At 46.6% G+C, this 140,328-nt stretch overlaps 7 protein-coding genes across 21 annotated transcripts; 2 read left to right on the forward strand and 5 right to left on the reverse strand.

Annotated features, from left to right (window-relative positions):
• Positions 1-12,039: 12,039 nt before the first annotated feature.
• SFXN3 (sideroflexin 3) lies at positions 12,040-24,446 on the reverse strand. 8 transcript variants are annotated; one of them, XM_081074456.1, is made up of 11 exons: positions 24,126-24,446; positions 21,812-21,975; positions 21,103-21,153; positions 20,529-20,627; positions 20,096-20,171; positions 19,853-19,938; positions 19,454-19,581; positions 19,208-19,257; positions 18,396-18,445; positions 17,871-17,918; positions 12,040-17,614 (listed from the first exon to the last, which is right to left on the reverse strand). In XM_081074456.1, exons 2-11 carry the CDS (start codon positions 21,970-21,972, stop codon positions 17,518-17,520), a joined length of 846 nt encoding a protein of 281 aa, XP_080930582.1. In that variant the 5' UTR covers positions 21,973-21,975; positions 24,126-24,446; the 3' UTR covers positions 12,040-17,517. The 8 variants fall into 8 exon arrangements, with proteins under 8 accessions (XP_080930582.1, XP_080930578.1, XP_080930576.1 ...); XM_081074452.1 differs by having other exon boundaries at positions 20,983-21,153; positions 24,126-24,438; XM_081074450.1 differs by lacking the exon at positions 24,126-24,446 and adding an exon at positions 23,160-23,415 and having other exon boundaries at positions 20,983-21,153.
• On the forward strand, positions 24,447-42,706 carry PDZD7 (PDZ domain containing 7). The gene is given in 20 exon segments (XM_081074445.1): positions 24,447-24,620; positions 25,311-25,687; positions 29,749-29,889; positions 30,216-30,390; positions 30,872-31,048; positions 31,319-31,466; positions 32,711-32,771; positions 33,173-33,580; positions 34,089-34,286; positions 35,451-35,487; positions 35,489-35,503; positions 35,505-35,542; positions 36,290-36,340; positions 36,852-37,027; positions 40,058-40,149; positions 40,262-40,353; positions 40,513-40,584; positions 41,080-41,679; positions 41,994-42,094; positions 42,490-42,706. Coding segments are annotated over 20 exon segments (3,306 nt in total). The 5' UTR covers positions 24,447-24,489; the 3' UTR covers position 42,706.
• On the reverse strand, positions 42,707-53,794 carry LZTS2 (leucine zipper tumor suppressor 2). Of its 4 annotated transcripts, none has more exons than XM_081074447.1 (5): positions 53,350-53,794; positions 47,615-48,064; positions 46,342-47,004; positions 45,539-45,796; positions 42,707-44,759 (listed from the first exon to the last, which is right to left on the reverse strand). In XM_081074447.1, the coding sequence occupies exons 2-5, from the start codon at positions 48,020-48,022 to the stop codon at positions 44,076-44,078; spliced, it is 2,013 nt and encodes a 670-aa protein (XP_080930573.1). In that variant the 5' UTR covers positions 48,023-48,064; positions 53,350-53,794; the 3' UTR covers positions 42,707-44,075. The 4 variants fall into 4 exon arrangements, with proteins under 4 accessions (XP_080930573.1, XP_080930574.1, XP_080930572.1 ...); XM_081074448.1 differs by lacking the exon at positions 53,350-53,794 and adding an exon at positions 52,131-52,211; XM_081074446.1 differs by lacking the exon at positions 53,350-53,794 and adding an exon at positions 50,588-51,138.
• Positions 53,795-55,778: 1,984 nt separating this feature from the next.
• Positions 55,779-60,955, reverse strand: TWNK (twinkle mtDNA helicase). The gene is made up of 5 exons (XM_081074673.1): positions 59,068-60,955; positions 58,640-58,880; positions 58,382-58,489; positions 57,918-58,059; positions 55,779-57,001 (listed from the first exon to the last, which is right to left on the reverse strand). The coding sequence occupies exons 1-5, from the start codon at positions 60,308-60,310 to the stop codon at positions 56,681-56,683; spliced, it is 2,055 nt and encodes a 684-aa protein (XP_080930799.1). The 5' UTR covers positions 60,311-60,955; the 3' UTR covers positions 55,779-56,680.
• A 50-nt stretch (positions 60,956-61,005) lies between these two features.
• MRPL43 (mitochondrial ribosomal protein L43) lies at positions 61,006-62,108 on the forward strand. 2 transcript variants are annotated; one of them, XM_081074676.1, is made up of 3 exons: positions 61,006-61,168; positions 61,251-61,357; positions 61,442-62,108. In XM_081074676.1, the coding sequence occupies exons 1-3, from the start codon at positions 61,038-61,040 to the stop codon at positions 61,663-61,665; spliced, it is 462 nt and encodes a 153-aa protein (XP_080930802.1). In that variant the 5' UTR covers positions 61,006-61,037; the 3' UTR covers positions 61,666-62,108. The 2 variants fall into 2 exon arrangements, with proteins under 2 accessions (XP_080930802.1, XP_080930801.1); XM_081074675.1 differs by having other exon boundaries at positions 61,015-61,168; positions 61,251-62,108.
• A 536-nt stretch (positions 62,109-62,644) lies between these two features.
• On the reverse strand, positions 62,645-76,104 carry SEMA4G (semaphorin 4G). The gene is made up of 16 exons (XM_081074674.1): positions 75,688-76,104; positions 72,579-73,056; positions 72,332-72,480; positions 71,997-72,059; positions 69,195-69,293; positions 68,983-69,076; positions 68,728-68,841; positions 68,366-68,535; positions 68,113-68,282; positions 67,698-67,842; positions 67,367-67,589; positions 66,851-66,966; positions 66,543-66,703; positions 66,282-66,343; positions 63,842-64,893; positions 62,645-63,752 (listed from the first exon to the last, which is right to left on the reverse strand). The coding sequence occupies exons 2-15, from the start codon at positions 72,700-72,702 to the stop codon at positions 64,064-64,066; spliced, it is 2,520 nt and encodes an 839-aa protein (XP_080930800.1). The 5' UTR covers positions 72,703-73,056; positions 75,688-76,104; the 3' UTR covers positions 62,645-63,752; positions 63,842-64,063.
• Positions 76,105-80,332: 4,228 nt separating this feature from the next.
• Positions 80,333-119,201, reverse strand: SLF2 (SMC5-SMC6 complex localization factor 2). Of its 4 annotated transcripts, none has more exons than XM_081074677.1 (20): positions 118,910-119,201; positions 116,217-116,260; positions 115,039-115,769; positions 113,592-113,649; positions 108,749-109,737; positions 107,706-107,776; positions 104,872-104,994; positions 104,303-104,470; positions 102,828-102,930; positions 98,713-98,788; positions 97,793-97,934; positions 96,209-96,311; positions 95,306-95,482; positions 93,481-93,578; positions 92,819-92,906; positions 91,420-91,551; positions 90,912-90,989; positions 87,827-87,913; positions 85,809-85,877; positions 80,333-83,587 (listed from the first exon to the last, which is right to left on the reverse strand). In XM_081074677.1, the coding sequence occupies exons 1-20, from the start codon at positions 119,047-119,049 to the stop codon at positions 83,552-83,554; spliced, it is 3,513 nt and encodes a 1,170-aa protein (XP_080930803.1). In that variant the 5' UTR covers positions 119,050-119,201; the 3' UTR covers positions 80,333-83,551. The 4 variants fall into 4 exon arrangements, 3 of the variants coding, with proteins under 3 accessions (XP_080930803.1, XP_080930804.1, XP_080930805.1); XM_081074678.1 differs by having other exon boundaries at positions 108,749-109,734; positions 118,910-119,193; XM_081074679.1 differs by lacking the exons at positions 108,749-109,737; positions 113,592-113,649; positions 115,039-115,769; positions 116,217-116,260; positions 118,910-119,201 and adding an exon at positions 108,238-108,376 and having other exon boundaries at positions 80,334-83,587.
• Between the last annotated feature and the right edge of the window lie 21,127 nt (positions 119,202-140,328).

Genomic DNA, 140,328 nt, shown 5'->3' on the forward strand with positions numbered 1-140,328 from the left:
ATATTATAATATTATAATATATATATTATAATATAATACGATATAATATAATACAATATATAATAATACTGGGTCTTATATTAATTTTTGCTCCAAAAGACGCATTAGAGCTGATTGTCCAGCTAGGTCTTATTTTCGGGGAAACACGGTAGTAAATAATTGTGGATTAAATTTGGAAATCAAATTTAACCTGATTTTCTGTGCTGCTGATGGAGAAGGCTAGATAGAGAACGAGCGCCCTCTGGTGGTCTTGCCGTTGGTGCCGAGAACGTTATCGTATACAGTAAGCACCAAAGATGTTGACTGTACAGGAATTCTGCTTTTATGAAGCAGAGACTTCTTTCCAGGAAAACATCACATACTGTGAAAATACTTTTAGAAGGGAATTGTTTGCCTAAGACACAATTTGGTCTTTGTTCCCAGATCCTCATTATCTGACACTTTATCCATGAAGGCTCCAAAAAACATTCACACAGTCAATTACATCAATTTGCATCATAAATAGTAAAGAAATAGCTAAATATTTTGCATATTCATACTTTGAAAATGTTGACTCGGTTTGACCTGGTCATGCAAAATTGTTGGGCCACAGGGAAAGGATTCTCTAATCTAGATGTGAGTCCTGCAAGGAGAGAAGCCAAATGGCAGTATCCTTCGCACGTCTACCTGAAGGAGACTAGATTTAGATGAAGAGGGTGAAGTTAAAATTTGTTGAAGAACAGATGGTCCTGCCTTTTTCCTCTCCCCACCATTTCCTGAGATGATTGTACTGAAGAAGGAATGAGGTATAGAGAGTGTAGTTTGCTTTCCCTGTGAGTTATAGCCTGGAGTTTACAGGTTGTCATACCTTCACTTTCAGCCACTGACCCATGAAATGACTGAAATATAACGGCAGAATGCAATGGGTCCTATACAAATAAACAATATAAAATGAAACAAGGCATAAAGTGTCAGTGTGTAACTTGGTAAGAAATTACTTGGGAGGACCCATCCATTCTAATCTGTCACTTCATGAGCCCTGATTTGATACAGCTGGTGAAAGTGGTGGAGTTGCAACTGTGATGAAGGATTAGAAATGAACAAATGGTCTAGATTGACTCATTGGAGATGGATACAGAGGAATTGTGCTTCCCCTGAACATTAGAATCAGTTAAGTCAAGAAGGGCTCACCATAGGTAATTAACATGCAGCTACCTACTACGACAAACAGGCGAACTTGAAGTGAAAAATATGTGTAGGAAAATAAGGTTAAGTGAAAAGGAGAAGTAAATGGATACTGATCACAACCCTGTAAATATTTATATATATCATCAATAAACACCCTAGGAGAATTTGGAATGAGCCAAATAAGTGAGTATCATGCTCACTATTTTATCAAGTTATTTTTCATAATACAAAAGTAGATGCTATTGTTATAGGGAAATTAGGATGTTGAGGTAAATGTAGAAACTTGGGACAGCTGGGTGGTAAGATAAACATTATAATTCAGCTATATGTTACCAAATGAAAGCTGGAATACCTACGCATTAAGGCAAGTTGAACAAGCTTTAAGACTTGAAGAAATCGAGGTCCAAGATGGCAGAATAGATAAACACTGTGCCTGCATCCTTCCGTGAAAACATTAAAATTACAACTAAATTATAGAAAAATCAACCTGGAGAACCATCTGAAATCTAACCGAACACAAGTCCTATAATTAAAAATATAAAAAAGAAGCCACATCGTGACTGGTAGGAAGGGCGGAGACGCGAAACAGGTCCCAAACCTCCGAGTGGCACTTGCAAGAGGGTTATCTCAGTTACAGAGGTTGCTCCGGAGGAGTGAGGGACACCGGCCTCTCACCGGACTCCCCAGCCCAGAGTACTTGTGCTGGGAAGAGAAACCCCACAATATCTGGCTGTGAAAAACTGGGAATTCCAACCGGCCAAGTAGGACGGAAGGCTGTGGGAAACCCAGCCGACCTCTTAAACAACCCGCGCTCAGACTCACTCAGACATTCACCTTGGGCTCCAGCAGAGGAATGGTGACTTGGGGGGCGTCAGAGGCACACAAGGGGCAGACTGAGGTGTGTGGCTTGGAGCGAGGGCTGGAGGACAGTTGCCATTTTCCCTGTAAGGCATTCTCCTTCGCCCATGCAGCTGGGAGGCAAGCATCATCTTTCCTTGTTGAGGCCTCCCCCTATGCTTCCGGCCAAATCTGAATCTGATTGGCCTGGTGAACTTCAATGTGACCACGCCCCACCCAACTTGCCCAACACCAGAGACACTTTCTAGAGCAGCCAGCCCACCCACACTGCACTCTTTTTTGGGAAACTATCCAGAGTCTGGCAGGCCCCAGACAAATGCAAATGGCCTCAGTGTGCTCTGAGACTTTTGCTGAGTCATTCCAGGCTCAGCACTAGCACCAAACCAGAATTTTTGCCTTGCCCCATTAATAACATTTTAGAAACCATAGTATAATTATCAAAACCAGGACTGACATTGCTACAAAACTATTAACTAAACTATGGACCTTATTTAGATTTCACTGATTTTTATGTCTTTGTGTGTTCATATTGAACTTGTATCATGTGTATAGGTTTGTGTAACCATAGGTGAGTAAATGGGTCTTCTAAATGCCAACCCCTACAGTGAGTTCAGCTAACAGGAAAGGCTGAAAATGCCAGAGTTGACTCAGGAGCAAGCCGTACCCAATGAGGGCCAGGAGTTGGAGGATAAATACCCCTGCTTCCTTTCCTTTCAGTGGGATAATTCTGAGGTGTATTCTGTCCAGTCTTACAGAAGGGCTCCAGTGGAACTGAGAACTAGTTACCCTCAGTGGTGATCCATTCATTGATACACCACCCTTTATTTGCTTTTCTTCCCTTCTCTTACTTCCCTTTTCCCTCACTGTGTTTTCTGGGATAACCTCCCAAATAATCCTTGTCTCAAGATTTGCTTCCTGGGGAAGCAAAACTAAGAAAACTCCTGTAAAGGGAGGAGGCCATCTGTCTGAGAGCCCCATCAAGACCACATGGAGGAGGAAAAGATTTGGACTCCAAAACTACATTTGTTTGTGACAATATCCTTGCTCACATCCCACATTCAACTTTGGCTCTTAAGACATAACCGAGTTTAGTGTTGGGTTCTGTTGGGAGCTGGGCAATAGGTTAACACCCAAGATTGCCCTGAGCTGGCTGTTTTCCTGAAAGCAAGCAAGAATCTGGGAAATGCATGCTCCGAACTGTCAGGAAGAAATGGTGGGATTCTTTCTCAATGGGCAATGGAAAATAAGAGGAGTGTTAGTCAGGAACTACTTGGCTTTTAGGCAAGTAACCACACAGAAAATCCTGAGCCCCAGGAGAGCATCAAAATATGAGTGTAATGCTGAGCAGAGAATAACTGCTACCTCTGTGCAGTGTGGACAACTTAGTACTAAGAGAAAAAACATGTTAGAAAGAACAGGGCCTAGAAAGAACAAACCTGAGGCTCAGCATGAACCTCTGAGCACGTTTAAAAGTCCCTAAGACTTACATGTAAATATGCTCAGCTCCCAAAACCCCAAATGCCTTCATGAGTTTTCTACCATTTTCACCAAGGATAAGGTACAGGAAGAGAGGTACCAAAAGTAACAATCAGAAGAACTATGCCTAGCAAATCTTTTGCTGGCTCTGTCCTTTGATTGGGGGAGACCCATGTGGGGAAATTGTTGAGTAGAATCACACTAAAATTGAACTCAAAAAATGTGTAGAACATGGAGCTTTAAATTAGGGGTTGAGATCTCCAGGGTCCAGAGGCTTGATTTGCTGTCACACTGCCCCCTACATTTTAAAAGAATGTGGATTAATCACAAGGGAAAAGGTTACTGTGACCCAGGCATTGTGTCTTGGGAGCTGCCAAGTGCTAACACTGGCCTAGCCACCAGGCACCTGGGCAGAGCGGGCAGCATCTGCAGTGGGAGGCAGCTGAAAAAGTCCACAGTGTAGGAAGGGCCTTCTAGGAGAAATTCTTCTTTTAACTTAGAATCCAGGCTTCCAGTCAGCTTTGCCAGCAGACATGACCCATCTGCACCTCAGTTTCTTCTGAGAAACAAGGATGAATTCAGCTTTCAGACATGTTACATTTGGCACTGTTTTAAAATGTTTACTTAATTGCCAATATTTCAGTTGTGTGAACTTTTACATAAAAATTCAGAATGTGGGGGCCAGAGTTACCAGGCTAGGGTGTTCAGAGAGGCCTTGGGGAGAACCCCAAGCTGCTCCAGGTGCTGAGGTAGGGAGATGGGAGGTAAGAAAAGTCAGAGCTAATATCTAAGTTGCCGGTACTGCCAAATTTTCTTGAAAAAAAGAAAAACCAGGAATCTGGTCTGCCTAGCAACAATTGAAGATGTACTGGCTGCTGTTTTAGGTGGGGCTGGCCCTCCAGCTCAGCACAGTCCTGAGCTGGCCTACTTTCCTCATTTAGGATTCCTGCCTGCTCCTATAGCCTTTAGTTTATGACCCTTAAACTACATGATTCCTTCAGCTCTAACATGCAATAACAACAATAGCTCCTACTTATCAGATGGCTTCAGTGTGCCAGGCCCTGTGACAAGCAATTTACATACATCAGCTTGTTTCAGACCTACAAAGGTAAGATTATGAACCTTATTTTTTTAATGAGAAAACTGAGCTTCAGACCTGTAGGTAAGTTTGCCCCGATCCCACTGACCAGTAAGCAACAAAGCCAAGACTTGAACCTGGGACCGCCGAAGTCCAAGGCCTGAGTGTAACCATCACACTATCACACAAAAATACACTATCACTGTATTTTTGTCAGCCTAACTTCAGTGCACCTGGAGCCAGCACTGCAGCTGGTGTTTTATAAATACCCCAGATTCAGGAGCCAAACTGTAGACAAGCAGGTGAGTGTGCGCCCAGATGGCAGATGTGGGGAGGTGATGGGAACATCGCTGTTCACAGCTTCTGGTCATCTGAGGCCAAAGTGCTTCAGGGTCGGCATCGAGGGAAGAGGAGAAATGCTCTGGGGCTGTGAGGCTGGCGGTGGGGTTGGCAGGTCAGGCCCCTGTGAGGCGAGGACATTTGAGAGGCCTTGGGAAGAACCTCCAGCTGCTCCTAATGCTGAGCCAGGAAGGTTAGAGGTGAGAGTAGTTACAGCTGATATGAACTGCTGGTGTTGCCAGAACTCTCCTGGCTGTGGGTGGTTGCGGTGGGGGGCATGGTGAGTCGAAATCAGGTGGCTCTCTGAACTAGGGGTAGTGTGAGCCTCTGAGCCACGGGGTTGAGGTGTCCCACCCCAGTTTTCCTCATTCTTGCCCCTCTCCTCTCCTTGCTGGAGGGTCTGTGGTGAGGCAGCTCAGCTACCTCACAGGGAAAACTAGGATTGGAGCCCTTTGGTTCAGAAACACAGCAATTTACCTAAGGCCTCGGGACCACCATCCTGTGAAGTGCATGGAGGTGAGAAGGAAACGGACGAAAGGGCTTGTCCAGAGTCCCTTCACCTTGGCCCAGGGGCTCAGATGCGACTTCCCTGGCCGTGTGGATAGCAGAGAGGATGAGGCGCCGTCGGGGGACGAGGGCACTGCCCGGTTCCGCGGCCCAGGCAAGTGGGTGGTCCAGAGCCCAGAACCTTGCGTCTTGGCTGGGATCCCGAAGCCAAGGGCTGGAGCGCCCCCTGCGGGGACTGAGAGCGCCATGGGCAGGTGGCGGTGCCGGGCGAGGAGGCGGGCGGAAGGAGCTCCAGCCCCGCCCGGGAGCCTGGTGCGCCCGCATCCCACCTGCGCGAAGACACCCCGCCCTGGGAGGAGAGGCGGGACTCCGAGGCAGGTCGGATTCCCAGCCAGCTCTCTCCTCACAGGAGGCGGCCCATTATCCGGCGTCGTTAAAGAGCAATTAGATGGAAATTAAGCCGAGAACAAGTATTGATTATCTCATTAAGGCCGGGGGAGCCCGCTCTGTCAGTGAGAGTTTACCGCCGCTCACCCCATTATCTGCAAGGTGAAAGCCTACGGTCATCAAAACCCAGTGAAGTATCGATCTTACCCCCCAAACCAGCTCTGCCCTTTTCCCCCTAGAGTAAGTGGGTTCTAGAGAGGTAACAGCAAGCGTGTAATGAAGTGAAGGAAGAGCTTAGGCCCCCACTCTCTCCGACTTAGCATTCCCTTTGTAGTTCCCTGCTTTTTTTTTTTTTTTTTGCTCCCAAATCATTATTTTTCCCTGATGCTACTGGAGGGCCTGGGGGTGGTGGAGGAGAGATCAGAGACAGTTTATATCTTTCCAGGCAGGGCTGGAGAGGTGGGGCTCTCCTAGTTTTACATCCAAGGAAGAGAAACTAGATTTGAGACTAAAAGTAAAGAATGTACCCCTATTGACACAGAATAGGGCGTCCCTTGGGGCTCAAACCCCTGTAGGGAGAGTGAAAGAAGTTACTTCTTGGTGACTACCATCATCAAAGGAAGAGATACCGGGAATAGCCTCACACTTTCCCCCAAGGTTTAGGAAACTCAGCATTCAGAAGGAGATTACTCTGGGTCCCAGATGATGTGACCTTTGGAGAAAAATCGTAGTGTGTTGGAGAGAAAAGTTGTTTTCATGCTGGCTTTGATTCTAGCTAACTGTGTGACTTCAGGCAAGTCATTTGCCTCTCCAGGCCATGGAGTCCTGAAAAGAATGGGGTTGGAAGAGCTCAGGTTCCTGAGCCCTCAACAACTATTATCTGTCCGACTAAGTGCTGAGCTCCTGGCTGGCAGGCAGAATGCAGTTGTGTGTCCAGCCCTTGCCTACCTTCCTGGAACTTCTGGCTTCAAGGGGGAGAAGACATCGAACTGATAATACAGAAATAATTAATCAGTTACAATTATGATATGGATGCAGGTGCTATGAGGGTGTTTAAAAAAGGGGTGGGGGAAGCTAGCACAGGAAACAGATGTTTCAATAAAAACAAAACAAACAAACAAACAGGGAACAAGCCTGTTGCCCACTCATTCATTCAACTCACAATTACTGAAGTCGCTGCAGAGCCCCTGGTGAGCAACACGATGGTCCCCTTCCCCCAGAGCCCACCATCCAGTGGGAGAGACAGACATCAATGATACTATCACAAATAAAGGTAAAAGTACGCATGTGGTACATACGAGTATGCTGAAAAATATGACAGGGAGCAATGAGTGAGAATAAGAGAACTGACATGGGGGAGAGGGGTTTGATGACGCCTTTCCTAGAAAGCAATGGTCAGTCCCTCATGCAACGATCAGAAGTCCTTCAATCGAGCCCGTGGAGAAAATAGGAGAGTACCCTGGAGGGGGCGCACTTTCCTTCCCCACTCGACTTGCTTTGGAGCACGCCCGGGTGGGAGACCCAGCATCCGGAATAAGACTCCGATCTCTTATACTCCCGACACCATTATGGGTCTCACCTGAGAGCCTCAGGTGCGCCTGAAGGCCGGAAAATGAGGCGGAGGAAGGCATGGCGGCGGCAGGTGGTGCGCCCGGCCCGCACCAGGTTGGCCCATGTGGAGTGAGAGGCTCTGCAGCGATATCTGGGCTCATCTCCCTGCCCCGGAGCCGGGCAACTATTAATCTTGGTTGACGGTTTCTAATATCCTAATTGCGAGGTGGGGAGAGAGGCCTAGTCCGCCCTAAAGGTAGAAGCAGCTAATGGGCCTCTTCATCACCGCCAGGAGCGGTCCCTGGCGGGGGGCGAGGGGCGCTGCGGCAGGTGAGAAGCGGAGCCGGCGGCTGCCCTTAATGAAGCTGCCGGGCTGGGGCGGACCGAGAAGGGAGCTCCGGGGAGGGAGGCGGTTCCAGAGGTCGAGAGGACGGTTCACTCACCCCTGCGCTGACAGCCCAGCTCTGGGGCTCACCGAGGCGCCCCTTAGCAGAGGAAGCTTCCTGGGGACGCAGTGCTGGGAGAGGGGTGCTGGGTTAGACCTGCATCTGCATGGATCTTTTCAGAGGTGACCAGAGTTGGGCTGTATACGAGGAGACGGGGAGTGTCTGAGAGCCCTGGTCACCCAGCAATAAGCGCGGGCACAAAGTGGGCGCTCAGATATTTGCTGACCTACTAGGCCTGTGCCCGACGTACGCAGGGGGCAGATTTTGGGAGAAAATGTGACTTCGTGGGCCTCCGGGACCCCAGTAACTCCAGAGCTTCTTGTCTTTTCATAGCCGCTACTCCATCCCCCTATGTGATGAGGTTTCCCTTCTGGAGAGGGCTTGTGAGCCCCCAACCCTTCAACTTTCCAGACCGTCCCCTCCTCCAGCATAAGCTAGCAGGACCTGTTACTAACTCAGTCTTTCCAAAGCATCCCTCTCACACCCCCCCAACACACACACACCTCCTGGCCCAAACTGCCCGGGGCGGGGGGTGGGGGGGGTGCCGGGTCGGCGCCGCGCCTCCGCCCTCCCCTGGGATCCCTCGCTTCTCTGTGGGCTTCGCTGTCTCTTGCTCGCTGTCAGCCTCTCTCCCGCTCCCTCCCCCTTTCAGCCGCATCAGAAATATATTGTATTCTCACCTAATCCTGTTCAATTACAGCATAATAAAACACATAATAAAAACCTAATTCATTTTTCTCGCGCGCCCCCCATCTCCCGGCATCTTCTTGCTCGGGATTAAAATTTGTCTTCATGTTTGTGGCACCGCATTCCCGGCGCCTCCGCATCTTTAATGTATGAGCCTGGGAGCTAGGGACCCGCCGCTTCAATCGTCTTAGCGCCGGGTAGGCGCCCGCCAGTCACCCGAGGATGCGGGAGGGAAAGGAGGGAGAAACGGAGAACTGCGTGGGGCCCCAGCGGCGGCCACCCTTCCCTTCCACGGGATGGGGGTTCAACGGCCTTCAGATTTCCAGTGGCTTCGGTCCAATCCAACAGACGCGGTACGGCCTCGAGGGGGCGCAGTGTGGGGCAATTCTCTGGGGATGGAGTTCACTAAGGAGACGGCTACCTTGTGCAGCCCAGCCTGAGATGCAGAACAGAGCCAGGGAGGGAGGGAACCCACTGTCCTCAGCCTGCATTCTCTGCTTCTGATCTTCTGATTTGGACCAGCTAATTCTGCTCTAGTTTCCAAGTTGCCACCACCATCCCCAGTCCCTAAGGACTCCACCACTCTGATCATGTTATGAGCAACCGAGATCACTGAAAGAAGCTTATAACATCCCAGAAGAAATAATTAAAAATTTAATAAAAGAAAATTTCCTACATAGTACGAAGTGAGTTTACAGGGGGCAGGTCCGAGACCCAAATACAACCCAGAGCTATTCTCTCATTCCTTCATTTTTCCTTTCATTCATTTATTCAGGGAATCCCAAACTTTCTACATTCACAGAACCCTTAGGTTTTCAGTAATTTTGTCACAGCACCCTAGGCCAAAATCAATAGTTAACAGTTCCCTTTAAGTACTTCGGTCCAAACAACGTAAGCATTTATGTCCTAACTTTTTTGCAGCTGTTTAAAAAACTAATACACATAAACTGGAAGGAAAAAAGAATATTTTTGTCATTTTTACCCTCGATTACTTACTAATGGGATGTGTGTGCCTGTTGGACTCTGCACAACTTTTCAACACTTGGAATCAGCCTGGACATTGCCACCCTTGTTTCCCGTTTCACAATGACTTCTGTGTAGCTCTTGCTTTTTTTTTGTCACCGTTCTTGCTTTTTTGTCAACAAAAACCCAGGTTTGCAAAGACATTAAAAGTAATGTACCACAATCTAATTTTTAAACTGTGAGCTTGAGCTAGTAGTCTGTGCGGTGTCCAATAGATGTCAAGTATTGCTGGACTGGGTTCTCCTCAAAAACTTAAAATGTCCTATGAGTTCATTGTGGCACTCTAGGGTGCTTCAGTACACAGTTTGGAAACTGCAGATTTAGGGAGGCTGCCTGCTTTCCTTTCACAACAAGCCTCCTTAGAGGTCTTGGAAAGTTTGGGACAATTGAATACAGGTCATCTGATTTGGCCAAAGGAAAAGAATTTGAATCTTATCCGCAACTCAGGGACCAGCTATGCACAAAGGAGTCTGACAACCTGGAAGGTCAGGTGTTGGAAGCCAGCTTGCAGAAAATCACTAGCAGTGATGAAGAAGTCCAGCAGGATGAACCAGACTCAGCAGAAGGCTTGAGTACCATTAAAAGCAATGCTTCCAGGTATATTGTAGGGTGACCTTACATCACCACTACCCAGCACTACTCCCCACCCCCACTGTGCGTTGGTACCTTGGAAAGGAGGTCATGAAAAAGAAACTATATCACCAGCGGCCCAAGCAACTGCTGTGGGACCACCTCGATAGGTATTGGGTAAGAATAAGGGGAATGTGTCTCCATTCCAGCATGCCTTAAATAATAGCAGCTCAGTGCCAGCCCCAAGAAACTGCCCAGGTGGAGGGTAGATCAGTAGCACGCAGTACTGTCAAAGGGAAAAGGCATTGGCGTGTGCAGGGAAGCAGACAGACAACAGAGTTGGAGACAGTGGCTCTGATTACATGTGACACCCCCCTGCATTTGGGACTCCTGGAGAGACACAGAAGAGGGAGGGCTGAGCTTCTTTTGCTGGCCATCTATGTAGGGACGTACAAAGGTCTTGCAACTAAGTTCATGAACTCATTCTAGAAAAAGGGCTACATATCTCATTGCTGAATATCACTAGGGTCACCTTCGAAGTACTCCCCCTAGGAAGCTATGCATCGATGCCAGAGCGTAGTCCACCCTTCAAAGCAATTTTGGAACTCTTTTTCTGGAATGGCCATCAGAGCTGGTGTCATATTACCCTTGATGTCCTGAATGTCATCAAAATGTCTTCCTTTCAATATTTCCTTTATCTTCAGGTAAAGAAAGAAGTCATTGGGGGACCAGATCAGGTGAGTTAGGGAGGGTGTTCCAATACAGTTATTTGTTTACTGGCTAAAAACTCCCTCACAGACAGTGCTGTGTGAGCTGGTGCATTGTGATGATGCAAGAGCCATGAATTGTTGGCAAAAAGTTCAGGCCGTCTAAATTTTTCATGTAGCCTTTTCAGCACTTCCAAATGGTAAACGTGGTTAACTGTTTGTCCAGTTGGTACAAATTCATATGAATAATCCCTCTGATATCAAAAAAAGGTTAGCAACATCATTGCAACAGTTCATGAACTTAATTGTCAGACCTTGTATTCACATTGTTGTGAAACAGATCTCTGTAACTTTTTCATCTTGCACATATAAAACTTTATGCCCATTAAACAACAACTCATATCGTCACTTTTGTGCCCATAGCACCTATAATAGTGCCTGATCTACAGTAGGTACTCAATATATATTTGTTAAATAAATGAATGTGGAATCCAAAATCCCTACTCATGTGTTGGTCCTTGGTAAGGACACTAACACAGTGGTTCTCAATTTGTTTTACTCTTTAACAAATCTAAGAAAAGGTGACATATTTACAACAGAAACAATGGCTGACAGCCTTAGTGATTTACAGCCTGTAGGACATGTCCTCCCAGGGAGGAATTTCAGAATCTTGAGGGTAGTGTAGCCTGAAAAGTACCCCAGGCAAAGTGAAGCTTGTCCCTAGATACCCGCTCTGACAATTAAGTTAACGAACTTGTTGCAACAATGTTGCTAACCTTTTTTTGATATCAGAGGGATTATTCATTATGAATTTGTACCAACTGGACAAACAGTTAACCAAGTTTACCATTTGGAAGTGCTGAAAAGGCTACATGAAAAATTTAGATGGCCTGAACTTTTTGCCAACAATTCATGGCTCTTGCATCACGACAATGCACCAGCTCACACAGCACTGTCTGTGAGGGAGTTTTTAGCCAGTAAACAAATAACTGTATTGGAACACCCTCCCTACTCACCTGATCTGGCCCCCAATGACTTCTTTCTTTACCCTAAGATAAAGGAAATATTGAAAGGAAGACATTTGGATGACATTCAGGACATCAAGGGTAATACGGTGACAGCTCTGATGGCCATTCCAGAGAAAGAGTTCCAAAATTGCTTTGAAGGGTGGACTAGGCACTGGCATCGGTGCATAGCTTCCCAAGGGGAGGACTTTGAAGATGACTGTAGTGATATTCAGCAACGCGGTATGTAGCACTTTTTCTAGGATGAGTTCATGAACTTAACATCAGACCCCACATACTTAACACCACTGAATTGTACACTTAAACATGGCTAAGATGGTAAATTTTATGTGTTTTTTATCACAATTAGAGAAAAAGTTAAGATATGGTGCCTGCCCTCAGGGGGGTTTTCATTTAAACTGGAGAATCATTTGTACATCTGTATAAGACCAATAATAAAACATGTTGTAATAAACACCAATCAGGGTGAGTCCCAGCTCACAACAATTGCCCTACTTTGGGTACAGCCCCAACCACAGCGGTGGACCTGAATTAATGATGTTCAATGTCCTTGCAACTTGACTCTGACCTCTGGCCACCTCCTAGGGATAGACAACTGATCTAAGCTGTACCAATTTTTGAAATGTGAATGGAGAGATCGGAGACTAGAGCTAGTTAAAACTATATCTTAGTAGCAGTGCCCATAAACTCCAGTTACTGAGCTCCCCCCTGCCCCCCAGCTGCCCAGCTGCCTGCCCTTTCCAAGGCCAAGTTGGTTAGTTCCATCTTTGGTTCTTAGAGCTACAGACAAATCCTTCCAATACACCCCCTATGTACCGAAGCTAGCCACAATTATTCTGTGCTGTTTTCCACAAAATAACTTCAATTAAAACCAAACCAGAAGTGCTTCTGCTGGGAAATAAAAGTTGTCAATTTCTACAAAGCAAGTTTAACAGTGTGGTGAGAAAGAATACAGTTGTTTTCATCATTACACACCCATAAATGAATGAATAAATGAATGAATGAATGAATGAATGAAATGAAACTGTCAATTGATTGAGGACTTGCTGGTGATAGAGGAGAGGTCTTCAGTCAGAAAATAACATAGGTGGTTTATCGGTTAATTTATAGATTAACATAGTAGACTGTTGCTCCATAAGCAAACATTTCACTCTGAAGGAGCTGCTTGTTGCTTGTTACAAGTGGGGGTTATTTTCCTACAGGATATATGGGGGCCAGGAGGAAGGAGTGGGTATAGTCCCAGCTATTCAGGGTTCCTCCCACATTCTCCTGGGCATTATTCAGTTGCAAAATCTAATTGATGGAAGAAGACCGGGAGAAAGCTGGAGGAGGCTGTGGCCCCAAGCTGACGGTGCAGTGGTCCCTCTGGCAGCCTGTACTGGGAGTGCCAAAAAGGGAAACGATGTGTGTGTATAGCAAGAGAGAAGGGAGCAACTCAGGAGCTCCCTTTTGGGAAATGATCCAACTGGGTCAAGATTCCGCCACAATTTGTAGCAAAAGGTTGCCCCACAGGAGGACCCGAGATCACTGCAAGGCGTCGAGAGACAAAGACTGGGAGAGGCGCCTTAATGCCCGCTGGGCACAGGCTGTGTTCCTAAAGATGAGAAGGGACTCTGTGTCCCTGGAGAAGGGACTCTGTTCACCCAACAAGCTATTTCTACCCAGAGTCTGGCACAGAGCCACTCTTAGCAGAGTTTAGTAAACCTTTCCTGAACAAGGGATGCAAGGACGGAGAGAGGGAGAGGGGCGAACCGCGCAAAAGGCAGGGCCAATAGCCCCGAAGGCCGCTGAAAAAATCAGGGCTTGGGACCCAGGAGAGGCCTCGCATGATTCCTCCAAAACCTCGCGCATTTCCGGGTAGGAAGTCAAAGGGCGGGCACTGAGGCGCTTATGGACTTAGAAACTGGAACGGAGGAAGGGGACTTGGCGGATTTAGAGGTCCAGGACCGAGGTCACTCGGGAAGCGTACCTGAGACACGGTTCCAGGCTCAGGTAGCGAAGAATTGTATTTCAGGCCTGCGGGGCTAAAGCGGTTGCCAGGGAATTGGGAGGAGGTGGAGCCAAGCCTAACGTTGACTGACAGGGACCACGCTCCTGACTGGCTACATCCCACAGGGGCGTGGCTTGCCTGTGACTGACAGAATCCCGGTCTGGGGCTGACTTGAGACTGACAAGCTTGACTGGGAGGAAATGGAGTCGGGAGGCTTGGCTCTGACCTGTGGGGCACCGGATCCGCTGGGACTAGGCTAGTCTGATTGGCATGAACCCACAGGGCCGGAGCTGAGGCTGGCCCTAACCATTAGGGACTAACCTGTCCCTAAGATGTCGGCCTCAGTCCCAGTGACCCGGGAAAAGAGCAGGATACACATGGCCCTCTTTCTATAGCCAGGCTAAGCCAGCGCTCCAGACCTAAGCCATTTTTCTCCTTAGACTGTGGGCTGAGAGAGGGGGAGGGTTGTGGTCTTTCTTAATAACGGGCACGGTGGGAGCTCTGAAGCAGATGAGGCCAGGCAAGGGGAAGAAGGCACGGGAGGGAGGCCAAGGACACAGACGCAGGCTACCAGAAAAGTTTCCTGGAGTCTGGAAGACTAGGAGGAAGAGAGGAGGCCCAAGAATGGGGCAGATTACTTTCCAATGAGAAAAGTGCTACCTCTGCCCAAATGCTGACTTCCAAGGAAAAGTCTAAGTATGTGAAGGCAGTTTGGAAAACGTATCTGGCTAGGATTTCCCTCTAGAGAGCCTGTGAAGTTAGCCTAAAGCTATTTTTTTATTTTTCTTTGAGACGCTGGTGTGGAAATAGGAAGGAAAGATGGCAGGAAAGCATTCCTTCCTAACTTGTCCACTGATGCCCTAGCCAGTCTTCTCTCTGACATGGTGTAGTGTTATCTGCAAAGCATACATAATTCTGTTATAAAAGGTTCCTAATGGCTGTGTTTTACAGAGATCCCTGCACCCACTACCCAAGTGGGTTAATCTTACACAGATTTTCCAGTAAAAGTGCAAGGCCTCTTTTCAAGAGGAATACCAAAGGCCAAAGGTGTACCTGCAGAAAGAGGTTTCAAGAGTTGACCCAGGTCTCCAGTGGGCTTGATGGGAGGTGCTAATTCAGATTGGCAGAAGAGGATAGAATTGAAACTGGTTTTCCATGTCATCAAGAATGGGAATCTTTGCTTTTACCCCTTCAGCTGTAAACCCCCAAGCTTGGACACTCTTCAGTGGCTTTTGTAGAAAGGTCTGTGAACATTTGTGGGCCTGTCAGTTTTGCTGGCCTGGAATGTCAAAGGGACTAGGAAAATGACTTCAAGTTTGGCGGGCAGCTGGCAGGGGAGGAAGGAGCATGGCATAGTGGCTTCAGTCACGCAGAGCTCAGCTTGAATCCTGACTCCACCACCTACTAGTTGTGTAGCTGTGGACATATTTCTTAATGTCTTCAAGTCTGTGTCTCTGCTAAGAATGAACATAACATGTTTGGTCTCACAGGAGTGGTTGTGAAGATCAAAAGAGATAATGGACGTAAAGCACTTTGTTTCATTAAACCGGGCACCACACAGTAGGTGTGACTTCTCAAGAAGAGTGAGCGAGCCCAGGGCAAAGCAGCAGGTTCACTTCAGGCTGCTGTGGGACGATTCAGCCCTAAAGAGGTCTCCCTACCACCTACTGTGAGAGCTTTGGGCTAAACAAAGAGAGATGAGAGGTATTTCCTGTAAGGAGTAGGGAATGGATTATTTTATAGAGTCATTCATATTTATTCTTAGGGTAAGAGAGGCAACTATAAACTGTTTAGTAGTAGCTCTCATTAGCTGTACATAGGCATGAACTTTTGGCCTAATTTTTCCCAGAACAAAAAAGGGGGCATTTACATAAGCAAGGAGGGAGGACACTGGGATGGGGAAAAGGGTGTTAAGTAGCAAATGGTCCCTGCCAGACTTGTTCTTGTGTTGTATCAATGGGGGCATGGAGGGGTGTGGAGGGTGTTTCAAGTGCCCTAACAACTTCTCTCTGATGAATGGGTAATCCTTAGCTCTTTAGCCTTCCTCTATAAAGAGGCCTCCCTGGGAACCACAGGCCATCACCCCATGCCAAATGCCTAAAGGAACCAAGAACTCAGGCCCAGAGCCTGAGTAGGTATATAGGTATGTGATCAGCTCCCGTCCTAGTGAAGGAAATGAAGCCAGGCCTCCATCAGCTGAGGGAATAGAAGGTGGAGGCATCTACCTACATCCCCTGTATTTTAGTACTCAGGGTGCTGATGAAAGACTGATTTTCTAATCTCAGAGCGCCCTCTGCCGGGAGATGAGGCTCCCTACAGAAGGGGAGGGGAGAGACTAAGACCTGGACTTGGTGGGGAAAGAAGGGAAGGCCACAGGCATTAGGCTTTTTCTGGGCACTCAGGACATGAAATCAAGTGAAGATCAAAAAGTAGACAGGTTTTCAGTTTATTGAGTAACGGTGGCATCATAGCTTTTGCTACTGGTGGCGGTTGGTTGGGTGAGCAGGGAAGTACTCTTAGAGGATCCCTCTGGGGACCTTCCACTCAGCCAGAGGTCATGGGAGTTGGAGACAAGGTCCAACTCTACATTGTGAGTTTACCAGCACATACTGCATCCCCAAGCTCACCTCCCCTTTACACCAGATGTTGATGCCTCTTGAGGATGGGGATTGGGGTGGGAGCAGGGCCAAGCCTCAAGAAATAGAAGGAGCTAAGGTAGAGGTTCTGCTGAAAGTCTAACAAGGGTCAATGGAACACAAAATTCCCTGTCTTGGGGCCTAGTTGCCCTCGAGGATGTACTAGTTACACCCACTTGGATACCTGTGGAGTTTAAGCACTGTTCCCATAGCTGTGTCCCTCTGTAAGAGGGCACAGTGGGAGCTCTTAAAGGGGAATGTTTCTCTGCCTTTGTGGCTTTTTAGTTGAGGGAAAGGATTGGAGTTTAGATTTGAGGTTATGCTGTCAGAGTGGACCAAGAACTCCTAGGATTGTGCCTGAAGATGCCCACATTGCAATGTGGGGCGGGGGGCAGGGAGGAGATGGCAAGAGTCGTGCAGGATACTGACACACCTTTGCTCTGGTAGAGAAGAGGAAATGATCTATTCCAGCATATGGGGGGGTGGTATAAGCCCCCTGCCTCCCTTAGACTGACATGGCTTCCTCTGCCAGTTCCTGAGTCGGCTTTGGGAGCCAGGAAGCAGAAATCTGAAGGATTCAGCCCCATTTGGTCTGTTAGTGTCCCTCAGTCTGTCCTGAGATCCTGGGGCTCTTCCTGTGTCCATAAGTGGTAACGTGCTGTCAGACATGCCTTGGCCAGTGGAACTGTTTAGGCGAGGAAGTTCTGTGGCCTGGCTGGCTGGCAGGTGGCAGGAGGCCAAGACGAGAAGCCAGACAACAGGACATCCCAGGATAGCACTCCCGCTCCTCACTTCCAGGACAGCATGTACACTCATATATCACATATGTGCATAAGTAGACACACTAGCACAGGAGAAAGGGACTACGTGACCCTACTCTTTGAAATCAGAGAGGAGAAAAAAAGGCTGATGGGGGTACCTCCTCCAGCCTAATGGATTGCTGGTCTCAATGGCTGCTGACTACCAAGGCCCCTGCCCAGTACCAGGCAGAAGAGAAAGTGGCAGGATGGCAAGGCTCCACTAAAGCAGCAGCACAAGGAGGTGAGGGAGGGGCCAGGGCGGACCCTCCCTCAGAGCCCCTTGTTGTAGTAAACCACTTCCATGCCAGGGTTTTGCTGATGGATCTGAGCTCTCAGCTCCGGCTCCAGCCTGCTCACGTGTATGGAACTGCAACAGAACAGCACAGGCAGGCTGAGTGTCCCCTGAACCCAACCCCCCTCAGGCTAAGGGATCACTATCCTTCCTCTTCCCAAGCTGAAGAATCTTCTCCATTGAAGGCCACAAGGTCCAGATCACTGTCATTCCCCACCCCCAGTATAAGTATCTGCCAGGCCTCTTCCCAGAACACACTGAAGGTCAGCTGGTTCCAGGGATGTGGAGACCTGTCCAGAGCCAAGCTCGGGGCGGGGGGGGCAGCACTTACCTTCTCTGGGGGAACAGGGCACAGCACAGGGGGGTGGCAAATACCAGGCTGGGGAAAAGAATGTTGGAAAGGTTTGTGAAGCTTTGACCTAAGCATGTCCCCTTCCTGCCCCCCAATCCCATTTCTGGAGACTGTCCCTAGGGGTGAAGACTGATTAAAGTCAACACTAACATTAGGTTCTGGCTGAGGAAAGAACCTCCAGAGTAGTGACTCAGAGCTCGACAGCCAGAATGAGACAATCAGGAATTCAATGTGTATGAAACTTCTGGATGGTACAAAAAGGTAAATTTTCGTGGTTTCCTCTTGCAGATGGAAGACTGGAACCCCTTCAACTATACTCTTGACCTTCAAGGACAGGGATCATCCCCTAATACACACAGTATGCCCTATGGGTGTCCAAGAACCATACCTACTCAATGTATGACTGAGCAATATATGTAAACATCTTAAAAGCAATAAAGACCCGCCCACATCCCCCATGGAAAGGTACTCCCACACACCCTAGTTAACTCCCTGCACACTTACCAGAAGCCCACCAGTCCCACCTGCAGGGGTGCCCCCAGCCAGGCGCGGCGCTGTGGGGAGACAGAGACAATGGAATGGCACGTGTTTTCCTGCCACCACCCCATTTCACCCACCACAGCTCTATCCCATTAGCCCTGCCTGTGAACCTCGGATACGTGGCCCTTTTCTTTCTCTCAAGCCCACAACAGAGTTGGGGCTTGATCACCACGTTCTACTCCAGCCAGGCCTATTTGCTGACACCCTCCCTAGTGTTCCAGCACCCATTCTGGCCTCTCAGAACTGGTTCCCATGGCACTCCCTGCCATTCTTTCTCTTCCCTCACTTTATCCAGGGGCTGCTTTCTTCAGGAAGCCTCCCTCCTCTCACCCTTCACTCACTTCCTCCTGTCCCAGTGGCATGAATTTGTCCCTTTCCAAATATACCTCCTGCTCTGCATACCCTTCTGCTCGATTTGGCCCAACCAGAGCGACCACCATTCTGTTCCTTCAAGGTGCATAGTTGGTGTGAAATAAATATTTATAGCCTGTCCCTGGTGTGTGTCAGAGGTCTCTGGTGTGATACCAGTTTCCTTTAGGATAGAAACCATTCCCTTTCTTCCCTATTCTTCTCCTGTTCCCTCAATGTTCCTTCACCCCAGCCCAATTCATTCTTGCTGAATGGATGAAGGTGAACGGGACAGCACAGGAGTGGGGCAACAAAGTGGCAAGTCTTAAACTCACTCAGGTCAGGCTAGAAAAGGGGCTGAGATTGGGGACTCACTTCTGCTCCCAATCACCACTACTTCCAGGATAGAAGGGGCGAGAGTGACCCACCTTCAGGAAGTCTTTCTTCTCCAAAGCATCCATGATCACGGGGGGTATGGCTGAAAGGGAGGCAGGGCAGGGAGGGAGGGAGTTAGTGGCAGGACAGTCGGGACCCTAAGGAGCGGGCATCCCCCTTCACAGTTCCTCCCACTTCCCCCTGGAGTCTTATGGCCCTCAGAGTCTTCAAAACACCTGAAGAACCGTACCCCTTTCTCTCAGAGCCTCCTGTGCCCCACCCAGCCACCCCTGCCTCACCCATGGCAGGAATCGCCATGCAGATTCTTGATATCACCACCTGGAAGATTCCCTGCTTGGCTGCGGTCACCGAGTGGCCAAGCCTCTGACCTGCCTCATCCGTCACCGGGATACCCACCTGCAGCTCCCTGAGAACGGAAGTGAGGAGAAGTCAGATCACAGGCCCCAAATCCTATCCAAAATGCCCTCAGGGACAGCTATTCCCTGGGGTCCCTTCAGATGTCCTAGATTCAAAGGCTGGTTCTCCCACCCCAGATCCCAGCCTCAGACTGAGACTGGGCTCAGCAGCTCACATGCAGGGAAGGAGAGCATGGTCCCCACTCTGGCTGGTCTGCATGGCTGGATGGTATGCCCACATGCCCAGTGGGCGTGCACAAGCCAGGAGTGGGGGCCACTCACCTCTGCCTCATCAGAGGGATGTTGATGCAGTTTGCAGCTGCTACAGCTGCAAAGGGCACAAATCTGCCAACCAAGGGGGGCAGGTGCTGGGGAGGAAAGATATCATTTAGTGGCCCCAAAGGCAATCAGGTGGTGAAGAACTCTAGGGGGACATATGAGGAGCCTCAGGTCGAGGGGGAGGGTGATGGGGATGAAGGAGGCGAATAAAGGGTGACGGGGGACCAGTGGAATGGGGGCATTTACCTTGGTGAGGAATTTGAGGCCCAGGGCTGTGGCCACAGCCCCAGTGGTGGCACTCACGTAAGCTGTTCCCAGCTGCCTATGGGTGGAAAAGCCACAACACAAGGGGGGAGGTGAACAGTCCAGTATGTGGTTCTTTCCTTCAGGGACATGCCAAATATTCAACACATGAGGTATGGGCAGGTGGTCTCATCGCAGAGAAATGCCTCCTGGGCTCCAGGGGAGACTTGTCTGGAAGCCTCCACTCCTCCCCTTGAAGAAGAGTGGGCCCCCCAAAGCATACACAAGAGGACCCCATAAGCTTAGGCCAGGAAAGTGGGGAAGGATAGGCTGAGAGGAGGGCATGAAGCAACTGGCTGCATGGGCAGTGAGGGAACAGGATCAAGCAGGAAAGAGCCATGCTGGGCCAGGAGAAGAATCTCCGGGGATGACTCACCCCACGGTGATGGGGGCATCGCCACTGCGGTTGGAGTAGTTAACGACAGCGTTGAAGGATTGATTCACCCACTGCCAGAACACCACGGTGGGGGTCTTCCTGAGGAAACAAAGACACTTCTGCTCCCTCTAGTGTCCCTCATCCTCGGACGCTGATAATGAAACCCCAAAGGTTACTCCCAAACTTTCAGGACTGACCAGGTGGTGGCCCTAGATCCTTCTCTGGTGACTCCTGCATGACCCTCCCCATTTACACAAACATCCCCCCCCCCGTCCGTCTCTGGGGTGGGAGGACTTGCAGGGCTGAGTTCTGAGGAATGGAAGGGATTTGAACACAAGCTCTCACCCACCCACCATTTTCTGTCCACACTGGCTCAGAGAGGAAGCACCTACGTCAAGCTACACTCTAGCTTGGACAGAGTGCTCAGGGAGGGGACAAATGGGACAGGACCTGCCTGTAGAAGGTGAGCATGCAGCCAGTGATGGTCATGTTCATGGGCACCTGGGCTGACATGCGGCCAATCAGGACCACTTTCTCCCCCGTGTCTGGATGGAAGGCAGAGTCGTACACATACTTGGCCCTCCACAGCTGGTCTTCAGTGAGTCCTGGTGTCACCACGCCGGCCCTACAGAGGTTAGCAGGGAGCAAACAGGCAATTCTAGTGGGGCAGATATGCCTTCCTAAGCCCTGCCCACATGGCTCAGGGGGAGTCTGGGCAAAGGACCCAGCACTGTGGTCCCCGATCTCAGAATAAAGGAGCATCTTGTCTCTGGGAGAGAATCAAATCTTCCCAGAAAGGGGACTCCTATTTCTATTTTTCTTCTAGCCACACAAATAGGGCTGCCCTTGTATTTCTGCCCAAAATACTAGGTCATGGGTTATGGTGGATTCCAGTGGGTCAAAAATGTCTAGGGGTAGTTCAAGGGTTTTTTCCCCTGGAGATAAGGGGGATGCCCTCTTACCTCCTTGGGACTCAACTTTGAGACCCTCTGTCCTTGCAGAGGGTGGCTCAGCAGTGGGATGGGTCCCTATAGAGAGTTTGTAAGGCATAGAGCAGCCCCCCCACCTATAAGTATCAATGCCATCTCCTAAACCCAAACACCCTAAAGTCTTTTGGATTAAAGCTCTGTGCCATAGTTGTCCATGATTTCAAAAGATAAAGCCAGGGAGTGAAGGGTAGGAAAGGGTCACTCTCAAGCTTGGGGAGACAGGTGCAAAAGGTACTGTATTAAAGGCAGGGAATGAGACCCTAGATTACAAGGTCAGATGGGGAAGGGGGTCACCTGTAGTTCTGCACGATGATCCGGGAAGCTTCCAGCTGTGCCCCAGACAGCAGCAGATTTCGGGGGTCAGTAACAGTGAAGAAGTGCTGGGCTCTACCCAGGAAAGTGCTTTGGTCCCAGCGAGGTTCCTGGATGTTGATATCTAAGGGCAACTCACCCATTTTCTGCAAGGCAGGGACCAGAATCAGAGGAGGAGGGTGTCCACGGGCTCTACTTGGGAGAGCCGTTGGTGTCCCTGTCTGCCCTGGTCCCTGGGCCTATCGCCAAGTCCTTCTAGTGCTCAAGGTGACTCTAGATAGGTAAGCAACAGTGGGGGGAGGAGCTGTTTTCTAGGCAATGTCCTGGCCCAGGGACCTACTGCCACTAGAGGAGGCTGGGGGTGGGGTACAGACCCAGGAAAACAGATCTTGGGCTCCAGCCTGTGCAGATTTTCATGAGTGAGGATTTGTATGTGTGTGGTTGATGCATGAGCAGCAACTAATCCCATGCAGCGACTCGTGCTCTGTATGCACAAAAATGCATATTATATGCATTCCACATCCATGTCCATGTCGGCTTTAGGCCCTTGCTGCCCTGAGACCTGGATACAAACTCCCAAGGCTGTTTGGGAAGATGGCATAAGCCATCCCACACCCTAGATCCTGATTGAAGGACAGCAGGAGCTCTGTGGCCACCCCAGAGCTTATCTATTCCAGATCTCAAACACAGGGACTCTGATGCCAACTGTGTGAATGTGTGTGTGCTTTCAACCCACACTGAATGGCCCAAGGCTCTCCTTGTTCCCCAACTGGGCAGGGCTGGCACAGACAGCCATCCACCTCTCCTGGAGCCACCTTCCTCCAGAAAGGGGCAGGATTCAGTAAGAGCCCCCTCCACCCAGCACAGAGAGGAAAGCCTGAAACAGCCATCTGGCTGCATTGGGTAAAATCCTACAGAATGACTAATCCTCTTCAACCACACTTCCTCCCTCACAGGCAGACACACCCTCCCCTCACACACTGACACTCACATACCCACACACAAAGACACCATCACATTTGCGCTACACAGACATAAAAACAGGGTAGACACACCCTGCATTCACCAACTTGCAAGATCGTTATTTGCAAGCCTACACACACTCCACATGTAGCCCGCATCCATCAGTTGCAGACACTTGAGAATGTGTGACCACACAGAGCCCCACCCTGACATTCTTTCCCCAACCAACCTCTTCTCATGCCCCATGAACCTCCCTACAGACGAATATTCTGAATCCGGAAAAGACTGAGAAGGCAGGCCACCCTCTCCAACTCCCAGCCCTCAACCCTCTACTTGCCTGACCCCAGAACCCCACCTGAGCACTCACACTCTCTTGGGCTCTGGGCTTCTGGCCTCTGTAGCTCTCAGACCCTCCTTCCTCTCCCCGCGTCGCCCCCGCGCTCCCACTCATCACGTGTAACGTCACGCCTGACGCTAACCACGGAGGGGCGGGGGCTCCTCGGGCGCCTCCGCCCGGCGTGCCCGGGGATTGGCAGAACCTGGGGGCGGTGGGTGTCATTTGGGGCGACGCCCCCAGCCCGGGCCATCGGGGTCCAGCCCCATGCAGCCTCCCAGAACCAATCCAGCTCGGGGATCAGTTCTGGCCTCGTCCCCAGACCCAGAGAGGAGGGGAGGAGCCACGGTTGCTGCCCACTTTGTTTGCAGTCCCAGGCTGGTCTCGGGAAGCACCCGGCCTCGGCCGCAAGCGGTCTAGGAGTACAGGGCGAAAGCTCGCAGCGCGCAGGGCTCAGGCAGGCGATGTGGAGGGGCCATCCATCAGAGGACTCGGATTACCGCCTGACTTGTTTACTTGATGGCTGCCTTGGCAGTGGCTTTTGCGTATTGGCTCCCTGGGCTCCTACCTCGCTTCCCGCAACCTCCTTTCTTCCGCAGCCCTCAAATTCACCACGCCTTCACAGCCCCGTTCTGCTCGTGGCTGTGCCCCTTCTATGTGCCCAGCCCTTACCTCCTCCGCAGGGCCCTCCTTATTTCTCTCTGTAACTCCTAGCTCCACGGGGTCCCCAGTTTCCTTATGCCCCCAATCCCTACCTCTGCATCACAGATCGCAGCCCCAGTCCCTGCCCTGAGATGTGAAGGAGCAGAAGGCTCAAGGTAGCTCTGTCTGCATCTAGCAAGTGCATCAGAAAGATTCTTCCCACCCCTAGTGTCCTGGGACCAGCTGCTCCTCCTTTCGACCTTTCTGTAACTGAGTGGACAGCGAGACACTTTCTGACGTAAAAGGAGGATTGTATGTGCAGAAAGCAGCGCTCAATCACACACAGTCACAACTCACCTAGTCACAGCACAGAGCACGCCTGCCGCACACCCAGGCGCTTGCCCACTGCAGGCTCACGCCCTGCTCTGCCCAGGTGACATTCCCTCACTGAGACCTCGGGGCGGACCGCGGAGCAGTGGCAATTCCGTGAGCCCTGATAGCTGGCTTGGCCTGGAGAAGACGCGGTTCTGAGCTCCCCTGAGCTGAACCCGGAGCAGGAGTCAAGCTGAGAGACCCACGCCCTAACTTCGAGGTCGAGATCAGGCATCGGAACTCGAACTGGAGCAAGTAGAACCCAGCGGCCCCAGCCCGGGTGACAAATGGCTGTCCTGGGAGCCCAAGGGAGGTGGCGGGAGGGAGTGAATGGCGGTCCTCCCAGCCAATGGGAGCGCGGGCCTTCTCAGGCCGGCCGGGCTCCTGCAGCCTCGGCGAGGCGTGGGCGGGGTCCCCGGTTGCAGCAGTCGCTCGCGCCCTCGGGCGGGCGAGGCAGGCGGCTGCCGCACACACGAGCAGGTGAGGGGGGCCGGGGCCGTGCCCAAGAAGTGGGGGGTCGGGAGGGCCGAACCGAGGATGGGGTGCTTGGTTCTGGGACCCAGAGCTACCCCAGGGGAGTTAGCCCTGGTTTGCACGGGATGTTGTGGGGCTCTCGCCAGCAGGTCTTTCCCCCAAGCCTGTGAGAGATTCACGCAACCTCTTTAGACTGGAGAATAGAGGGGACGGAGGGGATAGTAGCCTGGAGCCTGGCGATCTCTGAGGACCGGGAAATCTCTGGGGTCTTTGGCTGCAGCTGTCCCAGGTCCTGCAGCCCTGCCCTTGATGCCTGAGAACCGCGGCTGGACCCTACCCACGTACACAGGAAAGGTGTGCAGTGAACTGTCCTGGCCCCAATTTCTCTCACACCGCTTGAAGCCCCAGGGCCCGCAAGAAGCCCATCTCCACTCTCTCAACCTCTACTGAAGATTGGGGACTGAGTAGATGACTCAGCTCAGAGTAGGAGTGAGTGTTGAATGAGAGGTTCCCATTAGCCTTGTGTGAATAGCTCCAGAAGTCCACGATGGTGCCTGGACTGTGCAATTCTCTGGCCAGGGGTAGGAGAGGTGAGGGGCTTTAGGCATGGGAGGGTAGGATGCTCAAATCAGGGGGAAGGGTGGAAAGTCTGGGGGACAGCATTCACACCCCTGACACCACCCCCTTCCTGCGCAGGCCTGGAGCTCACACTTCGGAGAGGCAGCAGAGGTGGGGGGATCCTGGTCACTGGGACCCCCAGTCCTGCACAGAAAGCTCATGGAGCCCTGAGCTCGCCGGGCCCTCCACTCAAGGGCTAGCAGGTTCCTTATGGACCTGTAGTCTAGGCGCCATGGCGCACGGTTTCTCAGTGGGCTTTGACCCACTGGGTCTCGGAGACCTAAGCTCAGGCTCTCTGAGCTCCCTCTCCTCCCGAGGCCACCTGGGAAGCGACTCGGGCTCCGCAACGCGATACCTGCTGAGGAAGCAACAGCGGCTGCTGAATGGGCCCCCCCGCGGAATCCGAGCCTCATCGCCCATGGGCCGCGTCATCCTCATCAACTCCCCCATCGAAGGTGCGGGCGGTGCCCAGCCACTAGCCTGGAACGGAGGGTGGGGGGAGGGGAAATATAGCACTAAGTAAGCAGAGCCAGTGTGGGTGGAGGAACTCAAGAGATGGGAGTCTTTGGGATGGGGTAGGAAGGGCCCTCTGGGAGCCCATACACTGTTTCTCATCTATCTTTTTTTCCCCTTCATGCCAAACTTTTAGGGCTCCAGGATTATAGAGAGGTCAGAGGTGGAATGGGGCATAGCAGCAGGAAAAGGTGTGTGTGTGTGTGTGTGTGTGTGTGTGTGTGAGAGAGAGAGAGAGAGAGAGAGAGAGAGAGAGAGAGAGAGAGAGAGAGAGAGAGAGAGATGCTAGCTCCCAACTGAGCTAGGCAGAGTATTGAATTGGCCCCTTCATCCCATGGACTCTCCCTTTCTCCAAACCTGTTTGTGTATGCCTTTGAGGGGTGAGCAGGATGGAGGACATCCTCTATCAACTAGCCTATTGAGTGACCAGCTCTGTGCTGAGCTATGAAGAGCCAGTGCCCAGTTAGGCAGACAGAATGAAAGGCTTCACCTGCAGAAGTAGGGAAATAAAGATAGTGCAGCCAATCCTTAGAAGAGGAGGAAGAAGAGGGTGAAGGGTCAGGGAGGGGGCCCCAGGGCTGGGCCCTGACGGAGGGGAGACCTAAGCTTAATAGATGCTTAATGTCTTTTCATTGCACACCGATTCTGTACCAGCCCTCATTAGGTCCTGTAAGGGACCCAGCGAGAAACAAGGCTCAATCTTCACCTTCAGAAATTTACAGTGTAGCAGGACTTAGAGACAGGGATGAGAATAGCTGGTGATGGGGTGGAGGTATCACAGACAAAGAATGAAAATGGAAAGCATGGAGCATGATGGGGCTGGCACTTAGGAGACAGCCTGGCTGCAGTGACAGGTGTGAGGCGACAAAGAACAGGTGAGCAAAGCAGGACCTTGAATGGCAGTGGAGAAGTGGGGCCCCCTGGGCTTTCTCTGGGCAGGACCAGATAAATATCTCCAGCTCCCATCCTGTGTGTCAGCCAGCAGAGCACCCCTGGCTGAATCCCAGACTGTCCTTTTCAGACCCTGCTCCTCCCCTCTAACCCAGCTGGGCATCTCTGCTCCAGGTCAGGGGTGAAGCGTGTTGCTCAGGCAGCAGGCTTTCCTCCACCAGTGGCCCACTCAGCCTCCCCCTCAGGTGAGCAGCAAGGCACTGCTCATGGAACAGAAAGAAGTCCCCAGAGGAGCTATGACACACGAGGGGGGAGGAGAACACTACAGCACTGCCCTTGTAAGTCCCATTGTATTACAGAACTGTGCTATAGCTCCCCTTCACACACCAGACACACCATGCCCAAGGGGCATTGCTCTGACCTGCTGGCCCCTAGCCTGTCTGGGCTGTTGAGCCTCTGAGCTCAGCATCTTCCTGTCTGCCTGAGTACAAATATCTCCCAACTTACATAGCTTGGAACCCCTCCCCTGGGTTCTTATTTAGACCACTCGGGCCTAAAGTAACTGATAAGGGAGATACAGTGGGAAGAGTTACACTGCCATGCACATCACCCCCATAAGTTCCCACCAGCTCCGCAAACCCAGCTGGTCCCAGAGAAAATGCATTATCTTTAATCCAAACTAGCCTTTTCTCCTCTGTCTATCCTAGCTTATTCGTTTATCCATTTATTCTTTCATTTATTCAAAAACGACTTAGCAAATACCAAGCATCAAGCCACATACTAGGGATAGATTGGTGAAAAAGAATTGTAAAGTGCCTACCATAGTTGATCTTACAGCCTAGCGAAAAGAGATAGATAATAAATAATACACAAAAAGCAAATAATGAGAAAGGCCGGTAAGAATCTTGAAGGTACTAATTCAGATGATATGATAGAATAGAGTTCCTCAAACTTTAGAATATATCTGAATGGGCTACGGGGGGGGGGGGGGGGAGCATGTGACAGATTGCTGCATTCTATACCCAGGATATCTGATTCAGTGAGTCTGAGGTAAAGGCTGAGAATTCACATTTTTAATCATTTCCTGGGTGCTGCTGGTCTGGAGAGCATGCTTTGAGAACCACTCTAACAGAGAGGAGAGAAGGGACTTTCTTAGTTAGGGTAGCCCAGGTAGGCTTCTCTGAGAAAGTGGTGTGTGAGCAGGAGAGCCTGAAGAGTAGGAGCTGGCTTTACGAAGGTCTGGGCAAGAGTGTCACAGGCAGAGGGAACACTGAAAGGATTGGCCTGTGAAAAGAACAGGAAGGAGATCAGTGTGGCCAAAGCTCAGGGAAACCAAGGAGGGAGACCAGAGGTGAGGGGAGAGAGGTGAGCAGAGAAAAGTCCGTGGAGGGCCTTGTTGGACATGAGAGGAGTATGGGGTTCCTTCTAGAAGCAGGTGTGCGCATTGACGTTTTTAATCAGGGGAAAGGCAATCTATTATCAAAGCTGACTCTGGCCACTGTGTAGAGAATGGATTAAAGAAGGCAAGAGTGGAAGTGGGGAGAGAGTGAGGAGGCTGTGTAATGCCCTTGGTCGGTGGCCTGCGTTAGGGCAGTGGAGGTAGAAAAGGTTCCATCCTCAGATACCCCCAACTGGTAGGCTCAAACCCCCAGATTTGGCATCCACTAGCCGAGGGCCGTAGAGAGGCCCCAGAGATGGACTGAGCAGAAAAATGTTTGGGGGATCAGAGAGCAAAAGCCTCCTTGGTTGGGCTGCAAAGGTCCCAAAACCTGTGCACATAGAATTAGCTAGGAAGCCCCAAGATCGCCACGTCTCTGTTCTGTACCATCTCTGCCCACAGGCTTCCCTTGGGGATTTCTTCCTTACTTGCCCTGGTCATGCACTGTAACATGATTTCTCTTAGATCAAATAGAAGTCTCTCTCTCTCTCTCTCTCTCTCTCTCTCTCGCTCTCTCGCTCTCTCGCTCTCTCGCTCTCTCGCTGTGTGTGTGTGTGTGTGTGTGTGTGTGTGTGTGTGTGTGTGATTTCTTCTGGAGTAAGCCTTGCTCAAAAATCTCACCTTCTCACCTGGGACCCAACTTACCTCTCCAGTCTTCTCACTTCTCTCCAACCAGAAAGTTTCCTCACAGATCCAACTCTGAGCCTTTGCTCACTTCGTCCCTTCATTAGTATCTTCCTTTCCCCTCCACTCATCCAAATCCCACCCATCTTAGTCCTCCAAGAAAACTTCCCTGACAGCTCCAGCTCCTAGGGACCCCCCTTCCCTGACTTTCCCCAGCACAGATGGAGAGGACCACCCTGGGATCTGGGCACATATTACAACACGGGGTTGTTTAGGATTTCTCTCTTCATACAGTCAGGTAGCTCCTAGAGTCCTTACCTCCAGAATCCCAGAGTCTAAAAGACAGAAGGCACCTCAGGGATCCTTCCACAATATCCTAGACAGGGATTTACCAAGTGTCAGCTTGCATGCCTCCAAGGATGAGGAACTCACTTTCCCTCCTGGAAAACTCATGTCTGACAGCTGAAGGTTTTAGAAAGTTTTCTCTTGCTCAATTGGCCTCCATCTAACTCCACTACGTGGGCGTGGTTCTGCCTTTGGGTTGCATAGTCAAAAACATCTAATACCTTTTACAAAATAGCTCTTCAACTATTTGAAAATTGAGCTAATATATTCATTTCCACTGCAAGCTGAAGAGCCTACGCTCCCTCACCTGTGCCCCATAGGATGGAGTCTTGAACCTCTTTTCTGTCCATCTGACCCTCAGAGTACCAGGATTTTTAGGCATTTGGCCTATCCTGTGGGCATGGGAACTTAGTAAGCATTACACACACACCCACACACCCTTCTCTGTTATGAGCGATGGAGGAGAGGGTCTTCTGGCATGGAGTCCTGTCCTGCCTGCTCCTGCACTCTCACTGGCCCATGGTCTCAAAATCACCGACAGGGAACTCAGAAATTGGCTGCCCCCCCCTCCCATTTCGGTCACTATGTGCCGAATGGGTGCCTATGCCCAGCCACGCAGGTTTTGTAGGCCCCAAGTTAGGAACGAAGGGGCCTGCTGTGGCCCGAGTGGGCATGGGAGTCATGTCTGTGTCCCCACCCCTACAGCCAACAGTGACGAGAGTGACATCATCCACGCCGTCCGGGTGGAGAAGAGTCCAGCGGGAAGGCTGGGTTTCAGTGTGCGGGGCGGCTCTGAGCATGGCCTGGGCATCTTTGTCAGCAAGGTGGAGGAGGGGAGCAGTGCAGGTGAGCACAGCCCCCAGGGGTGAGGTCCTGGGGAACATATGGGACCCCACGTCAGTGGGGTACAGAAGTGCTGTTGTCAGGAATGGGAGGAAGGGCCCTCAACTTTGGTGGGTCTGATCTGATCGGGAGATGGGCTTCCCTCCCAGGGCAGAGTGGGCTACTGGACAGGTCCCTAGGCTAATAGGGGACACTCAGATCCTATCTGGGGATCCCCAATCTCAGGGAAGAAGTTTTATCCCAGGGAGCCTGATCTGATGAGGGCTCAGCCTCCTGCTGGGGACTTCTCCTGAGTGGCCCATGCAAGCCATCCTTCTTCCCTGGTGCAGAGCGGGCTGGCCTGTGTGTAGGGGACAAGATCACGGAGGTGAATGGGCTGAGCCTAGAAAGCACCACAATGGGCAGCGCCGTGAAGGTCCTGACAGGCAGCAGCCGCCTGCACATGATGGTGAGGCGCATGGGCCGTGTGCCGGGCATCAAATTCTCCAAGGAGAAGACCACATGGTGAGAAGGCCTGTCCTGCCTGCCCTGGCACGCTCACCCAAAGCCATGGCAGGAGAGGCCAAGGGCACAGAGCTCTGCATAGGCCTGGCTAGTATGGCTTCTGTTCCTCCCAGTCCCTGGGGCTGGAAACCAGGGATCCTAGGGCCTGACCTTGAGATAAAAAGAGGCCATTTCTGTCCCCACAGCTCTGCTATCCCAGACCCCAGTGGCCCTTTCCTCTACATTGCTGCTGCTGAATCTGGGATAGTTACGGCATCTCTCCCTCAGAGCTGGGCCTGGCACATTGTAGCCGCTCAATAACAAATGGAGACCAGATGGTTTCCCAGATTTGATTAATCTATGTCCCACTGATGGTCTCAGGTCTGGGAAGTCCCTCAAAGGCAACCCCGCCTTTCCCATGCAGTTGTGGGGGCTGCTGAGAGAAGGGAGTGGGTGGTGGCAGGTGAGCGTCCAGGCTGAGGGCCCCTGCTTGCTGCCCCAGGGTGGACGTGGTGAATCGACGGCTGGTAGTGGAGAAGTGCAGTTCAACACCGTCCGACAGCTGCTCAGAGGATGGTGTGAGACGCATTGTCCACCTCTACACGACTTCGGATGACTTCTGCCTGGGCTTCAATATCCGTGGGGGCAAGGAGTTTGGCCTGGGCATCTATGTGTCCAAGTGAGGGCTGGGTAGGGAATGAAATGGGGAGGGGAAAAGGTGGGGCCTGGGCTGGGACCTGGGGTTGGGTCAACATGTGAGGCTGGCCAACTCCATGTCCCAATGAGGGCCTAGGTCAGGGGTAGAATCTGCAGAGAGGGGCAGGGGTCACCAGGAGGAGCGCCCAAGAGTTTAACTGGAGTATCCCTGTATCCAAGTAAAGAGAATCTGGGATGGGGGGAGGGAGGGCAGGCCCGGGGACCCATCAGACTGCTGCCTGTCTGATCCCAGAGTGGACCATGGTGGGCTGGCCGAGGAGAATGGCATCAAGGTGGGAGACCAGGTCCTGGCGGCCAATGGTGTCAGGTTCGACGACATCAGCCACAGCCAGGCGGTGGAGGTGCTGAAGGGCCAAACGCACATCATGTTGACCATTAAGGTGGGCAGCACTGTGGGAGTCATGGAGAGGCCAGCCTGTAGAAAGGACTTCCTAGAGCCCTCTAGTATTTAATTTTGCCCGTCGCTCTACAGTGTAGGACTTTCCCACAGCCACATGAGAGGTCGGGCGGGCATTGTTCTCATCCCTATTTTGTAGAAGAAGAAACTGAGGCACAGAGAGGCAAAATAGCTGAGAAACCACAGTCACTTAACTCAGCTGGCCAGTAGCAGGGCCTGATTCCAAGCCTGCTTCCCCAGACACCTCAGGGAGTGCCCCTTCATCTGAGTGGTGGAGGCCTAGGATTAAAAGGAAACATGTCCTTCCCAGAAGGGTTGGGTGGTAGCTGTGGCTCTGAGCAGGGCCTAGGTGGTGGGCATCCTCAGGGTACAGAGTAAGAAAGGCGGGGCTAGGACCAGAGATTGAGTTTCAGGGGAAGTGGCTGGATCCATTATTCATGTGGGTCTCACACTTGCCTGAGGATCAGGTCCTTCTCACTGTGGCTCCTGGAGGAGGTGACGCCTCACTCTCCCTACTGCCTCATCCTGGCCCCTGCTCCACCCTTCTTCTCCCTTCTTCAAGCCTTTACCTATTTCACCATGCAATTCCTCCTCCACCATTCCCTGCCCCACACTGCCTCTATTTCACGCCTTTCCCACATCCCATTTCTCCCTTTCCTTCCTCTCAAATTTTCCCAAACACTCCTCCTCACTCCCACTCTGCCCCTCATTTATTCATTCATTTATTCATCCATTCAATTTTTTTAAGCACCTACTATATGACAGCCACAATGCCAGGTACTGAGGTTGCAACAGGGAACAAAACAAGGTCTCTGCTACTAGAGGGAGACAGACAAATAAACTAGATACATGCAAATTGTGACAAAAGCTATAAGGAAATTAATAGAGAGATGGGATGGGGTCATTTAAGAAGGCCCTTTTAGCTGGGTCCAGGTGGGGGTGGTCAGAACAGGCCTCTCTGAGGAAATGACACCTTGAAAAGGGAGAAGGAGCTAGCTATGAAAAGAGCTGAAGGAAATGAACCTAAGCAGAAGGAAAAGCAAGTGTAAAGGCCTTGAGGTATAGAGGAATTTGGTACATTCAGAAATAAAGTGGTCTGTGTGGTGAGAGCATAATGAACTTGGAGGAGAGTGATGAGGTTGAAAAGTTTACTCCCATCACTCCCCATTCTTACCCTCCCTTCTCACCCACCACCATGTTCTCCTCTGCCCACTGTGCCCTCCTCAGGAGACAGGCCGGTATCCTGCCTACAAGGAGATGGTTTCTGAATACTGTTGGCTGGACCGACGTAAGTGACTCAGGCCCCTAAAGTGGGAGAGAAAGGGCTGAGGCCCAATGGTGGGGCCAGAATCTCTGAAGAATAAATGGCCAAGGGCACTAAGACCTTATTGGAACTTTCACACTGCCCAGAGCTGTTTCTGGGCTCCCCTCTGAGAAACTGCAGTTTCTGTTATAGGCTTGCCTAGAGTCTGGAGTCCCAGGGGGTGGATGGCGGGAAAATGACCTGCCCAAGGTCTCAGCAAGGCAGGATGCTGGGCAACCAGGTCCCCAGACCTCGTGTTTCCAACCTTGGCTGCTGCCAGATGCTCCCCAAACCCCCGAGCCCAGGGGAGGTCTGCAAGCCTGGCAGGGCCCTGAAGCAACCCCACCAGACCCCCAAGACACTCCTGCCTTCCCCAATGCCTGCAGTGAGCAACGGGGTGCTGCAGCAGCTGTCCCAGGCCTCTGAGAGCAGCTCCAGTGTCTCCTCATACGCGTCCAGTGCTCCCTACAGCTCAGCTGAGGGCTCCAGCTCTTTGCCCTCAGACCGCATGGATGTCTGCCTGGGGCCTGAGGAGCAGGGCAGCCGTGGCCCAGGCTGGGGGCGGGCAGACACAGCCATGCAGACAGAGCCCGACACAGGGGGCTGCGTGGAGACCTGGTGCAGCGTGCGGCCCACGGTCATCCTCAGGGACACAGCCATCCGCTCCAATGGACCCCCGCCCGCCCGCCGCCTTGACTCTGCGCTCTCTGAGTCCCCCAAAACTGCTCTGCTGCTGGCCCTCAGCAGGCCCCGGCCCCCCATCACACGCTCCCAGAGTCACCTGACCTTGTGGGGTACGTAGGGGACTGGTGCTATTGCTCTCTCCATAGCCCCTGGTCCAAAACTTCCCTCACACCCTATCCTGTGTGCCAAACCTCCTTTTGCCCCAGGCTTTCACCCAGCCCCACCCCCAGTCCCAACCTGAGCCCCAGAATACACTCAGACCCTGCTCTGGGCCCCATTTTAAATTAATTCTGGGCCCCAAACCCACTCTTAGTTCCAGCCTCAGCTCCAGTCAGCTCTGTGCCCCAAACCAGAGCTAACCAATTCCCCTCATCATGGAGTTCCTAGGCCTGTACACACACACACACACATACCAGCCCTCATGGATTCCTCACATCCCTGTAGCTGTGGGATGGGGGAAGGGTGGAACGTTAGAGGAGGACCCCACCTCCCCACCGGGCTGCAGAGCCTGTCTGCCTCCTATTCTCCCTTCTCTCTGCCCCTCCCCACACCCCTGCCCCTTGTCCTTCCCTTCTGCCCACCCCTCCAGCCCCTCCCGGTGCTCCCTCGTGTCTGCAGAGGAGAAGAAGCAGCGGAAGAAGGAGAAGTCGGGGTCGTCTGGAGAGAAGGGTGCTCTGCAGCGCTCCAAGACGTTGATGAACCTCTTCTTCAAGGGAGGGCGGCAGGGGCGACTGGCAGGGGATGGGTGCAGAGAGGCCTGGACTCTGGAGAGTGGAAGCCCAGCCAAGCCCCGCCCTCGCCTGGACATGGAGAGAGGTAAGTGCTGGGTGGGTCAGACAGGGAGGATGGAGGAAAAGTCCACTTTGGCACCCAGCAGCTCTGGGATTCAATCCCTCTCTGCCTCTTGCTAGCTGTGAGTCACCACTCCACCCCCTGAGCCTCAGTTTCCTCATGAGTTAAATAGAAGTAATACCTATATCTTTAGGAGTAGTGAGGAATAAGTGAATTAGTGTATGTTCATCACACAGGACATTGTCTGACACATAGAAGGTGCTCAGAAAATGTAGTGGTCGTTGTTATACTGCTTCATCTCCCCATTTTACGGAAGGGAAAACAGTCACAGCATAGAAGGAAGTGGAAGAGCTTGGGTTCAATCCCTGTATTCTTGGCTCTGTCGGGAGGGAAGGGCACTTGTTTCCTAGATCATTTGGCTTCACCTACCCCCTCCAGAGCTCCACAGGCCCTACTCAGTTCTAGAACCATTCTCAAGTAAAGCCGTTTCTAGATCAGAGCCCAGGCAGAAGGGCAGACTTAACTCATGTCAAGGGCTTCCTAAGGATCCTCACGGAGGGCCTCCATCTCCCAAGTGAGGTTCAGAGACCGGACCAAGAGTGGATGAGTTAGGACTCTCTGGGTTGCCTATGATGGAAACTCAACCCAAACTAGCTTTACAAAGCAGTTCTTGGCTCAGCTACTGATCTAACCTGGGTCGAAATGTTTAAACAATCTCATCAGCCATTGGCCCCTCCTCCTCTTTTGGTTTCCTTTCCCCTGGTTGGCTTCATTATCATACAGGCTTTGCCCACTGAAGCTAAGATGGCCACCGTCACTTAGCAACACAGGGAAAAGAGAGGACTCCTTAAATAGCCCCAGCTGAAGTCCCAGGCTTTTACTGGCCCAGCTGGGATCACATGCCCAACAAATCACTGTGATGTGGGAGAGAGGGAGGCTACTTTCATGTCTGGCCTGGGTCACGTGCCTACCCTGGAGTACATGCAGTGAGAATGGGGGTCCCCAGGTGAAATCAGGGTTCTGTTTCCAGAAGAGAGAGTGGATGTTGGGTTGGCAAAAACAACTACGGGATGAGGAGCTGGGCCCTATCCCTCTCTGGGGTCTCAAGGTTACAGTGCCATGGTGAGACAATCCCTTCAAATCAGGGCAGGTCATTCCCCCTCCTTCAACCCATGTCTCTTTCCACAGCCCCAGGAGCCCTGCTCTCTCTTGATTCTCCTCCCACCTCTGGCCACTCCTCTTTCTCCTTCAAAGGCTCTTTTTCTCTTTGTCCCTTGAAGGTAGGTACTCCTCCAAACACTGTCCTTGGGGTTCTTGCCTCCATACATTTGCTTCCAAATGAATCTGCATAAGCAGATATCACTCAGGGTGTCATGCAGGGTCTCAGCTCCCACGCCCCACATAACAACACAGGATATGGTGAGGCCAAAAAGGAACACCCATGGAGCCATAGATAAGGGAATCATACCACTATAGTCTCACTGGTGGCCGGGTTGGAGATACAGGAAGCAGGAGCCACACGATCCGCAACCCGCCGTCCACTTCTCTGCCAACCAACCTCACTTGCTAGCTACAATCCGCCCTGCTAACTGCAATCCGCCCTGCTAACTGCAATCCACGCTTGCTAGCGTAGCCACGGCAGTTATATCAGTGGCTAATGGCTAACCGGTAATAGCTGATGGCCAACTAGTCACAGCTGATGGCCATCTACTACCCGAGCCAGCACCTTTCCATGTGAGGCCGAGAGCCTGGAAACTGCTCTCTGGGACTCTTTCCCCACAGCAGAACTCAGACTGCCCCTCTCTTGATCCCAAACCTTCACTGACTCCCCAGTGCCTATGAACAGAGTCCTTAGCTTGAGCACGACCTTCAATATCCTCATGGCCTGGCCTCTTGCCTCCCTATCCCACCTCCTTCCAGCCTGAACTCTCCATTCCAGCCAGTGATCCAGCCAATCCTGAGCCCCCGATCCCCTATTTTCAGATTGAGAACCAGGGCCTGCTGCTGAGCCTTTTTCTTCTTCTTAGCAGGGGGAGTGGGGCCCGTGCAGAAGTTTGTCACCTGGAGACTGAGACGCGGTAATTCATGCATCGCTTTACCGAGGCCTGGTTTACATGCTGATGGGGGTGCATGTTGGGGTGGTTGAAGTTTGGGCTAAACTCAGTTAGGGTCAAGCACGAGGGATCAGGTACATATTGGGGGCAACAAAAAGGAACTGGACTAAGTTTACTAGGAGAGTTGCAGACAGATATTGGGGGTGTACTTTTGAGGATTGGGAGCTTGAGTTTGAACTCTTAAAGACAGATTTGGGGACGTGAGTGAGCCTGTGCTAGAATTCCAGTGGAGACCAGACTAGCATAATGGTGCATGTTCAGGAGTCCTAGGGGCCACTGGGTCAGGACTTCATTAAGGAACAGACTGGTCTGTGTTGGGGAAGCTGAGGAAGACCATGGTGGGGAGCATCTGAGCTAGGCTGGGACTCTGTTGGGGGCACGTCAGCCTGTCCCAGGGTCTGACCCCCACTGAGGGAAGCCCCTGCCTCCTTCCCTGGTGGCTCCTTCATCATACCCCTTTGCTCCTGCCCTGCAGACCGGGAGAGGGGCCGCGCCCTGCTCTCTGCCAGGTCTGGGAGCCCCTCCAGCCATCTGCCCAATGTGGATGAGCGGGTGCAGGCCTGGGAGAGCCGACGGCCCCTTATTCAGGACCTGGCCCGGCGGCTGCTGACTGATGATGAGGTGCTGGCTGTCACTCGTCACTGCTCCAGGGTGAGCCTCTAGCCTGCCCCCAGCCCCAGCACGTGGTTACTGCGTCACCAGCCCCTCACTCGTTGAGGCCACTGTCTGCTGACCATTATCTGGGCTTGATTCTGTGAGGTCAATGGTCATTAAGAGCAGAAGCCACCCTGACACACACACACACACACACACCTCACAATAAGGAAGGGGAGGTAGATAATACTTAGAACCTAAACAGCCATGTGACAAATCATGTCCAGTGCTGTGAAGGAAAAGAACATGAGAAAATAACCCAAGAGGCACAAACTAGATACAGTTTGGGAGGGCCTCCTTGAGGAGGTGATATTTAAGCTGAGGAGGGAAGGAGCCAGACAGGTGATGAGTTGGGGGATATGAGTCCCTACAGTCACGTGCCTCCGTTCTCCTCTAAAGCTTGGCTTGTCCCCCCTTGCCTACTTCTGCTCCTGGGTCAGCCAATAGGACTGGCCTGGTGCCAGGTCCCCGCCCTGTTATCCAAGTAGGTAATCTTTTGTCCTCCCACACAGCTCAAGCCTCCCACAGCGTCTATCCACACTGTTGTTCTCTTTTCCCTTCCACTTCAAACAGACCAGAAGGCCCAGGGTAGGGTGGAGGTTAGATTTGAGGGAGTCTTTGTAGCCTGAATGTTGGGGAGGCTGCAGGAGGCACAGGTCATCCCTTCCAAGGGGATTGGAAGACCCTCTCCTAGCCCACTGTCTCAAGAACCCCCAGGTTTCTCTGATGGTTTCCTTGTGATGAATTTGATCAGAGCACACATGAGCCTGTATGCAAGGGCAAGCTGAGGAGTTTCAGGAAATCATTTGTGGCTCTCCCCACTCCCTCACCTTGGTCAAGGCGGGGCTGTGTTGTATGCCTGTGTGATGTGTGCATTTGTGTGTCTGTGGGGTACCTGGGTTTGTGTGGACTTAACTGTATAATTGTATCTGTGTGTGAGTATGCCTGTGTCTGGCTAAGATATGTATGTGTCACCTGGAGACTGAGACGTGGTAATTCACGCATCCCTTGACCAAGGCCTGGTTTACAGCAGAGCTGCAGATGGGGTGTGTGTTGGAGGCAGCTGAGGGTCTTTGTGCTAAACTCGGTTAAGTGTCACGCTCAGCTCTCAGCGTAAGTGGAGCTCTGCAAACCTGCAAGTCTGGGCTGTGGCCACTAGGGGGGACTCTGTGTTAGTTTCTGTGTTCAGCTCCTTTCCCTCATCCCTCAGCTCCTCCTACGGGCCCAAGCTAGCCTCTCGCTGTGGCCCCACAGCACCTGAGGAGCTCGATACACCACCCAAACCTGACCCAAGCCCCACCCACACCAAGAGATCAGACCCTCTGAAGAGGAGTCCTGGCTTGAAAGATTAGTAAAGCTCCCTAGTGGTTCTGATGTGTAACCCTGAACCCCAGGCCTCCCTTCTGCACAGTCGCCAGACCAGGCATCTCTGATCACTGTGCACTCCCCAAGCCTCCTTGTAACCTCTTCGACAGAATAGAGTGCAAACTCCGCATAGTCACATTCAAGGTGCTCCCTGATGTGACTCCCCAGCCCACTAACACCAGCTTTCCTATAGTCGCCATATCACCATATCATTATCTTCCCCTGGTCACCACAGAGTTTTATACCGGTTCTGAATTGCACAACTCTGGGGGCACTGTCGTGATAACCTGTGCAGTCTACATGGGTGGAGGCCCTTCTTGTACCCCACAGTCAAGTTAAACTTCTATCTACCATTTATTCCACATCATCCTCGGAGCACTTTCCTCCCCAATTTTATGCTGATCTCTGCCTGCACTTATCCTTAAGAGTCAGTGGAAAGGCCACCGTTTCCATGAAGCCTACTCTGATCTTCCCATCCTCCTCTGAGATGCCCTCTGCCCCATTGCTCGTGGTTTGTAGTTCATTGGGGCACGTGGCTCATTGTGCCCCTAGTTCCCACTACACTGAGTTCCTGAAGACCTGGAACAGAGTCTTCCTCGTTGTGCCCCCACTGCCCAGTACACTGCACTTAGTGGGTGCTGATGCAGATTTGTGGACTTGAAGTGGGTACACATATGTGACTATTTCTGTACCATTATGTACTCGTATATCTCTCTCCAGACAAAAGGGGTGTGTTGTTGATATGTGTATGTGTAAGTCCCTATAACTTTGTGTGTGGTTTAAGGCCACACACCTAGTTTATCTTTTATTCCAGATATTTATGAATGTCTCACTCTGACCACCAGGGCACGCTGTTTCCCTGTGTCTATGCCCATACAAGATGCTCTGTGTTTGTATCCTTGAAGCAGTATGCGTCTCCTTCTCACCACCAGGGGGCGGTATGCTGTACAAGTCGGGTGGCTCCCAGTGTTCAGTTTGCCAGTTTGTCTGCGTAGGTGGGGTGTGGCTGGTAGTATCCGGGCAGTGCCAGGCAGAAGGGGCTCCACCCCCCTGGATACTAACTGGAGAGGCTTTCTGTAGGGCCACCCCTTCCCCAAAGTCCCCATTCCAGCCCTGAACAAAGCCTAATGTGTAGGTCTGAGTGCTGACAAATGCTGGGCCAGCCAGGGCCACAGCCTAGTGTTTGGCTTGAATTCCTTCTTTCTGCTTGGAGATGGGGGTGGTGAAGAGAGTCCACGCCCTGCACATCCTTTTCCGGTCCCGGAGCAGGCAAGAGCTAGACTTCTCAGGTTCCAGTACCTCTTTACACTTCCTTATCTGTGTGGCTTTGGCAAAGTCTTTTTCTCCGAGCCTCAGTTTCCTCATCGGCAAAACAGGAATAATTAATGTCCTCTCTCAGGGTGGTTGCTAAATGAAAGACCATGTGTAAAAGGCTTAGAAAAGTGCCTGTCCCAAAGCTGTCATTGCTGTTGTTGCTATTACAAGTCTGCTATTATTATTGCAGGCTTCGACCTCGTCACCAAGATAAAACATCCTGTGGACAGCCTGGGGATGGGGAGAGACTTTCCTAAACACGAAGGGGCCATTCGTGCCCAGGCATTCCCCCTCACCCAGCTCTGGAAGTCCCTGCTCTTATCTGACCTGTGGTGCTTCTCTCTGCAGTATGTGCATGAGGGCGGTGTGGAGGACCTGGTGAGGCCCCTGCTGGCCATTCTGGACAAGCCCGCAAAGCTGCTGCTGTTGCGGGACATCAGGTGGGGAGGGGGTTGTGGGGAGGGCTTGAAGGCAGGAAGGGGTCCCCTTATACCTTCCCCAACCTCTCCACGGCTGAAACCCCTGCCCAACCCATTTCTTGCCCTTGCCCAGGAGTGTGGTGGCACCCACCGACCTGGGCCGCTTCGACAGCATGGTGATGCCTGTGGAGCTGGAAGCTTTTGAAGCCCTCAAGAGCCGGGCAGGTCAGCAGCTGGGGGGCAGGCTACGGATCCTGATGGGGAGAGAGGAGGGGGTGGCATCTCCCTGTGGAGAGAGGGCAGAGACTGTCTGAGTTACTTTAGCTGTGTCCATCAGGGAGCCTGGCAATGGGGCCCTGCCTCTGACCTATTCTCTTTAAGCAGTACGGCCTCCTGCTTTGCGACCATCCCGGCAGGACACTCCACCTAAGCGTCACCTCATCACTCCTGTGCCTGGTCAGTCAGAGTCCCAGAGCCTGGGGAGGGGGCACACCCCTGGGAGATTGGGGAAGGGAGAACAGGCCTTTTGTCCCTCCCCCACGTGGGTTATTGTGGTTTCAGAGGTACGTGTGGTTCTCTGAAGGAAAGCCATTGTCCATCAGAACCATTTCTGTCACATCCGTTTACCACTATTATTTACCTAATAATTGGTTTTAAACCCACCCACTTTTTAAATCTAGTCTCATTCTATGCAATAATCTCCAGAAATTACCAGTTAGGTGTGTGAGTCATATTTTGTCTTAGACACATTAAAATAAAACTGTAAGTATTACAATAGAAAGTATTAAAATACTATTCCAGTGGAACAGGGGCCGTGACCCACTGCGGGGAATGCTGCTTGTAGGGTCTGAGCACACTCAGGCCTGGGGCTCCTTGGCCCAGGAACAAAGGCAAGGACTGAGGTCTGGGCTAGTGAGGAGGAGGCAGTCTGATCTTGGCCCTCTTCCCCAGACAGTCGTGGAGGCTTCTACTTGCTGCCTGTGAATGGCTTCTCAGAGGAGGAAGATGATGGGGAGCTCAGGGAGCGGCTGGGGGACCTCCAGGTCTCCCTGGGTGCCTCTGCCCCCCATCACCCTCATAAAGGGATACCCCCTCTCCAAGATGTGCCAGTAGATGCCTTCGCTCCACGCCGAAGCACCTGCACACCCCCTCCCCAACCACCCCCTGTTGCTCCCAGACCCCCAAGGCCTAACTGGCTGCTGACAGAACCCCTGACACGAGAGGACCCTCGCCAGAGCCAGAGCCATGGCCCGGCCCAGAGCCGGAGCCGCAGCCGCAGCCGCAGCCGGGGCCGAGGCAAGTCCCCCGGACGCAGGCGTTCCCCATCCCCGGTACCTATCCCCAACCCCAGCACAACCAATGGACGCTACCATAAGCCTCGGAAGGCCAGGCCCCCTCTGCCACGACCTCTGGATGGGCAGGCAGCTAAGGCGGGCGGCAGTCACCGGCCCTCCGAGAATGGAACTACCATGACAGCCGAGGAGGCAGCCACAAAGGCCCCTAGTGGGGAGCTGAGGACAGTCACACTGTCCAAGATGAAACAGTCCTTGGGTGAGTCCAGGTGGGACTGGGCCTGGCAGGGGTGCTCTTGGGTCTGGGTGAGTTTGGTGGGTTTGGTTTTGGGATGTGACTAGGGGGCCTGGGCCTAGTTAAAGGAATTGGGTATTGGGGTATAGTTGGTGGGTCTAGATTTGGGGGCTTTGGGATCTAGATGATTTTGGAGTGAGTTGAAAGTTGAGTAGTAATAGAATCGGGGTTTGGGAGAAGTTGGGGGCCCCGGATTTGGGAATGGCATCCTGGGTCTGTCCTGGGAGTTCTGGGTCTTAGGGGCATGGTGCACTCTCACGCTGTGTTTCTCTCACTAGGCATCAGCATTTCAGGGGGCATTGAGTCCAAGGTGCAGCCCATGGTGAAGATAGAAAAGATCTTCCCTGGGGGGGCTGCCTTCCTCAGTGGGGCCCTGCAGGTGGGTGAAGCGCACTCAAGTCTGCTCCTTGGCCCAGAGCTGATTCTGGTGGGGGTGGACTGGTACATGCTTATCTGCCAGCCAGGCATGTTTAGACCAGGTCGTTGGGGGCGGGGGTCAGGCCTGCAGGATGAGTAGGCCACAGGAAAAATCTGCCCCCTCATGCCAGCCGGGGACTGAGGGCAGCCCATCCTGTTCTAGCCCTAGTCCCAAGAGACAAAGGGCCATTGTCTGTGCCCCACCCAGCCCCCAACAGCTCCAGGCACAAAAGTTCCATTGTCCATCCCCTCTACCCAGATGGGGAGGAGTGTCCTAGCTGGTAGAGGTGAGAGGTTGGTCCTAGGGTAGAAGTGACCTGAAGAGTGAGGGCTGTGATTCTCCCACTCCCATCCCAGGCTGGCTTCGAGCTTGTAGCAGTGGATGGAGAGAGCCTGGAGCAGGTGACTCACCAGCGAGCAGTGGACACCATCCGCAGGGCTTATCGAAACAAGGCTCGGGAGCCCATGGAGCTTGTGGTCAGGGTCCCTGTGCCCAGCCCACCACCCTTACCCTCTGACTCATCAGACCTCACCGATAGGTGCCTTCCTGCTGACAATTCGCCTGCCCGCTGACCCCATGATGGTACTCCATTTCCCTCCCCCTAGCTCTCAGACCATCCTATTAATGCCCTTCCCACCAATGCCCAGGTCCCTCCCACTGATGCCAGGCTCCTCCAGCTGACCCCCAGCCTAGTCCACTCTCCTCCAGACTCCTGAAACAAACCCCCGACTCTGCCCCACCTACCCCACGAGTCTTCCTGCTGACCGCAGATCCTCCCACTGACCCCAGAATCCTCCAGCTCTCTCCCAGACTTCGCCTATTCAACTCCTCAGGACTCAGGAGCCTCCCACTGCTGCCTGCCTTGCCTACACCCAAAGCTCCACACCGGTGACTCAGATCTCCTTGCTTTCTTCCCTCCCCAGTTGTCCCTAAGGCTCCACCCTCTCCAAACTTGGTGTCAAGGACAAGGTGCTACTGGGCAGCCTGTGTCACCTGCTCACTACTTCCTATCTCAGGAGCGAGATAGGAAGGAGGTTGGGAAACCCAAGGTCTGGAGCTTGGGATTTGTGGGCACTTTCTCATGATGCCCGCTTTGATATTCCCAAGCACTGAAGGACATGGGCTCTCAGATAGTCATTGCATCCAGCCTCCAGCAATGTTCTGTGCAAAGGACAGGATGGAAGGCTTTTCTAGTTTCTCAAACTCTGAGAGACTATTTCATGTTGTGGTCCACTAGGACCTCAAACTTTCTGCTGGATTTGTCCTTCCCCCATCACCTTTTCTCCCCTTAAGACCTCTATGAGGGGTAGGGGAATAGCCAGCAAATAAAGCGGGGGTGGGGGTCAAACAAGTCCCCATAAGCTTTATCCAGCGCAGTAATCTTTTTTTAAAAAACAAACAAAAAAAAATTTTTTTTTAATTTTTTTCTTTGGGTTTGTACAAGAAATTTACAGTGTGAAAAATATACAAGTGAAAAACGAGGCCATAAATCTGGGTGTGGGGAGGGGCCCCTTGGTCACAAACACAAATAAACAAGACATTTCTGAGTTCTTCCTTTGGTCTGACTACAGCCCCCTCACCCCAGGAGAAAGGCTGCAGAGCTGGAAGCTGGGGTTCAGGCCCCAGTCCCAGCTCTGTCCCCCAGCATGGGCAGGGTGGGGGCAGGCACATCTGGAGCAGCTGGCACTGTCTGGCTCTCTCTGGCTTTGGGGCAGGGGAGTGTGGAAATGAGGGAGCCCCTTCCTCTCTCCAGCCCCCTGGCTGAGGGAGCTGGTGAGTGTCTGGGGTGAATGGGGTTGGCAGTGAACGTGGGGACCTCCAAGTCCAAGGGGTCTAATCTTGCTCATCCAAGTCACAGGGCAGCCCCGAGTTCTTGGCAGGGGCCCAGAGGAAACTGTTCCCCTTCAGTAGAGCTCCCTGCAGAGATGGGATGCCCAGGGCCTTAGATTTCGGTAGCAGTGATCTCCTCCAGGCAGATGCAGGGCGCTGGCTCAGCCAGGCCCAGGTCCGCAAGCTCCCGGGCCTCCAGCTCCAAGCTGAGCTGCTGTAGCTCCTGCTCCAGCTGCCGGTTCCGCCGGTACATCTGGATGTAGTTGTGCTGCAGCTGCTTCTGGTAGCGGATCACCTGCTCCTTCTCTGCCTGCCAGGCCAGCCTCTCCCCCTCGAAGCTGTCCCTCTGCTCTTCGCCCCTCTGCCGCTCCCGCTGTAGCTCAGCCCGCAGCCGCTCCACCTGGGCCCGCAGGCTGCCCCCAACCCCGGCTGCCGCCCGCTGTGCCTTGGCCTCATCACTCTCTGCCAGGAGAAATGGGTCAGCAGCGGCAGGTGGCACAGGGGGTTCCCGGAGTCCAGCCGCCTCAGTGTCTAACTGCCCAGCTTTCTCGCGCAGCCGCTCAGCCTCCTGGCGGTGCCGCTGCAGCTCCTGGGAACAGGCCTCTAGCTCCAGCTCTCGTGCTCGGGCTGCCTCCTGGAGTCCCCGTGCCCGGCCCTCACTGACCCGTAGTGCTGCCCGGGCCTCCCGCAGAGCCACCCGCAGGGCCACCAGCTCACTGCCCTTCTGCACCAGCTCTGCCTGAGACTCCTTCAGTTGCTGCTTCAGCAGGGAGATCTCGCCTGACTTCTGGCACACCTGGGGGGGAGGGGAGGGAGTTGGAAACGTGGTGTGAAGGGTTATCCCTGGGGGTCAGGCCTTGACATCATGTTGTACATTGGGTTGAGGAGGTATGATCATTACACCCATTTTACAGATGGAGACACTGAGGCAAGCCTAGTAACATGTCCAAGGTCATACAGCTAGTCATTGGCTAAAGTGAAATAGACTCATCTTTCTCATTCAAAGTGGGTGCCATCAGGAAGCACTGCAGAACCCTAATGCCTAAGGCCTAAATAGTGGCAAGTTTTGCAGGAGTGGGGGCAACTGACAATAGTGTCCACATTTCTAGTTGAGAGGCACTAGTGTTTTGGTTAAAAGTGAAGATCAAGGAGCCAGACTGCTGGGGTTCAAATCTCAGCTCGGCCACAGACTAGGTGATTTTGGGCTCTCGCTTTTCTGGGCTTCGGTTTCCACATCTCTAAAATGGGGATATTAACAGTACTCACCTCACAGGGCTGTTATGAGGAATAGATGATAGTCTATGCAACATGCTTAGAATGGTACCTTTCATATAGCAAGCACTACATTATTACTGGCTGGAAGGCAGTGGCTGGGAATGCCACGGGTTATGGGCACTAGACCATACCAATGAGGAGACCAAACTTAGAGGCACGAGGAGGCGCGCCCCCAGAAAGGGAGATCAGAAGGGGAATCCTCATCTCACAGAGGTAAGGAACAGGAGGCCCTCTGGGGATGGCAGGCTCGGGGGGTGGAACTGGGCCCCTCTTTCCTGGGCTTGTCCCTGCAGGACCCACCTCCCACTTGGTCTCCTCAAGCCGTGGCCCGAGCTCCCGCTGCTCCCGCTCGAAGGTGGCGCAGCGCCGTTCCAGCTGTTCACGTTCCTGTAGCAGCTGCGCAAAGTCATCCTGCAGCTGCCGCTTCTCCTGCTGCAGCTGGAACACCTGCAGCTGTAACAGCTGTTGGGCCCGCTGTGCCCGCTGCGCCTGGGCCACACCGTCCTCTCGCAGGACCTCACGTTCCTGCTGCAAGTGCCGCTGCCGGTCCTCATAAACCTGTGGGCAAGAAGGAAGACCTGGGTGCTGGCAGCTCCCCCAAACCTTGAGCCCTGGCCACCCCCAATCACCGACTGTTCTGGAGGTCCACTGCTCTGGGCTCAGGGAGGCTAGATCCCACTAAACAATGATAGTAATGAGGGTAGCAATAGTGACGGCTACTTCTGTGATACGAAAAACAACAGTAATAGCAAGCACTTACTAGCACTTCCTAGGCGCCAGGCATTATTCCAAGCACTTTACACCCTTTGCCTTACTTAACCCTCATATCTCTAAGAGGCCAGAAACGACCCCATTCATTGAAGAGGAAACTGAGGCTCAGTATGAATTAGTAACTTGCTCAAGTCTGAAAAACAGTACATGGCAGTGCTGAGTTTGAGTTCTCACCACTCTACAGTTAAGCCAGACAGCTGGGGTGGGGTGGGGTTACAAGTGCAACTGCCTACCACCTGCTCCTGCACCCCAGAACAAACACAAATGCTTCTTGGCTTCCAGCACCTTTGGATGTCCTGCCATGCCACCCGCATTATCGCCACTGACCACACCTGGCACACGGTCATCTCGCTCTCATCCAGACTGTCCCGCAGCTGCTGTAGCTCTGCCTCGTGGTCTCGGAGCTTCCCTTCCAGGACACAGTGCAGCAGTGCCTCATCCGAAGGGGGTGGGGGGGGTGGGGGCGGTGGTGGGGAGCGCTCCCCACAGGAGCTGCTGTCAGGGGATGCCCGAGGACCACTAGCCAAGAGCCCCCCAGCCACGCGGCCCCCCAGGGAGCCTGTGCTCTTGCTGGAGGAAGATCGACCACTGTCCGAGTGGGAGGGGCCAGTAGGGGCCCCTCGGGCTGGCCCTGGCAGTGCCCCCCGTCCAGGGCCCTGGGAGGCCAGGTGCCCGCCTGGGGAGTTGGTGGCCGGTTCAGCACCCCCGGTGCTATAAGTGGGCAGGCTGGACAGTGAGTTTCGTCCAGAATCAGACAGCGTCCCTGATGGGCAGCCACTGGCCCAGCCACTCAGTGCCAGGGGTTTGTCGGCAGCCGAGGAGGAGGAGGAAGATGACGACGATGCAGGGCCCCCAAACAGCTGTGTGAGGCTGCCCTGGCTCCCAGACAGTCCGGTGGCCCGAGGACCCAGGAAGCTGGGGAGAGATGGCACCCCGCGAGGTTTGGGCAGCACTGGCTTGAAGGCTGTTGGGCGAATCAGGATTTTCTCCATGTTCTGAAATGAGGTGCCATATGACACTGAGGATGAGCTGCCCAATCTTTCCAAGCCCTTATCATACTTCCTGCCCTCCCATCCCTATATATTAATAATAATTGCTACCACTAGCTGAGGGCCTCCTGAGTGTCAGCTTTATGTCAAGTAATTTAAAAGGCTTATCTCTAATCATTATAACAACCATAGGAGCAAAATATTATCACTATCCCCATATTACAGATGAGAACACGGAGGCTCAGCAGAGTTAAAGGCTTTTCTCAAAGTTAAACACATCGCTGCTATGTAGTCACAAGTATTATCGCGCAGCTAACATTATTGAGTACATACTATGTGTCAGACACTAGACTAAGCACTTTACATAGTATATTATTTAATTCTATCCTGTGAGAGCTGACCTATTACCTCCATTTCACAGATACAGAAACTGAGGCTCAGGAAGGTTAAGTGACTTCCCTGAGGTCATACAGTCAGAGGCAGAGTTGAGATTAGAACCTAGGTTTGCTGAATCTGGAGCCCACACTCTGTCCTCTAAATAGGCCTCCAAATTCCTCCAGCTTCTCCAGGGGACTCCTGATTCCACCCAGGCCCCAAAGGAAGGGCTGGTCCTTACCTTCTCCAGCTTTCCAGAGACAGGGATGAGCTTTGGTGGGGGACCACGGAGATGGGCATTGCATGCCCGCTGCTCTCGGGAGTCCTCAATGTCACTGCTGGGGCTGGGGGGTGACTCTGTCCGGAAGTCCTCATTGATGTAGGTGAAGGTGGTGCCAGGGACGGCCTTCCTGGGGGGCACAGCTGGGCACAGCGGTTCCTGTGCCTCATAGCCACCCCGCAGTAGCCCATCCTGCTGGCGGAAGAAGGTGGGTCCAGGGGGGCCATGGTGGCGGGAGGGAGCCGGCCCCCCGGGGCAGGGCCGGCCTGAGATGAGGCTGCTCACGCTGCCCATGGCTGGAGCTTGTGGGGCAGTGGCGGCCTCAGGAGCAGGCTCCAGTGGCACCGGCAGAGTCTGCACAATGGCCATGGCGGTAGAGGCTCAGGCCTGGCCAAGGGCCTCCGGAGGAACCTGTGAGCAGGGCAGTGATGTCAGAGTCCCTCCACCCTGAGCCCCCTCCCTATACAAGGCCAAGTCCCTCTCCTGACCCCTGGTCCCAGGTAAAATGGCCCTCTGGCATCAATAACAACTCTGATGCCCCCTCGAGGCTGCCCTCTAAGCACTGGCACAAACCTCAGTTCTCCCTGTGCCCCAGAGCACTGCCTAGCATGAGTCTGAACACAGCTGAAGACTGAGTCAATTTAGCAGGATGACGAGGGGAGGGGAGGCCTAGTGGTTATGCAGGTCCCTTGGGAGCAGAAGCCCAGGCCTCAGCCCAAACCTGCATCCCTCACAGGGGCCACGATTGAAGTTAGGGAAGGAGCCTTCTCTACCAGCTCCCAGCAGCGGTCCCAGGTCTCCTGGGACAGGTGGCCTCATTAGAGGGCAGTTTGGGCAGAGGCAACCTCAGGGATGCAGTCAGCAACTCAAATGGTAATTAAGGAACAAAGAGCCAAGGCCAGGCAGTGCCCAGCCTCCCCCAGCTGGGCCTCAGTTTCTCCCAGACAGAGAGGCAGCAAGGGTGGAGCTGGCCAAACAAGAAACCCAGAGATCTTAGGGAGCCCACAGGTACACTATCGGGTCTCTCGCCTCTCAGAGGTGGATGTAGGCTTATGCTTGTTGCCATGACAACTCCTAGCTTCACCGCACCCAATCAGTCAGGCCTAAAGGAGCCTACACAGGCCCACTGCCAACCTCTATGAAACCTTCCAGCTTTAGATGTTCCCCAATGTGACCCAGAGGGGATGAGGGTAGAAGCCCCACCATCACCTCTGACAGCTGCTCCAAGATCTCATTTCCCTGGAGCCCAGGAAAGAGGACTCCACCTCCCCAGGCCCAGCTTCTTCCTGTAAGGGGACGGAAAGTCTCCACCCGGAACTCCCTCCTCCTCCATCCTGAAGCTGAAGACCAGGACTCAGGCATCTGCTGAAGTCATCATGCAGAGCGGGGGGCCAAGAAGTGGACAGAGAATTGCGTAGGAGGAGTGTGTGCGTTTACTTATTTGAGTGTGTGAGACTATGTGCAAAGGAGCACGAAAATAAGCACTGTATATATGAAAATGTGTGGAAACATCATGAATATGAGTAGATATGTTTGGATGAATTCATACATACACGAGTATATGTGTGAATTCATATGTGCGTCTTACATGAGGACGTATGTAAATAAGGGGGTCACTCTTAAAAAGTCTGTGAAAGTTAAAATGCATAATTAAGTGGATTTGTGGTGTATGACATTGACTATATAAGAATATATTTGGATAGATGTCCACTCACATACCCAACTTTATGTGTGAACTCACATGTATCTTACATGAATGTGTGAACATGAAAGTGAGTGTACACAAGTGTGTATCGAAGAGTGTGTATGAACAGGAGCATGTGTGAGAGAGGCTGGGAGCCTGGGTGGCAGGTAGGGTCAAGTGGGTGAGTGGAAGCTTGGTTTTTGTCTCTCACTGGAGTGTAGAAGTAGAGAAAACATTATCTGACTCCTTTGCCTGATCTGCTCCCCTTCTTTCATGCTTGTGTTCCATTAAGTCCGCCCCCAACCTCCCCACTCAAGTCAAAAGACCCTCAGACCCAGGAAGATGTACAGACCGAGGAAGGAGGAACTGGGAGCTGGGGGTGGGGGTGAGCAGTGTCCACCGCCTAAGTGCCAGTCCTGAGAAAAACGGATGGAAAACCCCCTTCTCTGCCCTCTGCAGACCACTTCAGGACATGGAGAAAACAGTGGGGAAGGGGCTTTTTAGGGGGCAGTGGGGTCTGGCACATCTGTCTGCATTTCCTCACTTCAGTGAGCACAGAGAGTGAAAACAGAGGGGAGGAGACAGACAGGCTCAGAGAGACAGGGACCCAAAAGACAAGAGACAAAGACTCAGAGGCAGACAAGAAGACAGGCAGACCCAGTAAGCAGGGGGCCCTGAACCCCACGCAGCCAGGGGGCCCCTAAACCCAGAAAAGAAATAAAACTGGGCTCTTCGAGCCAGACACCGAAGGAGCCAGAGCCAGGCGCCTGGAAAGCCAGGCCCAGACAGCCCTGCTCCCGCTCTTGGAGCCCGAGAGAGAAGGAGGGGCAAGTGGAGGCTCCATTTTGAGAAATGCGTCTGTGGCTGTGGGAAAGGGAACCCCCGCTCTTCCCAGCACTCCTTGAGTGACCACTTTGGCACAGCACACCCCACCTTAGGGGTTGGGGGGAGCCAAGGGCGGAGTTCAGTCAGGGCACCAGGGAGGTCTGGCCAAGGTCCGAGGTCCCACAGACCTGTTTTGGGGGCTGAAGAGTTGGGGAAAGTCTCCCCTCACCAAATTCCAAGGACCAGTCAAGCGGGATCGAGTCTGGGATCACGAGTTCCAATTCCGAGACAGGGAGGTCCCCCCACCCACCGCCGCCCCTTCCATAAAGTGGGGGGCTCCATGTAATGCCACCTCCCCACTGGCCCTCCGCCGCGCAGAAGCTGGGGACACCCCCAGGTCGCCTCCCCGCCCCGGCCCCCCTCACCTCCACCGCGCTGCTCCATGCTCAGCCCCGGGCCGCCCCCCGCGCTCCACCGGCGAGCCGCCCGGCTCCAGCCCGCGCGGCCACTCGGAGCGGCCCGGCCGGACCCGGCCCCGCCTCCGCGGCGCCCCTCGCGGGGCAGACCCCGCCCGGCCCAAGTGGGCGGTGCAGCGCGGGGGAGGGGTCCCAGGGGCGTCCCCGCCCCCGGGGCGCGGGCACGCGCAAGCACCCCGCGTCACGCGTGTCCCGCGGGGCGCACGCTGGCGCTGCACAGCCGGACTCAGGATCCCTCCCTCCCAGGCCAGGTGGCTGTGTGTCTGGGGAGTGCGGTCGGCTCAGGACTCGGCGGCGGCAGCAGGTCACCATCTACTCCAACCGGGGCCCTGGGGCCAGTGGCGGCTGGTCATTGTTGGAGCACAAAGGGCCTGGTGCCGTGGCGGCCGCCCTACCCCCTCCGTTCTTCTAGTTGAGGCCTCCCTCACAGACACTCTCCGGCTTCGGAGTCCAGAGTGGGAGGCCGAAGGCCAGCTGCCATTCACTCCAGCCCGCGGCCCGGGCCCTGAGCCCGCCTCCCCCCCACCCCAGCACACGTCAGGGGCCAAGGCTCGGTCCGTGCTTGCCCCACCCCCAGCGTCTTGGAGGCGGCACACTTGGATTTGCGGAGGCGGCGCCACCTGGCGGCGGATTCGGAGAACACGCCCAGTTACCCCCAACCCCCGACCTCGAGCGGGGAGCCCTACGGGACTGTATCCCCCTCCTCCTGGAGCGCAGGGCTGCACCAGGCGCGGCTCTGTGCTCCCCGACCTTCCCTCAGGGTCATTTGATAAAAGAGGATATTGCTCAGACATGAAGGACCTGGCCCCTTAACAATCACTGGGGTGAGCCTGTCCAAATCTACAATCCAAACCTACAGCAGCCTCACAGCAGACAACATTCCACTGTCTTCTCAGGGACACGAATATTCTCACCCTCTGGCAAACACAACTTAACACCCACACGACCTTTCCCACATTCAGTCTCACACAGCCACAATCAGTCTCATCCATCACGTGGTTCCATGTTCCTTCTTTCCATCTTTCAAGCCAACAACTTACAGAGACACAACACACTCAGTGTCACACGCCTAGTCGTGCATACTTTCACAACTCACAGTCCTTCACACGCAGTCACAATATTAATAAACATACTTAGTCTAAGCATGTTTCACACATTGACAGTCTTATTCACACACAACTTTTTACACATACACATATTGCTCAAACATTCTACCATACAGACTTTCCATGGGGGTCTCTGTGAACTGGTCAGGTCGGCTGATGGAGCACCCCTGGGCAAGGACAGCCACCCGCCCCCGAACCCCCGCCCAGGCCTGCCAGAGTTCCTCTGCCCAGGGAAGGAGCATTCCCCCCTTCCAGGCCACAGCCCTGGCCGGCTCTCAGCTCTATTTTTAGCTCTATGGAAAGGGTTGTTTTTCTTTCTTTCTCCCTGGAAAGGGAAACAGCCCAGCCACCCTCCGGCTCACCCCGTTTCAAACCCTCAGCCTTACAAGAACAGACGGAGCCCCTCTCTCCGGTAGAGAGAGAACCCCTCTTCTGGCCTTGCCCTGATCCCAGCCTCCTGGGGCACTAGGAGCCTCCTCCCCTTTCTGGCAAACTGCCCAGAAGCTCGGGCAGCAGCTGGGCTCAACGTGTGTGTGTGTGTGTGTGTGTGTGTGTGTGTGTGTGCAGAAGTGGGGGGTGGGGCGGGGAGGGAGGCCGAGGGCCGCTGCCCACTCCCTCATTAGTGGGGTGGGATGAGGGGATGGGGTTTCGTCCTCCTTTCTACCGGAGGGGGACAGGCCCACGCTGGTACTGAAAAGGAGGTCCTGCATTTTCTTGGGGTGGGGGACTCCCACTCTTGCATGAGTGCCTATTCTGCTCTTAACTTGAGGGGGGAAGAGCTCCTAGTTCTGCAAGGAGGGGAGGTACTAGCAAGGGGACCGACAGGCGCTCATGTAGCTACGGTTGCTGCTCCCCAGGCCCGAGGAATGGGGTAGGAGCTGCCGTCCACTGCTATCAAGAATAGCGCCCCCCTCTGATACCTTCAGGGATGGGGAACCACGAATGTGTTCTGGAGAAGGGCGAGGAGACCAGGTAACCCCACCCCAGTCCAACAGTCTCCGGTCCTCCTGTGCTACCCCATTCCAGGGGGCGTTGTGCTCCCATTTCTAGGCGAGGGCTTATCACCTCTCGAGGCGGAGAATGGAATACAGCCCCTTGTGGGACCTCGCAAACTCGCCCGGGACTAGCGAGGGAGGTCCTCGCCCTGAGGCCGGGGTGGGGGAAGCACAGCCCACCGGTCTGCGAAGCGATCCCGGGCTCGGCGCCTGTTTGCATATTAGTCCTCACTTGCCGGCGGCGGGGAAGCTGGAGCAGCCCGAGGTGTCACCCGCCCCGCCCCTGTCTGCACTTTTCTCCCGCCCCTGTCAAGCGCCGTGCCCGCTGGGGGTCTGCGCCAGCCAGTGGCGCTGCTCCACGGACTACAAGAGTAACTCACTGGGCGCGTCCTTTCCTGGGTGCACGTGTGTTTGTGTGTCCCAAGTGCGTGAGTGGGTGTGTGTGCACGCGTGTGTGGGCCCGTCGGTGTGAATTTCCGTGTCGGTTCGCTGTTCAGGAACCCCCCCACTCCCATCCTAACCCCCAGTTTTGCCAGCCCGCAAAGTTTAATCCGGAGCGGAGTTGTGTGGGACGCGGAAGTTCCTACACCTTTATGCCCCCACTACTCACCCAGCACCACCTGCGCCGCTGCTCCAGCTCCTGCCCGGCTCCTCCTGCTCCAGTGCGGGCACCTCCTCGATGCAGATCCGCAGGCTCCCAAGCCCGCTTCGGGCTCCGGACTCGCAGCGCCCGCCAGGCTCGGCCTGGAGGAGAGGGGCGGGGCCGCTGAGGCCGCGCCCCCGACCGAGGGAAAGGAGTGGTCTGCTCAGCACCCACTCAACAGCCAAGCCCGTACGGAACCCCGCAGTAGCTCCACGGTGACCCGAGGCTGCCCTCTGGTCTCTAACTTCACAGCTTACAGGATTTGGCTTTCGACCTGGGGAAGGGGCGAGCGGCACGTGACCGAGAGCTAAGCTACCCACCTGGCTGCCCGAACCAAGCTGGCTATAAGACTTTTTCTGCCACCGCCCCTATTCTGGAGGGAGCCAAACCTGGTCTACTCTCAGCCCACTCCCCAGACGCAGGGAAAACCCCTGGGAAGCAGACAAAGAAGGCTCGGGTTTCACCAAAACAGACCTGCCCCTCTGTCCCCTCCTCCCTCCCACCGCGGCTCCGCGTGCCCCCACACCTCACTCTCCCCTGAAGTAGTGTCTGCCAGGTGAGCAGACCTACCAGTTCTGGCCCCCCACAGAGCATGGCCTGGCTTCCCTTAGACTCATAAAGTTCCACCCACAGGCACAAACAGGAAGTAGGCCTGCATTGCAGGGAGGCACCTAGAGCTCCCTCCCTCCAAGAAACCCACGGCAGCATATGATGTCTACAGGCATCTGGGTCGTATTTACAGCCAGAGTACTTGGGCAGCAGAAGTCCAGTGAATTTAGTTCCTTCTCAAACCCCACCGCAGTAAAGAAGCTGCTAGAGGACCAAAGCAGCCCTCTCACAGCTGAATCTGAGACTCAGCTGGCCCCTGCTTGGCCAGGCCCTTCCTGAGCTCTCAGGGAGATTCTTAACATCCAGTTGGACATAAGCAGAGTACTTTGCCTCAATCCATTTTGGCTGTGTCCAGGGTCAGTGGCTCCCAGGGCCCTTACACAGGACTCAGGGATCCCTCATTGCTTTCTAGGTTCCAGGGACTCCTGAACACATTTTGGGCTCATCTTGATGTGAATAAAAACAGGTGTGGAATGGAATGTATTTGTATAGGGCGTAGGGCAGGGGGAGCATTCTGGTTTATATTGTGTGGGGGTGTCTGTTAGGAGGATGGGGCAAGACAGACAGGCAAGTGTGTATCTATCCCTCTATCCCCAATTCACAGACACCTCACAATGTTCCCTTAATGGAAACCCCTAAAGGATTTCCTGAGAACACACAAAACATTATAGGGAGACGAGAATGTGGAACCCACGTCTTTATAGATTAGGACTGACCTAGTGGTGTGCATCTGGAAGGCATGGCTGACGTTCAATGTTACAGACCCTGGATGAGGCCTAGACCAGCCAGCGGCTGGGAATGATTATTGCCGGGATTAGGAGGCCTGGCTCCAGCCAGTCTGGGAGAGACCCCCAAGAAGGGAGGCCCTCCAGGAGCTCTCCCCTCCCTTCCCCCAGGTTCTCCCCCCAAACAGCTTAGCTCCAGGTCTGTTTCAGGAGCCAATTGTAGTCACAGTTCTCACACATAAAAGACAGCAACCGTAGGCCCTTCTGCAGGGTCCTAGAAGCCCCCTCTTGGGTTGACAGGGAGATCTTGATAGCGCAGCCTTGCTTCCAGGGAGCGGGGAACCAACCACCACCCTTACAAAAGGCTTCTCCCCAGGCCCCTCTTGCATTCTTACCACTTTTGCAGGCAAATCTAAAGGGAAACTGGGATTTTAGGATATTAGAGGAAGTGAGATGAGTCTCATCATCTAGGAATATTTCTGACAGGGTCTCTGGGTAACTTATTTTCTCATCTCCCTTAGGACTTGTTGAAAATGAGGAATCCTATGTCTCTCCTTGAACCTCCAGAATTCAAAATCTGTGAGGATTGGGGCAAGTTGGGCCTATGTTCTGCTTTTTAAAACAAGAGTCCTAGGAGTTCTGACACACACTAACATAAGAGAAACACTGAGAGGGTACAAGAAAAGGGAAGTGGATGGAGGCCAGGTAAGAATATGCTACGCCTGAGTCCACATTGCGAGAGGTCCGTGAGTGGCTTATTATCACAGAGGGACAGCTTGGCAGGCTGAGCCTAGGTAAGTGGCCAGGTGACCCACACCTCTGCCAGGGATCACATGGAGATCCTCAAGGAAAACAGGGATAAAGAGACACCATCGTGTCTTCCCCAGGCCAAGAAGAGGTGTTAAGGGTGTGTGCATGTAAAGGCCCTTTAATGCTCTTGCTTCCTTGGGAGCATACAGCTCAAAGACTAGGGGTGGGGGAGGGGACCCATCCCAATTCAGAGGAAAATCCAGTTATAGACTGGGGAGACACCTGGTGGACAAATAAGAAACAGCACAGAATGCAATGGAAAATTTTTTTTTAGTAAAACTTCAAAAGGCTCTACAAAAAATGATGACTGTATCCAATGCAGCGGTCTGAGGCAACACACCATACAATGTGTCCAGGTGGCAGGCACGCTGGGTTCACAGCTTCTTTCCATGGCTCTCTGGCTACGCTTCCACCTTTGGGGCCCTAATATTACAGGGTCAAGCACCTAGGATCCAATGGTATTGAGTGCCACCACACAGCAAGCTCGAGTGGAGCGGAGGAGTTTGGTACCTACCATGTCGCCCTTCGACTCGGAAAGCCTGTGCTGGAATTTTGGCCAAAACTCCCCTATTTCCCTCCAGGTTCAGGGGGCCTGACCCCACTACTCTGAACTCAACTTGCTCATTCCCACCTCAGGGCCTCTACATTTACCTTTCCTTCTGCCTAGATCCCTCTTTCTCCAGATGTTCGTGGCTCAATACTAGTTCTTTAGGCCCCAGCTCAAATGTCCTCTGCTCAGAGACAACTTTTCAGACCTTAATCTAAACTAGCCTGTAAGTACTATCCCATGACTATTTTATTTTTTAAATAGCATTTTTCATTATCTAAAAGTGTGTTTTGTATTTATTTGTTCATTAGCTTACTTGTCCCCACACCAGATTTTAAGTTCCATGGAAGCAGGGACCTTATCTGTCTTGTCAGTGCTACATTCCTAGGACCTAGAACAAAACCTGGCACACAGTAGGTTCTCAAATATTTGCTAAATTGAATTCTCTCACTATGGGACCCTGCCCTAGGCTAGTTCCCTCAGACTTAGAAGAACCCGTAGCTCAGGACCACAGGACACAGGTAGCCCTAGCAGAGGGCCAAGAAAGAGTCTATGCCCCACAGCCTGTCCTGTCAGGCTTATTTCAGTGTCCAGCTCTGTAATGCCTTCACCTTGAAGGCTTAGAGGGGTCTGGCTGGTAGGAGTTGGGGGTCTTGCTCTGGTAAGTCTCAGAGTTCTGGGACACAGCACCCTTTTTGCTAGAAGAGGGCTTTTTAACCACTAGCCCATTGTCATCCTTGATCTTCTTGAGCCGGGCCTTGCTCTTTGGTGGTATGGAGAAGGTTAGAGAGCTCTTGTTGAACTCAAGTGGGAAGACACCTACATCTCCATCAAAGCGGTTCTTGGCCACCTGTAGATACCGTTTCCCTGGTCCAGTTACCAGCTTCCTGTCCTGCAGGATCAGAACATTGTCTGCTTCCTGGCTTGCCTGAGGGATGGGGGCAGAGGACAAAGGAGCAGTGAGAAGACATATGAGAGAAGCAGAAAGAAAGGTTGAGCGTGCAGGGAGAAGTGGCAAGAATGAGGAAAGAAAAGTGCTTCCTCCCCTTCATCAAAGCTCTTTGAACTACTGACCACGATGCTCGAGGCCACTTGATTTTTCAGTTCCATGACAACCTTGCTGCTGTCCCAGATTTTGTATCTGCTGTTCCCTCTGCTTGTAACACTTCTCTACAACTCACCACCCTACTCAACCCCAGCATCTTATCATCATTGAGGTCTTGGTTTAAATGTCATACTTCACTAGAGAGACCATTCTTGATCCCCATAAATAAAGAAGGTACCACCATCTTTCCACTTCTGTATTATTCTCTTCCCTAGCTCCACATTTGTTCCATTGTGGCACATAGTTTGTGCTCCTCGCCCTGTATTCCCTGTGCCCAGCCCGGGCCTGGCATGTAATAGGCACTCAGTGTACCATGGGGAGCTCTAGGATCGGGCTGGTCCTGCTGCTCAGAAGGCCTTCCCATTTATTTGACACCTACTGTCAGCCAAAACTAAACCCAACCTTTGCTGACACCTCTTCTAGGAAGTCTCCCCAGATGTCCCAGGCTGACTCAGATGTCTTTTCTCTTTGCTCCCCAAATACCTGTGCTGCTTATCATAACTTCTATCACACTGAGTTGTAATCACTCTCCCATTGTTTCCCCACCAGAGGATGTGAGCTCCTGGAGGGTGAGGAGGGCAAAGGACCAGCTATTATCGGACTTTGTATTCCTCATGTCATGGCCCCAGCTGCCTCTTCCAGAGGGGCAGTCAAGATGATTTAAAGCTGAGGGAGGGCTACCTCTGGTCACCTGCCCCCTGCAGTTTCCAAAGGTTGGGCTCCTCTAAAGGCCACTTACTTTGGCTGAACCAAAAATGGATGCTGTCTGTAGTTCCTTATCATCATCCTCCTTCCGGGGATGAATGACCAGTGTCACATGGCAGCTACTGTCTGTCGCAAACTTCCGAAAGGCCCCAACGATGTAGTCTTGAGCTGCAATCCTGCTCCCACCCCAACAAAGCAAAGAGGTTTTCAGACTCAGACAGACGGACAAGAATAAACACATACTCTGGATTCATTCACATCTCCACAAAGCACACAACTCCACTCTACTTCCCTCTACCCAAGGACTCACACTTAGGTCCCTATCTGTACTTCCCATTGCCACACCTCACACCTCTATAAAGACAGAAATACACATGGGGTGGCATGTGCATGCACATGTGTCAGAAAACAAGAGAGTACAGTGTATGTGCCTAGAGGCCAGCTGCCTGAGAAGACATGTGTCTTCAAGTGGGTTCCAGCTAGACAAGAGGATGTCACCTGTCTGTGGACAGCTGCTCGTGACCCATCATGAACTGCAGATTGTCGATGACCACATGACAAATGTCATAGACATAGACCGCATGTTGCATTGTGTCTATTACAGTCCTGGGAAGAGGAAAAGGCAATGAATTCAAGAGTCAATTACAAGTAGTCTCTAGACTATCCCAGGCAGAAAGCCAGCATCCTGAAAACTCTGTCCAGGGTCTGTTCTCCTGCCCTCCCATTCTTTGAAAACCCCAGGTCTGGGAATCTTACCTGATGCTCTGTTGTCCATGGAAAGTCATGAAATAGAGGGGTAGGTCCTCAAAGCGGTCAGCCCACTCATCATACTTGTCCAGTTGGTCTTCTAGCCGCCCCAGAGCGAACTGTGTCAGCATGATCCGGGCTAGTCTCACGTTGCTGATCTCAAAGCTACCCCATAGCGTGTTCACCCCCTGGGTACATAAATCCAGGGCATATTCACTGATGAATGTCGTCTTTCCACTGCCTGTTGGCCCTGCAGGGGGGTTGAACACAGATCTGGGTGAGGGAGGATAGTCCTACCCTTGAAAGCAAGACATGAAGCAGGGCTTCAAAGTTGGGAGGGAAAGTTTCCTCTTCCAACATTCACTGGGACCCAAACCCACGTTTTTGTCACCTGATTCTCTGCCTCCAACCCAAGCACTGATTTTCCAAAGGGTCACCTGTAAAGACCGTCAGCTCGCCCTTCCGATGTCCCTTCAAGAGACGATTGAGGTCTGGGAAGCGGCTCCAGCGGACACCAGCTACCTGCTCCACATTTGACAGTTCTCCTAATACCTCCTCCCGAAGCTGCCGGAAAGACACAATAGACCTGTGCCAGGCAGGCAGAGCAGAACGCAGAATTCGAGAAAGATTTAAGCCTCGGTTCAGGGCCTCAAGGGGACGGGGCTGCTGGTCCCCAGGCCGCACCAAGGAGCATCGCTTGGGGTTTAGTTTTCGGGCAAACAACTTGGCAGCTTCCCAGGACCGAAGGTCATCCCCCAGCCAGAGCACAATACGTCGGAACTGTTCAAGGTAAGGGAGCAAGGCAGGGGGTAAGCAGGCTGTTCCTCGGGGAAGGGCAAGGGTGGGCAGCCCTGTGGATTGGTTCAAGGCCAAGCTGTCCAGCTCACGACTCGTCAGTACCACCTCAACATCTCGCCGACTGATCAGTGGTAATCCAAACAGATTGTGGTAAGCACCAGGGCGGGGAATGGTGGTCTCCACGTAGTGCACTTCACCCCCCTGGCCCTCGGCCCCTAGGAGCTTCAGGCCTCGTAGTCTCATACTTCCAGGGGAGAACCAAGGGAAGACAAGGCTGCGAGCAGGCCGCAGGTACCGCACACTGAAATGCCTGAGTGAGTCGTCCGTCACTTTGGTAAGGCCAAACATCACGCGAGCCAGCTGCGCCTCCTCTGGCTCAGGAAGCTCCCAGAGAGGTACCGCTCGGTCCCAGATCCTCCGGACTTCCTCACTGTCCTCAGCTTCTGGGGCTTCACTAAGCAGCACTCCCTCTCTGTCGCCATCCCCGCGCCCCTCCACACTGGCCTGGAAGTCTTCCCAGCTCCCCTCTGCTAGGCTGGTCATGCAGAGAAAGCGGCCTGTGGTCTTGTTAATGAAGAGGCTGAAGGAAGTGGTAGCACTAGTCTGGTCCTTGAGCTGCGAGGCCCCCACAAAGGGGCTCGGTGCCCGCAGGCAGCTGTGGCCATCCTGGAAGGGGATCCCATGTGCTCGCAAATACTGACGGATTTCAGTGGCAGTTACAGGCAACACTGGTACCTCCAAGGCTGGGAGAGCCTCCTTCCTATACCGCCTGCGAGGAGGGCCTGGCACCAAGCTTCGGGGCAGGCCCCTCCGACTCATCCACTCCCCACGCAGGGGCAACAGGATACGGAGGGGGGACGCACTTCGGAGGAGGACCCACATTCCCAGTCAAATGGAGGGAGTCCCTACGTGAAAGGCCTTAGGTGCCTGGTTCGGGTGCCTTCACTTGTTCAGGCCCTAGTAATCCTCTATCTATCTACGCAGCACTCTAAGAGCTCAATCTCTCTCCAAACTGCTCCCTCATACACAGCTCTCTGAATCCTCTTTTGCCCCTCCGCATTGCTACTTCCCTCCGCGCCCATCTATACGACCCTTTCACATCTCTGTCCTGCTGTCTGGCTCCCTGCCTCTCTGCGCCTTTCCAGCTTCTCCCATCGCCTCCCGCTCCCCGACAGGGTTTCTCCAGATCATGTGTCCAGCAGCACTACCCTCCACGGAGTCTCCTCGTCGTCTTCATCGCCACAACCGTCTGCGTCCTTTCTGTAGCCCCTCTGCTCTAGGTCCCCAACTAGTGGCTCTCTTCTCTGCTCCTGCCCTCAAAGGGGACTCGACGCGACCAGGGAGACCCTGTGCGGCTCCCGCCCCTCTGCACCCGCCCGCGTGTCTTCCCCCGGTTCCACTGCCAAGAGCTCCGACGCTCCGACCCTGGTCCCGAGTCACCACTCGGTCTCACGCCTTTCGCTCGCAACGTGGGTCACTGGCACGCGCCACTCTCCGAGACCTCGGAATCAAAACTTCCCCGGGCCTGGAGTCCCCGGAACCGGAAGCGCGGGCGTTAGTCCCGCCCCCTCGCTTCCGGGCGGGGCTCGGTGGCCTGGGACTTGACGCCATGACGGCGCGCGGCACCCCCAGCCGCTTTCTGACCAGTGTTCTCCACAACGGGCTCGGTCGCTACGTGCAGCAGCTGCAGCGGCTCAGCGTCAGCCTCAGCCGCGACGCGCCCTCTTCCCGCGGCGCCAGGTGAGCTGGGCGAAGGGCGCCGGAGGTGCGACGCTGGGAAGAGGTGGCCGTGGGTCGGGACTCACCCTTCTGGGTCCTTCAGGGAGTTCGTGGAACGGGAGCTGGCCGACTTCGCCCGACGGAACCCAGGGGTCGTCATATACGTGAACCCGCGGCCGTGCTCTGTGCCCAGAATCGTGGCGGAATACCGTGAGTGGGGCCGGGCGGGGGCTGGAGGGCGGCCTCCGGGGCTCCGGCGCTGCCTGCCTCTCACCCCGCCCTCCCTCCGGCCAGTGAACGGGGCTGTGCGCGAGGAGAGCATCAACTGCAAGGCGGTGGAGGAGATCACGGCGTTGGTGCAGAAGCTGGCGAACCAGTCGGGCTTGGACGTGATCCGCATCCGCAAGCCCTTTCACACCGACAGCCCCAGCGTCCAGGGCCAGTGGCACCCCTTCACCAACAAACCGACGACGTGGGGCGGGCTGCGCCCCCGAGAGGCCCGGGAGCCCGCGCAGTGAGGAGGTGCCCCGAGTCCTGTCACAGTGGAGGGGGTTCCGGGAGTTCCAGGCCCGGGCCCACAGCTGGAGCCCAGGAAAGGGGAAGCTGATCTGAAGCTTTTGCTTGGGACAAAGAAGAGCTGCCGGTTCTTTTTGGTGCCCACTGCAAGGGGCAGTGACTTGGTGTCTCCTAATTCTTACCCAGTTGACATCTTATCCTGAGAGCCTTCAAGGATTTTACAGGGTCCTCATTTCTGAAATCCATACTGATAATAGTGATCTCAAATCACAGCGAGGGATTTCAAGGCTGGCTTCTGAAGAACCCCTGATGTCCTGTTTATGCAACCATTGAGCGAGAGAGCTAGCACTTACGCTCTGCTGTGAGCCTGGCACAGGGCTAGGCACTTTATGTCTGTGTGCACATTAGAAAACCGGTGAATAAACTTGCCCATGGTCTCTCTTGAGGTCTTACTTCAAATTGGTGTATATTTTAAGTATAACCCCATTTTTCATTATTATAAAACCAGAAGTAAGACAGATAACCCTTCAGGATGGTTAATGTCAAAGGCTATATGATTAATCTAGGCCTAGGCCTGACCTTAGAGAGAGTGAAATGGGCAGGATCTTCTAGGCTTAACTAAAAAAAAGGTGTGTGTGTGTGTGGCGAGGGATGGAGTGGGGGGTAGGGGTAGGGGTGGGGTGTGGAATGGTGAGAAGAGGCAGGATGTAAAAACCTAGAAACCTTTGTATGAATTCTTGAACTGTCATACTTTTGTTTGTTGTGCCCTTATCACCAAGGTCCATGAATAGTGAGGGTCCTAATAAAGGCCTCTGTACCTACCCAGGGCACCCAGGGTAGTGGCTGAGGATCCCAATTTCCTCTGCAAATGGTTTGTATGGGGAGCAGTCAACCCTGCAGCACCTTCACTGTAGGCTCAGAGCCTCTCCCCCAGTGCGCAGGGGAAGAAGGCCAGTTTAGATGAAGCAGACTACTCATAGCTGTGGGGAAAAGAGACTTTATTAACCAACGGGGTGGAGGAGCTGAGCCCAGGCTCCCCACTCTCTCACATGCCTGTTCCACCCACCAGGGTGGTGAGTGGGGGCATTCCTAAAGAAATGTAGCTGTTCTCACAATAAATACATTCATTGTGGGTGGAGGTGGAGAGGATGGGTGAAGGGCAGTAAAAATCCGTGGGATTCCACGTTCTCAGCTACAAAAATAACAGTCATCCTCACCCAAGGGGAATCAGGGAGCTCAGTCAGGATTTGATTGTCCCATATGGGCCTGGAGACTTCAGAGGCCCCTGGACTCTGAAAGTGCCCCGGTGAGGTAGGACAGGGGTGGGAGCCAAGCATCCCAGCCTCTGCCCTTTGCATAGTTCCTAGAACGGGCTTCATGTGCCAGGTGAAACATCAGATCTCTCCTCCCCCTGCTCTGGTTGAGGGATAGCAAATGCTTGGTCCCCAAAAGGGAAGCTGGCTCATTGAGTGCAGTGTCAGTGACCCGTCCTAGGGAAGTGTCTTCAAGGACAGCTAAACGGGAGAGGGCTCTCCCTCTGAAATGTCCATGGACCAAATCCGACAGACACAGGTCCGAGGCAGCAAGGGGAGGCTCAGAAGGTGCATGTGAGTGGAAATGTAAGCACACATATGAGAGAAAGGGACATGCCTGGAACTCTGTTTCTGTCACTCTCAAGAGTGACCAAAGGGGTGGGGGGTGGGGCTGACTCATAAGGGCTGCACATTAAGGGAGAAGAGGGGAATGATGGTCTTACCTCCCCAGACTGGCCTGTTCCTAAGCTCTAGCCAAAAAGAACACCACATGGGGCTGGGACTAGGTGAGAGGACTAGATAGGATGGGATGTGGCAACTGGGAGGGCACTCGAAGTCCAGAAGAAGAGATGAAACAAGAATGTACCAGAAGGGGGGGTGAGGGAGGGTGGAGGCCCTGCAGCCCAGCTGATAGACATTCTTCCATGTGCACATGTGCACGTGTGCAGGGCTCAGATGGCTCTGGTGGCTGACAGGTGTGGGATGAGGACCATCCGGCACATAGGGCCATGCAGAGGGTGGTGACGTTGAGGCCATCTGGACCTGCAGAGTCCTGCCTGGGAGAAAGAGGAAGGGTTTGAGCAGACAAATGGGGCAGGAGGACGGGGACAGGAACTGGGGCGGCAGGACCTGTGGGACCACCTACCTTGAGGAGCACCGGTTGGCCTGGGCTGCTCACAGATGGGTCTGTGGAGACTGAGGAGGGGCTTTGGCTGGGCCTGACTCTGGCCAGCCCTACAGGGACACGAAAAAGTTGGGAGAAGGGCCTGGAGTTGGGGTGAAAATAGGGTGTCTGTGTTGGGGAAGCAGCAGCCCAGCCTGGGGTAGACGGCTGGCTTGGAAGAGCATTTGTCCTGGGAGGCTGGGCTCAGACAGAGCTCTCATCCAGGTGCTCTACAAGCTGTGTGTGTTTCCTCTTCTCCAGGATGCGGCTGAGCTCCTCGGCAAAGGAGCAGGGCCCCACTGGCACTCCGTTATTGCTCTGCCTCAGGAGCACGTAGCTACTGCCATTCATCCTGCGCAGCCGGCTGGGCAGCGCCACCAGCCCATTGGTCAGCTCAGCCGGTGGCGGTGGGGGTGGCGGAGGTGGTGGGGCTGGGGCTCCTTCCCCAGGGATGATCTGGAGACAGCCGCTCTCCAGGCCCCCAGATCCCTCCCCATCGTCACCTTCATCTTCTTCTCCAGGACATTGGCCTGAGATTGTCTGTAGCTGGACAGCAGAGCCCCCTGCCCTGCCAGCCCGACCCAGTGAGTATTTCCGTCGATGCCCTCGTCTGCCTCCCCGAAGACAGGCCACATAGAGGAGGGAGGAAGCCAGGATGAGGCAGAGGCCACCAAGTGCAGCAATGGCTAGCACATAGAGCAGCCTCACATCAGGTGCCAGTTGTGCTCCAGGCATGGCAGGGGCTTGTGGAGCCGGCGCAGGGGTGGCTGGCCGCACTGTGAGGCTGTAGGAGGCCAGCAGGGTGCGGAGGCCGTTCTCCTCGGCGTAGCAGCCATAGTTGCCACTGTGCTCAGGCTGTGTGTCTGTCACTAGCAACCCATCCACACCCACACGGTAGCCATCCCGCCCATCGCTCAGGCCCAGGCTCCCATTGAGCAGCCACAAGGCCCGGGCTAGGTTGGATGGCTGGTCACAGGGCAGGAGGACATCATCACCCCGGAGCACAGAGCGGGTCTTCACTGGTGGTGGTGGCCCTAGAGGGAGAGGAGGACAGGAGGAGCACACAATGCTTGCCTATTCCAGGGAGGGCATTGGCGATGGCAAGCCAGATGATTCCCCGTTGTATCCCCAGCACCAAGCACAGAATTTGGACACTTGGTGAAGCTCTGCACTTACGCTCCCACAGCAGGTTCACATTGGCCCTTCCCTGTAGTTTCAATTCCTGCCATCTGCCAGTGATGCCTAATCTCTACCTCCAGCACAGAGTTCTCTCCTGAGCATCAGAATTGAGTATCTTCTACATGCTGGGCATCACCATGAGGTCTCTTGGACATGTCGCAGGAAGCAAAGCCAAAGCTTCCCTCTCAAACTACTCTAGTTCTTTTCATCACCATGAATTGTCATCAGCATGAACGTCACCACCTGAAAGCAGAAACCTGGGAGTCTCCCTTGCCTCTCTCTCTCCCCCTCACCTTTGTATCTAACCCTCACCAAGTTTCTGCTTCCGGAATCTATCTCACACCTGTTGACCTTTCTCCTTCCTGAACTGCTGGCCCACTCTGGTCCCCATCTAATCTGTTCTCCAGGCAGCAGTAGCGTGACCTTTTAAAAACAGCTGATCATGCCACTCCCCTGCCTTAGCATGGACCCTGCCCACTTCTCCAGCCCCCTGTTGCTGAAACACGAAGCTTGCTCTGCCTGCTGTTCCTTCTGCTTGTGTGTCATCCCTCTCTCCCCATGTCCCCACTGCCACTTGCCTGGTTAACTTGGGGGGAGAGAACATAGCAGTGATCAAAAGCACAAACTCCAGTCCAACTGCATGGAGGCAGGTTCCAATTCTGACCCTGCTGCTTAACAGCTGATTAACTTTGAGCCGTTTACTTATTCTACTTGTGCCTCAGAGAGCCCCTTATGGGGATGACGGTAATGGCACCTCTCATAGGAATGCTGTGAGAATGAATGAGAGAGTGCACATGAGTGTTTGATCAGTGCCTGACATAGTGAGTACTCAGTACATATTAGCTATGATTACTAACTTTTCCTTCAGATATCAATGCAGTCATCTGATCGTCCTTGGGGTAGTACCCATTATCCTTCAAACCCTTGTCATAGTTACAATTTTTCCTTTTGTAACAAAAACCAAGGAAAACAATTATAATTCATTGTGCCATCATGCGATTGCTAGCCCTCCACCTCCACCTTGGCTTTAAGCTCCAGACAAGAAACTTCACACCTTGAGCCTGTTTCCTTATTTATAATTCTTTTGGGCAACAACTGTATGTTGAGCACTTACTCTGTGCCAGACTCTGAAAGTACACACATATAGCCATTCAGATACATACATGTGCAAACAAATGAGAGTAAATGGTAAAGAAGACAAGCTATGTAGCCAGACCCACACACATCCATGAATGCCACTTACCTGTGTCCCTGTTGCCCTCACAGCCTCGGTTTCCTCTCTCCACGTCCTGTATCAGTGCTGTCCTGGAGATGGAAGATCAGGGCTCATGAACAAGAGGGACTGGGCTTCAGTTTCCCCAGTGGAAGGGTCAATAGGGCTGATACCAACTACTGGTAGCCATTTCCCCCACAGCTGCGGGCCTTCCTCCTCCCTTCAGGCCCTGATCCCTGGGCACATGGGACCCTCACACCCCCTTCCACCTTCCACCAGCTACCCTGGGACCTGTTGGCTATGGTGGTGGCCTCCATGCAAGCATGGGTGCTGGGGTCCCAGCCGCAGTAGGGGTCTCGGGCCAGGATGCAGTCGTAGCAAGAGCGGTAGCGGGAGCAGCTGGACAGTGGTAGCTGGATGACGCCACTAGGGGCCCCCACGTAGAGGCTATGCTGGGAGCCAGAGAGGATAGCTGGTCAGCAACAGCCCACTCCCACTTACACACACACACACACACACACGCAGCCACTGCCCAGCCTCCCCAACTCCCTCCCCCTTTTCCGGCAAGACCATCTTGAAGGTCATGAGTCAGGGGCTACCTGCACCGGAGAGACGACCAGATTCTCCACAGACTGGGGTTCCTTGAATACTTGTATCTCTTCGATAATGTGCATCCCAGAGCCTACGACAACAGCTTTGTGGATCCAGCCATCAGCTAGTAGGGATAGGGCAGAGGGTCAGACCCTAGCAATGCACTTGCTCTTGGCCCCCTGCAATAGCCTAATGGGACCGGTTTGGGAGTCATAAGGTCAGGGACAAGAATCAGCCAGAAGTAGTGGGGCTTCAGGACATTGGCAACTCGGGGCTTGTCATGGCAGGAATTACTGGGTTCACAGCATTGTGACTGAGGTCAGATGTCAACTGTGGTTGGTGAAAGGAGTCAACAGTCACCAAGAGCCAGTGGTCATAGGGGCCAGTCGTCAATGTTCATTGAAGAATCAACATGGTGGTGACCAGGGTTTTGTGATCAAGGGTCATCCAGGGGGCTAGAGCTCAATAGGGATTAAGGACAGGTCAGCAGTCACCAGAGGGCTTAAGCAAAGGGTCAGAAGCACCTGTGCCCAGAAAGAGCAGGTCATAGGTGAGTCCAGCAGGCGTGGTGACAGGTGTTCCTGTGAGGTGTGTGTAGCGCACGCTGCGCTTGAGCAGCAGGGGCCGTCCACGTGTGGGCACCACGGGCCGAGCCATCAGTGGGTGCAACTTGACAAAGTCCAGGACCAGCGATGGCAAGTCCTGGGATGAGTTGTAGCCTCGGCTGCGCAACGAATCTGTGATGCACTGGGGTAGGGGACAGGGGTGGTGAACCTCAGGACTCCCCACAAGGGTCCTACTACCCCTCCCAGGACTTCTGTCTCCTCAGCACTGACCCCAGGCCTGGGCACTCACCGAGCCAGGCCGGGGTTCCGGCACCTCGCCCTCATAGCGGCCCCAGCGCCGGGCACCATCCTGGTATTCCATGTAGGGGCCTGCAAAGACAGCCTGCACCTCCGTCAGCTCGTAGCGGCAGATGGCTGAGGCCTCCAGGGTCTTCCTAGGGATAAGACAGGGGAGCGGGCTGAATCACACTGAGTGGAGCCTGCCCCCGCTACCCGCTCAGCCTGGAGCCCACTGTTACCCTGATCGACCCCAGCTCCACAGGGTCTCCTGAGGTCAGTAGGCCACGGTGGCCGCCAGCCCCAGGCCAGCTGGATGTGCCTGAAATCCTCTCTGCAGCCTGCCCTCCCAACAATGGATGCTGACCTCTGCTCCAGCCCCTATGCTAGCCCCCCGTTCCTTCCCTCCCCACTGTCCCTGCACTGACCACTGTGTGGTCAGCGTGAAGGCTGCATAGAAGTGCGTGCGGGCCGAGGTATCCGTTTCCAGGCTGCAGACACTACGCAGTGTCTCATACTGTGGAATGTGGCAGATGAGACGCGCCTTTAAGAAGGAGGTCCACTTCTTCTGCAAGATCTTCCTCCCTCCCAGGTCACCCTGGGGAGGTAGGGGCAGGGGGTCAGGGGCCAGGGTCAGCTGTTCAGCCTCGACACCCTTGGCCCAGCCTCACTCCCACTCACCTTGCACACACGGGCCACACGGGCCACTCGGTGGCTGCTGCGGCTCTGAGCAAAGCTGCCAGAGCCCTCCTCAGCGGCACGCTCCGTGAAGAAGTAGTAAAGCTTGTCATCGTCACCCACCGCACTGGCCTTGCTCTCCCGCACCAGGACGGAGAACACGAACTCAGCATCTGGGTGGGGCAGTTCAGGTGACTTCTGAGCCAGGCTGGGCTTTCTCCCCATCCCCCACCCCTCACCCAACAACACACAGGAAGAGGCAGGCTCACCTGGGGACTCGGGGATAGGATGGCCAACCGCCCAAGGGAGTAAAGGTGAAGCAATAGTGCCCTGCCCCCCACCAGCGTGTGCCTCATCGTCCTAACCATTGAGCCAGTGCATGGGTGCCTCCTCCGTCCTCAGGGAATGCGGGTGGCGGCTCCGGCGGATGTCGGGAATGCTCCGGAATTCATACCGTGTGGCTGTGTAGAGGCCTCCATCTGCGGGAGGAGGTGCCAGGCACGAGACATGTCACACACAAGGCACATAACACACGTGGGGGGCAAGTCCTGGCAATGACATCCATGTCCCACAAACTGCATGCCTGTGGATGGGCTGGGTGGCGAGGAGGGCATGCTCACCGATGATGAGACCTGTGAAGCCACGGGCTGGGTCGTAAGGACACTTCTCCTTCCCCTCCTCGAAGCTGCTTGGCAAGGTGAAGGCCTCGGCATCCTACGGGAATGGAGAGTCCAGAAGTCAGTGGTTCCAAGGACAGGCAGGGGTTGTGGCCCAAGGTCAGAGCAGTCTGCTGTCAGGAACCAGCGGTTAGGGCTGGGGCAGGCATACTCACAATGGCTGCACAGAGGGGCTGGAAGGCGTGAGTCCCACATGCGTAGAGGTGGGTGGCATTGAGCCTCTGTAGGAATCGCACGTGGTTGAAACACTCGGTCTGTGGGATAGGTGGGGGAGGGCTGTGAGCTCCAGAAGGAGGCCTCTTCATAGTCCAGCTTCATAGTCTGGCTCTTACCCTACTCACAGGACACATAGTTCTTTTCAAGATCCCAGTGGGCGTTCTCACTGCCCGGAACACAGAATATTCCCTGGAACTCACTGTCCTCTGGCCTCCCAATGGCACGACTCCTCTGTCTCTTGGATTACCTGATTCCTTCTGCCTCCTTCTCCTGCATCTCCTGCACCCCCAGTTCAGAGGCTCCCAGACCCTCACCATCCTAAAATGCTTCTCTCACATCTCCTTATCAGCAACGTCTCCCACTCCTGGAGCTCCCACACCCCCTTTGGGGTGACACTACCAAATCTACTGCCATGCCTCAGCCTTCTCTCCACCTGATATCCCACAGACACAACAAACTTACCTGGTCAGAAAGCAAGCTCCTCCCTCCTCCCCGCCCTCCTAAACCTGTTCATCCAGTCATCCCCACCTCTCCATCTTTGCATCCCATTACTCAGTCCAGAAACCAGGAGTCATCCTTGCTGCTTCCCAACCCCTCACCCCCACATTCAGTCCCGCTCCCTGATTAAGTCTTTGTCCTATGTCTCTTGACTTGGCCCACTTCCCCTCCACTGCCCCCACCCGAGTTTAAATTACCACCATCACCACTTGCCTGAACTGCAGTGACCACCTGACAGATCTCCCAATCCTCCGCCACTCTATGAAAACGACTTATTTGTTCAATCAATGACGAGTATATGCAGTGTACAGTTCAAAAGGTACAAAGGGATACGTTGTAACCAGTCTCCTTTTTATCCCTGTTGCCTTCAAAGGAGACTGCTACCTGCCATTGTCTGAAGTTTCCCTCCAGAGATAGTCTACCAATCAGCACACTCTTGCACCCCACTTTTCAAAGCATATTTTAAAAAATGTAAACCAGATCATCTCACGGCTGTGTTAAAAAACCCTTCAGTGGCTCCTCAGAGTCCTGAACATAGGGTCCCACATGCTCCTGGCCCTGCCCCTTTCTGTGGTCTCATCCACCCTACTCCAGCCACACTGGCCTTCTCTGCCCATCACGTGCCTTAAGCTGCTGCTCTCTTGACTTCTTTGCCTTGTTAGTGATTCCTCCTCCTGCATGTTACCCAGGGTTGGAATCCATGCAGGTGTCTTTGTCTTATCCCGCTCCCTCGCCGCATGCAGTGCTTTGGCCTCCATCCTTGCTCTCCACCAGCCTGCTCAGGCCTCCCTCCTTTGACCCATATGATGTCCCCAACCTCCCACTACCTTTCTTGCCTCCAGACTCACTCCATTCTAATTCATCTAGTGCCTGGGGCTGAATAAATATTCCTACAGCCATATTTCCCCAAGAAGTTTATATTTAATAAAGGGGAGAGGAAGGAGGAATTCTGTGGTTAAATAAGTTGGAAACCACAGGTGAAACCTACTTTTACTGGGGACTTCTCAGAGCCTTAAGGGTGTTGCTGTGTGTTGTGTGATTGAAATGTGTGCAGCATTTTCCAAACTCATCTGACCATGAAACCCCTTTTGAAAATTAATGCTCCTCAAGACATGCTTTGGGAAATGTTCTCTCTCCCCGAAGGGTGCTCCAGGGATCAGCAGTGTCAGCTTCACTTGGAAGCTTGTTAGAACTGCAGAATCTCGGGTCCTTCCCAGACCTACTAAATTAGCACCTGTATTTATAATATACCAAGGTGAGTCACCCGCACATTAAAGTTTGAGAGTCTCTAAAGTTTAATCAAATGGTGAGGGTGCCCATTGTCACAGAATAAAATCCAAACCCCGAGCTGGGCATTTACAGCCCTTCATGACCTGGGCTCCACCTGCTCCACCAGCCTCGTTTGTTTCCCATGCTGCCCCAAGAAGCTTCCTTTGATAGATGCTCCTAGAAGCGCCTCTTTAAACACAAGTGTCCCGGCACCACCCCTGACTCACTGAATCAGAATCCCTGCGCTGGTGGACGTTGGGAATGTTTTTTTTAGAAAGCTCTCCGGAAGGATCTGTTACACAACTAGACGTGAGACCCCTGCAGACACCCTGTTCTTTAGCTAGAAAGGGCTGACACTTCACCAACGCCCCTCTATGGAATACTGGCTACTTGAGCTACTCCTTGACCAAAACCTCATTTTCTTCCTATCGAAAATGGAGGATAATACTATTTCATAGGGTTATTTTAGGAATAGGTGATAATAGCTAAGTCACTTACTAGAGATTAAGATGCACTTACTAGAGATTACTTATTGTTATGATTATTATTGGGAGGCCCAGAGGAGATTAAGATGCTATCACAGACCAAGCTAATAGGTCACCAGATGTTTGGATTAGAAGTGCTGCATCTGGGGGCGGCCGGTGAGCTCAGTTGGTTAGAACAGGTGCTCTTAACAAGGTTGCTGGTTCGATCCCCACAGGGGCCACTGTGAGCTGCACCCTTCACAACTAGATTGAAACAACCACTTGACTTGGAGCTGATGGGTCCTGGAAAAACACACTTAAATAAATAAAAGTTTTTTTTAAAAAAAGAACTGCGCCGGGGGCTTGCCACTCTGGTAGCACTTACAATGTTTATTGTGGTTGCTGCAATTGACTGGTGGACCGTTACCTCTCTGTCTGTGTTCCCACCAACCCTGACATCTCCAACTGAGGAGGAGGAGGAAAGGACCTGGGATGAGGCAGACCACGTACCTGGTTGTTTTTCCCTTTTTGGTGACATTTGCTTTGCATCTCTGGGGAGGCCTCCCAACGGATCTGGAGGGGGGAAGGGGAGAAAGGCTGATGCAATGACCCCAATACCCTCGCCTCTCCCCATTACCTGTGGGACCAGGTGATAGGACCCCAGGGAGCTGGGGAAATTGGGGTGGGGTAAGTGTCAGGAGGAACATGGGATGTAAGGGAGACCTGGGCTGGGAAGGGCAGCATTGTCTGACCAGGGGGCTATGGAAGGCTGGCAGGGTTTCTAGAAAGTTGAGGTCCTGGGGAGCTGGATGAAGCTCTGGGTGGTCCAGGTTCCAGGGGCTGACCTCTTTGTGAGCCCCATCTCCTATGTCATGGGCACTGAGAGAGAACAGGGCGCCTCGGGCTCCCACCAGCAGCCTTGCCGAGGCCTCCTCCAGCAGCAGTGTTGAGTAGTTCTGGGCGGCGCCCTTGAAGCGCCGGGTCCCAGAGAGCTCTGGGGAGAGTGGGAGCTGTGAGCCCAGATCTGGGACTGCCTCCCCACCCCCAGCCCTGGCTCCTGCTGCCTTTTGAGGTTGGCGGGGTGGGACTAACCTTCGTAGGGGATGGTCATCCGTGGCGTGGCATCTAGTTCTCTGGATGGTCTCCGCAGTGAGGGTCCAGGGACTGCAGTTGCTGTGAGGAAGCTCAGGAGGAGGGGCCAGAGCCTCCCCCACATCTTCCTGGGGACGCCCAGACCAACAAGATTCTCAGGGGGAGCCAGGGCCAGAGTAAAGGGGATGATGGGGAGAATAGTCACAGGGGTCAAGGTCCAGGCAGGTCACTTGGAAGGTCAGGGGTCATGGGGCCAGGGAGGGTCCTGGAATTGGGGGGACATGGAATCACAGGGTTGTGCGGCCATGGAATCCCAGATAAGAGGTCAGAGGGAAGGATGGATCACACGCTGTCTGTTTGCATCAAATAGAAACTCCATGGTGAGAGGGATTTGTGGGATCATAGAGGGTTTGTAGTTCACTGATAGGGTGACCCTGCCCCGACAGCAGGGCTGTCCTGGTTCTCTGAAATCCGGTTTCTGAAGAAAAAACAGGAAAAAAAGCCCTTTGATCTGCGTGTGGGTGGCAGGTAGAGACATTATTTCCAGAAGTCAGGGGGTACTGAAAGGATGAGGCCCAGCACCCACAGAGCTCCCATGTCAGGATCCACTCACAGTCAATCTCATGTAGGAAGTTGGGTGGAACTCATCCTCTTTACAAGACCCTAGACTCCCCCCAACCCAAACCCAAGGTAGTAGCCCTCCTCTGACCAAGACAGAAGCTTAGCTAGGCCTCCATCTTGGTGGAGTCAGGTTCTCAGGGAGGACACCCTCCTTCTCCTCCCCACAATGAGACCCAGCTGCAGCAGCTGCCCTTGCTGCCTGCGGGGGTGCCTTATGCAGGAAGGCCCGGGCAGAGATGTTTAATGGGCCTTTGTTTATTTTGTCCTGTTTTCCTTTGTTTTTTCTTTTCCCTGGCCTGAGCGCTCCCTCTGGAATTTCTCTTTAATTAGACACTTCTCCTCCTCAGCATTCTTCTCTGAGGGGGTGCACATCTCCGCCTTGCTCATTCGAGTCTGTACTGCACTCTCTCGCTAGGCATCTGCATGTGTCCCTACCTGCAAACAGGCACTCACAGGCATTGAGGGCGGGGGTTCCTGGGCCCCACTGGCTGCATGGGTGTAATGTCTGTGAGGGAGGCTGTAGTGTGAAAGGCCAGTTAATGGAGACATGAACAACACGGAAAAAGTGAACGATGGGATCCCTGAGCTCTTGGCCACCTCCCCTGGCATATCTTGGACACTATTCCCACAGCTGGACCCTCCCTCAAGCCAACCAGCTGCGGATGGGGTGGAGGTAGGTGGCAGGCCTCCTCTGAGCCCTGTAACAGGCCTGATCTCTGAGGCCTGATCTCCTGAAGGCTTCCTGAGTTGGGCTAGGCGTGGAAGAAGCCTGACCCACCCAATCTCATCCGGTGCCCACAGACAAGGCCAGAGGGGTCACTGGCCTCTCCCCTCCCCTCCAGGTCAAATATTAACTAAGTGGCCTTGAAGAGAGGGGAGGGACTAGGAGCTGGCCAGAAGGAGAACAGGAATTTGGAGCACTTATTCAAGAGGTAAAGGTCACCACTATAGTGGGCAGAGCCCAGAGCGGTAGAATGGAGTATGAGTAGAAAGAAAGTCCCTGGACCACAGAAAGGGCATCAGCTACTGGTTTAGTGGCTGTGGCAGCAGGAGGCCCCAGGCAAACTGCCCATGCTCCACCCCTCACTGTGGAGGCACACCTGTTTACCTTTGGGGCCTCCTATTTGCTTAGTGCAGAAGGAGTGGGAGCCCTATGGCTAGGAGGGACCTGTCCCTAGGATTGGGCAGCAGAGACACACCCCAGGTCAGAGGAACCACTCAGAGTGTGGTACATGGCACACTTGCACGGGTTTACACAAGAGTCACGTGTCCACAGGAGGGTGGTGTGCATGCACACAGGAGCACATACATGCAGATTCACAGGACTGTGAACACATGTACTCACAGGAGAGTCATGAACACGCACATTCACAGGGAGGTTTGTGCACACGTGTTCACATAAAGGGCCTGCCACATGTGTTCATACATATTCACATGTAAGCTTGTATTAATTACATGCCCATTCATTCGGCAGGTCACACAGCCTCAGAGGTTGACAAGGAGGGTTATAAACCCACACATGTGCATATGAAGAATTGTACACCTATTCACAGGAGGGTGCTGCACAGACACACGTATGTACATGAACATGCACACAAACTGATTGATACAGTAGGTCAGGCACTGTCACGCTCCCAGAAGGGCCAAATACATGTGTGTTCACACAGTCCTCAAACACACAACTACAGCTATGCAGAGACAAGAATATGTACATACAGGGGTCCAATTCTCACTGCAGACTTGCAGGCTGCCAGTGTCCACTGAGGGTGAGATGCAGTGCAAAACCCCGCCTCCCTCCTGACTGTCCCAATTCTAAGGCCAGATTCCAAATGTGTGTGTGTGTGTGTGTGTGTGTGTGTGTGTGCGCGCGCGCGATGGTAGAGGCTTCTGACTTCAGATGCTCAAATGGGATGGGTGCATGGGTCAAGGCCACTCTGCCAGGGAGGGAGAGGTATAATAACTAACTCAGGCAGAAGGCCCCTAGTTTTAGCAAAGAAAAGATGGAATGGAACATTAACTTAGCATTCCTCTACTTCCATGTATACTGCAGTTCTAGATATGGAAGTTGGGCCTGAGCTCTTAGCCCCCACTTAACCTGTTGGGAGAGGGGGCGGGGTTAAATGGGGGGGCGGAGCTGCCCACCCTCCCAGTGGCAACAAGGCTTCAAGGTCTCCAGTCCACGCCCCACACTCTACCCCCAGTTCCACCAGTTTGGGTTCCTCCCAAGGGCCAGCCCCCTGAACTCTGATCACCTTCCCACTAGGCAGATCCTAGGACAGAGGTTACTGAGGGGAGACCACTCCCCAAAAAAGATCAATGTAGGATCATCAGGCTCTTGACCTTCATCCCCGATGTCCATCTGCTTAGTGCAGGCGGTATCTCCCTCTGCCCAGTAGGATGGTGGTCTCTCCGTGTCTGAGAGCCCCTCCCCCTCTATCTCCTTCCTCCACCATCTGCTCTCCGGTGCAATCCTTTCCTCAGGTCTAACCTCAGTCTCTGCTGCTGCAGGTCGAGGACGAGCTCTCCTTCTATCCCGCCGGACGCCAGGAGACGTGACCCAGATCTGGAGGAACACTGTTCGGCACGCGGGCCCCCGCCCCGCTCTGGTCCCCGGCTCCGCTGTGGAGGGTCTGCGCCCAGCGCGGCCCGAGGCCTGGCCCGCGCCCCTTCGAGCCTTTATGCGGGACCGGGGGACTTAGCGGTGAGACAGGCCTGGCCCAGCTTGGAGGGTTGGAATGGACGTGGAGAAGGCCTGGCCTCCGCCCTCCGGCCCGGGCACCGCCGCCGCCCGCTCTCTCTGCCGCTCTCACCTTTGCGTTCGGATCCCGGGGCCATAGAGACGGCGGCGCGCTGCTCCGCGGCCCTAAAGCACCAGCTGCGGGAGGAAGGGGCCGCGGCCGGAGGCGGGGCGGGGGTGGAGGCGGAGCCGGGGGTGGGGCGGGGGCCTGGAAGGCGGGACAGGGAGGCGGGCCCACAGGGTGGGGTGCCTTGAAGGTCGCCGCTCTCTTCTTTCGCGCCCCCTGCCCTATACAGCAGAGACCGTTTAAGGCCTCCACGCATCTGGCGTCCCCCGCCCGCCAGGGCCGCGGCCGGGGTATCGCCCCCTGGAGTTGGGCCTTACCACCTGGAGTTCCCTCGACGGCTATAGCCCACCTTCTCTCCCCTCTCGCCCTAAGACTCCTCCGAGTTTCCTAGTGCTAGGGACGTGCAAACCTGTCCTTTGGAGGCTTAAAACTCTCCGAGGGCCCGAGGGGCTGTCCTTCTGCTCTCTGCCTAGGGAGCAGAGGGACACATCAGGTGAAGACCAACCAAGCTTTGGAGCAGCTCTGAACACAGAACAGGGTCTTGATTCTCAGCTCAAAGGCCTGGTCCTTCAGTCTGAGGAATGGGTGGGTGAAGGTGATCAGGCCTAGAGGGATGAAGTAACAGCTTGACCAGAAGTGCACAGAAAATGCTGTTTTTTTCTGGATAAATAGCCCACAACCTGTCCACTCCAACAAATCTTAGCTGTACCCGAGGTGCGCTTCCTTAGGGACTGGGTCACTCAGACATCTGCCTTCCCTTCCCCCTCATCTTGCACATGATTCTTGCTCCAGATCTTTCCGTGAACTCCGCCTAGGCAATAAAATATCCTGTCCTTCCTGAGCTCAGTCATCTGACTCATCGGCAATCTAGGAAGCCCCCTCAGAATCAACTCCCCGACTAGGATGGTCCTCCCAGGCGTCTTTAGCCCTGCAGTTTCCCCTCAACTCGTGCCATGCCTCCTTCCCACTGCCTGTTAAAGATCCCTTTAGGGTTTGACTCAAATCCCAGCTCTAGCCGTGACCTGGCCTGATCCTCTCTCATCCATGAGTGCTGATATGGGCCCAAGAGCAGGACTAAAATGATGAGGGCCAGGGGGACATAGGTAACTGACTCTTGCATGTTCCTAGGAGTCTGCGCTCTGGAGGGACAGAGGGTGGGGAACAAACAGATGAGCACTGGCCTGAGAGAGGGGGAACAAGATTTGAGTGGCTCTATCATTATTTAACTGAAGGGACCCTGGGAAAGACATGTCATCCTTCTTTAATGAGTTCCCCAAAGCTTAGTTCGGCACTTGATCATATCCAATCTCGCCGTTTGGGCTGCTGTGTGTGAGTGCAGACTGCTAGACAGCAGGGCCCACATCACACTTCCACCTACCTCCGCACGCTGCAAACAGGATGTGTGGTGTATGTGGAGGGGGAGGTATCTGGAGAGAAATGTGTAAAGTGCATGTGACACACATTTACAAAGAGTGCCCAGCTTCATTTTTTAAATTCGGGGATTAGTAGCCTCATGTTATAGATGGGAAAACAGGCTTTTTCCTTGAAATTATTCTTATCTTTACAGAGAGGACAATCAGGAGTAGAAAAGCCTGAGCAGAGGGAAGCAGGGTAAGCCTGGAGGGGTATTTTCAGAGCAAAGGTGGAAATGCGCAGGTTTGTGTTGGGGGAGTAAACAGAAGGGAAAAGGCCTGAGAGGAAGGTGTGTTTGGTGTGATGACACGGGAGGACTCCTAGTGGGAAATAGAAGGGGAAAGTCAGCAAGGAATGTGGAAAAGATCACACAAGAAAATCCCGAATGAGCTGATGGATTGAGTAAGGAAGTCCAAGCTGGGAAGACTGGGAAGGCATGGCTAAGAACAATAAATCTGCAATCCTTGTGGCAAAGTGGGTTGGGGGTGACAGTGGATGAAGGGCAGGAAGACTGCTAGTCTCACAGTACCAGACAGGAGAGAAGTTAAACTGCAAGAAGCCCGGTGGGCTAAAGGACCCAGCTCATGTTATCACAGAACTCACAGTGCCGGCTTTAGATAACTCAAGAGGTGGCAAGTAGGCCAGTGATTTGGCGGTAGGTTCAGCATCCCATTTACCTGTACTCTATGAGGCAAGCCTTTCTCCTCTAAGGTGCTCTGATGGCAGACTCAGACCGCACACATTTTCAAATGAACAAAATGTGCAATTCACATTGCTGAGTTCCCCCATGGCACTTGCTAAAATGTAGTTGGGCAGTTACTTTAGTACCTCTGGTAATATAGATTCAGACCACAAGCCATTTCTCTCTGCTGTCCTCCCATGTCAATCTCTGAACCTAATGAAATGATCAGATGTGATGGCAATTAATGGAACTTTCTATAGGAAGCCCCTTTGATTGATAATACTCCTCTTTTGCAAATCAAGCTGATAAAATATGAAGGGAATACTGACTCAAAATCAAACCAAGAAATGAATGCCACTTAGCCCTAAACTTGTGTCCTGGGACAGGCAGCTCATTCTTTGAACAGGTTGTTGCTCATCCTTAGTGTTACCCCCTTTGCTTCACGCAGTGGCTGTGAGAGGATCTCACCTGAAAACCTTCTGGCGTACTTCACAAGCAGACACAAGTGCAGGTTTTGTTTTTGCCAAGCTCTGCTCCCCAAATGTTGCTGAGCGCAGTGCTAGTTGTCCTCAGCCACCTACACACCAGAGTTTGGCTCCAGGCTTTGCACAGAGCAGTGACCTATTATGGCAGGAATCCTAGGTGAAGGGGGTAAGTATGAACTACTGAAACTTGAGCAGAGGTTCCCTGAGGCAAAAGAACTCGGGCTTATTTGTCCTGCTTCCTCTTCACTGTGGCAGCATTTCTGTTCCTGCTTTGCCATCTCCACCTCTGGTTTGCCCAGCATTCTCCCTTTAGGTGGCGTGATCTTTATTTTGGCCACATTACAGCTGAGAGGCTTCTTCAGTAGGGACTGTCACCAGTGCAACAACGCTGTAGTCTCACTGTTCGCAGCCAGTCGTCTTGGACTCAGACCCAAAGCTGGGCCTTCTGGCTTGCCCTCTCTTGACTGCTGCCTGGGGAATGGTTAGCAAGGAAAAGGGAGTATCGGGACAGGTCCACACATGCTAGAGAATCACCACCCACCACCCTTTTCTCAGCTTTAGCATGCTGGGTTTCAAAAAGTCACAAACTTAATTTTTTACTAGCAGACAGAGCTGGACAGAGAAGCCTCTGGGGGCTCTGTCAGAAGAGAGCATATACTACAATTTTAAGAGATATGGTTTGCTCAGATATCAGTGAACCCCAAGTGCCTCAAGATCAATTTTAATTGTTATCTGGGAAGAGCCTCGAATTAGAGCTGAAAATAAACAGCTAGCATTGTGCTCTCCCTATATACCAGGCACTTTGCTAGCACTTTCATGCATTATCAGCTCATTTCATCCCCACGAACTCAGATGGATGGATACCATTCTTACTCCTTTTCATAGATGAAGAAGTAACTTGCCCAAATCGAATGGCTGGTATGGTGAATCTGGGATCTGAAGTCAGGACTAAGGGTAAGGGCAAGGCCCTTAACTTGCACAGGCTGTGCCGCCTGCCTCCCAGTAAGTTCTGAGGCAATGTCTCTTTTGACTGGGCTGTCATTCCTGCCTGTTGGAGAAAAGTGCTCCCAGGTGGCCTCCTCCCTCCTAACTAGGCTGTCAGAAGTGAGAAATACTGGCCTGGTTCTGGAACCCGAGGCTTCTGGCAATCATGCCCAGTCCCTTCTACGAGTTCATAAGAATAGTTGCTCCTGTGAGGTGTCAACCTGTCTTCCCAACTGGCATATCCAGAGCTGTATCTGCCTGGCAGGTTGGAGGTGATCCTAAGCCCTTCCTCGGCATTATATGGCTTCTCCTTTCTTGGCCCTGGGCTGGAGAACAAGGGGCCAGGCCAAAGGTATTCTTCTCCAGTCCTTTTTGCCCAATAACAAAGTATTTTCACCTGGGTACGAGAAGGGACACTGGTTCACTACTGAAGCCTCACTGAAGCCTAACAAGAGTGTCTAGCAAGAGTAGCTACTCAACAGTTGTGGAATGCACAGAGTAAATGAGGTAATGTAAGAATTGAATTCCTGACTGCAAAGTACACAGCAAATTATTAATTGGGTTATAATAAAGTGAACTGTGTACAACTACGGCTTCATGGATTCCAGAAACAGGACACATTAAGCTAAAACATTGGAGAATCCAAAGCAAGAGGAAGAAAGGAAGCAATCAGTTTGAAAACCAGGAGATGTGGCAGCGGAAGAAACAGGACCTTCCAGATACTTAACTATCCCCACTCCCAAACAAATATTACCAAACACATGTTCAAACTGAGAAAAAGCCATTTTAATAAGACACATACATTCATAGGACTTTAAACAAGATCTAGTATAAAATTTAAAAAAAAAAGGAAATCTGCATTTACTTGTAAACTGCCTAAGAGCTGGTGGATTAACTGGCTGACAGGACTGCCCAAGGGAAACAAACACACAGACAGTGAGGTGCCAACACTGTTAACGAGTAAGAAATAACCACCACAGACCATGCTCTACATGCCCAGCCACCTGTCCCATAATCTTGCCTCCTTAGAGACAAATCAGGACAGTCCTTCCCTAATTCTCCAACTCAGTCCCTCGTTAATGGGTCACCTCTTAAATTTTAACTTTTTTAAATTTAAAAATTATTCTTGGTTTAACGACTCCACACATTATTACTGGCCAGTCCCCACCAACTATACTTGTTTTGACAGAAATAAAAATGCAAATGCTCCAACTGAGCCTGGATGACAACATGCCATTTTCTATCTTTTACATCTGGGGAGATTTCTGTGAAGTCGAAAGCCAGCTAGCTAACTTGTATCTGAAAACAAAAATCAAACGCCAACCTTCCAAAAGGTGACAAAGGCACTGCTGCCATCAGGAGATAGACAGGAAATGTACAAATGCTGTTACTTTACTGCTACATAGATGCATTTTGTGCATGGAGAGCCTCTTAACATGATGTTAATAGAATCATATTTTCGGATAACAAGAAAAGCAGGTTAGAAAAGGCAAACAGTTACACACAAAAGCATAAACACAAGTACCTTAATTTTCAGCTTGCAATAAGGGTAATAAGTGTGACATACATATCCAGAAAATTAGACAAGGTGATTTTTGGCACAGTAACACTGCCAAACACACCACCACTCAGTGCAAGCTTTGTTTGCCAAGTCCCAAAAGTGGCCTGACATTCTCTGTGCAATGAACATTTTCTCCCCCACTACCGTCCCATTCACTGGGTGGACAACAGCAGGAGGGAGACAAAGCATGGGGACTCAAGAGGGAAAAGGATAATACTTGATTTGGGAGAAAAACCATGGGCTACTTGTGCTAAAAGAGAATCACAACATTTTTATGAAAACCCAAATGCAAATACTGACTGGAATATGACCTGGAGATTGAAGACATCAACCAGAGTCATAAATACAAGGGCCCAAACCGATGTCTGGCCATCATTTTAAAGGGACAGATGAAGTATTCTTCTCTAATGGAGAAAGAGAATGACAAATAGATATTTTTCTTATTGGAACTGCTAAATAAAAATGTATCAAAGTGGTTTTAAATTTGATGGGCAGTTATCTGTTGAAACTGCAATACAAAACGGTCACTTAAAAAAAAACACCTGAATAACCCACTTGTCCCCGCATCAATGTACACGATTAGAAAATATTTACAAACTGTAATTACAAGCAATATAAGCAGTATTTTATACTTTGAGATTTTGTACACTTTACACAATGCAAAATGAGAAAAATATGAACACTTATAAAATTACACACAAATAATGTATCTACAAAGTATTAAATTACAGAGTGAAAAAGCCCCCCTTGTTGGGCAGATAGATGCCAGAGTTTCAAGCTTCTGTCAAATACAACTCTTTGTATCTATCTCATTAGCCGTCAGTGGCATTTTCTAACAATACCCTTGAGAGGTAGTATCAAGATAATAATACTCTTACCAGTAAACAACACAGAATAAAACTTTTGTTGGTCTGACTCTTGCAGCCTCATTCAGCCAGGGTTCTCAGGAGCTGGACTTAGTCTTTCCTATACAATCTCTAACTGCTCAATTCTTGACATGGGCTCAAAAGTTACTGATGCTATTTTAAATGATAAATTTAAGATAAAATGGTTTTTACTTCTAAGCCTCAATTTAGAGGTAGAAAGCTATTCTTCAAAATTTATTTTCCCCCCCTCTCAAACTACAAACATCAAGTTCAATCCCTTTCCCCTGATCATCTGTCCCCCCACAATTGAAGACCTTTAGAGAGCTCGGGAGAGCAATGTCATCCAAGTCAATACCGAAAGGAAAAGAAGAGCTGGCGTTGTCTTTTAAGAAACAAACCCTCCTTAACGGGACACTTAGTCAACAAAAGAATTTTTCAGTTAGTAAGAGTCTATTACTATCAAAGGCTTCAAAGGGCCCTTGGGCTAAGACCAGCACGTGCACTTCTACTAACCTTCCACCATTTAAACCAAAGGGTGGCTTTCCAGTGTTTAAGAATTTAGAGCAGCTGTGGTTTTCAAGTGCAACAACTTTAAAATACAAGCGCGCACACACGTGTGCACACACACGCGTGCAGTGTCCTAAAGAACAAACAGCATCCAGGTCTCTGCCAAGATGATATACTCATGAAAATAAGGTTTTTGGAAACTTGTCCAGATCTTTAAGCTTTTACAGTATAAACTTCTGTAATATGGCTATCAAGGGGCCAGAATTCTAAGATTTAGCCAAGATTCTAAGATTTAACCAGTATTTAAAAACAAAAGCACTGGAAAGAAATTAAAAACAAACTACGCATGAATGTTCTGGCATATAAACAAAGCCACTGTTTTATAGCTTAACCTCTTCCCCTTTAGGGGATCTGATAATACACCAAGCTTCTGTTTCTCAACTGTTTAAATGTATTTTAAAAACTTAACAGATTTATAATCTTGACTAGTGAAGGAAGACACACGAATTGAAACCTCCGTAGAGTTTACAGGCGTTACAGAACAGATTTATCCTTTTTGTTACTCAACTCAGTTGTACGCTTTTCCTTTGAGTCTTAAAATAACCAAAAGAGAAAGGTAAACTCAACTGGAACTTGGTCTTGGTTTCCATGTCCAACTCCTCAAGTTGGTCCCAACCCTTTCTCATGTATTTTCTATGATTATCCAAGTGCCACAAATACAAAAAAAAAAAAAAAGACAACTGGCTTACAATTTAACAGAGGAGTTAATAGGGGCAGGTTAGACATGCAACTTTATTGGCTGCTTCCACTCCTCCCGTTATAGGATTCTGCTCTTTAAAAAGGCCAACTGCCTTAAACAGATCGCATTTCGTATCTGCTTCAGAAATGGCAATTTCTTCATTACTAGGTTCATACTAGATATTCAAGTGGTAGGTACATCTGCACATTTTCTTAGCATTCCACTGGATTTTGTAGTCATCCTTTCTATTTCTCTAGGAAAGGCTTTTATGGAATTGCTCTTGGTTCATATTTTTGCTGCTGCAAGTCCTGTTAAGAATCTGGTACCCAGAAGTCATGAAGCTGCCCCTAGAAAAGGGAAGGGGGAAAAAAAGGATAAAGGAAAAGCAGATTATGAATTATCTAAAACTTCTAATCATCAGACAATGGGCTTTGATAACAAAAGTAATAAAATCTTTATTATTGTATATTTCTCTGAAAATTCATGGCAATCAATTCAAGTTTCACATTTTGTGGTCTAACAATTAAAAAGTATAAAATAAGTACAAAATAAGTACAAAAGTAGAAAAAGTATAAAATAGGATGTTTTCTCACCAACACACATATGTAGAGAGTCATATTTAAGAATAAATAAAATGACAAGCTGATTAACAAAGTTCTGGCTTTACATTCTTTTCTGTTTTAATGCCACATCAGCAAAGATGGCCAGCGTAAAAAGAAGTCTATTGAGGTTAGAAACAAAAAAACATTAGCTTAAGATTTCTCAAAGACTTCTCTAAAACGGTGTGCATATCTTATGAAGGATACCAATAGCAAAAGAGCCAAAAATGTCATAAAATAGTGAGATTGCTTTTCCTAATTAATCTTCAGTGTCCCTGTTACTTTGATAAAAAAAATAGAAGCAACTTCTAGGCCCTCTCTACTGAAAAGATGGTATCTGGACCAGCAGCATTGGCATCAATCTGAGAACCTGGTAGATACAAGGACGATCTCAGGTCCCAGTCCAGACCTATCAAATAAAAATCTGCATTTCAACAAGTTCCTAGCTAATGCTTATGCACATTACAATTTGAGAAGCATCATTTCAGACAATCCCTTATCAGTTTGTTTGTAAATAAGCGGGATGGCAGACTTAATAGTAGGTAATTAAACAATGCTCCTGTTGAGCAAAGTCTCCTTACCTTTGGTATCTATGACACCAAAAACATAAGTGACAAAAGAAAAAAAAAAAGATAAAACTGGATTTAATCACAATTAAAATCTTTTGTTCTACGAATGATACTATCAAGACAATAAAAAGATGACATAGAATGGGAGAAAATATTTGCAAGTTATATACCTAATGAGGGACTTGTATTTAGAACATACAGAGAATTCTTACAATTCAATAATAAAAAGACAAAAACCCACTTAAAAAGTGGGTATAGGATTTGAATAGACATTTCTCCAAAGAAGCTATACGAATGGCCAATAAGCACATGAAAAGTGCTTATTGGTCATTAGAGAAATGCAAATTAAATTAATGGAACATCATTAGTGATTAGGGAAATGCATATTAAAACCACAGTAAGATTCCACTTCCAACCCCCTACTACGGTAAAAAAAATAGGTAACTTTAGTCAAAAAATAGGTAACAACAAAAGTTGGCAAGAATGTGGAGAAATTAGAAACATCATACATTCTAGTAGAAATGCAAAATACAGCAGCTGTTTTGGAAAACAGTCTGGCAGTTCCTCAAACTATTTAATATACAATTACCATATGACCCAGCAATTCTACTCCCACGTATATGCCTAAGATGTTTTCATTTGAACACATAAGTTCACACAAAAACCTGTACACAAATGTTCATGGAAGCATTATTTGTAATAGCCAGGAAGTAGAAACAACTCAATTATCTATCTAATAAGTGGAAAATAAAATGTAATTATCTCCATACAATGTAGTATTAAGTAGCAGTAGAAAGGACATACATGCTACAACATGGATTCACTTAACATTGTTATGTGAAAGAAGGCAGCCATAAAAGATCACACAGTATGTGATTTCATCTATATGAAAATATAGAGAACAGGCAAATTTATACAGACAGAAAGTCTGTAGTTGTCGAGGGCTTGGGGGAGTAAGAATGGGAGTGCAGGTGGTTTGGGAAAGGGGAGTAACTGCTAATAGGTATGGGATTTTTTTTGGAGTGACAAAAATGTTCTCAAGTTAGATTGTGGTGAAGACTGCACAACTCTGTGCATATACTAAAAACACTGTGCATGTTAAATGACTGAAATGTATATGTGAATTTTATCTCAATTAAGCTGTTAAAGAAATGCTCCTCATAATAAAACCTCCATCTGATGCAATTTAACATTTTAAAATGTGCTCAACCATCCTTGAAATAAATTAATGAACATAAAACAAACAAAAACTAAAAACACATATGCAAGCTACTATACCGGAGTTTTTCGTTTAAGATACCTAGGAGCAAGTCCTCTGTCATACTTTTTTCAAACAGTGTGAAGAAGTACCATTTAGCAAAACGATTAAGAATAAATAAAACTGTTTAATAAAATGACACCTGAGTAGGCCGACAGTTCTGGATTATTTCCTGCCATTTTCCATGTATCCTGGCAACCAAGTCTTTTACCTTAAAAATATCAAAAAGGGGAAAAGGGATCAGATCAAAACATCCTCATCTAAAATCAATTTAATGCTTGACAGAAAAGATCTGATAACTATTACAGGCCCACACCCTTCAACTCAAATTTGATTTTTGTCAAGAAACAGAAAATAATGAACTCATTTTCTGGAGGGGCTTTAAAATCAGTGATTAATAAGACTTTTCTTCATCACTATAAAATACTGAATGTTTAGGATTCCATTTTCCTGTTAGTTACTAAAGATCATCCAGAAAAATATATTTCCTGTCTTCAAGACACCTACACTTTCAACTTGCTGGCTTTTGATCACCCAGACAGAGAAGCTAAAGGGTAGGCTTTGTTATGGGGCCCAAGGCTTAGGTTGTTCCCTGCCAGCTTGTATTTGAAAGACTCAAGGCCACAAAAAATGGTTGTCATTTATTCTTTCCCACATTATCAGAAGACCCAAAATTCACTGTTACACCTCTTTAGGTTTTTGCAAAGCACTATGAATCTTCTTGAAATACCTGGTATATTCTTACATTTGGAGGTTTAACAAGCCTTTGTGTGAAACTCAAACTTTCCTACCACTCCAGAAATTCTCAACTAGCTCTTGAACATAACTGCTTGAGAAAAATGTCTTAAAAGTCAGGAATATTATAGCTACTTTATAAAGTAAATTGCAAGGTCTGATTTTTTTCTCCATTTAGAATTCAGTAGATTCAATTTCTCTGAAACAATCACCACCTTTCTACTAGAGGCTTGTGGAGGGGAACGCAACTCATCATTTCAACAGGACCATCCCCTGAAGCAATTTCCATAGACCTGTATGTCACTCTCCACTCTAAGTAAGAGGAGTCCTGGCACCAATCTATGCCCAACCCTTGGCTTTAAGAAACAAAAAACCTTGGGTGGTCCCCTTTTAGCATGTCTGTCAGCAGTAGCCACTACCACCAAGTTCTACGGGCCAGTAACTCTAGTCAGTGTTCAAAAGAATGTGCTTCTGAAACTATTGTTTCCACTCCAAGGCAAAGAGGTATCCCCAACATGTATTTGAAAATCTGTAATCTGATACAACTTAATTAGTTGCTCATTTTTGTATTTAACTTAAATCTACTAAAATAAATACAGATACTAAATCCAAATGGGCATTGCTGAAATGAATAACATTTACAGCTAATTAATGTAAGATATCAAGTTACACAGATGAAACTTCACATTCTGTGACTATCCCAACACAAAGCTAAAAGATTTGCAATAAAAAAATCCTTAGAAGAAGTTTTTAAAAAGTGTTGTTTAAGTTAGTATTTCAGGAAAAATTGCCAAATCATTTTGCTAATACTAAAGTTGCTTTCCTAACTCTATACTCATATACTCAGCTTTCCTAATGTCTTTGAATATATTAAACCTTTAAGAAAAAAGCTTAGCAAGTTTACTGCTGAATCATTTCCATTCTAGAGCTCAGACTGGGTGATATAGGACTCAGAGATTTGAGGAGAGTTCTTCCTTTAACACATTCTCTAAGAATGTTCAGAGAATAACACCTAGCCAATTTTTTCTCTATGAACTAAACAAGTTTTCAACCATCACAAAATTTTATAACCAGTTTTAAAACTTACGTATTTATTTAAACAAAGCTTTAATTCTTGAAGCTAACTTAAGCATAAAGGTCTTAATTTGTACAGAAGTTTCATTAGTAGTGGAAGAATTTTTCTCCTTAGGTATCAGGAGTTTTAGAATAGAAAATATAGTAAAATTAAAAAATATATTTGCTTTGAGATTTTTTTCCTTTCACTTTCAATCTAGCTAGAAGTACTTAGTAGAAGGTAATTTCAGTTATTAAAGGAGATCTCGTATGTTCTTTTTAAAGAGAGGCTTGTATGCTTCTCTTCCTCAAATGTTAATGTAACCAAAATTAAACAAAAAAACTAACAATATGTAAGAAAAATGAACTTACCTTAGTTCTATAAAACAGTCTTGCATCTTCCCTAATGTCACACTTAACATGCTTTTCCAAAGCCCCACAGAGGTGCACGAAGTGTTTCTGTGCAAAACAAATGTAAGGGATGAAAACAACTCTGAAGCATTACAAATCACTAGAACAATTAACAATCATTTCAAAATCTACCATTCTCCACTTAGCAATTTCTGATGCTAACCATCCAGCATAATAGCAGTAGCAGTCACAGCAGTGAAAGTTGTAACTGCCACAACAATAAGACTGTCATGGTTTATCGCTAATTAATGTAAAAAATAAATACAAAAATAAGTTGTTTTTTGCTATGTATTGAAGCACAATAATGAAAATTAACCCGAGAGCTCAGCCTGTGATATAATGCCCAGAAATTTAAAGAGCCCTTCCTTTAACAAATTCTCTCAGGAAATATTCAAATATACTTTTCCTCTATAAACAAAACAAGCTTTAATAGTAGTTCCTTGAAAAATTAGGTGTCTTTTAAGTTTTGGAAGTAGATAGTCCAAAACAGTCACCCTCATACATATGAGTATATTAAGGTTGAATATACTAAGGTGAGAATGTAAATGGACACTTTTTAGGAAGGAAATGAGATAACAGCTATTTTTAAATAATTGAAATTTGAAAAATTTATAAACTTTGATCTGGCAACTCTACTTCTAGGAATTTACCCTACAGAAATGCTTGCACAGGTTGGTAGAAATATATGAATATATGAATATATTCACGTTAGCACTTTGTGTAATCACAGAAATGTAATATCCATCAATAAGGGTTTTGAAATAATACTTTTTAGATAAAAGCACTAATATCTTAAAGTGAAAAGAGGACAAGTTGCAAATAATATAGTTAGACTCCCTTTTTGTTAAAATTATGTTAGTATATGCATAAATTATGGAGACATTTACAGGAGGGCACTGGATTATAGAAGTCTTTCACTTTCTATCTTATATGGTTGTATTATAATTGAATTTTTAAATAATACTCATTTTTTTAATCAGAAAAAATAATTTAAAAAATAAAGCAAAGATCATGTAAGAAAATTACAGATAGACGACTATATTAGGAAGCAAACAGTTCTATATACAACAGTGTTTATAAAAATGCATGAACCAGTCTTGTGTCCTTTTCATCATGCCTAAGGAGGTATTACATTTTGAAACGGGTTGGATTACCTAAAGCAGGGGTGTCCAAACTGCGGCCCGCGGGCCAACTGTGCCCTGCAATCCACTTTTAATTGGCCCGCAGCAAATTCCAAAAATATATTTAGTTTACTTAAATAAACCAGGTGAGGCAATACGTACTTCACCTCGAGTGAGTGGCCCGGCTGTTTCTGTATTTTACCGCATATGGCCCTTGGTGAAAAACGTTGAAAAAAGTTTGGACACCCCTGACCTAAAGTATGAAACATGAGGAATTAAACAAGAACTTTCCCAGGAGTATGGTAGTATGGTAAGAACAGAATAATTCAAAATGAAAATCTTAAAATGAAGAGGTAATTTGAAATGCATATCCAAAGTACCTGACTTACCATCTACTTAAATTTTAAGGCAAATATTTCTAAAGAAGAAAAAACGTGGAGAAGAGATGGGAACAAACCAGCTGGCCCATTTCGTGTTTGGTGACTTTGATATCTTATTAATATATTACACTGTTGCCAAGTTATTTATGATGGTTAAGTTCCACTCCAATAAACAGAATATTTGCAGACAAATAATTCTTTTCAGTGATGGGGTTGCAAAATTATTATTACTTCCCTCTTACTTTCCAGTTTACACTGGAATTTCTACAGTAGTCCCCCCTTATCCAGTTTTGCTTTTCCATGGTTTCAGTTACCTGCAGTCAACTATGGTCCGAAAATATTAAATGGAAATTTCCAGAAATAAGTAATTCCTAAGTTTTAAATTTTGCACCATTCTGAGTAGCATGACGAAATCTTATGCCATCCTGCTCTGTCCCACCCAGGACGTGAAGCATCTCTTTGTCCAGCAAATCCACGCTGTATACGTTACCTGCCCATTAAGTACTTTAGTAGCCATCTGTTTTCAGATTGACTGTTGTGATATCACAGAATTTGTGTTCAAGTAATGCTTATTTTACTTAATAATGGCCCCAAATCGTTAAGAGCAGTGATTTTGGCAATTTGGGTGTACCAAAGAGAAGCCATAAAGTACTTTAAGTGAAATGGTATGTATGTATAAGAGAAAACACAGTACATATAGGGTTTGGTACTATCCAGTTTCAGGCATCCACTTCAGGTCTTGGAACGTATTCCCTGTGGTCAAGGAGGGAATACTGTATAACAAAATCCAAAGTTAACTTTTATAAAGTTTTCTCCTATATAAATAATGTTCATAAATTGGTACAGCCACTATGGAAAACAGTATGGAGGTTCCTCACAACATTAAACATAGAGCTATCAGCAACTCCTCTGATCCAGCAACCCCTCTTCTGGGTATCTACTTGAAAAATTTGAAAACATTTATTTGTAAAGATATATGTACCCCTATGTTCACGGTGGCCAAGACATGGAAACAACCTAAGAGTCCCTTGATGGATTGGATAAAGACGTGGTACACATATACAATGGAATACTACTCAGCTATAAGAAAAGATGAAATACTTCCATTTGTGACAACATAAATGGGTGTTGAGATCATCATGCTAAGCAAAATAAGTAAGATGGAGAAAGACAGGAACCATATAAAGTCACTCACATGTGGGATATAAAACAGAAAGCAACAAATGAACAAAGAAAACAAACAAAAACTCATACAGACAGACAACAGCATGGTGGTTACCAGATGGCAAGGGGAGTGGGGGAGGTGGAAGAGGGTAATAAAGGGGGTCAAATATATGGTCATGGAAAGATACTTGACTTTGGGTGGTGAACATACAATGCAATATACAGATCATGTGTTATAGAATTCTACACTTGAAACTTATATAATATTATTAACCAATGTCACCCCAATAAATGTAATACAATTAAAATAATGTTCACTAATTCCATCAATAGTGATACTTATTAAAAACAAAAAAACGAAACCACTAAAAAACTACTTACTCGTTGTCCAGAAGAGAAAGAATGAGAACAACTAACTTCACCAACTAAATGAAGAAGAATGTAGGTCAGGTAATATGCCTATTAGGATGAAATGAACACCCATGAATTAGTTAGCATATATGTCATCCCAGTTTGCACATTAGGAAAGCTGCCTAGGAAGGATTAAGGATTAGCTAAAGTTAACTGACCTAGTTAGTAGGGAAAAGCCATGAAATTAACCTAGGCTTTCTGATTTCTAACTCTAGTGCACCCTTTTAGCTCACAACTGCCTAAGGGCTACAAAAAACATTCCCAGTATTAAATTACCAACAACCATCCTTTTACTTGAATTCTCAACTTTCAAGTTTACCAAAGAATTTTATGACAGAAATAAAAAATATCATTCACTTTATAATTGTGTATCTAGTCTCTAAATTCAGAAATGCTTATGCTATATCAGTCTATGTTCAGGAAGGTGGTATCAGTTATACTCATATGTACTGTTTTGAGATAATCTAGCCTTGGATACCTGCTTTTCAAGTTCCAAATGAAGACTGTCATCAATGGTGCCATTTGGTTGTTCAGCCCTTTTCTTCAAGACCATTTTCTTCAACAAATCAGAAGGCTTCATTTGTACCAGATAGCGATGTAGGACTGATATCTATCAAAATAAAGAGAAGACATTGAACAATATTAAGCAATACAGTTGCTTTCTTAGGTTATTTTTTTTCAGTGTGCCCTCTGTTCATTTTGCCTTCTCTAATTTTGTCCCTTTAGCTTTCTTTATAGTCCAGTGATAACCATTCTCATTTACTTAAAAGTCCTCAATTGCTTAAAAGGGGTTTTAAATGAAAGATCTACTATTTGTAATTGAGGATAAAAGCTTAAAGGAGACCAAATGGCATTACAATAGAGGTCAAACAGAGTGCTTTCTCTGTGAAATTATTTGAAAGTCAGCAAAATTGAGTTTTCCTGTGAGTAGAAGTCATTGAATCCTGAAAAAAATTCTCTTTTGATGGCTATAAATATCACTGAAAGGATTGAGAGCTATTTGATAATGACTCTGGTGACTCAGAAGTGGTCCCCATATATCTGGAATCAAATCTACCTCAATTTTACCAGTGCAGAAACCAGTTCTCTCTTTGAACCTCTCCATCCCACAGCACCCTGTGCTTACTTCTATCACTGCTCTTACTACACTGTACCACAATGCTTGGTTTACTTTATTTCAATACTAGATTATGTTTTCAAGGGCAGAGTCTCTAATTTATTTTTTACTCCCTACTGAAATACCTTGTACTGAACTTCAATTCAAACAAGAACACCCCATCTAGATCAGGTTCTATGTTGAGTTTTCAAATCCAACTACGAGTAGCTCCATTAGTATTAATAATGTTTATAAAAAGCCCCCAGGACTTCTTGGAGTGGAACTTCCATAGGACATGTTTATACACACTCACATATACAGGATATATTCACTATTGAACAAGTATGAAAAGGCAACCACATTTAAGCTCTACAATTTAAAAATTATTTAATATTAAAACAGACAAAAGATGTAATTAGTGTACAACAGTTTTGCAATTTCTAATCTTGTGATAAAATTTGTAACCCTGATCAGGTGAAGTAATTTAATAAATGATGTCATATTTATCACATTATAATTTTCCCAGTAGTTTTTATACATTAATTCATCTAAATGTCCACAACAGTCCTATTGAGATGGTAACAGGTGTGATACCATTTTCATTTCACAGTTGAAGAAACTGTATCTCACTAGTTAGGTACCACTCTAAAAACTACACAAATAGTATTATATCTAAGAGTTGAAATCTTACCCAAGACTTTTGACTTAGGATCCATCAATTTTTCCCTATATCTCACTACCTCTTCCACTTATTAAAAGAAAAGAGAAATGTTATTTATACCTGCAGATTGTTGGCATTAGGGATATCTTCATGTTTCTCATCCAAAAGCTTTGAAATAATGACTAGGCTGAGGCACTGTCTCAGTTGCCTGGAATTAGAATTTAAAAGTATTTAGAATGTATTTTAATCAATACTGCTTGAGAAGCAAATGAATGAGCCAAAAGGAATTCTTCTAGTCCTGCTAACTGGAAACATAGCTAATGTTTCAAGAGAAGGCTGTACAAGAACATATAAGCTTTAATAGAATAGCAAAAAGTTCATGTAAACTATTTGTACATAAAGTTAGAGTTGCCTGAGACTCAGAAAAATCATTAAGAGCCTTTATCTTTGACCCTACTGATTGACTAATAGAAAATCTATTTTACTGATGGACTTTCTTTTTACTAAAGCAAAAAAAAAAAAAAAAGCTAATTCATTTCCATGGTATGTGCCATTTACATTAAGTTATTAGGTAAGCTAAAATTAAAAGTCAAGAATATTATCAAATGATCTGAATTCATTATCAGAATCAGGGTGTCAATGCCTTTTCCCACACCTGAATATGGAATAAAAGACTAAGATCTAACTTTCAAAGAATTGTGAAAGGAAATAAAGGATCTAAAAGCATCTCATTAATGTAAACATTATGCTTTTCTTAATGTTTAATTCTCACTTTTTAATACCTTCCACGTGATGTCCAGTTAGGGACCAGCTGTACCAACCACAGAAGGTTGTGGGGATGACTGGAGAGTCCATTTATGGCCAGACAGAGTTCAGACACCTGAAAACAAAGAACGAGTTTTCAAAAGGTCAGTGGACTCAAACATCCAACAGACTATCCACACATACCCTTTCTTGCCATAACAGAAGCATTATTACAAAAAGATCACTCATTTTTAGAAATAGCATGGAGTCTAGCGCCTGCTAAAACATACACAGTACGCAGATTCAGTTTTATCTTAATCTCTTAACAGATGGGAACAGATACATTTATCAGAATTTCACTTGGTTTTCATGTTTTGTGTTATATCATGTCTATGTGTATTTAAACAGTCCTTCTTGGAAGAATAAAGTGATCTAAATACAAATACGTTTCCAAAGGTGTATAATGAGAGTTATACAAGATCATGTATCTTCCTGACCTGGGATCTCTTGCATTTTAAGGATCCTCAATTATTCCAGTATTTAAAGTCAAAATAACCCGAGTAGGGGAAAGAAGTATGGGATGAGGGTAACAGATGAGACAAGATTGATTATGTCTTGATAATTACTGAAGCTGGGTGATGGGTCTTCAGGAGTTCGTTACACTCTTCCCTCTACTTTTGCTCGTTTGAAATTTTCCACCAAAAAAGGTAGAAAAATATAATTTAAAATAATCTAACAAAAATTGTACGTTTAGCTTCAATACGGCTGCAGAAGTTCAACTCAAATTCTTGTTGTGTGACTCGCTCCATCATTTCTTCCCCACCCCCACTTCTTCTGCCTCCCCCATGCGGTGCAAGCTCTTGTTTCTCAGTCTAGTTGTGTAGGACACAGCTCCCTGGCCCATGCTGGTATTATGAACCTTGAGCTCCCACGGCAGAGGCAGTCGGTCACCAGTTGTCGGTTGGCTGCTCACAGTGGCTCACCACAGCTTTCTCCAGCTCCCGGCCGCTCACACTGACCACAGGTCACTCATGGCAGTACACGGTAGCCCACGGCATCACACAGGAGCCCACGGCTGCTCACGCTGGCTGCTGGCCACTCACATTGGCTACCGGACAGTCCTGGCAGCACATGGTAGCCCATGGCAGCACAGCCCGTGGCAGCACACAGCAGCCCATAGCAGCTCACGCCCACCTCCGGGTGCTCGGCAGCCCAGCTCCAGGAAGAGCTGTTGTTCACAATCTCAGCTGTAGAGGGCGCAGCTCACTGGCCCATGTGGGAACCCAACTGGCGACCTCAGCGTTAGGAGCACGGCGCTCCAACCACCTGAGCCATCCGGCTGGCCCCATCATTTCTTTTAGGTCTCTGCTCAAAGTCACTTTAAAAAGGCTTTCCCTGACTGCCTCATCTGAGATAGCAGGGCATCCCTGCCCTGCTACTCTATCCAGGTCCTGCTTTATTTTCATTTGTAGCTGTTTCATAACTTGACATAATATTATAATCTACATATACTTTATTATCTAACCCTCTGACTAGGATGAAACTGCCATGAGGGCAAGGGCTTTGTCTTTGTCACAGGGAAGGGACAGCAGAAGAACCTACTATCTCTAGAACCTACATGCTTGGCCCACAGTAAATCCCCAATAAGCACATTTTTGGGGGGGAATGAATAGCTCATTTTAGGGAAAATTCAGTTATCATGAATTTAAATAACATAGTCTCAGCAAAGACTGTCCCTTCGTCAGTTTATTTTTTATCTGATGAAGATCCTAACTGAGCTTAGACACTGTTCTGCATGCACTAGGAAAATCAAACTGTAATGTTATACAAAAAAAACAATACTAAAGTTTTAAATAATGTTACCTTTGTGTTCCAATCTCTGATGTTTTTCATCAGGTTTATCAGGAGGCTTTGAAAGTCTACTAGAGGAATTTGCTTCAGCTGTTTTTCCAAACTCATTTTAAACAACATTAAAATCAGCAACATTATTTCCTGATCCTGGTACCCTTCTGGATGTATAGATGTACATAAGCCTAGAAACTTTGAAACAAATGCAGACAAAACAAACTGAGATATAGTTTACTTGAATAATTTAAAATAAAAACTTTATAACAAAAAATGCAACAGAATTGTGTAGAAAACAAAACATCAGCTGTCTAGAAACAAGAAAGCCAGAAATACTGTCAGTAGTTGAATTAGATGATAATAAGTATTTTCTTCTGTATCTTTCAATTTCAAGATTTTCTTCTTAATGGTTTAATATCATTGATTTGATTCAGCCACTAAAAATGTTTTAACATTGTTATTAATTCTTGATCACTAAGGTACATTGTAATATTTTTTCTTGTACATCTTAATTCTAAGATTATTGATTTAAAAAATATCAGTTTCATTTATAGATGATGTAACATAGAATTGTACACCTGAAATCTTTGTAACTTTACTAAAAATTGTCACCCCAATAAACTTTAATTAAAAAAATAATAATAAAAATAAATAAAAAATATTAGTTTCAAAAGGCTTCTTGGTAAAGGTATTCCTAGAACTATTTTAAACACTTAATTCTAGCCTAGAGATCCCTTTCACACCTAATATTAAAACAAAAATAAAACCAGCAAAAATAACCTTTAACCAGGTGATTTCCAGAAATTGCAGAGACTGGAAATCACCTGGTTAAACACTAGTGATTTTGTTTTGAAACCATTAACCACAAAACTAAATGGTTCCAGCTCTGTGCTAAAGACATATAAAAGAATTTTTTCCTACCTTAACCACATTTAAAATGTTGGTTTCAGGAAGAGTTGAAAAAATTGGCTTAGAATATGAATCTTCACTTCCTTTCTCCCCCAATGTCATCTGTGTTTCAGAACTATTGAAAAGTGAATAAAGCAACATGAAATTAGGTACAATATAATTATTTTAAGATATACTGAACAACAAAAAGTTTTATTGAGGTATAATTTACATACAATAAAAGAAATATGCCCATTTTAAGTTTTGATAAATGTATATACTAGGGTAACCACCATCCAAATCAAGAAATAGAACATTTCCACGTACATCTCAAAACTCCCTTCATGCCAGATTCAAGCCAATCCGCTATCTCCCACTCCAAGTAAACACTAATCTGATTTCTATCTCTATGCATTAGCTTTTCCTTGAGCAGCTTCTTTTCATAAGGTACTAACTATCCTCTTAGTGTCAGAAAGCTACATAGAAGGTGGCTCTGACTACAAAGAACTCATAATATTTAAAGGCCTCATAGGCATGGCATAAAGAATCTGCCACAGCAATATAAACAATTCTAAGTACCCCAATTTTAGTTGAGGTACACAATGAAAGTCCATGGAAAAGGACACATGAACTTGGCCTTCAAAAGAGATGATATTTTATTTAATTTCTTGAATAAATACCTTCATATAGATAAAAAGTCAAGAGGTACCAAGGCACTGAACTGTATGTTGTAAAGAACTGTCCTGCCAGTCCAGACCTTCAGCCTGTCATTTCCCCTCCCCACAATCACTACTAGTTTTAATCTTGCCTTCCACAGGCATTTTATGTACATACAAATATATATGATTATTTGCCCCCCTCCACATATTACAAATGGTAGCACACTATATACTATATTGTGTACATCTCTTTTTTCACTTAATATGTATCTTGGAGATACTTCCATATGTGAAGAACTTTATTTTTTAAGTATCTGCTTGGTAGTCCTATGTTCCTTCCTAGCAATACAACCTCGGGCAAGTTTCTTAGTACCATTCCGTGACTGATTCACTAGTAAAATGGGAATGAAAATGCTATCTAATAGTTGTAGTGATCACTAAATGAAGTACTGCACACTAAGCTCTTAGAACCATGCCTGGCACATAGTAAGCATATGTAAGTGTTAGTACTTGTGATCATTATTATAAATGTACCATGATCTGTCCCCTAAAGATGGACTGTCTTTTGCTCTTATTAACAGTGCTTCAACAAGTGAGACCGGTGATATTTTGCAGGTGAGGGATCAGCATGAGGAAGAGCTAATGCAACAATGGCTAATATGAAGGAAAAGCAAGCAGAGCAATTTGGTTAGAACAAAGGCAGAGCAAAACAGAAAACAGGTCAAATATTACTACATTTTTGAATTTAAAAAAAAGTTTTATTTTTCCCCCATTAAGTATGATGATGGCTTTTAGCTTAAGACAAATGTTAAGAATGTATCTAATTCCAGATCCACCTCAACTTTGAGAGATTTTTTGAAAATCAAGAATGGATATTCAACTTATCAAATGAATATTAACTGTTCTTATATATTGTTTAAAAGAATGTTTTGGCATTAGTTGTGAGAAGAAAACTTACATTAGATTGTCTTCATTGAAGTCTGGCTGAAGATTCTCCAGAGGAAACAAAAATCTAAAATCAATTCCCATGTTGAAAAACACAGCTGCAATATCGGACAGTGATGGGATCCAGGGCCACACTGGCGAATCCCTGAAGGTATCTAGTTAACAGAAGACAGTACTTTATCCCAAATCCTGCATTCACAAACCCACAGTTGTAAGGTGATAGTCTGCATGTGATTTTATAGAAATGACAGCTGATGATATGTTAACAATATTCTGAGAGTGATCATATAGTCATTACAAATTTTTAAATAAATATGAAGGAAATGACATTTATGAACGAAATATATGAGAGTGATGGATAAAAGGGCATAACTCCAAAGGAAGTATTACATTTTGAAGACTGGAAATAACAGTGGTAAAATATTAACTATCATTAACACAGGAAGATTTTAACATCTTCAGTGCCTATTTGTCCCAGTCCTCAAAACAAGTGAGACAGGTAAATCATTATGCTTGTTTCATTATAAGGGACCTCAAAGGTGAGAAAGCAACTGTCACCTTTTTGCAATGGATACTTTCAATCTCTTCAGTGCATAATCAGTACAATACTGTTGCTCACCAAGAGCCAATTAAGTTAACTGACTAAATAAATAAACTATTTCTATTTACCCAGCACAGTAAGCCATGACTTGGTAAATATTAGGTAAGGACTGTCATTTGCAAGATCTTATACCCTTTATCTCAATGCAACTAGAATAATGCAGATACTCATTTTTGATTGGAGTTTCATTTCATCATTAAAGACTTTAGGTTACAAAAATAATTTTTATATTCTATATTCCCAAATATCCTAACTTTTAGCAATATGAAAGAACCCATGTACACAGCAACCAATAATTCACAACGTTCATCACAGTGAATTTATATACTCACCATTTCTAATTGTTATTTCCATCAGTGTACTTAAAATCTGCATGGACACAATACAGTCTGTATGAACTGACATCATCTGTAATAAGTAGATAAATGATAGAATATTAAGGGAGAAGAACGTGAGAATTTACTATTTGACAGGCACATATAAAGGTATTTTATGTGCATTTCATTTAATTTTATAACCTTATAAAGTGGTCATACATCACATACTTGAGCAAATAGGCTCAGAGAGATTAAAATAACCTACCCAACGTAATGTATAAGGAGTTAGAGTTTAAATCTCGGTCTGATTCTGAAATCAGGGCCTTTTCCATTTTAACATGCTGCTTGTTTTCACAACTTTCATTTATAATTAGACAAATGTAACATTTGAAACTATAAAAAAAAAACTTTCTAGTTCATATTATGCCACGAAACCCCAAAACCATAAAGGAAAAGGATGCCAGCTTGATCACAGGCAAAAATCAAGCCATAAACTAGTAAAAATATCTGAAAAGATATAATATGCAAATTAATATACCAACATACTTTTTAAAAGATGTTCAATATCACCAGTAATCAAAAAAATACAAAAAAAATGACAAGATACCATTAATTGACTTTAAGATAGAAAATATTGATAATACCCAGCGTTCACAAGAGTACTAGGAAAGAGGTAGTACTAGGAAAGTGTCCGTGTAATTTGGGAAAATTTAAAAACTAAGTTGGTAATACTTATGCAAAGTTATTGTCCTTATACTTCGATCTAGTCAGCCTATTTACATACTAATTTATATGCAGAAGCATATAATTAATATAATTTTACAAGACAATTCTTTGAGAACAAAAATTCAAGTTTAAAAATGTTTTTAGGGCCGGCCTGGTGGCTCAGGCGGTTAGAGCTCCATGCTCCTAACTCCGAAGGCTGCCGGTTCGATTCCCACATGGGCCAGTGGGCTCTCAACCACAAGGTTGCCAGTTCAACTCCTCAAGTCCCGCTAGGGATGGTGGGCAGCGCCCCCTGCAACTAAAAAATTGAACAAGGCACCTTGAGTTGAGCTGCCACTGAGCTCCCAGATGGTTCAGTTGGTTGGAGCGCGTCCTCTCAACCACAAGGTTGCCTGTTTCAACTCCCGCAAGGGATGGTGGGCTGTGCCCCCTGCAACTAGAAATGGCAACTGGACCTGGAGCTGAGCTGCGCCCTCCACAACTAAGACTGAAAGGACAACAACTTGACTTAGAATAAAGGCCTGGAAGTACACACTGTTCCCCAATAAAGTCCTGTTCCCCTTCCCCAATAAAATCTTTAAAAAAAAAAAAAAATGTTTTTAAAAAACCATATTGAAAGTAATTTTAAAGTGGTTATATATAGAGAAATATACTGTATTTCTCTTTTCCTTTTGCTTTGGAGCCATTGATTATGATAAATTTAAATCTAAAATATCAGAGGAAATAACCCAGACTCTGGCTTCAATCAGGCATACATACAGCTTGTGTCATTTCAAAATTATCCTACGTAAATGTCTTTGCTATGTATGATGTTTGTGTTTTATGTTCTGCCACTAGGAGGCAGCACCATTTAAAGACATGTGGGACAGAGGGCAAGTTTCAGATAACAATCTTGTTGCCGAGGTGATGAATTCTAAGATGAGCAACACAGTACTTGAGTAAAGTGAGTTAAGTGAGTAAAGAAGTGTATACAACAATCTAATGTCTATCAATTAAGACTGGGTTAAATAAATCATGGTACAGCACTACAAAGGAATACTATAAAGCCATTAAAAAGGATAACATATCTACACCGAGATAAAAACATTTGATAATTTATTGCTATCTGAAATAACAAGCTATAAAACAGCACACATTTTGTTTATGTTGTTATACTGCAATCTACGTACACACAGAGAACAATCTAGAATACATTAAAATTTAACAGCCTCTGGAAATTGGGAGTTCATCCTTCTTTTTTAACTTCCTTTCTATTTTACTTGCATATCTCACAATCAAATGTGAATTCCCTCTGAAAATAGTAAAAAAAAATAGTAAAGTATCTTTCTGGTCTACTACATTTAGATACTCATGATAAGATCATGAAGATGCAAACATTTTATTTACATTATAACAATTAAATTCATAAAATATTAGATAGGACTAGAGCATTAAAGTGAATTTTGACATACTTTGCTAAAAAACACTTGTAAATTGGTAAGTCTCTCCATTATGAAAAGTGTACTTGGAATTGGAAAGGAGAAATGAGTGCTTTAACACAGAAAAAGTGCTTAACGCATGATTATTAGTTTGGTTTTCAAAGAATAAATAAAGAGAGTGTAAAAAAACTGCTTACACAAAGACAGGCTTGTATGTCATCATTAGGATTTTAAAGGCTTAATGATGGGCCCACATCAAAATCAAAATTAATATAGATGAATGCAAAATTGTACTTGCAAATTTAAGAAAAGATGTATTACATAACTAGAGAATACTGAAGCTCTGGCGTGAAAGCAAATGAAGTTTTGAATTGTAATAAACAGAAATATGTGGGTAGATGGGTAAAAGTCTCACTGGAAATGTCTGGTAAAAAAGACCTATGTGGGACATATGTCCATATATGGGGGGAAGGGACAAATACTTTAGGAATGACACTGACAAACTAAAGGTCTTCAGAAAGATGATCAGTAAAGGGACTGGAAATTTAGTGGCTGTAGAATGTTTAGTGTGGGAAGAGATAACGGCCATGATAGTTGTCTAAAAATAACAGAAGGACAGTTAAGACAGATGAGGCATATTCTGGGAAGCTATAGAAAAGATAATTAGTACCACTACATAAAAAAACTGTAGGGAGGCAACTTTTTATTTAATTAGGACTGCTAAAAAAAATTACTGGGGTCCAAGTAGCTAGCTCCTAACCACTGGAAGCAAATGCTCCTGCCCCATAGTCTTCATCACCTGTCACTCTCTTTGCCCAGAATGCTTCTCTCCCACATAGTGGTAAGGCTCATTCCACCACTTGCTTCAGGTCTCTACTCAGACCACACTTATCAGTAAGGCATTCATCCACTATATATGTGTATATGTGTGTGTGTGTGTGTGTGTGTGTGTGTGTGTGTGTGTGTGTGTGTGTGTATATATATGTATATATATGTAAGTATAAATATATAATATATATAAGTATATATATTCATCAACTATATATATATATATATATATATATATATATATATATATGGAGAGAGAGAGAGAGAGAGAGAGAGAGAGAGAGAGAGAGAAAGAGCGCGCAAACTTTCCCACCCTGGATGTTTTTTATATCTGCTTTAGCCTATTTATTCATAGCACTTACCACCTGACATAATAAACTTATAAATGTGCATACACACATTTATTGTCTGTTTCCTCTTTACTACAATGTGGATTTCATGAGGTAAGAAACACTGATTTTTTTCATTGCTGTTCTCTCCAGGGTCTGGCACAGCTGGCATTCAAAAATGACACGTGTGAAAAAGATAAATGAAAGGCTATACTGGAATATCTGGTTCTTGCCAAATATGAGGTTCTTTGAAATAATATTTTAAAGCCCAAAATAGAAACTCCATGTTTGTCTCATTCCTCACTTCACATGAGAATTATAGTAATAGTTCTCTGATACCACTCATATTTATAAAGTTACCACATAGATAGTACAAAAATTAAGACAATTATTTAAGTGGACTTAATAATTAAATATGAATGGGGAAGAGAAACACTCAGTTGGATTTGCATACGAAAAAATATGTGAATGAGAGGAAATATTAGTATCTAAGTCAAATTCTAGAAATGTATGCAGGCTGGGGGAAAAAAGGGTAAAAAAACCCCTTCAGGTATGTAAGCATTAGAAGACCTCCTCTGAAGCTATAATAGTGATTTACCAATGTGATGATATGTCTCAGGTACAACTAACATTATCCTGCACACGACCTGCATTAGCATTTTCTTTATAATTGATCCTTTTGCCTATTCTAAACCACTGAAATCATGGGTTTGATGTGCTACATTAGTTTTTTTCTCTAGTAATGTGCAAGTAAGATTATACTCTAAAAGTTTGTTTTTAACTGGGAGATACAGTAAGAGGCAATTATACCCCCAAATATTTCTCTTACCCGAAACAGCCACTTTAACACAGGTACCGGACACTGGACATAGTGATAAGCAGAGGTAAGGAAGCCTTGTGTTGTCAAAAAAATCTGATCTGTTTTTCCTGATCTGAAAAAATACAGTAAAATCAGTATGACTGTTACTTTCACGGCAAGAAACTTCTACCACCTTCACATATGACATAATCAGGGAAATGAACAAGCAAACCATCCTTAAGTTCATGGAGGTGGATTCTACCCCGGAATGGATGGGTTACTCATAAAAGAAATTCAACTGATGGCCTGAAGCTGATCCAATCTGTTGATTTGTTCTAGATTTATCTGGTGGACAAATCTACATTAGCTGACAGTGTTGAAAAGGAGCCTATCAAGTCTCAGGACGTCATCTGCTTTTGCCAGCTTGGGTTTGTACTTCCATAAAATTCAGCGCCAGAATTAATGTGATTTCTTTGGATCTGAGACACCATGTGCCAAAATAAATTAGTTTTGTATTAATTTGAGAGAAAAGTATTGTGGTAGTGACAGCTAGTTGCTTTTCCCAACATCTATCCTTATGTTTCCTCTTGGTAACTAAACCCTCATTTTTAGCTGGGTACACTGGCTGCCTGAACTAAAAATCACTTCCGAGCCTTCCTCGCAGCTGGTGTGGCCATGCTAAGTTCTACGTAATGAACCGTAAGTAGAGATGTTGTGTGGGATTTCTGGGAATTTGAATGTAAAGGCTGGAGGAGCTCCAGTAGCACCTGAAGCAACTAAGTGCTAAAGACGGTGAAGACTATATGACGAATATAATCTGCACTTCCTACCTCTGAACTCTTTCACATAAGAAACAAACATACCTCTTATTTAAGCTTCTGTTATTCTGTCACTGTTATTATATACTGATCTTAATCTTAACTAATAAAGGCATGTGATGTGCCCAACGACTTATCTTACACTGCTTCCTATAATTAAATAATAAAACAAAAAGGGCAGGGCCGGCCCGGTGGCCCAGGCAGTTAGAGCTCCGTGCTCCTAACTCCGAAGGCTGCCAGTTCAATTCCCACATGGGCCAGTGGGCTCTCAACCACAAGGCTGCCAGTCTAACTCCTCGAGTCCCGCAAGGGATGGTGGGCTGCGCCCCTGCAACTAGTAACGGCAACTGAACCTGGAGCTGAGCTGAGCCCTCCACAACTAAGACTGAAAGGACAACAACTTGAAGCTGAACCCTCCACAACTAAGATTGAAAGGACAACAACTTGACTTGGAAAAAAGTCCTGGAAGTGCACACTGTTCCCCAATAGAGTCCTGTTCCCCTTCACCAATAAAATCTTTAAAAACAAACAAACAAAAAAAACAAAAACAAAAACAAAAAGGGCAATAGTAAGAGGATTATGAAATTGGACAGTTCATAATAGAAATTAACCTTTTAGATTACATCAGTCAGATTCTTTGAATAATTTTTATATATGAAAAAGTGAAATGTCTATTTTTCTACTTACTTAAGAATAAGCTTTTCTACAGCACTTTGTCCAATAAAACCAGAGTCTCTTAAATCCAAGGTATATTGATTGAAAATTTTTCCAGAATTGAAGAAATTAAATATTTCTTCACCTGGATGATGATCAGGAATAGCATCAACTGTAATTGAAAATCTCTTTAGAAATTCCCTGAAATTAAAAAAAAAAAAAAGTTACTGAATACCAAACAGTTATATGGCATATAATTTTGTATTTCAAAGTTGGGTGCAAAGCAAACTTTTCTTAGGTCCAATGTTAATCCCAGATTAGAAGACTACCAAGAGAACATGTGTTTTTCTCCTCCCACTTTTTGCTAGTTGTCAGTCCAAAGCCACTAAATGTGTCTGTGTGAAGAGAAACAATAACCAGGAGAAAAGATAAACGATGTAAATTGGCCTTAACATTTGCCTTTCAAATCCATCACAGATGGATTAGAAACCCATCATAGATTATCTACTAAGTAAATAACCATCAATGGCCCATTTATTTTACAAAAACAAATTTTAAAATGTATAAACTTAATAGGGTATACGCTATGAAAAATAGTGTACCTGTGCTCTTCTAAGAGGCCATCCTCATCATCTGTGCTGTCTTGGTCTCCAATTCTGATTGGGGATTTAATGCCTCGGCCCTGCCTTATATCTTCCTGTAGTTGCTTCTGCAGTTCATCTAGCCTGAGAATTGAAAGAATGTTGTAATCTATGGTTTGCCCTAAAAATATATCATCAACGCCGCACAAAATAAAAAATCTTTGGTTTATGTCTAAGAGCAGCACCAAGGAATACTTTTTATTAAGTACCTGTTATAAGATAAACTTTATGTACACTATAGATCAAATCATGTCTCCCAAACACATCACGGTGTATGATAGAGTATACACTATTTTCACCAAACACAGAAAATCTGTTTTAGGTATTAGGTTTTTATCCAGCTAATGGTATGGTATTAGAACAGTGTTGCATCGCATAAAAGACTTGAATATTTTTTTATAGCTAGGACTTCAAGAATGATGTCCAAATCACTTAGAGAAAGGGGAAGGAAAAATGGCAAAGAATAAATATCACTAATTTGATTATGCCCTCTCATCTTTAATGCTCATTTGACTTCTAGGAGACAACAACCTGATAATGTTAACTAGGCTTCCGGCAGCAGTAGTCATTATCATTACAACACATAACCCTTACTAAGTGAGCACTTACTATGCGACAGGCACTGTACTAAGAGCTTTAAGTATTTAACCCTCATAACAACCCCGTGTGGTAGTTTATAATTACCCATTTATACATGAGGAAACAGACATTACAAAAGCCTATTTGCTCAAGCTCACAATGCAAGGAGCAGGGATTCAAAGCCAGAGAGCTCAGTTCTAAAGTCCTTGTTTATACTGATTTACCAAGGTTAAGTTATTTTAACCCAGGTCCTTATTCCCATCCAGCTCCAGCCCCATAATAGATGAGTATAATACAACAGTAAATGACCAGTAAATGTACTGCTCTATCAGTACAGGAAAGAGTCAATCATCAGAGCAAACTACCACCTGCCTTTGGTCTGTGCAATGTTCAACTTTAAATAAGCAACTTCAGATCTGACATCATAAATTACATGAATTCATGAAACGCTTAAAGAATTTTACAATAGAAACAATGTTTGTAATTACATTCAGAGAGAACGCTTCTGATCTACTAAGTATCTGCAATTCCTATAGCTGCTAGCTACTTAGTTATCAAGTTTGAGACACATATATAACTACTTTAAGCCAGCTGAGCTTTTAGTGAAGTTCTCTGGGCTAGTTTCAAGGATATTCCTTGAACTAGTAAGGAATATATTTTCCCCCTCTCATTAGCAAAAGCTGTTTGCAATTAGTCACATACATTTTATTAGAGTCATTACGATCCTGAAACTTTTTGATTTCTCTGTGTGTGCATGTAGGAGGGTGTCAGTCATAATTCTAAACATTTTCCTCAAGAGTAGCTTGATACAGAAATGACATGTTTGGTTATGCTGGTTTCAAAACTTGGCCTAGACAAGCATACAAACATTAAAAAAAAATTCTACCTATGCAAACGACAAAAAACCCAAACAACTCAATTAAAAAATGAGAAAAGGATCTGAATAGACATTTCCCCACAGAAGCTATACAAATGCCAATAAGGACATGAAAAGATGCTCAACATCATTAATCACTAGGGAAATGCAAATCAAAATCATAATGAGACAGCACTTCATACTTGTTAGGATGGCTATTATACAAAAAACTGGAGAATACCAAGGCTTGATAAGGATGTGGAGAAACTGGAATCTTTGTGCACTGCTGGTGGAAATGTAAAATGGTGCAGCCACTACGAAAACAGTATGGCAGTTCCTCAAAAAATGATGCATAGAATTACCATATGATCCAGCAATTCCGCTTCTGGGTATATACCCAAAAGAACTGAAAGTGGGTACTTGAAGAGATACTGGTATACCCATGTTCACAGCAGCAATATTTACAACAGTCAAAAAATAGAAGTAACCCAAGTGTCCATCGATAGATGAACAAAATGTGGCATATACATACAATGGAACATTATTCAGCCTTAAAAAGGAAGGCAATGCTGACACATGCCACATGTATGAACCCTGAAGACATGCTAAGTGAAATAAGCCCATCATAAAAGGACAAATGCTTACAATCCCATTTATATGAAGTACACAGAACAGTCAATTTCATAGACAGAAAGCAGAAAGGTAGTTGTGCCAGGGGGGTGGGAGGGGAGAATGAGGTGTTATTGTTTAATGGGTATGGAATTCTGGTTAGGGAAGATGGAAAACAAAACAAAAACGTTCTGAAGATGGATGGTGGTGATGGCTGCGTAGCAGCGTAAAGGTACTTAATGCCAGTGAACTGTACATCCAAAAATGATTAAAATGGTAAATTTTGTTATGTATATTTTATAACAAAAAAGTACAAATTCTACTAATGCTTTGATCAAGAATTTCAGCTATCAGTTATATACTCGCAGTAAGCAGAAAGAAATTTATATTATTAGTTCATGCAGTATACCATAAAAACCTAGAGCTTCTGATCCAGCCTATGAACAAGAATATCTTATTTCCAAAACAGTTGACAGCAAAACTCATAATAGTACTAGCACAAAATGCATGCTAATGTCTCATGGTTTGGGGATTTTTTTAGGGAGATATATGTGATTTTAATAAAACCCCGTGCACAATTAAACTTGATGAAAAGCTTGGAGAATGCTAAAAAGTAGTAACGAGTCCGCAAGAGCAGAGAGTACAGGTGCACCCTACCCTGCGGTCAGTTCAAGACTTTTTAAGGTAAATTAAAAGCCAGCCACACAAATAAACAGTATGTTAAATTAAGCAAGGTGGACGTGATGCTAACCTTTGTGTGTCTTCCATTTCCTTCACTAGACGCTCTAGAGTATTTGTGTAAGTTCCACTATGAATACGTTCCTAAAACAAGAAGAACATTTAGAAATACTTTATAACATATCTTAGAAAAATTGTGATGTTTTAAGTTATCTAGAGTACTAAAGAATTATTTTCTATTTCAAAAACCGAGGCCAAGAGGATACCTCTCTTAAGAGAATTTTCACCATCATGCTTTAAATCTAGTATCTTGTATTGCAGGCAATTTTACCATCTATTAGGAAAGGCACTACTTATAAAACCCTGCTCGCCTTAGGAACTGACTGCAAACACCCAGGGACTCCAGGGCTACCCTGTCTTTATTTTTAAATTCGATTTTAGTGGAATCAAACTACTAATCTGTAGGTGTTACCATGGAACATTAACACCTTCCCCACCAAATTTTACAGACATATTAGAATTTAATTCAGCTTATTCCCAAGATAGAATGAAGCACTTTATAAATAAAATTGCACACCACAAGTAACAACATTTCTACACTCTACCTTCATTTACAGCAGTGGTCTCCAAAGCAGGGGGTGTGCAAGGTGATCCATTGGGGTGCAGGAAGAAAATAATAGAACTTCTATTTATATGGAACTTCTATAGAAACTCCAGTAGAACTTAGTCTATAGTAACTTCTACATAACTTCTATAGGAAATTACTGCTTTTTTCTTCTTCCTTTAAATTCTATTTTTGCATATGCTTTATAAAGTACATAGAATAGTGGTACACGTATTCATCTATAAGTACACATTATTATTGGGGTGCATGCTCAAAATTTTTTTACTAATAGAAGTGTGTGTGATCAAGAAAGTTTGGAGACCACTGATTTACAGTAATAAAACTAAAGATATGGGAAACCCACTAACCAAACGAGAAATATACCAGTTTCAGACCAATTATGAGCTGTACCATTCTGAATTTTAAAATAAGTGTTAATATTCTATCCCTCTTTCACTAATCAATCCACCGTTCCCTCTTCAAGTAAAGATAAATGTTATAGAACTACTTACTGTATAGTCTGATGACTGAGATCTAAGCCCCTTGGAAAGAGCAGGAGGCTTTCCTGTGGATGCAGGAGTCTGATTGAAGTTCAGAGCCATTATTTCTTCCAGTGATTTTAATGTTTCTTCTTCCTCATCACTGTCTAAGTTGTAACCTAAACTTTCTTCATCACTATCAAAATCACCCCTTAGTTTTCTTTTCAGTGCATTGCTACCTGCATTGAAATTTCCTGAACTCTTTTTATCTGAAGGGGCTTTATCTGAAGGTGCTGTAGGGCTTGGGCTACATGGCACAACTTCCAAAGCAGCGGGGGGAGACTTTGTAGATGTGCCATATTCTGAACGCAAAGATCCCCCAGAAATTTTCCCTGAAGATACATTAGAATCATCAGCCTTATTAGTCTTTGCTTTGTGTTCCTTATGTGTGGAGGACTCTGTAGAATGCCCAGAACATTCTTTAGATGAGGAACGCTCTTTATCTTTTTTAGGAACTGGAAGAGTGCAATTTTTAGTATTTAATGGTGCCCGAGAGGAACCAGCATTTGGAACATGGGAAAGTAAAGGTAGTTTTGTCTCCTTTGATGCCACAGAGCTAGCAGTTTTGTTTTTCTGAAGGTTGCTAGCTTTTTTAACTGCAGACTTTTCCTGAGGTAAAGGTAAGTGGGGTTTCTGCATCTTAGTCTCTTTGGTACTTGCCACACGGATTTGGTCACTATTCCTGGAAGAATGGTGCCCAGAATTTGAAGGTGCCAAGCCTGCAGAGGAGCGATCAGCTTCTCCATTCGGTTCCTTGGATATATCTTCCAAGCGCAATACATCACCAGGTGTCTTCAGTGCAATATGTCTTATAAATTTCTCTCTCTGATGTGGTCCGTCAGGACGCTTCTCAAGGAAGGACTCTTTTGCTTTTGGCATTATAGATTCTCTTGTGCTTTTCAGATCTGAGTCCATAGAGTTCCTTTTTCTTTTGTCAGGGAATTTATTCTGTTTAGAGCCTGCTAAAATTTAATTTTTGCCAGATTAGTGAAAAGCATATTGTCCTATCTTAGTCAAATTTATTCAGTGAGTGTCTAGAACACCCTGACAACATGTTTAAATTCTACAAGTTTAGGCGGAGATTAGTTCCCATATGGAATGAAGAAAAAGAGTTAATACTATCATTTATTTATTAACTGATAAACATTAGTCACTCCAAGAAATTTAAAGCTAATGACAAATGTTCATCTTCATTCCCAAACTATTAAAAGTTTACTACCTAAATAAAATTAAAGGTGTCACTCTCCAAAACATAAAAAACTGCATTTGTATCAAGGAAGGGATTCCAAAGGCACTTTCCCTCAAAGTGCATATACTCTTTCTTAGACCAAAGTACCTGGTTCTAGAAATGCAACATTTCTATATATAAATTTGTAGCACCTTAAAACATATATACAGTAACTAGTTGAAGGTAAATTTTAATTTCTCAATTAGAAAAAAATTCATCCAAGTCTTTTTCAATAGGATGTAATTGTTTATCCTTTCCCATGTATCCCTCCAATCTTCAGCTGTGTTAAGGGTTGAATTGTGGCTCCCAAAGTATGTTGAAGTCTTTAACTCTCCGAACCTCATAATGTGACCTTAATTAGAAATAGGGTTGTTTACAGGGTATAATCAAATTAAAATAGGGTCATTAGGGTGGGTCCTAATCCAATGACTGCTATCTTTATAAAAAGGGAAATTTGGACATGGAGGCAGACATGCAGAGGGCAGATGACGTGAAGACACACAAGAAGATGCTATGTGACTGGAGTAACGCATCTACGAGTCAAAATATGCCAAGGATTGTAGGCAAACGCCAGAAACTGGACGAGGCAAGACAGGATTCTCCCTTAGACTTGTTAGAAAGAGCATGGCCCTGCTGATAACCTTAAGTCTGGATTTCTAGCTTCCAGAGCCATGAGATAATTTCTGTTGTTTTAAGCCAGCCAGGTTTCGGTACTTTGTTATGGTAGCCCCAGGAAACTCACACATGCTTTATTAAGAGCTCCATCCAGAAGCACTTTAATAACCACATATATTTGAATTAACCAGTTTTTAAACATTTCTTATTGTGTTTAAAAATGTGATTTCATTAATTTACTTTTAAAATTCATCACTCATTAGAAATTTACTATTTATATAATTAGTATTTTCAAAAATTAAAATTTCCCTAAATCAAGTTTCCTTCTGCACATGGACAAAGCCTCCATGTCCCCAAATCCTCAACAGATTAAAAACAAAAATAAACAAACAAAAACCTCAAGAGTTAAACAATTATTTGACTACCTTGATGAATACATAATCTGGAAAATTCCATTTATAAACAAATGCCCCTATCTCCATTCTTTCACAGATATCTCCTTTTACCTGAAGAAATCATTCATGCCCACTCAGTTTTCTGATGTTAAATGCCTTGTAAAAGCTGATCCTAATACTATAAGGGGTCCCTTATAGCGCAGGCTGAGAAATCAAATAACTATGGAAAAGACAAGACTCGGGGCAGACTTACACTGATTATATAAAGTTTTTTTTATTGTATAAAAAAGAGAGTTACAGAGCTGCCAGTTTGAGCTTTATTCCATTTTCCTTGAGAAGTCAGACAATTTATATACAGTTAGTAATGAGAAATTCCTGCTTTGTTCAGGAATTGAAGACTTATCCAGGAGGATAAGTTGGCAAAATTTAGGAAAAATCAGCTTATTAACAGCTTTTAACATCTAGAAGTAAGAGGAGGGTGAATTGGTACTGCAGGCAGGCTCCCTTTTTGCAAGCTCTCTAGGGCAGTGGATTAACTGCAAAAATTTCATGATTCTTTTTGCACCCCTTTTACAACCTGCAGACTGAATGTTTTATATTTCAAATATCTATTGGTATATAAAACACTCAGATAAGAGAAGAATTGATTTTGTAAAAAGAAAAAAAGGAAAGATCCAAATCCTTATTAATAGAGGATTGGTTATTAACAAATTATGGAATAAACTAGGGGTGGATTAAATTGGACCTCAGAATTCAGCCAAAAGATGGGCTCTGGAAGACCAAAGAGTCAAATGTCTACACTACCAACACTTCTGAAATCCCCAACCGTATTTGTGTGTGATTAATGAATGTGTGATTATGTATAGAACCATCACAACTGATAATTGTAATAGCAGTGATATGAATGAGACAACCTTTAGATCATTAATATCTATTCGCTATCAGATAAAGATAAGCATTCTTTCTGTTATCTAGAGTGAAAGAAAAATCCCCTTATGTCCTTTATATTGATAGTCAGCTGAAGTATAAATGTATATTGATTAAGAGTATAATACAATTATGATTATGAAAAATATACAAATTAGAAATAAAAATATAAGTGAAGGCAACCATCTTAAGTCTGACTCTGAGAATATGTAGAAAGCATCTTTTTCAAGCAGTGTTCAAAAACTTCAGTAATGTGGGATTATATAAATGAAACTACTTTAATCAATTTTACTATTGATAAAATCTCATGAACTAAAGATAATTTTTATCATAGTCGTTATCAGAGGGAAAAAAAGCTGAATAGCTTGGTGGCAACACCACCACCAGCAGCCCCTTATACTGACAGAACTGGCCTGAAAGTATTTTGTTCTTCCATGTACCTCAGTGTCAAGTAATCATGTATTTAGTATCACAAATGTGTAACACAGTGAGGACAGGAGCAATCTCATGGCCAAGAAATTATTGTTCTTGTACTATAATGTCAAAATTCACTAAAAGTTGATCAATGTTGTAAAAGTTAAATAAAATTTTAAAACCACATAAAACTTCAAATCTTCCTGATTCCTAGAAGCTCCTTCTATGACAGTAAAGTATGATTTCAGACTGGGCTAAAGATTGATTTTAACACTCAGGATCACTTGGTCATAATGCAATGTACCTATAGAATATATGAAACACAGAGTTTAACACGACTCCTGAAGAATGATGAGGCAGAACTCTCTCTCTGGACCTGTTTTCTCATCTCCAAAAGTAACCACCTTATACGGATGTGAGGCTCAAATAAATTAAAAAGACATAGAACAGGAGGATATGATACACAGTAAGTGCTCAATAAATGTTGGCTATTATCATTATGTCCAATGTATCTTACTGAGTATGGAAATTTGTAAAGTCCATTTTTCAATTTTCTGTCATAGCAGAAAAAAAACGTCAATACACCAAACTATTAACAGTTGTTATTTCAGGGGCCCGTTCATTTTCTGTGTTATAAATTTCTGCAGCGTTTGAATTTTATACTGTTCTATTTTCTAATTTAAAAAAAGATAAAGATACTTTAAGAATTACTATATTAACAGTAGCTATTTGTTATTATGCATTTCTCAACCAACAGATACAAAAAGTACAAACTAATATCATGTAGGTGTCCTTGAAATTTGATATTAAAAAAGGACCTTTTTGAAATATAGGAAACATTGTTTTGGACCATGTTACAAAACATTGTTTTGTAACAGTTTCAACCTTATACAAAGCATCTTTAATAAGAAGCCCTCAGATAGTCCACAATTCCAAGAATATAAGATTATGCTTAATTGTAGCCAAGGATCCAGAAGTAGAACACTGAATACCAAAATGAGAAACACACTGTTAAGAACTCTTGAAGGCAGAGAAGAGTCAAGATAAACCACAGGTTATACATACTCAATTCAAGGATATTCCTTTTGAATATAATTTTACCAAACTCTAAACTAATCTGAGACACTCAATTCACCTCTAGGAAGGGAACTGCATATTTAAACAAATTTGCTTTAAAAAACAGTGCCATTAAGATGCAAATTTATTTAAAAATTCATAAATTTAATTTTGATTCTACCTGAAGCAGGTTCCCACGAATCAGAGGACGATCTTTTTCTTGAGAGATGTCCATTTTCCTATTAGCAAAATGAGAAAAAATTAATTAGGAGTTCGGGGAAATAAAGAATATGCATTTTTCTTCCTAACAGTTAAACACAGATTTCTAGATTGAATAAAATAAGCACCTACATTTGAAGGAAAAGTCAAATTTCTATAATAAAATATTTTAAATTTGTAAGTTTTATCATAAAAACAAAGGGCATTTGTATCATAAAAATGTAAAAATGCCACAAAGTCAGTTTTCATAATGCAAATTTAGATTTGTACTAATAACTCAAGATTAATATTTCATTAGAGCAGTGTACGATTATTTTGATAAAGAAATAGTAAACCTGATATTTGCCAGTCAAATGGCTACAACTCACTCTTCAACACTTCTGTTTACTACTGATGTAACAGCAAACACTGAAAGCTTATAAAAATGGACCAAATATTAAAAAAAAAAAAAAAAAAAGGACCAAATATTACTAACCTCTATTGATCATTAGCAAATCTCACTGGTAAAGGCACCAAATTCCTTGCAAACCGTATGAGTTTACAAATATATTTTCCAGCAACATATAATGCAACAATCTCCATTCACTCCTAGAACGTCAGTTTGGTTTATTTTTGGTCTAGTATCTGGTTTTAAAATCTCATAGCATTTCAACATAGTACTTTTGTTTTATCTGATCTTCTGTATTTGCTCTGTATGTAGAGAATCTCTTTGAAACACATGTACTTAACTTTTCAGGGGAGAGGGATAGCTTTTACGCTAATCTAAGTTTGGTCTATTCTCAAAAGAGAAATCTGATGAGGTTAAGATGCATTTGGATAGCGTTCTAAGACCCATACTCAATTATGTAAGATTTATATGCAATCTAAACCAAAGATCCTCAAACTTTAAAGTGCGTTAGAATCGTCTGCAAGGCTTGTTAATCGCCAATTGCTGAATTCTGCCTCTAGTGTCTGGTTCAGTAGGTCTGGGGTGGGGCCTGAGATTTGTTTTTCTAAAAAGTTCCCAGGTGACGCTGATGTTGCTAACCCAGGGGCCACGTTTTAAGGACCTCTATTCTAAACTACTTCCTGCTATTTTTGATTTCCCATTCCTCAAGTATGTCCCTTCAGCACAGCTTAATTTAAACATGACTACACTTGCCTAAAAAAAAAAAAAAAGAATGCTTACTTTCCTGATTAAGAAAGATCTTTGTTCCTGGTCTGAAAAAATTAAGGGCAAGAAACACTGCTTTACTGAGTTTGATGGATAGTTGGAGAAAACTTAATTAAACTAGCTTCTATATAAACTGCGTATCAGTATTTCCTTAACAAAAGATGTCAATGTGATGTTAACAATTATTAAATATTTTTAGATATAGTGTCTAAATATAAAGCAGTAGCCAAGCTAATTCAGTAATTATTGCACATACCAGGTTTGAAAGATTACTCTTTCCAGGTGTGACATCATTTTGTTTACTCTGTTCCTGCCTTAGTTGACAATTTCTTCCTGTACTAGAGGATTTTAAGGAAAGATTGCTTGCTTCTGAGAAAGAATTTTCTGAGTTGATTCTCTGCTCCATTTGCTCCCGTCTCAACTTTTTTTGTTCCCTTTCTTTGCAGTAAGAAGCTAGAGACGACTGGAACTTAGCTCCCAGTGGGCTCTCTGGGTGGTGCCTGGATAGGCTGCTCCTGCTGCTAAGACTTCTGGAGGTGTTCTTGAAGATGTCAGCTTCTGTCACTGTGGCCTGCTTTTTGGAATCTGCATTGGTTTTGCCTCGATCTCTATCATTCTTCTCCCTGCTATTTCCATGAATGAACAGTGACTTCCTTCTCTCTGGAGATCGATGTTTTTTCTTGAGTGTCTTCACCTCTTTTGACAAGTGATAGGGAGGAGGAAAACAGACTTTAGTAACCGTCTTTGGACAGTTGGTTAGTGACACATAAGGCCGACATGACTCATGTACACCACAATCTTTAGGGTGCTCTTTAACACCTCTCATGAAAGCCTCTATTATAGGGCTCTTTTCTGATGGCATCCTTTTGGGTTTAAGTTTTTTTGGTGAGGATAGTTTCCTTTCAAATTGCTCTGTTCCAGTGATGGACAAACCACTTCCTCCATATTTGATGTTTGATTTTTGTGGCGAATCCAACATATGTTTGTCTAAATAGTCAATTAAAACACAAATTGCATGTTATTAAATATATACTATTTATTACATTTTGTATAAATATTTAGATTAACATTTAAAATACTAATCCATCAGAAAAACTTCAAATTGATTAATTAGAACATAATTCCCTTTTATAATACCATGTAAGCTCCCTATAGCTCTATTTATGAAATAAGTTATTCTATCAGAGAATCAAAATAGTATGCACTATGAAAATTATTGACTGGAATAATGTTAAATGTAAGAAAGCATAACAACAAAGAGTTTTTCATGTTTAAAACGTGTTTATCTTTGTAGAAAACTGCATTTTCATTGTATTTTCAGTTTTGAACACTGTGTTTAATCAACTTAATAAGAATTTAGAGATTTTAAAATTGAATCCTTCTTCCTCCTCCCAAAAAAATCCCACAAAAAAATGCATTAATAGTGTAACATACCTTGTTTTGAAGCTGATCTGAAGAAATCTATAATTGACTGCTTCCTGAAAATAAAAGCATAACTAATATGGTATCAATAAGCAAATATTAAAACCTCAATAATTCAGATTAAGTGGAAAACACTAGTAGATTTATAGAATAGAGGCTGGATTTCACTACCTGGTTTAATCAAATTCTGACAATGGCAATAATGCTTTGATTATAAAAAACTGAAAATAAAATTCACCACTTCTTGTAGGAGTAAATTTATAAAAGCCCAACTGAGGCTTATATAATCTATAGTACTAAAGTGACTAAATTGGAGTGTGGATCTAGAGAATTGGTAAAGTGCTTCCTAGGACTGAAAAGCTAGATGTTACATAGAATAAAAGATGTTGAAAGGATCTGATCCTATTCCTTGATATATTTACTCACAAAATAAGGCTTAATAGATGTTTGCTGAATGAATAATGGAGATTGTAAAAACTGAGTAAAACCGGAACAGACTCATAACCAGAATAGATGGTAGAATGGCAATATGGGTGATTTGGCTGGTCTGGTGAGCCAGATGAAGAGTGTGCTAGGGAAAAGGCAGAAAGGAACAAGTATTAACCTTATACTACCCTCTTTATACACTACAGAAAGATACTAATCTAAGTAACAGCAGAAATTGGAATAAGTCTTCACAACTAAGTAGTGTTTCAAAATCTTAACTTTTTTACTTAAGAATTCTTACGATATTTACAAAAATGACGCGTTGCCTTGGAAAAACACCAAGAGAAAAGGAAGAAAGTTAACAAATAAACAATAACAAAAACCAAATTATTTTAATTTTTAAAGACTCCTGCACCCTACAATGGACACAAAGTGAAACAGGATCATACAACCAGAATTTGTACTCTGATTTGTTCATGTAGAGTTATTTGTCAGCTGCATAAAGAGGGATGTTATTATGTGCAGAGCAAAAAAATTAACTTTCTGGCAAATTTTGCTAAAATGAATGTATTTTACTGAAAGAGACTAAGCCATGCTCTGTAAGTTTATCTAAATATTTATCCACTATGAGGTTGGAATACTCAGAGAAAACTTGGAACAATCCAAGACCCTTGAAGGTTAAGTTTCTAAATCTTGTCCACTTTACTGGCCACATTAAAAGAGCAATGCCCATCTTTAATGGTTTACTGAGAGTTACAATGTTTGTTTGAGATGTTGGTAGAAAAGCTAAGTGGTTATTAAATGAATACGAGTGATGAAAGAATCTATGCATTTGGTTTCATAAATTATATCAGGCAAATTAATTCCACGAGTAAAGAAATAAATGTTAGAGGTTCTGTAAAGCACAGGATGATGCCTTCAGTTATTGGTTGAGGAAAGAGAGATGGCACAGGATTAAGAAGCAGTTAATGAATTCAAAACAAGATAATATTGAATGCTTTTACATTAATTACTAAAAGAAACACTATATCTCTTCCCTAAAATATTAGATCCCTGGCTCCTTTTCAAGAAATATACGAGAGAAAATCGTTTTGAGAAAACATACAAGAAATTTGTAAAATAACTATGAATGTAACTTTCAAGAAAGAACAGTTCCCTACGTTCATATGCACAGAAATGTTTATTACTTATTTATAACTAGTTAGACTTGTGCTCGCTTCGGCAGCACATATACTAAGAAATAAACGATAACAGCTCACAAATCCTTATCTGAAAATTTGCAGCCAAATGTATTTTAATTTGCTGAACGTACTGGATTTTAGAAAGGGGGTAACCTGGATGCAATATGTAAAGCCCCCCAGTGGGGTCCGACACTGCACTCTGTAAGCAAGCTCATTAATATCTCTCCAGCAAAATTTATGAATACTTACACTTAACGGGATAAAGACCTTATACAGCTTCCATTAATTCGAGTCAGGTTTGGCTGCCAAGTAAGATGTGGAGCCAGACCTATTGAAAACTTTGGGTTTTCATACCTTTCTGACTTTCAGAAATAAGGGATTGTGGATCTGTACCACAATATTAGAAGATAAATTTACGGTTAAACTTATGTCACAAGCTTTTAAAACTTACAATAAAAAAGACAGTACCAAGTGTGTAGAGAATGCAAATACGTTTTATTGTCAGAGGATGTCATTTGAGGAACTCCCCATCTCATCACATAGGCTCCCACAAAATGTTTACATAATAACTGGCCTCTTGGCGAGAAGTCAAGTTACTGGAGAAAACACCACACGCCCAACATGCATGTTCTTTCAAGTATGAATTACCGTGTATATTGAACTATAAAGTAATTCATGGAAGGGTCTTCCTCATCACATCTTACATAATTTCACCCACAAGACGGAAAGGTTTGTACTATTAAACCACTAGGATCAGTAAAACTGACAAAAGAACAGAAACCACGTAAATATGCATTAACCGGGTAGGGCCCCGGGTCCAGCTACCGTAAAGGACAAAAACTACGTTCCACCTAAGGCGGGCTCTCCCTAGCCATCCCGGAGGAGGTCACTAGACCGAGGACAACGTCCCAACTACAGAAAAGAAAACTCCAACTCCCAGGAGCCCCCGCGCGAAGGCGGGGAGGGGTTTGCCAGGCCCCGGAAAACAGAGGCCTGAGCTCGCCGAGGATGGCGGGAGCTGGAAGAGCGGCCGTCCGCAATCCTCCCTTGTACCCTTGCCCCGCGACCCGGCCTCTTCTCAAGCCCTCCGCACGGTACCTTTCCCCAGGACTCTGTGTTCTCTTTTCCGCTGCAGCAGGGACGGTACTACCCGGTCTCAGATGACAGCGCGGGGGCGACGACCCCGGGGCTGGGGATGAGGGGAAACCTGGTCTAGTGAGCATGCAGCGCCTTGTCATGTCGGCGCCGCTGGCGACGGCGGCATGAGCTGTGGCTGGAGAAGTTGGGTGCGTGGTTGCCGTCTTGCTGCTGGGACTCCGGGAGGCTGTCGGAGCGGAGGTGGGCGGCACCCCCTGCTCTCTTCATGGCGGTTCTCTTTCTTCGGAAGTGACTCCTGTGTGAGCGGGAAGGAACCTGAGGACCATCAGGGGGCGGGTCTTACTTGAAGAGTCGCGTTCTGATTGGCTGGCACGGCGGTCATTGCAATAGTAGCGCAATAGAGAGCCGCAGCCTCTCAGGAGAAGGAGGGGTTTCGGGAAGGGGGAGGGGAGAAGGAAAACCGCCCCGCCGTCACGTGTGCACGGGATGGGGGCTCGCTGCCGAGTCCCCGCCGCGTCAGCCTTGGCTGGCCCTTGGGGGCGGGAAGGCGCGGGCCGCCGTGGGCGCTGCGGCAGCTGGCGACACCCGCCTGATCGAGAGCGAGGGACGAGGTTTGCAGAAGCAACCCCAGCCCGGCAGCTACCTTCAGTGACGATGGCCTACAGTTGGGTTTTCTGTCTCACAATCGTGTCTCCGAAATCCCCAGCTGTTCATTACATTGTCTTTAGCATCTTAGGCCAAAGTGCCGAAATGCTGTCACCATTTCCTCGGTAGTCTGCACAGCCAGATTTGAAGACTTGTCCATTCTGTTAATATTCTTGTTAAGTGCTGTGGTGGATTGTTTTCTTTTCTTTTCTTTTTTTTTTTAAGAAGGAAAAAAACACATTGAAATAAAGACTTTTTATTCCACGGAAGTATTTTGTTTCTCAGCTGCTGAAAGGCGTTATCTATGAAGTCTCTGCAGCCAGATTCCTTGGAGATTTTGGAAGGGAACATAGGGTCAGGTTTCAATTACCCATGTTTAAGTGTGGACAGCATAGATTAGTGAAAGCCACCAGCAATCTCCAGTCCTCCTTTGTCAATGGCCTGTGCTTTGGAGACTGTTAGCCAGGGTTTTTCTTTACAAACTGACAGACTACTCAGAGTATAGCCTGAGCCTCAGTTTCCACATCTATAAAATGGTATCTACTTTTTTTTTGTAATTGTAAACCATAAAAGGTAAGCGATGTAAACCATACAGTTGAGTCTCTCCTGTAATAAGTACTGAGCAACTTAAGAGTTCCTTCGTTTTTTTAGACAGACTCTTAACTTACTACAAAATTCTCCGGAGGTAGGTCAGACACTGTTATAACTATTAACCAATATATCAATCACAAGGATGTCCAAGTTTTGAGGGGCAGGCCTATTCAATCAGTTGGATGGAACAAAATCTTAAATGACACAAAAGAATTTAGACAGGTCTTTAAAGTTTATTGCACTGAGATTTAACTGCTTTGGAAGCTAAGCATGCCTGACTGACCTGAAGTTCACCTCTTTTCCTTCCCAGTTAGCCTTCAGGAGGAAGAATTAATGAGGAATAAAATGGCGAACAAGGTGGCAAAGTGGAGGGTAGAAGATAAACAGTGAATGTACAGGTCTCACATTCATCCAAAAAGCACACATGCACAGCTGTCTATATACTAGGTAGTAGTGATGCAAGAAAGGAAATACTAAAATAAGGGACATTTTTCTGTTTCTCCTAACTGAGAAGTTATTATAACTAGCATTGTTTCTTACGTACAAAAAGAACGTAATAGATGCTCAAAATGTGTGGAATGAATAAAGACATACGTTGTTCATTAAGGGCTTTTTTACATGTTTTATTTCCTATCTCTTGTCTGAGTGCTTCTGTTGGATGTTTCTACACGAGTAAATTCCTGCTTCTATTACAGCACATCTACAAAGCATTTAATCTAATTCGTTTCATTGCATGTGCAGTCCATAAAAAAGAGTAATGCATAAAAACACGTTCTGCGTGATCAGTTAGTTGCTTTTCTTGGATTATAGTGTTTGAATCATCCAAGCCTCCAAGGTAGCTCTTTAAAGTCTGTACTCATGGTACCAAACAATAGTTTCCACATTTTCTTAATCTGAGCAACAGATTATGGAGTTAAGTGAGGCAAGAAATCCCTTGATCAATAGATGGAGATGGAGTCATAATGAAACAATTAAAAAAAATCTTAACAGGGCAGTAGTTATCTAAATCCTCAATAAGCATCAAGGCTCTTCTTTGTTTATACTGTGTTCAAAAAAGGATACAAATTTGGGTTGCGGGGGTGAAATATGCTCAATGTACTAATCAGAACTGCTAGGACTCTAAGGCTCTTTTCTCCCCCCAAATAGTGTTGGGACACTATTTTGTGTTTATATGCATTCTCCCACTTTGAATGTGTGTGTGTGTGTGCGCGCACACACACATTTAATGTAAGGGCTTTTTACACATTAATTTGTAGTGGTCCAGAAATAGACAGCCAGGAAGCTGTACAGTAGGCGAAAGATATTAAAGAGTTCAGGCATTTGCTCTCCAGGAGACAAGGGTAGAGAAAAACGGGCGGGGCTCAGGGAAAGGATGATGAGTAAAGTAGACAAGACTGAATTAGAAAAGACAAAACTTCAGACAGGATTGGAAAAATAATTTGAAGAAATTAAGGCCAGCTGACCTTAAAAGGCTAGTTTGGGAAGATTTGGGGGCATGAGAAGAGGAAGCAAAGGCCACAGAACAGAGTGGCTTCTATGCATGAGGCTTCTACATGGTAGAGTTGATCTCAGTTTAGCATCCTGAGTTGTTAAAGACAATAGAAGAACTCCAACTCTGGCCTTGAAGGGAAGGGAATGGGGCAGCAGCAGCAACAATGTTGTATGAACAACAGATTATTTGCTAGGAATGTCAAGACCAACGTCAAGCCCAAGGTGGGAGTCCTGAGAGGTGTGGCAATATAATTCATGCCAGAGATCCCAAACAGTCAAAAAGAGAAAACAACTGGGGCAGATTGGCTCACCCAGTACTTTAGGGGACAGGGACTAAAAGAACAAAAGCTTAATAAGTTACAAAGAACGAAGAATGTTACTAAAAAGCAGAGGGAACTAAAAGTAACTTCTGATTTTCCAGACAATTTGACATTGTTTTGCTGTGAGATTGCTACACTCTGGAGTAAACTAGAAGACTCTTGTTGGTGGGTGGGCTAGGGCAGGCTGGGTTTGCTGCATAGCTACCTGTCTGTGGCCAAGAAAAGGTGTGGAGAGAGGGTAGAGGTCATCTGGGAAGGGGAATAAGGAACAGACTCAGAGAAATGAGAAATAATTAACTTGAATACCTGACAGGGAAAGAAAGACCAGGCGGTGATCTGAAGAAGGGAAGGCAGCTCTAGCATCTCAAGACCTGCACAAATCACTTTGCAAATGAATGCTGAACTCAAAACTGCCCAACAGGTGCTTGGAAAAAGCACTGCTTGGTTTTAAGAGGCAGCTGGGGAAAAGTCAAATGTAATCCAATGTGTCATGTAACCTAAACTTCCTGGGAGTAATTAGCAAATTCTGCAAAAGCAGATCTAATATTTAGGAAAGTAGATTTCTTGTTACTTCACTATGGAATGGCGCAGTATAGTTTTCCCACACTTTAGAACATGAGTAACATATTTGAGATTTTTTTACATACCTGTTTCCTATACTATTATTTATGTAATATATTTGTCTTTAAATCACTGTTTAAACTTAAATACATTTATTTAAAAGAAAACTTAAAAAAAATCATTTCTATAAGTGAAAAATCAGTATCACTGGGAAAGTGATAACTTTCTAAATGGAAGCTAACTGAAAACTAGTAACTAAATAAAAAATAGAAAAAAATTATCTCCATGTTTCTTTTAGAGTTATGTTGTTTGCTAGAACTTTAGGCATAGGTATTGCTCATACATCTAAAATATAAAAGGCTTTTTGGGAAATAATTGGTTTTATGGACTTCAGATTGTAATCAGGTGATTTTCAGACTCAATTAGCAACCCATTAGAGGGTTTTGAAATTGATGTAATATGTCATGGGCCACATTGACAAAAAGAGAATGGAGTAGAGAATATCAGTGCATTTTTGCACATAGTATTTGGGTATGTGTTGTTTTGCAAAACTTTTACTTCTTCAGTTATATATATATTTTATATGGCACTAATGTAAAATATATTGCTGTGGCTTCAACTATGGGCAGTGGTGGAAAATTTGTAATCTGTATCCCTATTTCACGCTTCTGTGTATTGGTGGCACTGAACAGCAGAAACCGCTTGGAGGAAAAATGATGGACTTCCTTTGGCCCACCACTCCTGCTGGTGAGGAGGGTGGGGAGGATATAACTAGGGCTCTCCTTGTGCCCTTTTAAGGCCATACCCTCCAGGAGTTGGTGGGGGGGGGGGCAGATTTGTAGAGGGAAGCAGACGTCTCTCCAAAGAAGCTTGCCTTTATCCCTCCTGTGCTATAATAGCTTCAAGATGGAGAGGAGTGGCTAAGGTGGTCCTATCAGGTCCTGCCTTGTCCTCTGTAATCTAGGGACCGCAGGTGAGAAATGGGACAGAATGGTCCAAAAGAGGCAGAAAGATCTATATTCCAACCTGCCCTTCGCATAAACCCCACCATCCTGGAACTGGAGACAGGATAATACATTTGATCTCACACCTTTGCAATGCTCTTCCCAGAATTCAACACACCTTTCACGACCCATATTGGGCTTTCTTTATTGGGCTCTGACCTGCCTCTCCAGTCATTCTCTATCACCACTATCCTTAAGCTGTAAGCTTCCACAACACCAAAATTCTGACCCTTCTATGCCAGGCATGATAAGATGCCCTCCTGAAGCTGATCTTTTAACTCCTAAAGAGTTTTTTTTAAAGATGTGGGACAACATCTTAAAATCAAGGGATTTCACGCAAAAATTCTAGATTTCTGGCTTACACTTATGCCTACAGGGGCTAGGTAGTAATATAAGTACATGAATCAGGTCCATTTTCTAACTTTTATAGAGAATAGGGATCAGAGAAATATTTCTTAACAGCAAACCTTCACATTTCTACAAATTGGGAAATGGTGGCATTTACCAAGTGTTTGCACAAGCATGATAATAAATGGCACCTGAAACTCAGCCTCCCTGAGTAGAAAGAGTTGGGAGCATGGGAGAACTGGAGGGAACATTCCCCACTAAATGGGAACAGCCTCTCCAGGCCACAATTTCCATACGGGAATGTAGACCCAATGTTTCTTCCTTTTCTCTCAGCATCAGACCCCAGAAGTGGTGGGGTGACATATGTCATAGACCTGCAGTAAAAGCCTGCACCCTCCTCACCATTTGAGCTGCCCTAGACATCTTGATACACACTCTAACATTTGTTTCTATAGTTCTATGAGATTATGCTCTCTTAAAACACATGTCTCTTGGAGCAAAAGGAGCAGGAAATAGTACTTTTTGGTGCCTAGAGGAGTGTTATAGGGAGTTAGCAGGATTTTCACTCTGGGATTCTTAAAGAAATTGCCATACTTTACCTATGATCAATACCTAGGGGTGTTTAAAAGGACCTATGGCCAATATCTATCAAATAAATAAAATGTGTATGTCCTTTGATCCAGCAATTTCCCTTCTGATGTATCTTAGAAATACACTTCCTATGTTCACAAAGGTGAATGTGTAAAGGTATTCACTGCAGCATTGTCAATAGCAATAGACTGAAAGAGAACTAATTCATCTAGCAATAGCGGACTAGTTAAACAAATTATGGCACAGCCTTATAGTAGAATACTATGCTGCACTTAGGAAGTCTGAGGTAGTTATACAGGATGTGTTGCGGTTAAACGTGCAGGCCCTAGGGTTCAACTGTCTGGGTTCAAATCCCAGCTCTGCCTTTCAGCAGAGCTGTGATCTTGGGCAAATTACCTAACCTCTCTGTGCTACTGTCCGTGTCTATAAAAGGGAATGATAGAAACCTGCCTCATAAATTTTTCAGTTTTAAATAAGTTAATACAAGTACAGCACTTAGCACAGTGCCTGGCATATAATAGGAACTATAAGGTTTAGCTATTGTTACTTGTTGTGATTTTGTTAAATTAACATTTGTTAAGTAGAGCCCCGGGATGTTAGACGGAGAGTCCATGGTCAACAAAAGACTACAAGGGAAAACGGAATAGAGAAGTTTATTACTCACAGATCCTGGAGCAAGTATGTGGCACACCTGGAAGGGCCACATGGGGAGGTCAAGGCAGGCTGCAGGCAGACAGAGAGCCGCAGGACCTGGGGCACATATCTTTATTAGGTTCTGTGGTAGAGTGCTTTGGCATTCTTGGGCTAAGGCTGGATTGGTCGATTCAAACAACCTAAAATAGCCGGTTTTGATAAGTTCCATGGGGGTCTTATTAAGGGACACACAAGGGGAAGGCCCGGGGAGACAGGGGAGACTTTATCACAAGGGCTGTTGAGAAGTTGTATCAGGAAATTACATTTACTTGTGACTCTGCAGGCTGTTATCTAGGCATGTGTGTGGGAAGGCTAGTGTCTGTTCAAGGCCACTGCAGTCTCCTTGGCCACACAAAACAGATGCAACACTATTATGGAGTAGTTTAGCTGAATTCTCAACACTTATAAATAAACTGGTATGGAATCATTTCTAAGATATATTAAGTGAAAGAATTAAGTTGCAGAACAGCATATGCTACCATACACACACACACACACACACACACACACACACTATGTTATTGCCTTGTATAAAGAAAAGGGGTTATTTGGATGTATATGCCAAGACTGTCTCTGGAAGGATGCTTACAAAATGAAAGGACCAGTGGTTTTAGATGAAAACGTGCACTGTGTTACACTAATTGCTTTCAGAGAAGACCTTGCCAGACACCTGCCACTGTTTGTGTGTTAGCCTCTACTCATTTCTCCTTCGTCTGCCTTCCATGGGACTGAGACACTGACACTCTGCTCCTATCTGCTCCTTGTGGGCAGTATGGATGCCATTAAGTTATATGGTTTGACAGAGACTTGGTAGCACAAACATTTGTCACTGGGTTCTAAAACTCCACGTGTCTTAAACATAACTCATTATCTTTTCCTTCCCAACCTCTAAATTTGATGCTCTCTCTTGTATTGCTTATCTCAGTGAATCTCCCCTCTCCTGTCACCCAAGCCAGAAATCTGGGAGTCCTATGAACCCCTCCTGTCGGTCACCTTCAGCCCCCACCTGTTATCAGTCACCAAGTCTTAGTGATTTTGCACCCTAAATATCACTTGTATCCTCTCTTCTCTCTTAAAAATACAGGTGCACACATCCATATTCGATGCTTTTTAAAAATATAAAAGATATAGACAAATACGAAGAATAATATTACACACATATGTTCCCCATTCCAAACTCACGACTATTAACATTTTGTCCAGTTATTTCTCCTGGTCTTTTTGTTTTTATAATAAAACATTACATTAGTAGCTGAGTTCTTTCTAACTGACACATCCAATTTAATCCCCTCCCCCCATTATTTTCAAGTCCACAAGTTCTCTATGCCTCAGATTCCTTATTTTTTTACACACACATATATTTAGCCATAAAGAATATATAGGATTACTTTGTGTATGTTTGTGCATATGTAATATTATGCATATGTTAAACATATGCATAGACGTCCATTTTATTTATGTAAGCAGTTCATCTGCCACATTTTATTTGTCCATTACAAATAATATTGTCATGAATATCTCTGTATATGTTTCTTTGTGCCCACGTACAAAAATGTTTATGGGTTATATAATTAGAAGGGACATTGCTAGGTCATAGAGTATTTGCGTTATCAAGTTGATTGTATGCTGCCCAATTGCTTTCCATAAATGGCTGAATTAATTTACAGTCCCGCTAGCAATGTATGAGAGTACTATTTTCTTCATGTCTGCTCCAATATTTGATATCATCATCCTTTTTTTTTTAATTTTTGCTCATCTGAAGCCTGAAAATGATATCTCATTGTTTTACTTTTGCATTCCCTTCGTTATTAGGCTGAAAAAAATCTCTTCATACATTTTTGGGGGACCCATTTGGATTTTTCTTTTGTTAATTACCTATTTGTATATTTCACCCATTTTTCTAAGCTCTTTGTATTTTTCATAGAGTTTTGTAGATTAAAACATATATATTTAAATACTCAAAAATCCTTTCCATCCCTCTTCCTGTATCCCAATAGAGATACTCATCATCCCTTGCAAAGTGTCTTGCAACAGTTTACAAACTGGTCCTTCTGCTTTCAGTTTGTCCTTCTTCAATCCATCTTCCACACTGCAGCCTGAGCTATCTTTCTAGCAAGCAAAGCTGAGCATGCCATTACCAAATTCACTATTGACAGGGAAATCAAACCAAATCAAAACATCATCAGCAGCAACAAAAAAAATCCCCAAACAAAGTTTAAAGCCCTAACTCTACAACTGAACTCTTTGGCAGGTCATATCAGGGACTCCATGAGCTGATCCCTTTCTACGTGAGTGAGGCCATTACACTGTGTTCCTCCTTCTGCATCTTACATCCAGCCATTCAGAACAAAGAACGGTACTGGCCATTCTTTGAACATAGCAGGCTCACTCATGCTTCTAGGCTTTTGTGCACTCATTTGTACTGCTATTTTATTCTCTTAGTGAAAATTTCCCTGGTATCCCTGACGAGACGTGGTTGCTCTTTGCTCAACCCATGTATACACCATGACTCCACTATAATATTTATGACCTTGCATTTAAATGACTTCTTGGATATATGTCTTCTCTATGGATTGAAAGCTTTAATTGGCCAGGGCTCTTGCCTATTTGTCTCAAGAGGCAGTATAGTGGAGTGTTAGGAGTGTGGGCTCTGAAGCCAGATTGCTTGGGTTTGAATTAGCTCTGTTACTATTTGGGAAGTTGCTTAGCTTCTCCATGCCTCAGATTCCTCCTTTGTAAAGTGGGGCTAATAATAGCACCTATCTCATTGACTTGTATTAAACCAGTTAATACATATAGTAAAGTGTTTGTAACAGTGTCCTGCATGTAATAGGTGCTCAATAAAGGTTAATTCTGATTATCCCTGTTTACTAACCCATTGTTAAACCTATTATTTATCAGTGGTAGGCACTTGGTATATTTGCACAAATGAATGCTTTGTCCACTGCCCTGGACAGTCTTAGTGCTTTTTCAGAATTAGTACTGAAGAAATGGTATATACACACAGTGGAATATTACTTAGCAATAAAAAAGAATGAAATCTCACCATTTGTGACAACATGAATGGACCTAGAGGGTATTATACTAAGTGAAATAAGACAGAGAAAGACAAATACCATATGATTTCACTTATATGTGGAATGTAAAAAAATGAATAAACAAAATAAAACAGAAACAGACTCATAGATAGAGAGAACAAGCTGATGGTTGCCAAAGAGGAGGAGGTGAAATAAATAAATAAATAACAAAAACTAAAAATAAATAAATAAAGCCAAGCTCCTTGAAAAAAAAAAAAACAAAACAGGAAGGGGATAAGAGAAGATAGATGTGGGTAAGGTTGTAAGCTTTGGTGTCAAGAAGCTGAAAAAACTATATCTATATATATCTATGTCTATATCTATATTTATATCTATCTATCTATCTATCTATCTATCTATCTATCTATCTATCTATCTATACATTTATCAGGAGATACTGCTGTGAAAGAAAAAAAAAGTGAAAGCCTGATTATTGAAATCAATGTACACCAACTTCTTATTTGTATGTTTTATCTTAGAATTCTAGAACTCTTGGAAGCAGAAGCAAGCAAAACTTAATGATCTTATAAACTCTACTCTAGCCTGCATACTCAACACCCTGTATTTACAACAAAATTTAACACTACTTTAGCTCTCCTGGAATTAAATTCATAGATAATGTAAACTATTTGCACAAATAATTTCAAGAAACCAATGTAATGTTTTAATAATATAAAGGTGAAAAAGAGAAAGTAGTTTATTCTGAAGTCCTATACTCACATCAATAAAAATAATAAAATATGTTTCTCACAATGTAAATAACTCTGATAACGATGTGAGAACTCCAGGACAAAACTGTCCCCACAAAAATTTCAGTACGCCCCCTAGGGGCAGTACTGTGCCCATTGAGAACAAAAAGAAACAAGGAATTAGTGAGAATGAAACAATAGTTATTTACTCAGCTAATGCTTATTGTGGTTAGCACGTTCCTTTCCAGTTTGTAAGTCTAGATAGGTCAGTTAAAGTTTGCATTGTTTGCTTTATACCTTTACCTTTTCAATAAAGCAAAGTTCTGTATTAACATGTAAAGGTAAAAAACAAAAAAAGAATTAGTACTGAGAATGTCGAAACCCCTATCCATTGTCCTTGGAATGTTATATTCTTCCTGGGGGCTAGCTCAGTCAGTTCTCCCAGTCTGTCTCCTGCTTGGTCCTGACTTCCTCTGATTTCCTGACAAAAGGCCCATTTCTCAAAAGGAGATTCCTAGGGCAAGAGGATGTACTTGGAACAGTGTTAGCCTAGGTGACACTTGGACATCCCCACCTGAAATTTCAGGAGTAATCCTCACTGTTCACTTTGTCCTAGCTTGGGTCTTGGTCAGTAGTGTCCTGCTCTTCCTGCCTTTGTTCCCAGCTCCTCCATTCCAGGTACTTAACTCCCATACCAGCAATGACTGGAGGCATCAGAAAAATGCATTACATTAAACGAATCTGAGAACATTCTTTGCATTTAAAAAAACGTCAGCTAGTCACTCTGTGCTACCTTCCACCCCAGTCTTCTCCAAGCCACTCACCAACTCCGCCTTTTCCCTCTTCTCTTCACCCTGGAAGCAGCTTTCAGTCTGAGGTCTCAACATGGGATAAACCCAAACCATCTGTTCCAGGATTCCTCCAGAATCCAGTTTCCCATGTCGGGGCTTCAGATGGTCTTTACCATAATGTTCTTTTTGAACTTGTCCAAGCACAAAATTCTCACTTTGTGTTCTTATGGCCAGAGCAGAAATAAACCTTTCCAAAAGCAGCAGGAAAATATGCTTTGTTTTTGTTCTGTAGAGCAGAGCCTAGAAATGCCATGCATGATTTTCTAGAGGGCCCTTAGTGTGCTGCTGGCTCGGATCACAAATGAAAAATTCAGATGTGGACAGGTGTGAAAGTCAAGGGATCAGCCTGGGGGATTCTGGGTGTCTCCAATTCAGCAGAACAAATGGCAAAACAACAGGTGTCCACAGATGTACCGACCCATGAGGCACTCATACCCAAAGCTCACTTTGGGATTGAATTCTCTCATGAAATCTGCCCCTTCTGTGTGCAGTCCTTATCACCCAATCTCTGCAGGGTTTGGAATATGATGCATTCTGCTGGCCTTATGTTATAGGTACCAGGAGGTTATGTGTGACTCACTCAGGATTAGCTGGCTTTAGGACTTAAAGTGCTGACATTTTAAGGCTGTTCATTAGTCATAGAATATTGCAGCCTGCTTACAGATGTTGCATAATAGTTAACAACTAGGGTTGAAGCAAATGCTTAGGGGTAACCACAATTGACAGTCTGTTGAACGGGAACCCAGTCAAGGGGCCTCAGAGCTGTAAAGGGCTCTCTTGAAATAAGAGGATATTTTCAGGCAGGGGGAGAAGGAATACTATGGAGAAAAGAATCAATATGATTTTTCCTAATTTGGGGATCAGAAATGGAGTTGGTGAACTTTGGAAATTAGGCATTCCGTAAACATAAACCAGAGCCAGGGACTACTGAAATAAAAACGTTGTGAGATTTGTACCACCCCACATTCGTTTTTATTGTTATTTCTCTGTATGCTTCTTGGAGATGGCAGAAAACACTGAAAAGCAAAAAGGCCTGTGTGCTGGTCATCAGGAGCAGTAGCAAAACAGGGAGTTTAGGGAACTACGTGCTGCTCCTTAGCCAGCATGGGTGGTGGTGTGGCAGCCTCCAAGGAAAGGAAAGTAGGTTGAATGCCCGGGTCTGTAGCAAAGAAGGAAAAGAGAGCTTTGGGTGAGGTACACAGTGGAAGGGAGCAGTTGGTCCTGAGAAAGGATTGAGCCAAGCAGAAGCAATCTCTTATGTGAATGAGGTTCCTCATAGCAGCATTGTCTGTAATAGAAAATTGGAAACAACCCAAGTGTCCATCAATAGGGGACTGCAAAATAAATTATGGAACAGCTTTGCTATGGAATACAATGCAGCCAGTAAAAAGAATGGAGAAGATATTAAATGTGCCCATATGAAAAGATAACTGAGATATGGTAAGTGAAAAAAGCCAAGGACATAATAGAATGCATATTGTAAAATCCCATTTTTATATGCTCTTTCCTTTTAAGGTTAGGCATATAATATGCATTTACATATTATTGTATGTACGTAAACAATGTCTGGAAGGAAATACATGAAACTGTTAATAGTGCTCCACCTCTACCCTCTGGGGGGTGGGGAGTTAGGGAAGGTATCGGAATTATTGCTTACAACTTTATAATCTTTACTCTGTTTGAAAGTTTTAAAAACCATTGATAATTTTTTAAAATTATTTTTTGTAAAGCTTTTGAGGGTTTCAGTCAGGCAAATTTCAGGATTTACCATATTTGGAATCCTGTTGCTCAATGCTTATTTCAAATAGAAATGTGGACTTTAATTTTCTGATTTTCTCCTTCACCCGGGCTGGTGGACAAAATTGCAGTGTTAATATATGTTCCTTCCGTGCACATGTAGAATATTTACAATGACCATGTCTAAGTGACAACAGGATTCAACAAGCTGCCAAAGAACTGATAGTATATAAATAACATTCTGTGTGCAAAATGCAAGAAAATTAGAAATCAGTAATAAAAGTGCCACATTTAAGTAATAATTAAATAACCAATTTAAGACATAGTTCAATTCTACATTCTCTAACAGTGATAACATAAAAAATAAACTTGTCTTAATGAAATTTCTCTGATTTTCACCTTCACCCTTAATTATGATGAAGACATTCACTGCTTCTAAATTGAACTAGCTGTGAATAAATGAACTAGTCAATTTATTTGTTTATAGGCAGTTCAGTTGCTTGTGAACTTAATTCTGAATCTGGAGTAAACTTCCTTGTCAGTGGTTGTAACACTAATGCATTAAAGCCATGAAATTCCTCTGAGATCTGAACCTTTGCCAACAAGGACCATTTGAAGGATCTTGTTTTTTCTTTGGAAAGGGGTCCACGCCTGCTAGCCACAATAATGTTTAGATATTGACATGGACAGATGCCCAAGAAATCTAATGTGGAAAAAAAAAGTTATAAGACAATGTGTATGAAACATAGTGTTAGATGCCTAATTTGCAAACCAGGGATATATTTAGGTGGGGTAGGAGGACACCATAACTATTTCCAGGCTTAGGGTTGCTATAACTTCTAAGTCTGGCCATAATTTTATGGTACTGATTTTATAAACCTTTACATATATGTGCATATATAGTAAATGTTCATATATACAGAGAAAGCAACGTGAATAAATACACTTCAACTTAAAAGTGGTTGTCTCCGAGGAATAGAATTTTAATTACTACCTTATATATTTCTGTAATTTTGACATTTTTTACTAATCAGGAAAATAAGGAAAATTTAAAAATGAAACAAACTTATTTTAGGCAGTGGTCAGTTGGGCCCTGTTGGGGAATATCACCCATCAGTTGTGTTGTTGTGTGGTCTTACCACCTGTTTTCAGCTACTGAGATATTGCTGCCAACCTCAGTGACAAAATTTTTCCCACAAGCTCAGCCTAAAGGCTTATGCTTGATTCATTGCAGTTTTCTATGATTTCTCTGTGTCCTTCTGCTGGCACCTCTGACCTCTGGCCACACTCTACCTGATCCCTTGTCTAACTGGGCTCAGTGGACTTTCATCTGACTATTAAGACTCCCAATTCTGTTTTTCTCTTTTCTAGCTTGGCTTGACCCCCTAGAATTCACAGTATTGCAGACCTAATAAAACCCAGCCTCTTTTTTCCTATGTAAACAGTTCTTCTGGCCATTTTCCTTGCATGATTCAGAACTCTATGTAAATGCTCTGACAAGCTGGATGAAAGCAAAACGTGGGCACAATCAAAGATATTGAGCACAGTAAGTTTGTAAAGCTGTGTTTGAATGGGAGATGACAATGCCACCAGGGGGAGGACGCTCACCAGTTTCCTGACAGTCTAGGGATGAAGGTTAATCCGCTGGAGCAGAGGAGCAAGACAAAAGGTAGCTAGTTGGCAGTGAGGACATTGCAGATTTGGGGAGGTGGGGGTATCAGGTGGTGATGAGGGGCTTTGGCAGACTGAGAGACTTCTCTGTGTGGGGAATTCATCAGGGTCTGGAGCTTCCTGAAGACAAAGGTTGAGGCCACTGGGATTCACTGGGCTTTAGCTAATCCTTGGCTTGGAGATACACAGATGACCTGTCTGGCCTGTTTGTTGGTGTGTTATCCAGAGAACAATACCGGTAAAAGAGAGGCTGGGAGCATAGAAGGTCTCTAGGGTGGAAGGACCCAGCCCTAAGGTAAAGCTGATGGAAACTCAGTGTAGGTCTTCCTTGATGAATAGGTCTCAGCCCAAGGAGAGAAAGGCTGTGAGAGAGAGAGACTGGGAGAGAGAATGAAAGGGGAGGAAGAGCTCAGTGAGCACTTCCAGTTACCATTTTAGAAAGGAGTCAAGAGGAACCCATCCTTGGGGTACCTGTATGATTCTTCACTGTGTGTGGCTTCCCAGTTGTGTTGTTTCTGTTTTTCCCTGTTTGTTTTCATCCATCGTGGTTAGCAGTAAAACAACAAAAGTTTTAAAATGTGTTTATCTTTAGGAACAGCAAGGAAGAGGGAGCTGGGCTGGCTAAGGCATCTCCCCAAGGAGAGAAAAGCAGGCTGGTCTCTATTTTATTCTACTGACACAGTTAGCTATTCCCATGTCAAGACCAAATTGATTTAATTACAGTGGTTTTATAGTACATTCTGATATCTGGTAAGACAAGTTTCACCCCTTATTTTTTTTTCACATTTTTATTTGCCATTTAAAAGCATTCCTTCTTCTATATCACTTCATTTTATTTAATTTTCCCTCCAAATCAAAACTTTCTTGTTATCTTATTAGAATTACATCAAATGTGTACATTAATTTTGGAAAAATTACCATTTTTAGCAATATTCTTTCCAATGATATTCATGGAGTACCTTCTTTGACAAGCTCTGGGGATAAAGCAGTGAAGAAGACAGACATGGTCTCTGTTCTCTTTGAGTCTCTCTCTCTCTCTGTGTATATATATATACACATACATACAGATAGATAGATAGATAGATAGATATTCATTCTTTGGTGTACAGTCATCAGAAGTGTGTGCTAACATCCACCAAAAGACATACAAGAATAGTCATAGCAGCTTTATGCATAATAGACAAAAACTGGAAATACCACAGATGTCCCTAAGTGGAATGGATAAGTAAATTGTGGTACAGTTGTACAGTGGAATACCTGACAGCAATGAAAAAGAACTGTTGACAACCACAGCAGCATGGATGAGTCTGACAGATACTATGTTGAGCATAAAAAGGTTGACACAAAAGAGTACATGCTCTATTATCTCATTTCTATGAAGTTCCAAAGTAGGCAAAACTCATCTAGAGATAGAGCAGAATAGTAGCTACTTTAGTGGGAGGGGTGGGGTTGAGGGGGTGGATGCATACTGACTATGAGGGGACACAAGGGAAACTTCTGGGGTGGTGGTCATACTCTACATTTGATCTGGCTATTGATTACATGAACACACACACACACACACACACACACACACACACACACACTCATCAAGCCAAAAATTATGAACCACCTACTTTACTGTTCGTAAGTGATACTTCAATCGAAACAAAAAAGAAAAAAAGGGAAATGCATCCTCACAGAACTGACCTCCTCCCCTTCAGGGTGCCTAGGATGAGCAACCATCTGCCTTCCTCTGTCTTCTGCCTTCTCCATCTCTGAAAAACTGAATTTTCTAGTGCTTTCTAGGCTGGGCTATTGCAATGTTGATGTGTCTGCAGCTGCTGTTCATATCATGATTTTCCAGCTCCCTCCCTCCTTTTAAAAAATATATTTTTAAAAATCTCTTGATGGAATACAGTACAGTATTGTGGAAAAGCAGCAGACCTGGACTAGCCCGCTCAGACTCCCTCACCCCTACTGGTCAATAAGAAACCCTGGGTTTTTATGGCTTACCCCCAAAAGAGTTATAAAGTTCAGTAAGTGCCTGGAAAGCAAGCCAGACTCTGCGATGCAATCTGGATCGCCCATTACCAATTTGCTTTGCTCACCCACCGTAGTGGCTGGGCCTTATGCTTCCTAGGGGAAAATGAGCAGTTTGAATGCCTGCCCCCTCCTTCTCCCCTCTCCCATCACACCCACTCTCCTCCCTTTGTTCTCCATAAGTGGTTCCTTAATGTAGGGGTGCCTGTATTTGTGGCTCTTTGGGGAGAAAAACTTTGAGCCTAACTTGGGGTTTCACAGGTCACCCCAAGAGTATAAGCACTGGATGCAGCCTGCAGCGGTTACAAAAGGCAGATTACCATGCAGAGCTGCTGAGTTACACTTATTTCGTGCCATTTTGTATTTCCGCCCTCTAGGGCAGTGACTCACTGCTTTCCAGTTCAACATGAGGACATGTCCCACGGTGTTGACTGCCTGATGCTCCTGGAGGACATTCCTAACCCACCACTCACCGAGTTATTAGAAATCTAACTCAGAAATCACTAATCCCCAAATAGCCTCTATTCTCTCAACTGCTGGCTTCCTTGCTTTGATTTTATGCTCAGTAGTTCTAAACTCAAGGCCAAAAATTCTACCCCATGCCGAGCCACTTTCAAAGGAAAACCAATATGCTAAGACTAGAGGGGGATTTGAATAGCGGCTAATTGTCAGTTTTTCTAGTGAAAAAAGCTTCCTCTCTCCCCTGAGCGGGCTGGGGTTTTGGAGCACCTCGCTGTTAGGGGCAGCCCAGACTCAGCAGTTTTAATTATTAATCAGGTCAAAGGCTGATGACAATTTTTCTTCTCTTCAGGGGAGGGTCTTGAAAGTTCAGAGGAGGGGATGTCCAAGCCCTTGTCCTGTGATGGGTGGAAAGGAGGGAAGAAGGGAAGCAATTCAAGCCAGACCAGTCCTCAGTTCTTAATGGTTCCTTGCCCTAGACAGACTGGGTAGGAAACTTGCTTAATCTGCTTCTGGATTGATTTTTTTTAAGTGAATATAGGTCTTTATCCTTTCTGGGGGGTTGTGACGTTCTACGTTGAGCAAATTCCAGGCTTGACAGCACATGTGAAAGCATATCCTGTTGTATCCTTGCAAATTAGAGTGCAGAAAAGGAGGTGTACTCTTCAAATTTGTCCACTTTGGGGCATCAGCCACTCTGGTTGGGGTGGTGGGGGTGGGGTGGGGCGAGGCTCCTCTTTGCTTCAACACACTTTGGGAACAGCACAAGGTTTTTACCAGTTTGGGTTTGTAACATTTCAAACGTTAAAAGTAGGCTGACTACTCCACACCTCCCATGTGTCTCTCCCGGAATCTATGGGTCTGCTTTCTCCTTTGGGCCTGAGACCTCAGCTTGACAAGATCCAGAAAGTCTCCTTTCTGTGTGCAATTCCGTTAGCCATTCTACAGGATTCCAGCAGGCCCCGCCTCCCGCCCCTGTTGCTAGGCAGCTTCCCCAGTTGCTAGGCCACCACTGCTTCTTCCCTGCCTCAAAAAGAGCCACAAGTTCCCGGTGACCCACTCAACCATCCGCCCACCCGCCCACCCACTGACAAAACAAGTCGGTCCTAAATGCCTCCATATGGGAACCGCTGTGCCCAGTGTAGAACATTCCAAACAGGAGAAGAGGCAGACAGGCCAGGGGTGTCAGACACGGAGATGACCAGTTGCTTGGGAGGGTAGTGAGCAGGCGATCTCCAGGGAGGTTTCTCAGGGGACAGCCATTAACTTGGAGACTTTTCTCTGGTCCAAGATCTGACCCTCAGTCTTACAGGCTCAGAAAACTCATTTGTGTGCAACCAGACACAGATCCTTGTCCTGGTAGCGAAAGCATATTAATCAGGTAATGCCTAAAACCAGGATGTGATGAGAAGCCTGTCACATGGATCTAGGAATCAGCAGGCATCACCATCTCTCTGAAGAGGCAGACTTTTCTGGAAATGATGGCAACACTGAAGGATATTGGAAAGTTGCATTGGAAAAGGAGTATATATATCTATATCTATTTTAACATGCTTACTATATGCTAGGCAAAATGTTAGATGTTTTACACATGTAATTTTATTAATTCCTCACATCAGCCATGAGAGGGAGCTACAAACACTCATTCCCATTGCACAGAAAGAAAGCAGTTTGGGTTAAATAACTTAACCCACGTCATCCACATCCACCTAACAGGTGATGGTCCCAGGGTTTGAACCCAAAACCCATGGTTGGACTAATAGATCCCAATTACCTGGCAATGGGGAGATGACACATTTGGGTGGTTTGGATAATGGATACTGACGTGCTGATGAATCAGCCAGATGGAAATTTCCTATAAGCAATGGGACATGAAGAAGGGGAATTCTGCTGAGCCTAGATCTAGAGATGGAAATTAGACGTATCTTCCAGCATATGCCTCACTTCTTCTGGAGGTGCTCTGAGAGAACAGCTTCTAAATTCTGATTGATAATGGATAAATACACGGGGTGCCCCCAAAATGTGTATGAGTGAACACTGGTCAGCGTTGCTCGAGCAGTAGTTTACTATAATCAGAAGTGTCTGGACGCTGATGGTAACCACTTTGAGCACCTCTTGTAATTGCAGAAGTCAAACGTGACTTGTATTCGTCTTTTGTTATTGGTGTATATTGGGTATTACAATTTTAATAGTTTTCCTTTCTTAAAATGTGTATACATTTTTTGAGCACCCTCTGTATTTATGCTTTTTGAACTCCACTGTAATGATAGAATGCAGCAAGGTCCCTTGGGCCGGGTAGGCATCTGAATAGACTAGGACAGGGCACCTGAGGGAATTGCCAGGGTTAAGAGCTCAGAGGAGAAAGGTTCCTGGCATAGTGGCTTCCCCACTATCTTGCCAGTTAGCTATCGGCCCGAGGCCCAACAACCAAACCATACCAAGAGACTCAAATCAGATCTTAATTTTAAGGAAAGGTTAGAAGCAGCTATGGGAGAAGGTAGCTGCCATGCAGGCTGTTATGTGGGGTCTCAGCTCCTGCTCCCCGTATAAGGACGCAGGATATGGTGAGGCCAAAAAGGAACACCCACAGAGCCATAGATAGGGGGTTCATACCACTATAGTCTCGCTGGCAGCTGGGTGGAGACATAGAAAACAGGAGCCACACGATCCACAACCTGCCTTCCGTTTCTCTCTCAACCCATCTCACTTGCTAGCTGCAACCTGCACTTGCTAGCTCAGCCTCCATCTGCTGCTAGCCTAGTCATGGCAGTTATATTAGTGGCCAATGGCTCACTGGCCACAGCTGATGGCCATCCAATCACAGTTAATGATCATTAACTACCCAAGCCAGCACCTTTCCACGTGAGGCCAAGAGCCTGGAAACTGCTCTCCGGGACTCTGTCCCCACAATGGCATTCGTTGAGCTCTCTGGAAGGGGCAGACAGGAGCCTCTGTAAAAAGAAGATGACAGAGGAATGCCTTCCTTGTCCAGGGAAAGGGCAAAGCAGACATGCAGTGTGGCCCAGATCTGGGGGTCAGTTCGAGCGAGACAGGGCCCTGGGTGGCAGTTTCTGAACACAATTAAGAGCTCAATCAGCACGGTGATGGTGTTAACCTCTGTCTCTGGCTAAAGTGTCAGCATCTTTGTTCTATATCCAAGCCTTAAAGAATTGAGGAAGAATGAGGAGCAAGGAGTTGCAAGTGTCCAACAAGCTGTATCTTTACTTCCCTGCCTCTCTCCTCCTCTTCTTTCCTCTGTCCCCTTCTCCCTACGTTCTTATTCATTTATCCTTGCGACAGACTTTCCTGAGACTAGACTTGAGTCATTCTGGGAGAAGAAATCTGTGCTCTATACGCTGTCTGTTTCTCTGCTCTTGTAATTTACTTATTTGGCTTCCCCCGCCAGTTTCCTAGTGAAGTGCTTTTTGAACAATCTCAGCCTTGTCTGGACACCCGAGATTTGCCCACATTTGGGCCAAGAGAATCAAGGGGTTCCAGGGCCCCTGGAAATTTAGCATGGTGGGCCAGCAGCTGTCTCAGCTGGATTTGCAGGAAACAGCTGGTGGAGTCAGGGCAGAGAGAGGTGAAACCTCAAGAGAGGAAGAGATTGAGAAAGGGAGAGAGATGGGAGCAGCTGCAATCACTAAGCTCTTTCTGCCTGAGCCCCTCCATCTCAGGGGCCTGACCTGGCTGCAATACTCCCCACCCTGGCTTTGCTCATAAAGAAACAAACAAGTTAAAGCGATGCCCTAGGGACTCTAAACAAGGGGCAGGGACAGTATCGGACAGGGAATCAGACGTAGGGCTCTTACCTTAGAGCACAGGGTGTGTTCACCTGCAAAGCTTAATCGCCTGGGCTGTGATTCAGCTAGAGGGGTATTATGCCCCAGACACTAGAGCATGACTATTTGAGGATGAGATCCAATCAGGGTACATGGCATTCGGCTGAAATAGCAGAGAATTGGAGGAATTTGGGCTCCTTCTGTTAGTTTAGTAAAGTGAGAGTCTCTCAGAGATTTGTTCAGGGTTCTGGCCTGTGTCTGATTGGAGGCCCTCCCCCACCTCTAATTCCCTGACTCAGGTGAGCCATGATTTTTTTACATAAAGACTCAGCATTATATGATAACCAGAGAAAGACAATCATTTCCTCAACTTATTGCTAGCTGGCCTTTCGGAAGAAATGGAAGATGTCAGAGTCACTCAGAAGTTTTTTTAGGGGGTACTTTCTCCTAACCCACTAATATTTTGCAGACTCAGGCTTGGTTCCTGGGCAGCAGCGGTTAAATTGAAATCTTGATTCTCTTGGTAACTTGATGGCTTAGTTTAGGCCTCAGGTTGCTGTTCCATGAACTGCTTTGAAATTTAATCACCCAAATTTATTTCCTAGAGTGTTTTTCACCGTCTCCTCCTCTAGGCCCATTAGTCACCATCCCGTGACCTGACAGAGTCATTATTAAAGACCCTGTGGTTCCCTTTCACTAGATTTAGGGGTGTTGGTAACTCTGGAAGCAAGTTCTAACTTGAGTCACAGTTGGGTGGATTTTCCCTCAATTGGTTGTGAATCTTCCCTAAGGGCATCCTCTCGAGACTGGAAGAAGAGCCCTGTGGCTGTCCTGTTTTTTCTTCAAAACCAGAGCAATGGGTACTACTGGGGGTCTTCTAGGGCTGG

This window comes from Rhinolophus hipposideros (assembly GCF_964194185.1).
Source record: "Rhinolophus hipposideros genome assembly, chromosome: 15".
Taxonomy (NCBI): domain Eukaryota; kingdom Metazoa; phylum Chordata; class Mammalia; order Chiroptera; family Rhinolophidae; genus Rhinolophus; species Rhinolophus hipposideros.

What these genes read in the sequence shown, in the direction of transcription:
- MRPL43 (XM_081074675.1), top strand. Translation starts at nt 61,038, where the DNA reads ATGACGGCGCGCGGCACCCCCAGCCGCTTTCTGACCAGTGTTCTCCAC. An exon ending in CCCTCTTCCCGCGGCGCCAG is followed by an intron (nt 61,169 to 61,250) that starts GTGAGCTGGGCG and finishes TGGGTCCTTCAG; the next exon opens with GGAGTTCGTGGAACGGGAGC.
- TWNK (XM_081074673.1), bottom strand. Translation starts at nt 60,310, where the DNA reads ATGTGGGTCCTCCTCCGAAGTGCGTCCCCCCTCCGTATCCTGTTGCCC. An exon ending in CGAGCTGACGGTCTTTACAG is followed by an intron (nt 58,881 to 59,067) that starts GTGACCCTTTGG and finishes ACCCCCCTGCAG; the next exon opens with GGCCAACAGGCAGTGGAAAG. An exon ending in GAGCAGCTGTCCACAGACAG is followed by an intron (nt 58,060 to 58,381) that starts GTGACATCCTCT and finishes GGGTGGGAGCAG; the next exon opens with GATTGCAGCTCAAGACTACA.
- SEMA4G (XM_081074674.1), bottom strand. Translation starts at nt 72,702, where the DNA reads ATGTGGGGGAGGCTCTGGCCCCTCCTCCTGAGCTTCCTCACAGCAACT. An exon ending in AAAAAGGGAAAAACAACCAG is followed by an intron (nt 69,294 to 71,996) that starts GTACGTGGTCTG and finishes CCTATCCCACAG; the next exon opens with ACCGAGTGTTTCAACCACGT. An exon ending in TGGTCGTCTCTCCGGTGCAG is followed by an intron (nt 66,704 to 66,850) that starts GTAGCCCCTGAC and finishes TCTGGCTCCCAG; the next exon opens with CATAGCCTCTACGTGGGGGC.
- LZTS2 (XM_081074447.1), bottom strand. Translation starts at nt 48,022, where the DNA reads ATGGCCATTGTGCAGACTCTGCCGGTGCCACTGGAGCCTGCTCCTGAG. An exon ending in TCTCTGGAAAGCTGGAGAAG is followed by an intron (nt 47,005 to 47,614) that starts GTAAGGACCAGC and finishes ACCTCATTTCAG; the next exon opens with AACATGGAGAAAATCCTGAT. An exon ending in TTGAGGAGACCAAGTGGGAG is followed by an intron (nt 44,760 to 45,538) that starts GTGGGTCCTGCA and finishes CCTCCCCCCCAG; the next exon opens with GTGTGCCAGAAGTCAGGCGA.
- SFXN3 (XM_081074450.1), bottom strand. Translation starts at nt 23,351, where the DNA reads ATGACACCCACCGCCCCCAGGTTCTGCCAATCCCCGGGCACGCCGGGC. An exon ending in GATGCCCCCATCACCGTGGG is followed by an intron (nt 20,172 to 20,528) that starts GTGAGTCATCCC and finishes TTCCACCCATAG; the next exon opens with GCAGCTGGGAACAGCTTACG. An exon ending in GTGGGACTGGTGGGCTTCTG is followed by an intron (nt 17,919 to 18,395) that starts GTAAGTGTGCAG and finishes TCTTTTCCCCAG; the next exon opens with CCTGGTATTTGCCACCCCCC.
- SLF2 (XM_081074677.1), bottom strand. Translation starts at nt 119,049, where the DNA reads ATGACAAGGCGCTGCATGCTCACTAGACCAGGTTTCCCCTCATCCCCA. An exon ending in TGTTAAAGTGGCTGTTTCGG is followed by an intron (nt 98,789 to 102,827) that starts GTAAGAGAAATA and finishes TACTTATTACAG; the next exon opens with ATGATGTCAGTTCATACAGA. An exon ending in TTCAATGAAGACAATCTAAT is followed by an intron (nt 96,312 to 97,792) that starts GTAAGTTTTCTT and finishes ACTTTTCAATAG; the next exon opens with TTCTGAAACACAGATGACAT.